Source organism: Lepus europaeus, chromosome 7 (genome assembly GCF_033115175.1).
Source record: "Lepus europaeus isolate LE1 chromosome 7, mLepTim1.pri, whole genome shotgun sequence".
NCBI lineage: Eukaryota > Metazoa > Chordata > Mammalia > Lagomorpha > Leporidae > Lepus > Lepus europaeus.
This window is the reverse complement of record NC_084833.1, coordinates 62,851,497-62,957,548: the sequence shown is the minus strand read 5'-3', so window position 1 is coordinate 62,957,548 and position 106,052 is coordinate 62,851,497. Positions and strand designations below refer to the sequence as shown.

Below are 106,052 nucleotides of genomic sequence, written 5' to 3'. Positions count from 1 at the left end.
GCAGTGTCAGAGCTGAGGTCCCCCCAAGACCTCTGTGCAGGGGCGGAGGCCCTGAGGCAGCAGAGCTGAGTGCAGAGGAAGCAGTGGTGGCAGCAAGGGAGGAGCCCGCGACTGGAGGGGAGGCCAAAGGTTCCGAGACGGAGCTCGTCTGCCACTGCCTTCTGTGACAGCTACTTGCTGCCACTTTGCTTCCCCGCTAAAAAGCACCCCTTTGATTTTAAAGTGGGATAGACTTTTCTTGCGTTCCTGTGACCTGTGCACACCAAGCACCAGTCCGTCCTGTGTGGGGAGACATCAACATTCCCATTCCACAGAGGAGCAAGTAGAGGCTCAGAGAGAATTCCACCAGCCCAAAGCCACGTTAACTGGTTAGTGGCAGTCAAGCTTTCAAACCAAAGGTCTGTCCACCTTCGATGCCTGATGCTGTTTCCTTATCAGTTCCACACAAGCCTCTGTGTCTACTCTGGGCCATAGCTGTATTTGGTATAACCCCCTCTTGTCCAGTAAAATGCTGCCGTGAGGACACGTTCCATACATGTCCTGTGGTATTAAGGACCCAGCCAAGGGATTGGCACTGTGGCACTGGTTAAAGCCACAGCCTGCAGTGCTGGCATCCCATGTGGGCACCGGTTCGAGTCCCAGCTGCTTCGCTTCCAATCCCACTCCCTGCTAATGCACCTGGGAAAGCAGTGGAAGATGGCGCAAGTGCTTTGGTCCCTGGACTCAGGTGGGAGACCCAGATGAAACTCCTGGCTTTGGCCTGGCCCAGCTCCTGTCATTGTAAGCATTTGGGGAGTGAACCAGCAGAGGGAAGATCTTTAAGTCTGCCTTCACATAAATAAAATAAATCTTTTTAGAAGAAAGCACCCAGCTGACTCTGGAGATATGCGCACAGCGTGAGCCCATGCTCCCCTCAGGAACCCATTTCTCAGGCCAGAAGTGCCTGTGCTGGGCGTGACCGCTCTCCTGGCAGTTTGGCAGGGGTGATGGCCCCACATTGCGGCACATCTACATTCTCAAGCTCACCTAACGACACCCCTCCTTGAACCAGCTCAGAGTCTACCCATGCTCCAAAGCCTGGCCCCACCTTTGGCCTTTGTCAGGCTTCCCGGCCATGAGCCTCGCTGGAGAGGTTTCCTGGAAGGGCCTTGGACAGGCGCCCTCCTTGCCTGCCACCCTCCCCGACTGCCCGCCTCAGCAGCTCCCGACTGACCGACGCATCCATTACACGCATGCAACGTGTGCACGGTCTGCATTTGCGTATGTTGTCCGTAAGGGACTCCGGCAAGGCTGTGAAGCACTGGACTAAAACAGCCCCTTTGTTTTCCAGATGGGGAAACCACAGCACAGACCTGCCCGGGGTAACACCGCAAGCCTGTGGCGTCCGCGCCATCCCCGCCCCCTCCTGCCTCTGCAGGGCCTCTTTTATGCCCAAGTGAGTCAGTGTCGGGAGGCAGGGCCCTGAGGCAGCTGGCAGGAGGCCACCACGACCGCCATGGGGCTACAATCATTTGGTGTTTCTATTTATTGACTCTTTAAACTTCATCATCCAAGGAGAGTTCATACAAGACTGTTTGGTAGCAAGAGAAATATAATCTAGGACCGCAAGGACGCACCCACTCCGAACAGAAACAAACCAAATGCAACAAGTCCCATCTGAAACCAGACCTTTGGAGTTGAGCTGCAGAAGCGGCGTGGGGTCAGGGGAGGGCTGCGGGTCGGACTGGCCCCCTGCAGGGCCGACCACCCTTCACTGGGAGGCTTCCCAGTGGACAAGGCCACAGCCAGGCCAGGCCCTCAGCTTTGTGGGAGGTGGGGTGGGGGTCCTTCCTGGAGGGGCTGCCCTGGCAGGAGGGCGTGTGGAGAGGGAGTCGGAGGTCAGAGGGAGGGGGCTTCTCAGGCGGGCCACCCTCCAAGGTGACCGAGTGTGCCAGTGCGAGACACGGGGAGGCAGGGGCTGGTTGCGGTGAGACCGGGAGAGAGTCCTGTCCAAGGCCAAATCAGTAAACCACTGGAGGCCCCGCCTGCGACCGAGGAAACGCCAAAGCCTGGGAAAGCCCCCGCTGGCAGGCAGCGTGCCCTGGGTCATCAGCTTGCTCTGGGTGACCAGGCGCGCCCAAGCAGGACAGGGCCTTGGGAGGCTGCTGTCACGGGGGCGGCGTTTCTGTGCCCTGGACATGCAGCGTGGGTGTGCGTGTGTGTGACAGGGGGGAGACACTGGTCCCTCCAGGAAGGCTTGGTTGGGGTTCCCAGGGTGGCCCCAGGGCAGGAATAGGTTTTTCTTCCCCTCCTGTCATTTTCCCAAATCCCCCCCGCCCCAGGTCATCGCATAAATAAGTGCTCGGGAAGGTACACATCTGAAAAGAAACATAAATACTGTACACGGGAAAGGAGTCCACCCCTCAGCCTTCCCACTGCCCCAGCGGACCCTCCAATATTGCACATGGCCTTCCCCAGCCCCGTGGGGTCCAGGCCCGGCCGTGTCTTTGGTAGAAGCTCCGGGGACAGAGGCCCCGGGTGGCCCGCACAGCCCCCACCCTCGCCGTGACGGGCAGCAGCGGAGCAGCCAGCTGGCCCATAGGTATTCCATCAGGAATGCTTCCACTCAGACGAGACGGTGCCCACACAGTGGCCCTGGTGAGACATTCCAGGGCAGGACGAGGTCTACACGTGGGCCAGGAAGGGGCAAGCAGGCTGAGGGCAGGTGGGCAGTCGAGTCCTGAGCCATGGTGGCCAGGGTCACACCCTCCATAGGAGGAGGTGGTTTGTGCTGTCGTCTCGACCCACGGTCTCACTGCTGCTGCCGCCGCCACCACTGAGCCGGAAGTCCTCATAGCCGTCGCCGCCACTGATGACCAGCATTTTAGGCCTGGAGGAAGCAGGGCCTCGGTGCCGAGGGGAGTCCCGGTGCTCCAGTGTTGGCAGCTTCTCTGGGCCTGGGAACAGAGTGGAGGGGCTCCATTAGGCCTGGGAAAGGGGGCTGCACCGTCCCCTCACGACCTGAGCGCCCATAGCCTGGGAGACAGGAAAACAGATGTGCACACTTGCTGTGAGGAATTCTACTTCCTGTACGCTAACAACTCCCTACGTGCAAAGAAATGCCCAACTCCTAGCAGTCAGACTGCTCGTCTCCCGTGGGCGCCGTCTGGGCGGGAGTGACCGCTTCCCAGGACCACACACGTTCTGTCTCTCTCCGTTACTGCACACACAGCATCCTCATCGGTATTGCCACAGTCACAGACCGTGTGAATGACAGCAGCATGTGTGACGGTGGTCCCCAGGATAGGGGGCGTGATGAAAAATCTCTACCACCTGGGGACACGACAGCAATGCGTTACGCACGTGTGTCTAGGAGAACCAGCCCGCTCGCTGCCAGTCATTTTGGAAGCAGAGCACTTAATACTGATAACGGCAGTACACAAGCATGCTGCCGGTTCACGCACTTACTACGCTCTATATCAGGAGTTGAGTGTCCTCTTTCTGCTTATGAAAGCGAAAGCTGATGGTGAAACAGGGTGCCGCGTCCTGCACGCAGCAGCCTCGCACGATCCCGTTTTGCGTCTCTCGGTCGCACAGTTTTCTCCTGTGCTCGATTTGATCGCACCCTGTTTTGTTCAGCGTGGCCCTAGGCGCGGTGGGCTAGGCCATGTGCATCTATTCCATAGAGCCTCGGAGCACAGAAGCCCATGCCACGCACACACCTCTGACGTTCACACAGCGGCGGACCTGCCAGACGAGGCATCTCCCCGAGCACGGTCTTGCTGCTAAGTGGCCCAGGGCTCTAAGTAATCCCACCGCCAGGCAGCTGACGGCCTGCCGGGACCAGACGGCTGTGGACCGAGGCTTCACCGCCTCCTCCACGAAGACCGCTTCCTGCCGTTCACTCTAATTCCCAGGTCCACTTCCTGTCCCTATGCGCATACGTTCTGTGTGTGCTTGTGCTTCTGGTGCGATCTCTACTTCCTGTTCTGTGACCTCACTTCCTATCCGACACACAGGCCCTGCGCAGTGCCAACTTTACTCGTTAGCTTACAGTTCTCTGTCTCCCACGACATTCTCTGCACATACGCTGTCCCAGAGATGTCACTTTGGGGTTTCCCTAGACTGTATTACGCGCTGCTCCCGGCTCTGTACTACATTTCCTCTCCTCATTAAAAACCTCTCCTTACAGGGCAGTGGGGAGTCCTCAACCAGAAGTCCAGGACCCCTGGGGCGGGGTAGGATGTGCCAGCCCACCTGTGTCTGGGGGAGGCGGCGGCGTCGGGCAGAGCAGGTTGAACCCATCCGGCAGCTGGACCGCGGCCAAGAAGCGCACGTGGCCAGTGTGTCCCTGGCCCAGGCCGGTAGGGCTGAGAGGCACCCGCGGGCAGCTGACGGTACTGGGCGAGGTGGGCATGGTGAGCACGACGCCGGCGCTCGTGCCCACCCACAGCAGCTCTTCACACACCAGCAGCGCCGTGATCCGCAGGCAGGCGGCCTTGTGCTGCCGGATGATGGCATCAGAGCCTGGGGGTGGGGAACAGACCGCAGCTGGGGCAGAATCCTCGGCCCGGCCCAGCTTCCTCAATGACCAGGGCCCAAGAGGCTCCGGGGCAGGGGCGGTGGCAGTGTGAGGTCAGTACCTGCCAGCATCTTGTGCACCGGGGGGGTGACATCCACCTCTGCCAGCTGCTCAAAGGTGTCTGAGTGGTAGAGACACACGTGGGCGCTACCTCTCAATGTCACCCAGACCCCCAGGCTGGAGTCCACCATGCAGGCCACGCTGCGGCTTGGATCCTGCCCTATATGAAACGTGTGCTGGGAAGGAGAGAGGGGAGAGAGCAGGTGGTCCACAGGCAGGCCTGCCCCCCACCATGCCTCCCAGGCACACTGCCCCCCCAACCCCGTCCAAGTCACAGCAAACCTCTCCAGCCACCCTCCCGCCTGACGGCAAACTCAGCTGTGGTCCTTTGGTTTCTCTGGCACCTCCCACATAATCCTACAACAGACTAGGGAGACCCTTCCCCATGAAGCTCAGGGACTGCAGGACCAGAGAACTTCAGAGCTTGAAGGGTTTTAAGACCAGTTGTCGGTCTCTCCCTGGCAGATGGGGAAGCCGAAGCCCGGAAGGGAAAAGCAATCTGCCCAAGGTCGCAGAGCTGGGACTGAACCCAGGCCTCTGGCCTCCAGCCCAGCCAGTGATGGAATACATGAAAGGGAAAGCAGGGGACCCTGCCGGCCCTGGACCCCAGCCAGGCTGGCAACCCTTGACGTGCAAGGAAATGAGGCCAGGACTAAGGCCAGAGTCCAAAGCTAAGGGGTGTGAACATCAGCCCCCAGAGACCCAGGCCTGAGCTGAGACGAGTGGGGCAGGAGGACGAAGAAGGGGCCAGAATCCCCGTGCTCGAGCAGAAACAAGGGTCAGAGCTCAGGGGCCGCCCCGGCGTCACCCACCCACCCACCACGGTCTCCTCTCCCTCTCATGTGGGCCCAGCCAGTCCCAGGTCCCCAGTTCCATGGCCCCGACCCCAGGCTACCTCCATCTGCAGCGTGTCAGGGCTCAGGACCAGGACTCGGTTCTGGCAGCCACACCACAGCCGCCCGCCCACAGACACCATCTTGGTGATAGGGCTCCCCTGAGGGCCCAGGGTCACAGATTTGAAGCTCTGGGGGTCCCAGAAACGGCCTAAATGGGATAAAGCAAACAGGAGACTTGATCCAGGACTGATGTTAAGTCCCACCCTCCCTTGAGATGAGAGGCTGGGGCCAGCACTATGGTGTAGTGGCTGGGTCATGTTCTTACTGCTCCACTTCCAATCCAGCTCCCTGCTAATGTGCCTGGGAACACAGTGGAAGATGGCCTAAGTACTTGGGTCCCTGCACCCGTGTAGGAAACCCGATGAAGCTCCTGGCTCCTGGCTTCAGCTTGACCCAGCCCCGGCTGTTGCAGCCATTTAAGGAGTGAACCAGCAGATAGAAAATCTCATTCCCTCTCTAACTTTTTCAAATAAATAAGTAAAATCTTTTTTTTTTTTTTTTAAGCAAACAAAGAAGGAAACAGAGAAATCAGAGGTTAACCTCCCCATCGGTAATGGAGGACACTGAGGCCCAACGACTGGCAGAACATCGCCCAAGGCCACCTCTCCAGACTCAAAGCCCGAGGCCCCCCTTGGCCCAGCAGAGAGCGGCAAGGCCAGCGAAAGGACTGGGCTGGCGTGGGGAGGTGGCGGCGCGGTAGGCACTCACCTGCTTCCCTTTGATAGACCACGAGTTCCCCGTTGGCTAGGGACACAAACACCTGGTTATTCAGATACCTGGGCAACGGAAAGAGGAGGAGTCGGGCATTTCGGGAGGCCAAAGGGGTCATCGGGGTCAGGGCAATCACTGTTAGAAGGGCTATGGCTCCTGGGAGACCACCTCCTCCCAATCCATTCTCCAGGTGGTATGGGGAGCCTGCGGCCCAAGCTCACACAGCAGGTAAGAGAAGAGGCGCTGTGGAGCAGGGACCCAGGTGAACGGAGCAGGCCTGTGTGTGCAGCTGCAGGGGGGGCCTTACAGGATGCAGGTGACGGAGGCCGCGTGCTGCAGCTTCATGCTATTCCTGCGGTCACGGATGCTGTCGGAGGACTGGTACACGTGGACACTGTGGACCGGGGTGTACACCTGTGACAAATGCTCTGGGCACACAGCCCTGGAGTCACCCCTCCGCTCCCTGCATCTCCCAATATCTCCTCCAGGCCAAGTGCCTGCTCAAAGCACTGAGATCCCACGGTCTCCCCGGGGCTTCCAGGTGCACTGGCACCCGACTGGCAGGACCCCGGAGTCAGACCACAAGCCCTCCTCCTCAGGCCACTCCACGATGCCCAGAGCAGGGAGCTTGTGTCCCTACCAGCCGTCCTCGGTGCCCAGCCACACGGAGCTCTGGTAGGCCTCGGGGTCAACGCTCAGCAGGTCCTCAAGGCTGCCGCGGGTGAAGGAGCCTCGGCTGGAGCGGCGGAGGGCTCGCCCATCCATTGGGCTGGTGCCGCAAGGCCCGCCGGGCCCGAAAGAGCTGGACAGTGGCAGGAAGCTGGGCTCCTGCTCCTCCTCAGAGCTGGTTGTCTCTGCCGTGGCCTCCTTGGAGCTCGGGGTCTCCTCATCTGAGGGAGACAAAAGTGGCTGGCTTGGCGCCCCTCGGCCAGGTCTGGGTCTGTCTGGGCCCACGGAGTCCCTCCCGGCTGTGCCCTGCTCAGGGCCTCTCCCTCCCCAGGAGCCTCTGTGCCAGGGCCAGCCTCGTTACCCTGCACTCTGACCGCTTGGTGCTGCCGGCTCCCAGTCCTGGCACGGCCCTTTCCTGAAGTGCATCCCATCTACCGGCACTGAGCACTATGGGGCCTGTGCGATTTCACCCAGGGGTGCGCAACCCCCCGACCCCGCACCGACCCCACTGCTCTGTGTGCTCCATTGGGTCCCTCCTCACCCTGGCCCTCCGCAGGCTACTCACTGCCAAAGCTGGAGGAGATGGTGGACCGGCTGGCCTGGCTCTGCAGGGTCCCCGAGGGGCTGGGCGAGGACTCATCATCAGAGTCACTGTCGAAGGGCACCAACTCCGGGCGGGGGTCGGCCTCCGCGCGGTCTGGTGTCATCTCCAGGCCGGAGCCTGCGATGGAGATGTGCAGGCAGGGCTGGGGCCCGGGCTCTGCCGGCGTCACGGCTTCCTCCTCCGCAGCCTCCACGTCCAGGTCGGGCCCGGTGGGCTCCGGGGCTGCGTCAGGGACGCTCCTCAGGGACGCTGGCCGCTCCCTGTGAGCCAAAGGCAAGGGGACAGGGGCCGCTGGCACACAGATGCACCCCCGGGCCCACCCATAGCCATGTGTACCCAGGCAGGGCCAGATCGCCCACCCCGCCGCCTGGGCCTCACCGATGGCCGCAGTGCTGCAGGCCAGGCACCGCCCCGATGCAGAGGATGCGGGCCGAGCAGACTGCAATGCAGGCCTCCACGTCGGGCTCTGCGCGCAAGCTCAGCAGGCACACCTGGCCCACGTAGCCGTCGCTGTTGCACACCCACACCTCAGGCGTGGGCTCGGGACAGCTGCTGAGGGTGGGGGCTGCACAGGAGAACTGTGGGGGACACCAAGGGACAGGGGAGGTGACTGGAGGAACTGCTGCCTGTTCCCTGCAGGCCTTCTGAGCCACCCCAGCAGGAGGGAGGGGAGCAGGTCTGCATGTGTGTGCATAGGTGCCACACACATGTATACATGACAGCACGTGTGACACTACACACCAAACACATTCACACCTGTGTGATACAGGCATCCCCCACACCCACATGTACACATACATACCCATGCACAGTTACATGTGAAACACATCCCTGTATGTGTGATAGGCACATGACAACCACATGCATGCACAGAGTGAGCTGCATGCTAAGACACAGGGAACAACTGCAATTTTTAAGACACAGATTGTACCCAGAAGAGCAATTCACAAACACATGCTGGATTGGAACGTGCACACCCCAGTGACCCACGTTCACATGTACACACACACACACACACCTGCATGCCGCTGCGGGTTTTCATGATGGGGATGGCCTTCAGGAACTCCGGGTCTAGACAGCTTTTGCTGGATGCTATAGTGCAGAGACAGCACCTGCTTAGCCTCTACCCCTCCCTGGCCCTGCCCTTTCCCCATTTTTCTTCCTCTCCTGCCCCTTGGGGTCTCTCTAGAGGGCATCCTAATGGCAGCCACACTGGGATGAGGCCCCTGGCCTCAACCTGCCCACCTTCACAGTGAGGGCGTCAGGCCCAGAGGTCTCTAAGAGCACAACTCGGATCAATCACTTTCCCTGACGCAGGCCTGCGCAGTGTCTGGGGTGGAGCCCCAGGAGGCTCTTGGCCACCCATGGAGGTGATGGGGCCCCTGCCTCGAGCTGACCCTATCCCTGGAACCCCTCCCCGCCCCCTTCAGTGCACTGTTCCACCACGGAGGTCCCAGGCCACCTTCCCCACCAGCTGCTGGAGCACCAGACTGCACTTCTGGGACTTCTGGCTGCTGAGGTCAAAGACAGCTACGAGGTGTGCCCACTTCCGGGAGGTCCTGGCTCACCCAGCTTCCTCTTGGCCTCGTCGAAGGCCTGCTCGAAGCCCAGGCGGGCGTCGGGGTGGGGGAACTCGAAGATGAAGGAGTCGGTGCCCTCGGGCCGTGTGGCACACAGCTCCAGCTTGGTGGGCGGGAAGGACAGTGTGTAGCACAGTGCCTGCTTCTCTGACAAGTCGCGGTGCATGGCCGCTGAGAGGTCGCGCAGTGCATCATCCAGGCCCTGTGGGAAAGAGGGCCCCAGCCGCAGGCCCAAGCGACTCAGTGCACCCCCATCTGCCCCTGGGAAGAAGGTGGGGACCTGCCCTTGGCGGAGACAGAAAACAGGACTCCAATCTGCTCTTGCAGACCAAGAGGCAGCCTGGATTCGGCCCACAGGGAAGGACAGGCCCCTCCCTCCCTAGTGGAGGCAGAATTAGTCTCCACCCTCAGACCTGGAAAGTATTACTTCCCACATCACACATCGGGGTGAGCCCGTCCCTCCCCACCCCCGCCCCAGGCAGATGATACCTCAAGGGGCCTCCTCCCTCAGATAGGGTCAAAGGCCCCCTACCGCATCCCACCAGCCTCACGCAGGGGCTGCCAACCTGGTGGGGGAAGCCGAGGCTCTCGGAGAGCTTGCTCATCTGGCCCAGGGTGTTGAGGTCCTCATCGAGGCGGCTGATGGCTTTCTGGATGTTCTCCCGGTTGGTGGCCTGGGATGCCCCTGGTGGGGACAGAGAGATGGGTCAGGTTAGGCTTAGACGGACGGACACAGCTCCTCTCACTGCACAACTCATGGCCAGGGGCGCGCGGAGTGGCCAAGCAAACCAAGGCTTTACAGACCCCGAGCTCTCGGGAAAAAAGCAGCAGGCAGCACCTCAGAAGGTACGCGCCTGAGAGCCAGGACTGGGCCTGACCCAGAGCCACGGGGCCAGGACGCGGCCCTCGGAGAACTCCCCAGAGAGGACAAGGTACAAAGTGACGGATGGCTCTGCAGGCTGTGGGGGCACAGCGTCCCACGGGAGAGCTGCCAGGCAGGCAGAGCCTCCGGCAGTGAAATCTGCTGACCAAGGGCCTTGATGCCCACAAGGGAGAGGGTGGTGAGCAGATGCCCTGGATTCTTCTGCTCCCGCCCTGCCCGAGCCGGCAGCCAAGGGGCCAGCCCTGTGGGACAGCTCGGCACCCCTGTATCCCGCATCACCCGGCTCAGGATGTGTGTGGACTAGGGGCCTACGGCCGGGGCTGCCCCTCTACCCAGGGGGCCAGGTGCACACACGTCTTGAAACCAAGGGAAGGAAGCTGCTTTCTTTTGCTTTTTCCTAAATGCCGGCAGCCTCTTCCATTTCCTGGGATCTGTGTATATAGGCCATTGCCTTCGGGCCACAGGCTGCGGGACGGGGCCGTGACTGCATGGAGGAGAGAGGGCTCTGACCCTGGCAACCAGTGCCCACGCCGGCCCTGTGGTCGGGACCCCACTGGGGCAAGGGACGCATGGCTGTAACCCTGAGATGCACTCGGGCTGCACAAGGAGGCTGAGGCACTGCGTCCAGGGAAAGGCGTGGGCCGAATGGAATGTTCTAGACCAGCCGAGGCTCACACACAGGGTGCTCTGGTCTGGGGTCTGTGTCCCCCCCAGATTCACACGATGAAGCCTAAGCCCTAACATGCTGGCACAAGGTGGTGCAGCCTTAGCAACGAGATGGAGTGGAGCCCCTGTGAACTGGAGCAGCACCCTCATTAAGACACTTGGGGAGGGGGGTAGTGGCATCCCGTGACGCCAGCATCCCGCACAAACTCCGGTTTGAGTCCCAGCTGCTCCACTACCAAAGCAGTTCCCTGCTAATGCACCTGGGAAAGCAGCAGATGATGGCCCAAGTGCTTGGGCCTCTGTCCCCATATGGGAGACCCAGATGGAATTCCAGGCTCCTTGTCCCAATCTAGGCTGTTGCAGCCATCTGGGGATCAGCAGATGGAAGATCTTTGTCTGTCTGTCTCTCTGTCAGTCTCTCTGAAACCGCCTTTCAAGTTAATAAATCTTTAAAAAAAAATAGTAACAGAAAAAGCAATATATGAAATAGAAGCCTGCGCCTTTGGAAGGAAGGTACAGAGACACGAGGAACAGGCCCCAGACACAGGAGCTGCTGGCTCGGGAAGTGTGAGCAGCCGACACCGGCTGCTGTGTTGCTCAGTCTCTGGCCTCTTTGCTGCAGCAGCCCAGACAGCGTCCTACTCCGTCCTCCTCGGAAAGGGAACTGCCGGGGCAGCCACACTTTCTTCCGTCTGATCCTGACCCACGGGCAGGCCCCTGACCTGAAGGCAGTCGTTAAACAGGCCTGTTCCCGGGAGAAGAGATGAGCTGGGGCCACATGCGGACAGCCCTGGGCTTGCCCAGGAGCCAGGCGAGCGCCCTCCCATGGGGGGCCAGGTGAGCACCCCTCAGGCGAGCCTGGGCCCCACCCCCAGAGTTATGGTGAGTCCCTCCAATGAGGCTGGTCAGATGGGTCCGTGGCTCCTCACACTCATGTTGGCTCCCCCTGTGCCCCGCAACCCCTGTCAGAAGGGGGTCAATGCACCTGGCTCCTCCATGGGTGCCATCGGGTCCCCTATGCCAGCCCCCTTGGTCTGGGTGGGAAAGCGGCCCAAAGGCAGCAAAGCAGAGGGAGCGGCAGGCAGACTGGCCACGGCCCACATGCCCTCGGCAGGGTGTCCACTGTGACCCCTGTGCAGGCCAGGCCAGCCCACCCACCTTTGATGATGTCTGTGTCTTCCAGCGGCAGCTTCCACAGCATCTTGTACTTGCTGGCCGTGTCGATGACACTGGCGGCTGTGTACCTGCGGGGAGCCAACGGGCTGCTCTGGCCAGGGCCGGGGTGTGGGACCCAGGGACCCAGGAATCCAGGGCAGGACAGCCGCCCTCACCAGCCCACCCCGCCTGGCCACTCACAGGCTCATGGAGCTGCGCCGCAGGGAGCCCGACTTCCGCTTCAGTGTGGTGCACACGATGAGGTCGGTGAACAGGAAGAGGGACCGGTCCTTCTTGCCACCGATCGCCTTCTGTGGGGCCGAGGCGGGACTCAGGCTGGGTGGACACGGTCCAGAAGTCTGCCCACGGTGCCCAAGGGGACAGTGAGGCCCCGGGAGGGGTGGGGCTGTTTCCCAGCGGGGACGGAAGAGCAGGGAGAGCCAGGCAGCAGGTATGAGCAGAAAGGTGGGTGGGGAGGCGGGCACAAGGGGGCAGATGATGGGACCCTTCTTACCACTTCAATGACCATCTCCTGCCTCAGGAACCGCCGCAGGGGGGCCTGGAGCTGTGGGACAGGAGGCTGCTTATCACTCCCTACACCCCCAGCACCTAGGGCCTCTGCCACTCCCCACCCCCGCAACCCAAGCAGGTACAGAGACAGACTGGGGAATGGGGAAGAGGACACAGAACAGTGGGGGGACACAGGGGTGGGCGGGGCTGGCCGGCACGCACATCCTCCATGCCCTCGATGTGAGCCTCGATCTCCTGCAGCACCCGGGCGTGCCGCTCGGCCTCCTCGGCGCTCCGCACACCCTTGTTGATGCGCTCGGCCACCTGCTTGATGTTCCGCTGCGCGTCCAGCAGGAGCGGGTGGTCGGGGTGGTCCTCAGGTGTGTGCTTCAGGAGGTCCTGGGGTGGGAACGGGGTCCAGGCCTGCCTGCTGAGCTGCCCTGGACCCACTGCTGGAGCAGAAAGGACCTTCCCCTCCCACCCGGCCCCTGGGGACCCTCCCGTCAGGTTCAACCAGGCGGGGGCCTCGAAGCCTCCTGCGTCCCCCATGGCTCCAGGCCCTGCTCACCTTCACCAGTAGCTCATAGCGTGGGATCCGCTGCACGGGCTTGATCATGAGGTCGGACAGCGCCTGCTTCTCCTTGTTCTCGCGCATGCTTTGCTGAAACCAGAAGCAGGCGGAGGGGCATGTGTGCGAGGAACGGATGCCAGGAACGGGAAGGCGCTCCCCGAAACAGGCCGCCAGCAAGCCCAGCCCGAGAGAAGAGGCCGACCCCTCGGGCTAGGGCTGCGGTGCCCAGGCTGGGAACTCCTGGGGCCTCAGAGCTGGCTAAGGCGAAGCCGCCGCCACCCCCGCCCCAGGCCACGCTACCTCCAGGAACTTGAGAAAGGCAGGTCTGGCCTCCTTGGCCACTCGCACGGCGTCCTTTGCGTTGAGGAAGTTATCGATGTAGGCGGAATAGATGTTTACCAGGACATCCTTGGAGAACTGTGGGTAAGCAGGCAGGTTGGGGATCCCCAAGGCGTCCCTCACCTCACCCTCATCCCGGTCTTCTTCCCATTCACTTGTGAGACAACATCTTGTCCCTGCAGCTAGAACTGGTACGGTCCCCATGGGGTCAGGCACGTGCTTCTGTAGCCTCCAAGCATATGTGGTATGTGTGACTGTGTGACCGTGTGACCAGCGTGTGCTTGTGAGCGCAGGCAGACACCTTATAAAATCTTATCTGTGCGTGCCAGTGTGCATATACACGCTCATGTGCCTGGATGTGTCCTGAGAGCTCGGATCTGCTTCTCTCATGTTTGAAAACATTTTCATTTGTTTGAGAAGCAGAGAGCCACATAGAGACAGATGGACAAGCAGGGAGAGCTCCCACACACTCCCCAAACGTCCACTCCCCGGGCTCTCTGATACGGGAGGGTGAACCTGACTTGAGAGACCCCAGGAGTTAGGGGCCCAAGCAGCATCCTAACCCCAGGACAAACACCCACCCCGGTCTCTCACTTGAAACTGGGTGCTTCTGTCCCTAGGTCTAGTGTCCAATGGCGCCAGGTCTGGCCAGGCAGGTGTCCCTCCAAACCACCCTCTAAGAGACAGAGACTCATTCCAGTTTACGTAGCTGCCTACCCCAGGAATGGTCTTCCCCATGCAAACCTCACCCCCACTCGGGGCCCAACTCCGGTTCTGCCTCCCCTCGGAAGCATTCCTGAGCAGGGCTCTGTGTGGTATTTATTACTCCTGGCCTCCGGGTTCTCCTGATCGCCCAGGGCAGATCCCACCTCTGTAGAGCACCACTCCTACCCCATCCGCAGGAGACCTCGCTCGGGGCAGCTTCAGCCTGGCTGTGGTCAGCATGGAGCTCCACTAGGAGGCGGAGCCTAGTGACAGTGAGGGTGGCCATGGGATCGAGTTGTCACCACTCAGTCTGAGCTGGTGCCCACATCAGTTCCCAGGTCAGCAGGGACATTCTGAGATGCGCTTTTGATCAAGGCCTCACCCCACATCAAAATGACCATGTTTACACACAGCCACATCCCACAAAAAAGATGGGATTTTTTCTGCTTGTAACATTTGGGGGAAGGATTTTTTTTTTTTTAATTTATGTGATTTCTCCTACAATTTAATTTGCATTTGGCTACCTTATATTGGTCACCATCCTGCATTCTTGAGAATTTTGACAAAGTAACAAAATGTAACTCAAAGTTTTTCAAAAGTAAGTAAATTCCTATAGACAAACACAGAAATTAACAAGGGAAGAAAAAGGCATACTGGGTGTTCAGATGTTCAGCTGAATGGCCATCAGTTTTCTTCTGTAGGTGCCTTTGACTTTTGGAGCCACAACCTTTCCTAAGGCCTCCATCATTGTTGCAGGACCTGGGCAAGCTCGCAGGGGAGCTGAGGCCTGCGGTGAGGGGGCAGGTGGAGTACAAGAGAGCCAGGGCCTGGAACCAGGTTTCCTGGGGTCAAGTCCTCCACCACCAGCTGTGACTGGCCAGGTTGCCTCTCTGTCTACGCCTCAGTCATTAACTATCACATCAGATAGCTTCCTCCTAGGGTTGCTGATACACGTAATACATTCAGAATATGGCCCAGCACCTAATGAGTTTCAGACACCACAGCTGTTTCTATGGAAACAGCCCAAGACTAGGCCAGCATCAACCAACAAGCCCACCTCCAGGGTCAGGATCAGGGCAGCTGTTCAGGTTCAGGTTCAGGCAGTGGCTGAGGTCAATACAAGCAACCAGCTGAGCATCAGGACCAGCTCAGAGTCAGGACTAGGGTCAGCTCAGTGCCAGCCAGGATCAGGGTCAGTGTTGGGTCTGGCACCCATCCCAGAGTCCAGCCAAGCTCTGACCAGGTTCAGGTCCACCCAGTGGCTGGGGTCAGCACCAGTGTCTCGTCAAGTTTTGGGGTTGGGATTGGGATCAGAGTCAGCGTCCAGGCAAGGTAGGGTGGGATGAGGGGGTGTCCTTGGTAGTATGGAGCCCCTCGTGGGAGGGACCTGAGCAGCAGGGCACAAGGGGCCACTCACCGACTGGACGAGAAGGGCTCCCACCTTCTGCTGGGCATGCCAAGTCTGCACACAGTGCCGCACCTGCTCCAGGAACTGCTCGTGGTGCTCCAGGAGCTCTGGGATCTGGTCGAAGATCTCATCCACCAGGGACGGGTCACACAGCAAGGAGTTCTCTGGCTGCTTCAGCGGCTGCATGTAGCCCTGGGGGACCCATGGGGTCACTGCACACCCGCCAGAGACAGGCACCCCAACCCAACCCACACAGGTCCCCGTGTGAAGGCAGGTAGAGTCGCCTAGGCCTGCAGTCCAGTGCCCAGCCTCCTGCACCTGCCTCAACTGACAAGGGGCTCTGAGAGCCAGAGGCAAAGACCCACCCCCATGCCCTCAGTACCCCCATGCCCTCAGTGCCCAGCCCAGACATAGGCAACTGGGCTCAGAAAAAGTTTTGCCGGATGCATCAATAGATAGAGAGCTTGGAGTGAGAACAGAAGACAAGGCTCCAGGGGAGACCCCCAGAGTGACTCACCAAATATGTACTGAGCACTCACTATGTGCCCAGCACTGTTCTAGGGCCTGGGAGGCAGCAATGAATGGGACAGAACCAACTCTCTACCCTGACACAGCTTATGATCCAGTTGAATGAAACATAAATACAAGAAATAAGGAGGGGGCTGGCACTGTGGCACAGTGGGTTAAGCCACTGCCTGCAGTGCTGGCATCCCATATGGGCACCTGTTTGAGTCTCAGCTGCTCCACTTCTGATCCAGCTCCCTGCTAATGTGCCTGGGAAAGCAGCAGAAAATGCCCCAAGTACTTGGGCTCCTGCACCCACATGGGAGACCTGGAAGAAGCTCCTGGTTTCAGCCTGGCCCCGCCCCAGCTGTTGCGACCATTTGGGGAATGCACCAGCGGCTGGAAGACCTCTCTCTCTCTCTCTGACTCTGCCTTTTGAATACATTACATTTCATCAATTTTAAGATGTAACATTATTTTGGTTTTTAAGAAAGACTTGCTGCCAATTGTTATGACACACCACCAACATTGCAGGATGAACCCTGATGTCAGAGATGCTCAACGGTGAAGACTGTGGGTGCTCTCAGGCCTGCTCCATATGGAATCCATGGTGATTGACAAGGGGTCCCTGCCCTGGAGAAGAGAGGGGAGGGGCAGGGGAGTTCCCCCGGAAGTCACTGGAAGCTCTCAGTGACACTGCCTGAGGCTGTATCACTAGTTTCAGAACTGCTGGTCAGTCCATGACTAAAATCCCTGTTTTCACTTCAAATCTGCCTTCAGTGGTGTTCTGTATTATAAACAGCCCAGCTCAGCAGAGGGAATGCACATGGAGAGGTCTCCCTCTACTGGCCAATTCTGTAACTACATGCCAAAGAAACATGAGGGTGTATTTGAAAAAGCATATGTGATGCTGCAATAACATTTATATTAAACATTTAAAAAATATGGCTTGTTTTGTAAAACAAGTTGGAGAAAGTCAGGCTCAACAGAATCCTCGCCTGGTTGGGAATTCTGAAGAGGCCTGGCTGACAGCGCAGGGGTGGGCAGTGAGAGCCAGTGCCTGGCTGATGCCTGGTCTATCTGGGTCTCTGGACCCCGCAAGGAGCAGGAGCTGCACTGCTCCCCTCCAGTGCCCAGGATCCCTCAGAGAAGCAGGCACATGGTGGGAGGAAAGAATCAACAGCCACTGAAAACCCAACACACCGCCTGCTACAAGCCCGGACTGCATTCACTCAACAAACGCCCACTAAGCAACTACTGTGTGTCAGCCTGCTGGGCCCTGGGCTACACTGGCAGGCAGATGAACTCCCGCTATCCGTGAGGCTGACATTTGGGTGGGGGGAGCAGAAAGAAGCCTAACAAGTAAGGGAGTGGATTTGTATGCAGTTAGCCAGAGCACCTGTCAGGGTAATTAGTGAATGGGAAGTTGGGGGTTCGAGACAGGCCCAGGGGCATGAGGGTGAGGCTGAAGATGCTGAGCTGCCTGCTGCCTTTGTATTTAACTTCTTCACCTAAAACTGCCGGCCTCCAGAACAGGTTCACCAATCTGTGTGGTAGTGACCCCTGGAGGGTGGCGGTGGGGGGCATTAGGGTTCAGGCAGTGTGGACCAGGGGCTTCCTGACAAGCCCTGCACTGGGCTCTGGCTTTGCTTCTCCGTGTCTATTTCATCCTCTGTGAGCCAGGAGTTATGGTGATGTTACAGGTCACTCACGGTAAGCACTCAGAGCAGTGCCTGCACATACTAGCCACTCAATGAGCATCAGCTATAAGCCCTCGCTAGACAGATGACCATGGGCAGGTTTCCTAGCCCAAGTCTTCACTTCCTATGCCACAAGGTTAAGACAGATTCAACACAACTTTACAAATGCACGCATGGAGTTGTGAGCAGTACGCTAAGCGACACACGCACCTCTTGTGATCTGCACTCGAGGCAGGCACTATTATGAACTCCATGCACAGGGGAGGAAATCGTGGCAGACGCTGGTATGCTCCAGGCCACACCTATGATCACGAGTGGGAGCCAAGCGTGAACCCTAGCTGTTGGCCTGGCTCCTGAGCCATGCTCCCCTCAGGCCCCTGGGCCAGACCTCAGTCCTCTGTCGCACACCCCACGGCTACCTGGATCAGCAGTCCTGGGGTGCAGGTGACACCCTCCTGACCAGCTGCACCCCTCCCCACCCAAAGCTCTCAGGCTGGCTCCTGCCACCTCCAGGTCCCGCACGCCTTCCCCACGTGCAGCCCTGCCTCTCCCAGCGCTCCGCTGCTCCTGTCGGCGAACAGGCGTGGGAGGTGCGGGGGGTGGAGGGCCAGGGTGGCATCACCTTTCCATCTCCACACTGGGAGATGAGTATGATTTGGCAGGTGCGATGGAGGCTCACAGAAGTGAGGTGACTGGGTTCACCCAGCAAGGAGGCAACGACCCAAGGCCTGACCACCTGACCCTAGGGCGCCCCCTCTCCCCCGCACAGGCAATGGCCCTGGAGGCACCTCAGGACCTTGCCCATTACTGCTACCGCTGGGCATGCTGGTGGGGTCCCTACTCCAGCTCCCAAGCTCCCAGCAGGGGCCCCACCATGCCCAACAGCCCTCAGGCCCTGCGTGGCTGCCTGCGGTTCCTGTGCACAGAGCACCTCTCACTGCTGGCTTCCTGCGGCCTCGGGGCCTTTGTGCCTGGGGTGCCTCCACTTGCAGCCCTCCCCTCCCGCGGGCTCGCTGTCTTGAATTCCTGGCCCGCCTCTCAGGTCCCCACTGAGCACCCCAACCTCACAGAGCCTTTCCTGACCCCCCTCACCCCGGGGCAGGTCCCCCTTCCGTGTTCGCCTCTTCTCCTGTACTTTTTCTCAGAAGAACATGATGCATTTCCTTGCACTTAACAAAGCTATGCATTATATATAAGAAAATCTAAACTAAGATAAATGTAGCCATTTGAAGTGCAGCACAGTGCACTCACATTAAGTGCCTTTGGGCGGCTGTGTGACAGTCACTCACCACAGTCCATCCCCAGAACTTCCTTCCTCTTACAAAACTGAAAGTCTGTACCCATCCATTCCCTCCTCCCTGGCCACCCGCAGCCACTGTCCTACTTTCTGTTACTACGGATCCGATTGCTCCAGGGACCCTCTGTCAGCAGACTCTTACAGTGCCGACCCCCACGTGACTTGCTAATTTCATGGAGCAGAATACACTGCAGCCCATGTCCAAACGCCCTGGTCTCCGAGGGCTGTGCACCTGCACGACGCCACCCACTCGCTGTCTCCACCATGGCCCTCGTGTGTGCCAGGGAACAGGCTCTGGACAGCACCGGACAGTCCTCCCCGCCCGCCAGCCCTGCCACGATGCGGCCAGCAGAAGGGGCTCGCCGCAGACGTGTGCAGTGAACAGATGAATGTGCGCCTGCTTTGGGCGTCCAGGGCCCTGCCTTCGGGGCCCTCTGCTCTCACTCACACTGCAGCTCAGCTCCACACTCTCCGCACTGGGCCCCAGCCCCGCAACTGCATCCAGGCTCCGGACTTCCCCACGTGACGCCGGCACCTCCGGAGGCCCCACCTTCGCCAGGCCAGGCGCCCCGGCAGCACCCTGAGTTTCCCCGCCTGGCCCATTGACCTCCCAAGTGCCTGCTCCCAGCTCTCAGCAGCTCCCCACCCTCCTTCTGCCACCCACCTTCCCAGGAGCCAGACTCTGGAAAGCAAGAATCTCGGCTCAGAACTGTGGCCGATTCCAGGCGTGGCAGAGTCCAGCCCTCCTGCGTCCAGGGTCCCTACAGCTGGCCCCTGCTGACCCGAGCAGTGCGACCAGGGGATCAAGCCGTCTGTCGCAGGCTGGTCACATAGACTTTAGACTCTGCTGCTCAGAAGGCAGGTCTCAGCAGGGGCCAGCACCTCCTCGGCGCTTCTACGGTGCCCCACACATCCAGTTACATTCAGGTCCAGGGGGCTGCTGGGAGGGGGTACAAGGGCAGTGTGGGTGGGGGCTCCTGCCCTGCAGGGGGCGTCCTCCTCCTGTGGTATCACACAGGGATTCTCCACGGAAGGGTGGCAGGTCCCGGGTTTCAACTCTCTGACCTTGGCCCCTTGCCCATGGAAGGGGCTTGCTCCCACCTTGCTGTCACTTCCGTGACAGCCTCCTGGACTCAGAATGGCTCTTCCCGGGGGCCCGGGCCTCACCTGCATCAGGGTGCGCAGCGACTCCACATAAGACTGCTCCGTGTCCAGCAGGGTCATGGTCACGTGCTTCCGCATGTCCTAGGGAGACAGGGACAGGGTGAACAGTGCCTCGTTCCCCTCAGAGCCAGTCGCCTACAGCCACCTAGAGTCCAGAGGGCCCATCCACACCTTCTCCCTGGACTTCAAGACAGCCCTCCCGCCATGCAGGGCTCCTGGCTGGCTGTTTCCCCAAAGCACCTGCACCTCCACTCACCCTTTGCTCAGGTGCTCCCCCTGCTGGAATGCCTGACCCCTGCATCCAAGACACACCTCTTCCCTCACGCCCAGACCACCCAGTTGTGGGCAGACCTGAAATCTCAGCTTTACTTCTTGGCTCTCAAAAAGAATCCTTTTTTTCTCCTCCAAGATCTACTTTATTTATATGAAAGCCAGAATAACAGACAGACGGGAGAGACAAAGAGAGAAAAAGATCCTCCATCCCCTGATTCACTCCCCCAGTGCCACAACAGGTGGAAGTCAGGAGCCAGGAACTCCCTCTGGGTCTCCCTTGGCCCATCATTTGTTGCTTTCCCAGGCATATTAACAGGGAGATGGATTGGAAGTAGAGCAGCCAGGACTCAAACAGGTGCCCATATGGGATGATGGAGTTGAAGGAGGCAGCTTAAGCTTTTTTCTTTTTTTTAAATGTGTATGTATTTTGTAAATACAACATTAGGAACATGGTAATTCTTCCCATCGCCCTCATCCTACCCACTGTCCCCCTTCCTCCCACCTCTCCTATTTGGTACAAGAAAGAAAACAAAACAAAAATAAAGGAAAAAAAGAAAGAATGGAATAAAAAAAAAAAAAAACCAAGAGAACTGATCCTCAGCAATCTAAACAAGGGCTGTTCTTTGTTATTGCCTCTTGAAGGTGTTTTCACTTTTCCCCCTTCTTCTTTTTCCTTCTTTCCTCCCCCTTTCCTTTTTGAAATTTAATTGTCTTTAAAGAAGAAACCAAGAATAATGCATCTTTTGTGAGCTCTTAGACATGACTACAACTTATGAGACAATAATATCTTCCTTTTAATATACTAAAAGGAAGTGATTCTTGAGAAAAAGTTTACTATTAAGTCTCATGATACCACTCTTTGGGGACAGAGTTCCTGCATGGGAAGTTAGAGCACAGTGATTCTTGTTGTTTATTTAATAAATAACACTCTTAGGTAACATCAGTGATCACCCAAGGCTTTTGATATGAGCTGCCTTGGCTATGGAAGCCTTCTGGATCCAGTAGCTTGATAAAGCCATAAGCAAAGTGGGAATTCTCCCTTTAGAGAAAAGTACCTCCTTCTTTGGTGGCCACTTCTTTCCACTGGGGTTCAACTACAGGGGTCCTTTACATAGAACATTTTTTCCCCAGAGTATCTTGGCTTTCCATGCCTGAAATGCTCCTCCTGGGCTTTCCAGCCAGACTGAAATGCCTTAAGGGCTGATTCTGGTGTAAGACTGCTACTTAAAATGACTGTTATTCTATGAGTCTGCTGTATGGACTGCTTCCCATGTGCAGCTAAAACTTACTGTGTCACAATGCAGGCTAAAAAGATTTAAGTTTATTTACTTATTTGAAAGTTAGAGCTACAAAGAGGGGGAGAGAGAGAAAGCAATCTTCCATCCATTAGTTTACTCGCCATCTCCTCAAATGGCCACAACATCCAGGGCTGGGCCAGGCTGAAGACAGGGGCTATGAGTTTCTTCAGGTCTCCCACATGGGTAGCAGGGTCCCAAGTTCTTGGGCCATCTTCTGCTGCTTTCCCAGGCTATTAGCAGGGAACTGGGTCAGAAGTGGAGCAGCTGGGACTTGAACCGGCACCCATATGAGATGCCAGCACTGTAGATGATAGCTTTACCTGCTATGCCACAGCGCAGGTCTCAAAAAGGACTACATTTGTTAAAAATCCATAGTAAACTCTCACATTTGCACAGGAAAACTCTTCAAGGCCACCACCCACTCCAGCTGCCCATTCTGAAGAGCCCGCCTTTGGGCAGGGTGCTGTGGGCAGTGCCCCACCCAATTCACAGAAAAAGACGCTGCACCCAGGGAGGCAGAGTCAGTGCCAAAGGTCATGTGGCTGGGCGGTGTCTGGCAAGGCCGGATCTCAGCTCCCTCATTTAACAATGTTCACTGAGCCGCTACACACCAGGCATTATGTGTTATTTAACCCTCTGACCACCTGTGAGATAGATGGTGTTGGTCTCCCCACTTTAAGGATGGGGAAAAGAAGACCTAGGCCTGGAGGCTCCAACCTGAGGAGCTCACCATCTGTGTTAGAGGCCCAGAGGGGTGCCCAGGCTCTGCACCCACAGTCCCCAGGGGCAGGGCATGCATCCCTGTGGGAGGCTTTGCTGGAAGCCAGCCTGGGCTGCCTGTGCTCAGCTTATCTGCCGCCCTCTCCCCAGGCCCTGCACTTATTTCTCTTCCAGGAAGCCCCAGCAGCTGCCCTCCCAGGACTCGTCACTAATCCCCCCTCCAAGTCCCTAGAGTATCTGGGCAGGGCCCAGATCTCTGGGTGGGTGACCCTCTGCCCACCTGTGAGCTGGCAGACTCCAGCCACACGGCAATGCTGGGGTGGGTGCCGTGGCTGTGGCGCTCCTCCAGTGCCTGCCCTGGGGAATGGACAGGGAGCCCCAGCAATGGGGCTGCCCGCTCACTGCTGCTCAGTGGACCTGAGCTCCAGGCCATTGCTGAGCTCTGCGAGGTCCCTCACCTCAGACCAGACAGGGCAGACCCAGCCAACTGGGCTCCATGGTCAGCAGTGGGGGTGAGCAATGCCTCCCCCGGGGGCCAGGGAGGAGGCTGGGCCACCTTGCCAAGCGTGGGCTCTGGGGGCTGAGAGGGCCCAGGGCCCTGCCTCTGGGGTCCCAAACATGGCCAGGTCCCGCCCCCCCCAGTCTCCAGCGCTGCTGAGGTCAGGGAAGCTTCCGGTAGGCGGTGGCAGGAACGGGGCACGGCCGAGGCTGCAGACCTTCGGAGAGCACAGAGGGCTAGAGGGGCCTCCCAGGACAGGCCCAGGGGCCCACTTCTGCCTCCACCGGTCCCAGGGACAGCCCAGCACCTCACAGCCAGGGCCTTGTCCCAGCCTCCCCCTCTCGGCGCTGTGACATGGGTGTCGTCACCTCCACAGCACGGGGGGGACTCAGACTTACCCCAAGTCACACAGCCAGGGCCAGCAGAGGCAGGACCAGGGTCTCCTCCTCGGCCACCTCATGCTGAGTCTCAGGCTCCAGCCCCCTGGGCAGGTTCAGGTCACGGGGCCCCCTGGGGGTGTGACCGGGGTGCCCCATTCCCACCTGCTCCTCTCTGAAGTGGCCCTCAGCAAGGTGGCTGTGAGCACACGGGCTCTGTCCTCACAGCAGGGCCCCAACATCCATCCATCCTCATTCTGCCTCCCGAGACACACCGGGAGCCCTGCGTCAGCAGGGCCCCTGAGCACCCTGCCCTGCCCACACCCCCTGGGCTGGCGCTGCGCCTGGCAGCCGGGAGGGCTGGGGTGACTGGGAGGCTGACGCTGCAATGCCTGCCCTTCCCAGCTGCCTCGCTCTGCACAGCACGGGGGGCTGTCACTCAGCTGTCAGGTGAAGGCACGCCAGACAAGACCAGCTCCCTGCCACTGCGGCAAGCGCCCTTCTTGCACGTGCCCAGACACGGGTATAGTGTCTACGGGGAGGGGGTGGGGGGCCGGGAGGCAGGAGACGGCTGCCGCAGCTGTCAGCCAGATCAACAGGCCCACCTGTTCTAGGCGGGACAACCGCGCAGGACCGGCCTCTCCCAGGGCTCCTGGCCCCCGGCAGCCCCATCTCCAGAGCCTCTTCCACTTAGTGAGGCGCTGAGATGGGGACTGGAGAGCCGCAGGCGGGCGGCAGGAAGACCGAGGGACGGCCCCTGCAGCGACTGGGGCATGGCAACCCCAAGGCTCAGGCCCTGATGCACATGACAGGGAGCCAGACACATGCACGGAGAAGCCACAAAGGCAAGACACCCGCACAGAGACAACTGCAGCCAAGTCACCTCTCTGAGGGCCTGGAGGCAGCGCGGAGGCACACACAACACTGCCCAACGCTGGGAGGAGGGCATGGCTCGGCCCCCTCCCTGGGCCCGCCTGCAAAGACACAAAGACCAGAGGGCCCTGGAGCCCCTTCCCCTGCAGGGCTAGGAATGGGGCCACCCCCGGTCCCCCACAGCATGGTGTCTCCAAGCCCAGCAGGTCCAGTTGCAGGGAGAGGACCCTGGCTCCCCTGCCCTGCACATCCACCTACCTCCCCACTGCTGGGGAGGCTAGAAATCTTCCGGAGGGGTGGGCCCAGGACCCCCTTAGCGACAGCCTCTGCCTCCACACTGACCCGCTTCCTGAGCTAAGGACCCCTGGGCCCGGACCCTTGACACCCCTCTGCCCTCAATCTCCCTGGGTCCATCACAGGTCAGAGCCCCCAGCTCCGCGGCCCCCAGCTGGGATGACCGACTGACTCCCAGGCCCTCTGCCCATGCCTCCCTCAATTTCTCACGCTGGTTGAGGCCCAGGCCGAGGCCTAGGCCAGGCCCCTGGCTGTCTCTTCCCCTCCCCCTCCCCGTACCTGGGCCTCCCCGGGCTCCTCGGCGTCAGCGCCGCCGCCGCCCCCGGCGGGCTCCCCGGAGGCAGCGGCCGCCGGGCCCAGATCACGCATGTCTTCCAGCGCGATGGTGAACTGGGCCAGGGTCTTCACCATCTGCAGCATGCGGCCGGCCCGCCGCCGAAGCGGGACGCCGCGGCGGCGGAGGGGGCGGGGGTCGGCACGGAGTCGGGGGGGCCCCCTCCTCCCCTCGGTCGGCCACGGGCTCTGCCCGGCCGCGGCGGCGGTCGCGGTGTCAGCCCCAGCGCCGATCTGAGCGCGGCGGCCCGGCGGGCGGTGGCGCTGTTGCCTCCTGCGCGCAGGGAGTGCGCCCGGCAGCCGGCCCCGCGCGCGCCGCGTAGCTGGGGGAGGGGGTCTCCGCCCTCGGCGCGCCGCCGCCCCATCGCCCCCAGCGCGCCCCGTCGTCGCGGCGTCCGCTCGCTGGCCGTACCCCAGCCCCAGGACACAGGTCCGCGCACAGCCGTGGGCAAAGGCGGCGAACGCAGCGTGGGCACACCCCACGCTCAGGTTTACACCCTGCGCCCTTGGGGGCCCACACAGGGGCACGCAAGTTCCTGCATCCAGAACAGGCCCCTGTGCGTGGAAACTAGCCCGCATCGCCCGGGTCAGGGCCAGGGCCAGGGCCAGCCACAGCGGCCAGCAGTGGTCCGTGCAGACCTGCCCCACGGCTGCAGGGACAGGTGCTTCCGTGGTCACATGGCTGTGGCCAGACCCATTCCACCTCCCACCCGCAGTTCCAGCGCTGCCACAAGGCCCCACCTGGGCCTGAGTGGAGCACCTGGGAAGTCCTCCACGGGACAGTGGCTGGGGCACTGAGACCCCGCCAGCGCGCCCAGGCTGTAATCGCAAGCAGGATTCTCCAGCACGTGCTGCCTCAACCCCAGGGAGATGGCAAAGGCAATCCAGGCCTCTGTTCGTCTGGCTGGGGTGAGGGGCGGTGGGCAAAACGGTGTTTCCCACACTCACAAGCCCTCAGCTCACTCCTCCGGCACCTGCTTTCTCCTGGCTTCCTGTGCCCATTGCCCAAGCCAGGCCCGGCCGTCCACCCCTCTCCCTCTCAGGCACCCTTGCTCCAGCCGCTCTGCTTTAACTTCTATGAACAGCCCAAGGCCTGGGCCAGACCTTCCCCTCTGCCAGAGTGTTCCTCCTTTCCCTTTAAGACCAAACGTCACCTCCTCAGGGAAGCCCTCTCTGATCCTCAGCTGTTTGCCCTACCTTATCCAGGTGCCTTGGTTTGAAATTGCACGTTTGAGCCATGACTCAGCGGATGCTGTCCCCTCCCCCAGACTGTAGGCTCCACAAGGGCAAGGGTCCTGTGCTCATAGTAGCAGCAGGCTGGTCAACAAGCAAGCCCCCAGTGGCCCCCCTCCCCCACTTGCCAGCTGTCCTCAGGTGAGAGGCACAGAGCCAAGGCCAGCCCCTCCCGCTGGGCCCTGCCCCCACCCCAGCCAGGTGAGTCCACCCAAGGAAATCACTCCTCACCCCTCCTAGAAGGGCAGGGCTATGCTTCTGGGCGGCACTGGCCTCCTCAGAGAGCCCAAGACACCCAGCTGTCAAAATGTAACCACCCAGAGTCTTCAAAGAGCCAACAATGCAAAGGCACACAGAGAATTCCAAGAGTAGCAGATGAAAATCAGCGTCCCGTCGGCACAGCGGCCGAGCCCGGTCCAGTGGATGCCACCCAGACAGGAGGGGCTGCACCCCGGGGGCTCCGAGCCTGACACCTGATGGGGGCCGTCTGCGGATTTGTGCAGCATGAATGAGCAATCGGTGAACCCAGCTGTGTCCCGGGGCCCAGAAGAATGGTTCACCTTCCTGAGTGAAGGCACCAGTCTGCTGGGCACCAGTCCCCTTGTGGGCCCACGACAGTGGGTCTCTAACAGCGGCGCCTGGGCTCCTGAGTCTGCAGCTGGGCGGGGCCCGGCAGTCTGGACTGTCACCAGCCTTCCAGGTGATTCCGACACACCGGCCGTGCAGCAGGTCCCTGCAGAGCCCCTCAGCCCTGAGAGGCAGAAAGAAGCCCGCCAGGAGGTCCTCAAGCCCTCCTCTGCCTCCAGTTTGGTCCTAGAGAGCCCGTGAGGCCAGCGGCCTCTGACCTCCCGGAGGGCCTGTTCCTGCCCGTGGGGCTGGGCTGCAGCAGAGGGCCTGCAGGAGCCAGCCAGCGGCTGAGGGTGACGTGGGAGGGAGACGCAGGCGCCACGCTGCACCCCACACTAGTGGTGTGAGGGCCCCATGGCCCGTGCACTGCTGAGTCACCGCAGAGGCTGGACACCCACGTGGAGCTTGCAGTCAGGAGCCCTCTTCCTTCAGCTGTAAGACCTCCGCCTACATCTCCTCCGAGTGGCTGGGAGCCCGTGCGCAGCTGAGGAATGGAGAGCTCCAGGACGAGTGACAGCCCCACCCTCGCTGGCCGGGAGGAGCTCCCCCAGACAACACAGGATTTCTATCATAGGGCTCAGCAGAGAAAGTCACCTCTGCCTGGCAGAAATACTCAAGGAGGGCTTCCTGGAGGAGGCAGGGTTTGAAGAAGGCCCCGAGGCCACGAGATGCAGCAGCATGTGGGTGTCAGAGAGCCGAGTTCCTTAGAGGCCCCTGCTCCGGAAAGGGGTGGGACTTGGTGCTAGACACACTGCTTGCTGCTGCTGCTTCATTAGGGTGGCTAATTAGATCCAAGCTCGTTGCCATGGCAACTGGGGGGCTGGGGGACACAGGGAACTGAAAGGAAGCTAAAAGAAACCAGAGGAGTGCGCAGGCTCCAAGTCAGGGTTTCCAGCGATCGCCCTGCACAGCACGGGCGCCAGGGCCCCTCGGGAGCAGGTCAGCGGGGACCAGGCATGGCTTTGCTTGGGGACAGACGCCTCTCCGGTGGCTGCGGTGCTCACAGGTGGTCTGCGGGGAACAGGTTTTCCAAGTGTACAAAGTGACACCACGTCCCACCCCCACCACAAACGACACCCTCCTTAGGGGAAAGCTAGACATGGCCCTGCCTCACAAGACCACCGCCCACTCCAGGAAAGGCAGGTGGGGAGCCCCGGCTCCGTGGGACCAGCCTCCGGCCAGCACCCCAAAAACACTGAACTCATCCTGCCCCCACTGGGGGCTGCTGCCCGCCCCCATCCCTGAGGGGCTCCAGCACCTGCCTCCCAGACACTGTGCCTGCCCCTGGCTGGTGCTGGACCTGTGATGGGAAGTCTGACAAGGGTGGACATACGACGGATAAGGAGGAGCGGCTCAACACACGGAAGGCTAAAAGGACAAGTGAGTAAGTGACAGACGGGCAGATGAGCAGACTAGATCACGAGTGACAAACACGAGTGGATGCACGAACACAAGGTTCAATGGATGCGTGGTTAACTGAATTTTTTATAAAGGTTTGTTTTTATCTACTTGAAAAGCAGAGTGGGGTGGGAGAGAGAGAGAGATCCTCCATCCACCGGTTCACTCCCCAAACATTTGCAATAGCAGGGCTGGGCCCAGCTGATGCCAGGAGCCAGGAACTCCATCCGAGTTTCCCATGTGGGTGGCAGAGGCCCAAGCACTTGAGCCATGGTCTGTTGCCTGACAGGAGGCATTGCAGGATGTTAGGAAGGGGAGAGGTGCCAGGGCTAGGTCTGGTGCTCAGGTATGGGATGCAGACATCCCAAGCGGCAGCCTAAGCTGCTGCACCGCAACACTGGCCCTGAATTCTTATTTTACTCATTTGTTAAGTAGTTCAGTGAATACTTACTGAGCACCTACTAGGTACCAAGTGCCGTGCTGGAGACATGCAGGTAAGAAAAGAGGTCTGTGGGGCCGGTGCTGTGGTGTAGCGGGTAAAGCCACTGCCTACAGTTCTGGCATCCCATATGGGTGCCGGTTCTAGTCCCTGCTGCTTTGCTTCCCATCCAGCTCTCTGCTGTGGCCTGGGAAAGAAGTAGAAGGTGGCTCAAGTCCTTGGGCCCCTGCACCTACGTAGGAGACCTGGAAGAAGCTCTAGGCTCCTGGCTTCAGATTGGCACAGCTCCAATCATTGCGGCCAACTGGGGAGTGAACCAGTGAACGAAGACCTCTCTCTCTCTCTCTCTGCCTCTCCTCTCTCTGCATAACTCTGACTTTCCAATGAATAAATAAATCATTTAAAAAAAAAGAAAAAAGTCTGGGGCCTGCACTGTGTCACAATGGGTTAGGCCACTGCCTGCAATGCCAACATCACATATAGCCGCATTGTTCAAGTCCCAGCTGCTCCAATTCTGATCCAGCTCTCTGCTCATGTGCCTGGGAAAGCAGCAGAGGATGGCCTGAGCCTGTGTGTCCCAGCATCTACATGGGAGATCCAGATGGAGTTCCAGGCTCCTGGCTTGCAGCCATCTGGGGAGTGAACCAACAGATGAAAGATCTCTTTTTTCCCTCTCTATAACTCTGCCTTTCAAATAAATCAGTTTTTTAAAAACATAAAAAGGTACCACGGTCTATGCAGGAAGACAGGAATTGAAAAAGACATGACAAGTGCCAGGCGGGCTCAGGAGACACGCAGCTCCAGCGCGACAGGTCTCATCAGGCACCTGTGGGGTGGAGGCTCCAGCCTTGCCCAGCTGCCCGCAAGCATTTGTCAAGACAGTGGGGCGGCCCAGAGCGGCCCACACCTGAACACGGGAACCCTATCATCTCAGGCTCCTCACTATTGCTGATGGACGCTCAACAACTTGCAAGGGCCAGGTCCCCTACTATTGGGTCCTTTAAAGTCCACAGCAGCCCCATCCACTCTGCAACCCAGCCACCAGGCTTAGAAGGGGCACCGGGCTGGCAAGGGGTAGGGGCTCTTAGACCCGACCCTCCCCTGGAGGGAGAGCCCACTCCTGCCCTGCCCCGCCTCACTGGGGGCCTGCTGCCTTAGTCACCTTCTTCCCACCTCACTTGCCCCACGACAATGACAACACCTGCTTCTCCCGCCCCACACAGGTTTTGGTGCTGAACCAAATGCCATCCACAGGCCATGCTAGGAGCAAGGACGGCCCAGGTGGACACTCTGGACCCCCCAGCGTCCATGGGCGTTGGGTACTGGTTATTCCCCATCTAATGTGCTGTCCGTGTCACTGGCAGCTGCTGCCCGCTCCGGTCCTCAGGTTCACCAAGATGGATGTTACAGAAGAGGGACCTCTGCAGATGACAAGGGCAGCTCGGGGGTCGGTCAAGTCATCACTCGGAAGCCTGCATCCCATATCCAAGTGCCCGGGATTCAATCCTGGCTGCTCTACTTCCTGCTGATGCACACCCTGGGAGCAGTGGGTGATGGCTCAAGTACTTGGGTCCCTGCCACCCGTGCAGGAGACCTGGATGGGGTTCCAGGATCCTGGCTTCAGCCTGGCCCAGCCCTGGCTGTTGTGGGCATTTAAGGAGTGAAGCAGTGGAGGGAAGATGTCTTTCTATATTTTTTCTGCCTTCCAAATCAAAGTGAAAATAAGTAAATAAATGGTTTACAAAGAGGGCAGGCTCTGGAGCCAGACAGCTCGGGCTCAAGCCCTAGCTAGGCCACTTCCTAGGGTGTACGCTCAGGCAAGACACCTCACCCCTGGGGCCTCAGCCTGGGACCCTTCACCCTGCCCTGCCTGGCCACATCCTGCTCCCTACTGACCCGCCCTCCTGAAAGGGGGAGCCTCCCAATGCCCTGCCAAGTTCCCAGGCCACACAGGCAGCTGGAAGGGAAGTGTCCGAGCCACAGGGTCCTCTCGGGACCAGGCTCTGGATCGGCCCCACCATCCTGGGGAATTGGAAGACCAGTTCAAGGGGCTCCGGACCTTCCCGATCCCGGGACGCTGCCCTACCTAGCAGGGTCTGGGTGTGGCCCTGCAGCGGGACCCTGAGGGATACGACGTGTCCCATGCGTGTGTGTGCCTGCTGCCTTGCCACCGATCCTCCGTGAACCCACACTGCACAGCTGGCCTGAGGGTGATGGTCCAAGTGCTTCTACGGCAGAGGCGGGGTTCGACACCAGTGAACACTGGCCACGCGGCTTCAGTGAGCGCTCGCTGCGCCGGGCCTGGGCTAAGGGCTGCGCACCAACCTCGCGTTCTCCGCATCATCCAGGAGGTGGCAGATGAGATTCCACAAATTCAGCTCCGCAGTGTTCTCCATCCCATGCGGGTCAGGGGGCTGACCCTTGGGGCTGGCGCTGTGGCGCAGCAGGTAAGGCCACTGCCTGCAGTGCCAGCATCCCATATGGGCAAGCGGTTCATGTCCTAGCTGCTTCACTTCTGATCCAGCTCCCTGCTAATGGCCAGGGAAAGCAGTGGAAGATGGTCCAAGTGCTTGGGCCCCTGCACCCATGTGGGAGACCCGGATGAAACTCCTGTCTTCAGTGAGGCCCAGACCTTGCCATTGCAGCCATTTGGGGAGTGAACCAGCAGATGGAAGATCTCCCTCTCTCTCTGTCTCCCCTTCTAACTCTGCATTTAAAATAAATAAATAAAGCTTCAAAAAGGAAAGAAAGGAAGGCCGGCCCTGCCTGCTCACAGCGGGAATGAGTCGGCGTGGCAGAGTGAGGCTGAGACCAGGAAGCCCAAGAAGGGGTGACAATGTCCAGGTTACAGACAGGCCGGGGGAAGGCAGAGTGCCTGGATGCAGGGTTGAGGGAGAGGGAGGGACCAGGCGTATATCTAGGCTCTCACTCAAAGACGCCTCCTCCCGAAGCTCCCCACGCCCGTCTTACAACGCGTTCTTGATGTTCTTCCTAGAGGGGTAGGGGGTTGCGGTCCAGCACCCACCCCCCCCCGCCTTGAGACCGGGCAGCCCTCTGCCTGCCTTAGCCGTGGAGCCCAGCAGCACTGTCATCGTGCGACACACACAATACCACATTCTTCACTGCGCTCGCCCAGCTCACTCACTCGAGACGCAGCCTCCACGCTGCGAGGATCCTGTAGTCCACCCGATGGCCCCAGGGTGGGGGTTGCGCCCAGCCAGATGCTGGCATCTGAGGACCCCTTCAAGGACATCCCAGCCCAGCCATGACCTGACCGCCAGTGCATGTAAGTCTCCGGGTGAGAGGGCTCAGGGCCAGAAGCCACAGCCACAGGGGCGGTGAGTGGCAGAGCTGGGTCACGAGCCTGGGGCGTGGTCTCTATGTAGACTGTGATTTTATTCACTGGCCCTGAGAACCCAGACTCAGGAGTATTAGAAGACCTCAGCACCCCTTCCGGAAACCGTCGCCACCAGCTGGCAGCAAAGCAAGGTGGCAGCTCTCACTCCCAGCACAGGGACGCAGGCCCAGCTTCGGCCCCAGGACCTTGCTGGCCCACCTCTCAGCTCGAAGGAGACTGCTGCTCGCCTCACCTGGGGCCCTGGGTGGGGACTTGAACAGCCAGCCAACAGTTCAGGGTGGGGGTAGGGGTGTCTGTCTCTCATGTAGCATCTCATTTAGTTCCCACCTTTGACCTGTGCATTCTGTGACCCTTTTGTAGGTGTGCAAACAAATGCAACAGGAAGTGAGGCAGCTCCCCCTGAAGCCATGAAGCCAGCATGTGGCAGAGCTGGGACTGGATCCCAAGGATTCAGAGAGGTTGAGTGACTGCCAGGGTCACAGAGCAGGTGAGTGAGGAATCAAGCCATACCTGGAGTATCGAGTTGGGAGGGCAGGAGGCTGGGAGAGAGGTGCACACAGGAAGGCCTCGAGGTCTGCCGCCCAACTACTATAAGACCCACTAAGTACAGAGCCCAGTCTTCTGGACACACAGCAGGTGCACAATATGGATCTCCTGTCTGGCTTGTTCCGTAACTTTAACCAAGTTGCTTGCTCCCCATTCTGGACTCCGTTTTCCCCTCCATAAACAAACGGAGGAGAAGGGAAGTGCTGGTGGACTCCCCACCAGGCTCCCTGCTGCCACATGGCAAGCTCAAAGGCCAGAGACAGGGGCATGTAGTGTGACCTTCCTTCCTGACTGTGGGCCGGCCTGACTTTACGAGGAAACTGGGCTCCAGGAACTGCATTTCTACCAGTCGCCCACAGGTGGCAGCAGAGGCCCACACCGCAGAGGCTGTGGTGCATGTGGTTTGAATTTAACTCCAGTCGCTTTTTCATGTGGGTTTTTTCCCTTTCTTTCTTCTCTGCTGCCACACAGCTTCCCTCCCCCCGCCCCCTTAGTTTCAAGATACAGCTGGACCTTCCAGCCTGGGAAGGAAAAGTTTCCTAACATCACGGATAATGGCCGGAAGCAGGGCTGGGGGGCAGGAGGCTAGAGAGACCCCAACAGATGGAAAAACATCCCAGGAGCCCAGGAGCCAGAAAGCTAAGCTTAATCATCTTCTTGTCACCCCCACCTTGCAGGCAGAGAAACCAACACGCAGATCTGGGACCCAGTGGAGCCTTGGTTAGGATTTGCTAAGTTGCAACCTTCCTTTAGGGACTACCAGGGACTAGATCTACCCACGGTCTGCACAGTCTGCCCATCTGGGCTGGTCTGTGGTCCCAGCCTTGGCCCAGAACAAGCGGACGAGACGGCCTCCAAGAGTCACCTCCTCCCAGCCTGAGAAAGCGGTCTCCTTCAGAATGTCTAAGCCTAGCTCAGCAACAGAACTCACAGGGAGCTGTGTGGGCCCGACCCCTCCACCTGCGGCAGACATCCCTGCCTTTCGGCCTCACTTTCCCCACCTGGGAAATGGGAGCAGAGGCCTCCGGCGCAGTAGGCAATGTGGGAAGGAGGGCTCCCTTCCCTTGCCTGCTCCCCGCTCTGCAGCACACATGGAGGCTGGGGTGAGGGATCGTGGGAACAGAAGCTGTCTGGGGTCTGCCTCCAGCCCCTCCTGTCCCTCCCTCCCTTGGACCCAGGCACAAGAAGTCGGTGGGGTTGGGTGGGATGGGGTGTCCTGCTCTGGGGCGGAAGATGACTCACTGGGCTGTGGGCCAGGCACTCTGGGAAAGGCCAGGCCAGCCTGAGGCCAGAGCCCCAGGGAGCTGAGAGGCAGGGAGCAGGGGGCAGAGTCTGCCTGAGCTGGAGATAAATCCTGGGGGCTCTCAGAGCCGGGCAGCCAAGAGAAGCCATCTCCTCCTCCTGCTCCTCCTCCTGCTCCTCCTCCTCCTCCTCCCTGCTGCCGGAAAGCCTGCCCTCCGGCACCCAGGCCCGGGAAGCCAGAGGTGTGATCAGCCCAGTTGGTCTTCCCCCAGCCCGGCACCAGGCTCATCCCTGCCTCCCCGAGGCCATGCTGCGGTCCTCGCTCTCAGCCCCATTCAAGTCCCGTCTAGCTCTTACGCTCTGCCTCGTCCAAGAAGCCTCATATTTAAAGCTTCCCCCTCCCCGGCCTCTTCCTCAGCAGCCGTGGCCGCTATGGACCAGAATGTGGAACCTTGTGATGACCCAGGACGCGATGGTCCTGCCCTCAGGCGGGCCGCCCAGGACACGGAGGGGCACGTGATGAAGTCTGCGAGCCCCAAAAGGGAGGGGGCCGCTCCGCCTCGTTCCAGCAGCACTGAGGACACGGGCCGGCACGGCAGCCGGAGCCAGCGTGGTGAATGCACAGCCTGCCTGGAAGGCCCACGTGCAGTCCAGCCTACCAGGATGCCTCCCTTCCACCAGAGCAGGCCGGCCTGCGGTGGCCGCCACGCCAGGGGCAGCGACCATGCCCTGCTCAGGGATCCTTCCACTCCAGCCTCCAAGGCTTGTCACGGGCCTGGACTGCAGGGACAGAAGTGGGCTCTGCTTCTGGCTGACCAGTAGCAGCCTGGGCAGTCACCGTCCTGTGTGTGCGGGTGCACACGCGTGCACGCATGTACAATGGACAAAAAGATTGCCAGCTGAAGATGAGCCTGAGCCAGGCCGAGGCTCCACTCTCCAGAGGCCCCAGGACCAAGGCCACTACCTCCTGACTGCTAGGACTTGCCCACGCCCCTCCTATGAGCTTCTGGAGTCGCCACCTTGAGCCTCCCTGCCTAGGACTGTGTAGTTTGTAAAAGCTTTGCAGGGCCTCATCTCTCAAGACGCTTACACAGCCAGGAGCCGTGTGGGGCCAGGACCTGCTCGGCTCCCAAGACCAAGAGGTGGGGCAGCTGGGGCTCCAATCCCCCCCCACACACTGGTCAGTGTGGGACTCCGGGCAAGTCCTGGCTCAGCCTGAGGACTAGAGCGAAGCCCGGACACAGGAGCGCCCCCTGCGGCTGCCCTCTCCGCGTCAGAGGTCTCTGCTCCAACCTCACAACGCGCCTCAGGCCGGCCGAGGCCCTGTCAGTGCTCCGTTACAGAAGAGAAGAGGAGGCCCTTGCCCGAGCGAGGTCTTCAAGCAGACAGCACTCCGCCCCAGGAGACTCCCGGGGAGGAAGTCAGGGCCACAGAGAGGGGTCCCGGGATGCCTTCAGTCTCTGGGGCGAAAGTCCAGCAGCCCAGATCCTAGCACAATGTGGGCGCCCACGCAGCCCCACTCCCAACTAGAGGCATGCTCAGTACCCGGGGGGAGGGTCCAGGCACCACCCTTGCAGGGACCTTTGAGATGTGACAGAGAATATCAGGTGAAGAGAGCACGTACACACACACACACGTATACACCTACACATACACCTTTACACACATCACAACCTACACCTTTATACACATACACATACATACACACAGACATCACAGCCTACACAATACATACATATACATACACGGACACACACACCTACAGCTTTATACACATACACATACATACACACAGACATCACAACCTACACAATACATACATATAAATACACAGACACATACACCTACACACACATACATATACAGATACACACATACCAACACACCTACATACAGACATGCATGCACATACCCATCCACATACATGCATATATATACATACACACACTTACACATACACCTTTACACACATACATATACGACCACACACCTACATGTACATACACAGACACATCACAGACACCTACACAATACACAGACACAGACATACAACACACATACAAACACACACATGCACACACATGCCACATACACAGACACATCACACACACCTACACATACATACACAGACACATCACAGACACCTACACAATACATATACACAGACATACACAACACACATGCACACACATGCCACATACACAGACACATCACAGACACCTACATAATACACATACACAGACACATACAACACACAAACACACATACACACATGCACACACATGCCACATACACAGACACATCACACACACCTACACACATACATATACACAGACACAGACATACAACACACATACACACATGCACTCACATGCCACATACACAGACACATCACACACACCTACACACATACATACACACAAGCACACAAAGACATGTATACATTTACACACGTACATATACACAGACACACACACAAATATATTCCTACCTACATACACACATATACAGACATGCACACATACATACAGATATGCCCACAAATACCACACAGAGATATGCACACACATACACATATACACATACATACCACATACGCACACACATACCACATACACACAAACACACACATACACATACATAAATACACACACACACACACTCACGGAGAAAAGGCCTGGAAGGAAATTCGGCAGAACAAGAACAGCGGGCAGGAGCCCTGGAAAAGGAAGGTAAAGCCAGAGACCACTCCCCACGGATAGATGCCCAGTGTACGTGCCCCAGTGTCCTCATTTGTAAAACAGACAATGCAAGGCAGGCATTTAGCACGGCCATTAGGATGCCACTTGGGAGGCCTGCAGCCTGCAGCCCGTATCAGAATGCCTGCTTTGAGCCCCCACTACTCCATTGTTGAGCCAGCTCCCTGCTCAGGCAGACCCTGGGAAGCAGCAGATGATGGCCCAAGTAGCTGGGTCCCTGCCACCAACACAGCAGACCCGGATGGAGTTCCTGGCTCCCGACTTTGGCCTGGCCCAGCCCCAGCTCTTGCAGGCATTTGGGGAGTGAATCAGCATATGGAAGATCTCTGTTGTATCTTTGTCTTTCAAACAAAAACAATTTAAAATTTAAAAAATTAGAGAACATAAAGGGCTTCGTTAGTGCAGAGCTTGAAACAAAGAGAGTGCTCAGTAAGTATTGGCTGTTATAAATGATATCAGTATGTTAGGAAGAAGATTCTTTTTCTTCATTTTATTTGAAAGGTAAAAACAGAGACAGGAACAGAGAGAGACCTTCCACTTGCTGGTTCACTCTCCAAATGCCCACAAAGCCAAGACAGGGCCAGGCCTAAGCCAGGAGCCAGGATCTCCGTCTGGGTCTCTCACATGGGTGGCAGGAACCCAACTACTTGAGCCATCACCTGCTACCTTCCAAGGGTGTGCACTAGGAGGAAGCTGGATCAGAAGCGGAGCCAGGACTCCCACCAGGCACTCATCTCAACCTCTGCACCAAATGCCCACCCACTGTTACAAATAAGATTCTACGAGAACCTCAGAGAGCTGGCCACCTGAGAAGTCCACTGGACCAGGCCCCACCCCAGGGCTCCCGCGTGCCCATGCCCATTGCCTCCAGTGGTGTCAGGCTAACCCTTTCCACAGCAGGCAGCTCTGCCTGGGAGAGGAAGCCCAGGCTGAGCTGGACCCCTGTCTCTGGGTAACCCTGGCAACCGGACAGCGGTGACCTTGGCAAGGATCTTCCTCTACTTCCCACTCTAAAATCCTTTGGTCTCAGAGCGTTCTGTGGGGTAATTCTGTGGGCAAGCAGCCAGAGAGGCCTTTCCGTGGCTCTCTTGTCCCCAGCCCAGGTGACCACCTCCGCCACTCCCACTCTCTGGGACAGATAACAGAGCATTTGTTAGGACTACTTTGTGCCTTTTCCATTTTCTCCCTTGGAAAACAAATGAGAAAGCGGCTGGGGCTGACCTCCTCCTCCTCCCCACCCCCACCCCGCCAGTCCCTGGAGGGGGGTGCGGGAGGCCCTCTCCCCTCCTCCCTGGACAGAGGCCTGGTGGAGAACCCCAGAGGAGGGGCCCTGTGAGCGGGCTGTTGGCATGGCAACGGCAGCCCTGGAATTTGACCACTGGGGCCCAGGAGTGGGGGTAGGGAGCTGGTACAGATCATGCTGGGGGCAGGGAGGAGGGTCCGGAGGTCCAAGACAGCCAAAAACAGCAGGGCGGGGCAGGGGTCCAAGGCCCCCTTCATGGCTTCAGTTTCCCCATTTGTAAAGGGGAAACAGGCATGGGCCTCAGGATGGTTCATCTCTAATCCAAACTGGGACCTGGGTAAGGGCTGGCAATAGGGGAGGCAGCCAGGGCAGGGCCAGGGGCCCCTGTGGAGGACAGGCACCCCAAGGGACAGGGACTCACCTGAAGCCACACAGCTAGCCAGGGCAGGGCGAGCACAGGATGCTGGGGGTGCGGTCTGTCTATGCTGGCTCCCCTATCTCTACACTGGAGCAGACGAGGATGCCAGCTCTCTGGTGCAGGATGGCTGTGCAGGGCTGGGCCTGCAGTCCCGAGACAGCAGACAGTGTGCCTGCCCTGTAACCCTGCCGCTCCCTGATCCAGAGGACTGGCAGAGGGCCTGCCCTAAGCCCGCGCCACTCCAGGCCGCAGAGAATGTTTTTAAACAGATGCCCACCCCTCTGCTTCCCTGCTGCCCAGTCAGGAATCCGGCAAACACCACTGCCCGCCTCCATCCACTTCGGCCAAGCATGAGTGGGTGCAAGTCCTACGGCCCCCTCCAGGATAGCCTCCTCTCACCAGTCACCTCTCCCTCACAGAGGGTCCCGGAGTCAGGGTGATGGCCAGGGCCCTCTGCGGCTATGATAGCCTAGGCCCAGAGAGGGGACAGGCCTTGTTCAATGGGAATGCTGTGCCACCAGCCTGGGCCCCCACCTTCAAATGCCTGCCCAGTTCAGGTGCCAGCCCAGTCCCTTCTCCTCCTTCTCCCTCTGCCCCTGCCCTCCACAGCCCCGGCCTTGTTCCCTCGGCTTGTCTTCACGCACTCCGGAAAGCCAACCCAAGCAGGACCAAAACAGAGCTGGAGCCATAACTCACGCTACACACCCGGAAAAATTCCAGATACATCAAAGATTTAAATGTAAACCCAAACAAGAAAACAGAAAATACCAATGGAAAACATGAGAGAGCTGCTTTATAACCTAGGAGTGGGAAAGGCCTTTGAAACTATGATTCTAAATCCAGAAGCCATAAAATAAAAGCTTGATAAATTAGACCACATAAAAATAAAACCTTCTGCAAGGCAAAAATACACCATAAACAAAGTCAAGAGTCAAGTGACCAATCAGGGAAAAAATATTTGTGACTCATAACACACAGAGCCACCCTCCCTGATATTTACAGAGTGCCTGGAAACGGATACATCGAAAGGCCCTCAACCCCAGGGAAACACGGACCACGGTGAGCCAGTCACAGCAAAGGGAATCCAAGTTTCTCTCAGAGCCAGGAGATGCACAACTGTCCTCCTGGAAGAAATGTGCAAGTTAAAAATACACCTGGATGGCTTGCTTCACCTATCAGATGGGGAAAATATGCGAAGGTCAGAGCCGGTGACCCTGCGGGGACACAAGCCATGCACAGAGCAAGGTAGCTGACCTCTGCAGACAGCACCACGTGAGAACAGTGTACGCTGTTCTAGAAAAGGCCTTCAAAAGTTCACGCAAATGCACATTAGGACAAAAACTATGTATGGACTTTGACATTTTTTGCACCAAAATAAACTTCTTTTAATTCCCTTTTACATGAGCTTTTTTTTTTTCCTCAAGTTTTACATGACGCCTTCCACCTGCTGGTACATTCCCTAAATGCCCACAACTGCCAGGGCTGGGTCAGGCTGAAACCAGGAGCCCAGAATTCCATCGGGGTCTCCCAGGTAGGTGGCAGGGCCTCCAGTTCATGAGCCAGTATGGGCTGCCTCCCAGAGTATGCATCAGCAGAAACAGAGCAGGCACTCCGATGTGGGATAGCTCACACGATGAATTAGCTGCTGCACCACCATGCGAACCCCGTTTGTCCGTGAACTTTTGAAATATCCTTGCACACATTTCGTCCTAGCAATTCCAGCCCTAAATGATCTATAGATGAACTGCAACACCATTTACAAAACCAAAAGGCCGAACATAACTTAAATATATCCTTTAATGGGGGCTGGTATTGTGGTGTAGCAGGTTAAGCCCCCGCCTGCAGCACCAGCATCCCATATAGGCACCAGTTGAGATCCATTTCCCTGCTAATGGCCTGGGAAAGCAGCAGAAGATGGCCCACATGCTTGGGCCCCTGCACCCACGTGGGAGACCCAGGGGAAGTTCCTGGTTCCTGGCTCTGGCCTGACCCAGCCCTGGCTGTTGTGGCCTTTTGGGGAGTGAACCAGTGGATGGAAGATCTCTTTCTCTCTTTGTCTCTCCCTCTCTCTCTGTAACTCTTTCAAATAGAATAAGCCTTTTTTAGAAAATTCTGTGATGTGTGTTTCTGGACAGCTTGGCCATCACACAGTGGAACATCCTGAGATGCAAAAAGGAGCATGGGTAGCCTGGGAGTGCAGTGGAGGATGGCCCAAGTGCTTGGGCCCTGCACCCGCATGGGAGACCAGGAGAAGCACCTGGCTCCTGGCTTCGGATCAGCATGGTGCCGCTGGCCACAGCGGCCATTAGAGGGAGAACCAACGGCAAAGGAAGACTTTTCTCTCTGTCTCTCTCTCTCACTGTCCACTCTGCCTGTCAAAAAAAAAAAAAAAAAAAAGGAGAAAAGGAGCATGGACGCACTCAGCACCCTCGGGTAAGGCTGTGAGCGCCTGAGCGAGTGGGCATGGTCGGGGCACAGACTGGCGTTAGAGAGGAGTCGTGAAACACTTGCAGCCAGGTGTCCCCTGTGGGCCAGGGCAGGCAACGGGCAGCTGTGTGGGGAAGAGGCTTTCTATTCTTTTTGTATGTGAATGTATGTGATGTGTGACATGATCCAGTCAAAATGCTAAACATACAGATGGACTTTTTCACGCATCTACCTGTGCATCCGGGCCCTGCTGCCCACTGCAGCCTCAAGTCTCCCTTGCACTGCCTTTGCATCTCTCATGGCCCTCCTCCCTCCTGGGTCAGGACCCTCTGTTGTCCCTGGGCACCGTCCTGTGCTCCCAATGAACCCAGAACACACGGTGGGGACCCTGAGCATGGAGCCCTTGTCTCTGCTTTCTCCCTGTGGTGTCCTCTCACGTCCTCCAGGACAGCCCTGGTCTCATGGTGGTGTTCCGACAGGAAGCCCTCTGTGCCCACTGCGCGTTCACACAGGAGCTTGGGGCTGCAGCCCCTTCGGCAGGGGACTGTCCAAGCTCTCCTCCAGGCCCAGGCCCCCTCCCCACACTAGATTAAGCAATCTCTGGGAAAGCCTGTGAAATGAGTCCCCGTCCTGGAAGGAGGCCTGGGGACAGCACTTGCTGGCTGACCCTGGCACTCCTGTCCCTGTCTAGGCTCCATTGCAGATCACGGATCTGCTGATCTAGGGTCAGTAAGGAGCAACTTTAACAGTGGGTTTTCTTATTCTTCTTCTTATTATTTTCATTTTATTTGAAAGGTAGAGAGATATGCAGAAAGAGAGAGACAGATCTTCCATCTACTGGCTCACTTCCCAAATGCTTGCCACAAGCCATGGGTGGGCCAGGCCAAAGCCAGGAGCCAGGAATTCCATCCCATCTCCCACATGGGTGGCAGGGACTCAGCACTTGATCCATCCCCCGCTGCTTCCCAGGGCGCACATTAACAGGAAGCTGGAGTCAGGAGCAGTGCCAGGACCCAAACCCAAGCACTCCAGTTTGGGATGCGTGTGTCTCAAATGGTGTCAATAGCTGTGCCAAGTGCCCAGCCCTGGGGGTGGGATTTCTACCAGTGAAAATCCAGGAGAGCCCCATGCCACAGGCGCCACCCCTGCTCTGCACTGGGCCTTAACCACAGCTGCCTTGGGAGGAGCTCTGTGCCTCCCTCGGGAATTCAGCTCATTTCCCCCTAACTGAGATGACTCTCCGGCCTATTCCAGTGACACCTTCCACTTCTCTCCAGCCCAGGAGAGGGCTCCTCAGTTAGGCCAGGCTACTACCCTCCCTCCCCGCCCAGCTGACTTTATGGCTCCCACTGCTGCCCGATGGTCCGGGCATCACAGACATTACTGCACTTAATCATCAGAACCACCTTTTAGGGGCTGGTGCTGTGGTGTACCAGGTTTAGCTGTTGCCTGCAGTACCGGCATCCCATATGGGCACCAATTTGAGTCCAGGCTGATCTACTTTTGATCCAACTCCCTGCTAATGCACCTGGGAAAGCAGAAGAGGATGGACCAAGTACTTGGACCCCTGCATCCACGTGGGAGACCTGGAGAGGCTCCTGGCTCCTAACTTCAGCCTGGCCCAGCCCTGGGCCTCGTAGCCACTTGGGGAGTGAACCAGCAGATGGAAGATCTCCCTCTCTCTGTAAGTCTGCCTTTCAAATAAAGAAATAAGTCTTTAAAAAAAAAAATTGGGTGGCCGGCGCCGTGGCTTAACAGGCTAATCCTCTGCCTAGTGGTGCCGGCACACCAGGTTCTAGTCCCGGTTGGGGCGCCGGATTCTATCCCGGTTGCCCCTCTTCCAGGCCAGCTCTCTGCTATGGCCCGGGAGGGCAGTGGAGGATGGCCCAAGTCCTTGGACCCTGCACCCCATGGGAGACCAGGAGAAGCACCTGGCTCCTGGCTTCGGATCAGCACGATGCGCCAGCCGCAGCGGCCATTGGAGGGTGAACCAACGGCAAAGGAAGACCTTTCTCTCTGTCTCTCTCTCTCACTATCCACTCTGCCTGTCAGAAAAAAAAAATTGGGGCCAGCACTGTGGCATAGCAGGTAAATATGACACCTGCAGCACTAGTATCCCATATGAGTGTCGTTCGTACCCCAGCTGCTCCTCTTACAATCCAGCTCTCTGCTATGGCCTGGGAAAGCAGTGGAAGATGGCCCAAGTGCTTGGGTCCCTGCACCTGCGTGGGAGATCTGGAGGAAGCTCCTGGCTCCTGGCTTTGGAATGGCACAGCTCCGGCTGTTGCAGCCATCTTGGGTGTGAACCAGTGGATGGAAGGCCTCTTTCTCTCTCTGCCTCTGCTTCTCTCTCTGTGTAACTCTTTCAAATAAATAAATAAATCTTAAAAAAAAAAATTAAAGAACCACCATTTAATAGGTGCCATCATCATCCTCCCCCTATTACAGGTATATAAGCTGAGCCACAGGAGTTCAAGGGTTTGCTCATGTCACACAGCCAAAAGGAATGGCAGAACTTGAACCTCAGCTAGAGGCTCCAGGCTGTTCTAACCATTACACCCCCCTGTCCAGATACGCGCAGGATCAAGTCTAAGAACCTGGGCTGACTCCTGACATACCCAGTGCCCTGGCCCTTGCTGGAGTCAGACTTCCCATCGGAGTCAGACTTCCCCAGCCAGACCATGGCCTGGCCGCATCATGTTCTGGCCACATAATTCCTCCAACTTATCACGCTCTCATTCACCCCCTGGGCCTTTGTACGTGCTGGTCTCTGTCAGGTGCACCCTCCCCTATTTTTATACTTAGCAATTTCTTGTTCCTTTCACATTTTGGCGGCCTAAAAAAGTGGGAGTCTGGGCCTCAAGGCAGGCCGAGCAGGCTACTGCCTGAAGTAGGTAAATTCCCGGGCCTGCAGGGCCGAGGACCTGGCTGCCTTGGGGCTTGGGCTTTCTCCTGCAAACACTGCTCACTTTCTTCCTTTCACTAGCTACAAACCCTATGGAAGTCTTGCTCATTCCAACCCAAACCACCTCACCCGAGGAGCTAGCAGCATTCCTGGGGCCCAAATAAGCTGGGCCCTGATGGGGCGCACATTTTGGGAGCATGGTTGGCTGCCCAAAAAGGTTTTATCCAATGGCAGCAGTGGCCAGAACGGGTCTGGTCTTCCCAGGTCTCTGAGAGGGGGTCCTCCCGGTGAAGCGGGGCCCAGCCCAGCTCCAGAGGCCCCGGCTGGGCCTGTGTGCTCACCGCAGCAGGGCTGATGGCACTCCCCCTGCCTGGTTTCCTCGCCACACTTGTCACACACACACACACACACACACACCGAGTTTTCCCTGCACAGGGAGCCTGACTAGTGAATTCTGAGGGCGATGAAGCCACATCAGGGCTTCCCTGGGAGTCCCGGGGAGCCCCGTGTCTCGGGGAGAGGCGGGGCAGCCAGGGGCAGACACTGCCCGCCTTCGCTGAAGTCAATGAGGCTGGCCTGTGTCATGGCGGTGTCAGACTCCCCCACTATTTTCAAAAGCTTGGCAATTATCACCCTGGGTCAAATCCAGACATCCAAGCCTGGCCCTCGAGACTCCCCAGGGCCCTCTCAACCTCGCCAGAACCACAGAGCTTCTTGGGGCTCCAGACACCCAGGTCTCTCCACCACAGGCCTCTGCCGCGCGGTTCTGTCTGAGGGGCCCCCAGACATTTCTGCCTGTTAAGGCCTCCTTGGTCCTTCAAGCTTCCAGCCACTGTCCATGTGAGCCTGTTCCGGCTCAGATGGGGTCCCTGGGGGTTGGAATCTCTTTTCACTCACCCTATAGCCCCCATGCTAAAAATGCACAACTAGGCCCCAGTGGATTGCAGTAGAATTGAGCAAGCAAGGTTAGCCTAGCGGTAGACACCTGTGTCCTACACCTGAGTATCTGGGTTCGAGTCCTGGCTCTGCTCTCAATTTCAGCTTCTTGCTAACATGAACCTTGGAAGGCAACAAGTGATAGAGCAAGTAGCTGGGTTCCTGCCACCCGATCTTGGAGACCTGGATTGCATTCCTGGCTTGAAGCTTCGGCCTGGTCCAGCCCTGGCCATCACAGGCATCTGCGGAGTGAACCAGGAGACGGAAGCTCTCTTGCTCTCCCTGCCTCTCAAATATATGAATAAAGAAAAACATTTTAAATAATAAAAGAGTTATCCTGGGTTCCCAGAGCTTATTCCAGAGTTAAGTATCCAGGGCTAATCAGAAAAGTTAGGAGCGGGCCATGCAGTCAGCACCCAGTTACTCCAGGGAGGATTTTGAGTACCCGGCTCTCAACCAAACTGCTACGCTTTCCTCATGGGAGAGAGGCCCTGCTGCCCAGCAAGATGTGGGCTAGGGCTCCGGGCTCCACTGCCCTGCCAGGTCCAGTCTCCTGCTGGGCACTCACAGATGCCGTGCAGGGACAAACCCCTCTGCTCCCTGTGCCGGGACGGACGAGGCCTGCTCTGGGTGTGTGTATAACCGGCAGCTGCTTGCCCCCATCTCTGCTGTCACGGAAGCCTGCAGGTGAAGTCTGAGGAGTTTCAGCGCTTCCTCACACCGATCCCTGTGCAGATGTCTCCGTGGGGACAGAACTCCACTGGGGTCGAAGTGTGTGCGCGTGTGCCTGCCTACACAGTATACACCCCCGGATCTGCTGGGATGGGGGGTGGGGTCCACTGTCAACCTAGCCCACCCCCAGCGTGGGACCTGCTGGTTCAAGGCGCATCCCTCACTCTGCATCTCCAGCCTGAGCACAGGGCCCGATCCTGGGTCTTTCTTCCCCAGCACCCATAGCCCTGGCCTGGCCACACAGAGGGGGCCATGGTGCTGCCTGGGGCCCAAGAGTTAAACCCAGGGGACAGAGCTCAAGGCCCAGAGGGAGACAGGGCAGGAGGCCAGGGGTGGGGGAGTCGGCCTGGGATGGCTGCGGGTCTGGGCCTCTCTGGGCTCTTTGTCCAAATATGGAAGGTTTTTTTGTCTCCATTTGAGTCACGCCGGCCATGGCCCAAGAGATCTGCTTTCCAGATACTGCCGGCGGACTGCGCCAGCACTGCCTGGCCTACTCCCGCCCCTCCCCGGCCCTGGCCATCTCAGAACCTTTCCAACCTCACAGGCCAGGAAGCCCAGCACCTGCCTGGCAGTTCCCCAGCACCAAGGGGAGGGCCCTTGCTGAAGGGAGGAGATACTCATTCCTCCTCTTGTCTGTCACAACCACTCACTCCCCAAGGGCCCCTCAAATGAGAGACAAATCAAGTTCAACTAATAACTGAGCAACTACTACGTGCTGGTTCCTGGGGCTAGGAGCATGGATGAATCCCATGGCATCCCAGTGTCCCCTTCTCTTGTGCCCACCTTGGTGATGGCACCACCACCTGCCCAGGCAGTTCTGAAAGCCAGGAGCCAAGGGGCTGGCACTGTGGCACAGCACGCTAAGTGGCCACCTGCAATGCAGGCATCCCACATCAGGATGTCGGCTCTGGTCCCGGCGGCTCTGCTAACGATCCATATGTTTATGCACTTGGGAAAGCCACAGAAGATGGCCCAAGTTCTTGGGCCCCTGCGACCAGGTGGGAGACCCAGATGGAGCTCTTAGTTCTTGGCTTCGGCCCAGACCAGCCCTGGCCTTTGGAGTCATTTGGGGAGTGAACCAGTCAATGAAATATCTCTCTACCTCTCTCCCTCAAGCGCGCGTGGGCTTACTCTCTCTCTCTCACTCACTCTCCCCTTCAAATACATAAATAAATCATAAAATAAATAAATAAAGATGCCAGGAGCCAGAGGCTAGAGTCTCAGCTCCAGCTCTGCCTCTTATTTGGCCTGCTTAGCTGCGGGAGCCACTTGGCAGCACTGTGCCTCAGGCTGCTCACCAGCAGAATGGTCACAGTCCCTTCTCCCACGATGATGGTGAGAGCCAGTGAGCTACCAGGACGGGTGTGGGGCTCAGACCAGGAAGAGCTCTGCAAGCTTCGCTACCCTCACTCTCAACTCCATCCTCCACCCCAGCCACACCCAGGCAGGCCCTGTGACCGCGCCATCCTGACGCGGATGGGAGTCACTGCCCCAGCCTCGGAGCAAGGCTACCGGGGTCCCAACACCACGCACGCCTTCTGGGCTCTGGGACCTCAGCGCAGCCCCACTGGGCCTGGGCTGGTTCCCACCCTCACCTCCCACCCTCACCTCCATGACTCAGGACCATGCCTTTTATCTGCTGGCCAGCTTCTGCCTGTCTGATCCCCAGGACAGAGCCAGCACAGGGCGGCTCATGGGTGGGAGGATCCCACTGGGGCAGGATTCAGCTCTCCTTCTCCTGCCTCCCTCCTCCCCCCATTATTTATTTAATAAATGTGGTCTGAGGCTCCACCAAGTACCACAAACAGGAGGGCTTGGCATGGGGACACCTGGTCGGAACCAGCACTGGGTCACAGAGGAGTGACCTAGGGGCTCCCACGCACAGCTCCACACCACTGCTCCCCACAGACAGGGAGGGAGCTGCAGCAGCTGTGTGTCCCGGGGCGGAGTGGTCCCTAACTCCTGGGCTGGGAAGCCAAGGTGGATGCATCCCCAGCCAGGACTCTGCCTGGCTCTGTCCAGGAAGGCGGGCAGACATAGAGGGTCAGAGGCAGCAGGAGGCAGGCAGTGAGCAAAGCCCAGGCAGAGGCCAGAGGGAGGAAGGGACGCATCCACGCAAGGAGCCCCCAGGAGTCAAATGCCTGGTGGGAATGAGAAGCAGCAGATGCCCTGGGGGAGAGGAGGCTCCCCTGCCTAGGCCCTGGCCCAGGTGACAAAGTGAGGGGCAAAGAGTAATGCCTCACCCCACCCTCCTCCTCCTCCTCCTCCTGCTCTCCTCCTCTCCTTCTCCAGCCTTGGGGCCAGGCCCAGGACTATTTTTAGCTGGGGCTGAATTTAGCTGTTCCCTCGGAAATTCCTCACCCGCCCCAGGCAACGCCCCCGCTGGCCTTGGGGAGAAGCCTGGAAGTGGCTGGTCCAGGCAGCACGGGATGGGGGTGCCGGGAGCAGCACGGAGCTACCTCGGGCCTCAGGCACCTGATGAGGAAGCAGAGGCACAGACCAGGCCTGGGATCCAAGTTACTCCACTCCCAGAGCCGCTGATCCACTCTTAGGGGAGGCCTCAGGGGCCACCGTGCCGCAGGACCGCTCTGCTCTCGGGGGCTGTGTTACACGCATCACACAAGTGCGGCTGGCATGGCCACCAGCCTGTGCACCTGCCAGTCCCTCCACCCCCAGCTCCTGGGGGCCTGCACATTGCCAAACTCTGCTGGCTTCTGCCGCATCTGGACCCCCACTTCACAGACAGGGAAACCAAGGCAGAGTGACCTGTCCCTCCCCACGTGCAGTCCATGCAGGTCTCTCCCAGAAAGGCAGCCCTGCTGCTCCTGGTAGCACCCTCCTTACAAGGCCGGGGACCCGCACTGGAGCAGGGGGGTGACTGAAGTTAGGCCATGGGCAGCTGGGCACAGAGGCCGCACCCCTTCCCCTTGCAGAGTGCAGAGGAAAGCTCCGCCCTGAGGCAGGGGTGACTCAGCCCCCACACCCTGTCCCACCGCCACCCCAGTTTCTGATAGGACCCTCACACCTACATTCAAACCCCCAGATCTCACCCCGACACAATCTCCAGGTCTGTCCTCTTCCTGCCGTTGCCACATCCCCTGTGCAGGCTTCCCCTGTCCCTGCTCCCCCTAGCGCCCCCATCACTCCACAGCCACAGGCCGCTGCCTGCCGTGGAAGCCAGCACTGCTTCTCAGCTCCTAGTCCTGCAGGCCCCAGCCGTGCTGGGCACTCGAGGCTCCAAGCTGGGCTCATGCACACGCACACACACACACACAATGCCTCTCCCAGCCGGGTCAAACCCAGACCTCACCGCCTCCTCCTCGGTCTCAGACACACGGAGGCTCAGACCTCTCCCCCGGAATGCGGGTGCACTACTGCACCTCCCTCCCCTGTCCCCGTGGCTGCTTCTACCTAGCAGTCCAAGGCGGGGCTGCGGCAGCAGTCAGGTGCACAGGGGCGATTCCTGGGTGTGGCCTTGGGCTAGGCCCCTCCCCTGGCTGTGCCCTGGTTTCCCTATCTGCATAACGCAAGGCTGAGGGGCGCTGGTGGCTGACAGGCTTTCCAGGGGGACCTGCATCCTGGCCCTCCTTTTCATCCTCCTGTCTTCCTGCGCCTGCACAGAAGGATGACATCTCGCCATCAGGCCCCACCCCAGGGAGTCAGGCGGGCTGGCGGGAGACCAGGAGCAAAGCCTTAGGAGCAAAGCCTCAGCGGCAAGGCAGCCGAGAGAGATGGAGGCGGCTGTGGGGGAGGGTCCTTCTCCATCCTCCCAGCCGCTCCCTTCCACATCTGCTCCTTAACCTCCAGTGCCCTGTCCTGGGAACGGGCTGACTGCCTGTCCCGGGGGGAGAGAAGAGAGGGTCTCGGCGGTCCCACGAGGCCCGGCTGTGGGGCTGGCTGGCGGGAGCAGGGCTTGCTCACCCCCTGGGAACCGATAAACAGGAAACAGAGGCTAACCCTGCACTTGCTCCCTGGGCCAGCCCCCCAAGTCCCCCCCCCCCCCCCGCAAAGGACCTGCCTTGCTTCTCCCAGACCCTAGAATCTCAGGACTAAAGGATGTCAGCACCAAGAATTAACAACCTCAAAACCACACACAAAATCGAGATCAAAGGTCCAGGCTCTTAGAAAGGAACTCAGAATGCTTCAAAAGCAGGAGGGGGAACCAGCACTGTGGCACAGTGGGCTAAGCCTCCGCCTGCGGCGCTGGCATCCCATTTGGGCACTGGTTCTAGTCCTGGCCACTCCTCTTCTGATCCAGCTCTCTGCTATGGCCTGGGAAAACAGTGGAAGATGGCTCAAGTCCTTAGGCCCCTGCACCCATGTGGGAGACCTGGAAGAAACTCCTGGCTCTGGGCTTCAGATTGGCTCAACTCCAGCCATTGCAGCCATCTGGGCGGGGGGAATGAACCAGTAGATGGAAGACCTTTCTCTCTGTCTCTCCCTCTCACTGTCTATAACTCTACGTCTCAAATAAATAAATAAATAAAATCTTAAAAAATAAATGCAGGAGGGAAGCCAGAGAGAGGAGCAAGGTGGGTGGGCGTGTGGCTCACCACCCACTGCTCAGTCCCGTCCCCCTCTCCCCTCTCCCTCCCTGGAGGGCCAAGATGCTGAACCACTGCCCCTATTTGAGTGTGGCCAGGACCCCAACCTGCCCTGCTGGCTCTGGCTCTGCCTCTGTCTCACAGCTGCAAAGAAGCGTGGAGAAGCTGAGAATGAGTCACAGCATCTCACTGACATTGCTTTAGTCTTACCATGCACAAGCTCTCCTGCCATGGTTGCACTCCACTCCAACAATGACCTGCCACTGAGTGACAGAATCCTGCCTGGTATCAGACTGGCAGGGCAGTCTTTGAGTGCTTGCCCCAGGGCCCCCACAGGCCACCCCCTTGGAAGCCCCTTAGACAGCACCAGGGTCACCACTTCCCAACATGGTGCTCCCAGGGTACATGGGAACCCCCTTCCATCTGCCCTCCCCGCCAGAGGTATAAGCACTGCCCTTGATGGGCAACCCCTGGGAGAGAGGCAACTTCCACTCCCCGCCCCCCCCAGGATCCCGCCTTCCCTGCTTGTCCTGGCTCAGAACTTCCCGGCCAACTGCTCTGGTCAGGAAACAGGGACATCTCCCAACTCCCCAGAGCCAGGCCCATCCCCAAAGGACCTCTTAGCACCTCTGTCCCTGTCCCTGGGCCCAGCCTGCCTCGGGGACCTCACCCACCCTGGCTGAGGCCCCTGGCGAGCAGGGATGGTATCTGAGCTTTCCCTCTGCACGCTCACTACCCATCAAGGGGCTCAGTGACTGCTGACTGCAGGTGCACACAGGAAAAAATAAAAGATTGGGGCCAGTGTTGTGGCATAGCAGGTTAAGCCACTGCCTGCAATGCCAGCAGCCTGTATCAGGTTTAAGTCCTGACTGCTCCACTTCCCATCCAACTCTGCTAATGTCCCTGGGAAAGCAGTGAAAGATGGCCCTAATGCCTGGGCCCCTGCTACTCATGTGGAAGACCCAGATGGAATTCCAGGCTCCTAACTTTGGCCTGGTCCAACCACAGCAATTGCCTCCACCTGGGGAGTGAACCAGTAGATGGAAGAGCAATCTCTCTCTTGCCTTCAAATAAATAAATAAAATCTTAAAAAGAAATGAAAGTGGGATAGACATAATCGGCCTGAGTTCCAGGCTTTGCCCCAATACCAGGCCAGCACCTATCAGGGGCTCTGGTTCTCAGGAGCCAAGAGCCTGGTCCCTTGTCCACCAGTGTGGTCAGCAGAATAATGGTCTCCCAAAGGGGCCTGTGCTGTAGCACAGCAGGTTAAGCCACAGCCTGCAGTGCTGGCATACAAGATGGGTGCCAGTCTGAGTACCAGCTGCTCCACTTCCGATCCAGCTCCCTGCTAATGTGCCTGGTAAAGCAGCGGAAGATGGCCCAAGACCCTGGGCTCCTGTACCCACATGGGAGGCCCAGAAGAAGTTCCTGGCTCCTAGTACTGGCACAGCCCTGGCTATTGCAGCCATTTGAAGGGTGAACCAGTGGATAGAATATCTCTCTGTCTCTCTCCCTCTCCTTCTCCCACTCCCCTCTCCCTCCCCCAAATTAAAGAAGAAGGAGGAGGAGGAGGCAGCAAGTTCAGAGTGAGAGAGAATTAAAGATTCTGTGTGCTGGCTCTGAAGCGGGAGGAAGGGACCCCAGCCACGGAGTGCCAGCGGCCACCAGGCAATGGGAAACACAAGGCTACGGATCTCCCCATCACCTTCCAGAAGGAATGCAGCCCTGCTAGCACCTGGATGTTAGCCCAGTGAAACCCAGGCAGACTTCTAGCCTCCAGAACTCACATATATGAGCTGTTTGAAGCCACTGAACGTCATGTAATTTTCAGTAGCAGCCCCGGGAAACCAGCACACTGCCCACCTGCTGGCCGAGACCTCCAGAAGCAGCTCGTCCTCCCTCCTGGGTGCCCTGTGCCTCCCTTTGTGCCCGCTCCCTGCCCAGGGAGGGTCCTGCAGCCAAGTGTCTTCCCCAAGCCCCTCTGGAAACAAATCAGAGGAAGTTTTAACATCGCAGGAGCAGTGGGAGCAGTAGCACCACTCGGGAACAGGCCCCGGGAGTGAGCATCAAAGCCTGCCGCAAGTGTGGGAAAGACCCTGGGGGTGGGGGAGGGGACCTGGCGGGAGCCCTGGGGAGCAGCCAGGGCAGCAGCTGCGGACAGGGAAAGGACCACGGGAGGCCGTGCCCACTTCAGGCTGCAAGTGGCATCCTAGCCTGGTCTGCCTTTCCCACCAGCTGCAGGAGGCGGTTTTATCTGGGAGCCGGAGCGGGAGCATGGAGGGATCAGCGGCTCTGGGGGAGGGCAGGGGTGGGAATACTCATTAAGGACTCACAGCAAGGAACTGCTGAGGCTCCGCTGGAACCCAGGTCTCCCAACTCCTGGTGCAGACCTCCAAGCTCTCTGCTACTGCAGGGGAGTTCCGGGAGCCCCTCCGGGGGCTCCGATGCCCCAGTTGGGACGGAGGCTCCAGCATGGCACGGGCTGGGGCTCACTCATCGCTCAGAGCCCGGCAGCCTGGCGGTTTTCTCTGCCTCCATCCACCCCAGGAATCCACCAGAGGCCCTGGAAGCTGAGCAGTGGAGGAAGGAGAGGGGTCAACTCCCATGGGGGGCGGGCATCAGCTCCAAAAGGCTCCTCCTGCCCAGGGGACCCAGGGCCCCCGCTTCAGGACCTGCCAGCAAGGCGCCAGGCTGCCCGGGCACATTTCCCACTAAGTGCGCCAGGGCTGCGAGCCTTTCTGGGAGACATGGGTTCCCCTTCCCCGGCCCCGCCCCTAGCATCCCTGCCAACTCTGCTCAGTGGGACTCCATGGGGCCAGTGTGCAGCCTGGGAGGCAGGACACCTGGGGCCAAATCCCACACTGGAGCCACGCAGGCAAACTTCTGCGGGCTCTGGGCCTGCTTCTTTCTCTCAACACTGGAGCCACAGAATGCCCATCCCGCTGGAGGATTGGATGGGAGGGGCAGGGCTGCCGCGGGGGTCATTGGTTCCCTGGCCTAGGAAACGTGCAAGCTGGAGCTGGCTGGGTGTCGCAGGTGCTGCAGAGGAGACCCCAGGGCCACACGGCACTGACACCTGCTCCCCCCACCTCCATTCCCGAGGCCCTGCAGCAGCTCCACTCCTCACCTTCCAGCCAAGCTCGCGCAGGTCTGCAGGGGGGACCAAGGCAGCCCACAGCCAGGCCACTCTAGGGACTTTGTCAGTCCCTCCCAGCTACCCTGAGCGGCCCCTCACCCGCTGCTAGCCACCGGAGAAGCCCAGAGTTCATCTCCAGGACTGGGGCCTGGGCCCTTGCCAAGCCCTCTAGGTTACAGCAGAAACCCCCCACCCCAGGCCCACGCTGCCAGCACCTGTCGCCCTCCTGAATGGCCTCATCTCTACTCCTGGCCCCCTGCAGCCCCCTCCACAGAGCAGTCCGAGCAGTTCCCCAGCCTCCCCACTGCTGCTCCTCTGTGTCCCAGATGCTCTTCCCCGACACAGCCACCCCACCCTCTCCCTCACTTCTCCCAGGCCTCCACGGCATCGTGCCCTCTTGATGGGCCTTCCGGGACCTCCTGATCTGGGCTGGCAACAACCTGTCTCCAGTGAGACAGGTCTCCTGGCTGGCCTGGGCGCTCCCCAAGGGTGGGCCTTGCTCAGTTTGCTGCGGTATCCCAGAGTCTGAGTGCCCGAACCGTCAGTTGCTCCCTGAGCACACAGGACGAATGCATGACTCTAACCCAGGGCTGCCCGAGGCTGCGGAGCAAATCCCACACACACCGGCTGCTCCGTTCTTTCCTGTCTCCTGCCCTCCTCTCAAGCCCCTGTCTGTCTTCCAGTTTTCAAGGCCAAACCCAGGCGAAACCTTCTCCAGGAGGCCTCGTGTGCCAGGCCACGGGCGGTTTCCTCTCCATCCTAAGCCCTCCCAGTTAGCTCCTAGATTCCAAGCTCGCCGCGTGCCTCGGCTGCCAGGCGGCCTGGGTCTGCCTCCACCCCACTGCAGGGCTGCACGTGTAGCCTGAGAGACCACAGATGGGAGCGTGGAAGCGGGAGGGGCAGGGCCCTACCCTGGGAGAGGGGGCTGGTGACAGGATTAGCAGCAGCCTCCCAAGCCCAGCTGGTCCCGGAAACGTGGCGCTGGAAAATGTCAGATTCCACCTGATCCATCCGCAGTCCTTCCAGGCTGGGGTGGACTCATTCCTGGACAGCACCCCGCCCCCAACAGCCCAGGGCCTCAGGGAGGAGTAGGCGGCTTGCGCGCGCACGTGCGTGTGTGTGTGTGTGTGTGTGTGTGGTGGGGGGGGGTGCTACAGAGGAAAGGGACAGCCCTTCTGCCTGTCCTCCCCCACACCACCCTCCTCCTGATGGGTGACAAGACATTTAATTATAGACATTCAGTACCACTCAGAATCCCAAATGTCCTAATCGTCTCAACCCACCCCCCACCGTCCCGCCCTGCACTGAGACAGTTTCCGTGGGAAAAAAATCACAGCAAAAAGTCAAGGAGGGAAAGGAGAGAAACACCCCCTCCCAGGGAGGTCTCAGCCAAGAGAGGTGAAGGTCAGTGTGCAGCCCAGGCCTTCCTCAACCAGGAAGGGAGCCGGCTAGGCAAGCAGGTGCTGAGGCCGGGGAGAGGACCAAGGCCAGGGTTCTGGTGCTGGGGCCTGGCTCTGTGCAGATCCGGCACTCTCCGGCTCTGAGTCTCAAAGTTCCTCCCAGCCCGCCCTGGCGAACTCAATAACCGCCGGGAAAGTGTTCAGGCTAGAGAGGATGTGCAGGAGATACCCCCAAATCAGGTGGCCGGCCAACCCCACTAAGAAACAGGGACCCCTCGGGCCCTGCCCTGGGAGACCCCAGTACGCTGGGATTCAGGGTCTGCGAGTCCAAGATGCCTACAGCTTTCACATTCCAGGGACAAAACAATTGGTGTCTACCACATGGTATGTACTTAACGTCAGCCACCATCAGGCTATTCCAAAGTGCTCACGGCCTGTGAGAGCATCCCTCAGAGAGACAAGTCACCTCCTGTTTCTGAGCCACAGCTGTCGCATGTGTCACACAGGTGCCAGGCACCTGAGACAGGAAGGCTGGCCCACAAGACTGGGAAGGGGCAGCTCTGGTGGGAAGAGCCACTGATCGGCCAGGCTAGCGCGGGCCTGAGTGGAAGCAGTGAGAACATGGGAGACGAGGGCCAGAGGCTGAGACAGCTCTGCCTCGTCACCTCCAAGCTGGCTGGCAAGCAGCTGTGCCCAGAACAGGGGCCCCGTGAGCTGTCCTGCACACTCCCCATGGTCCCAGGCTCTCATGGACCCTACAAGAAGCCACCTGTCTCCCCACCCAGCGCCACCGGTGACTCCCCTCTCCTGCAGGCTGAGCACTTCCCAGTGAGCCTCAAAGACCAGGCAGTCCTGGGGGGAGGGGCGGCTGCACTGTGGCACAACGGGTTAAGCCACTGCCATGACAACAGTGGCCACACCGGCATCTCATATGGGCACCAGTTAGAGTGCTGGCTGCTCCACTTCCTATCCAGCTTCCTGCTAGTGTGCCTGGGAAAGAAGCAGAGGATGACCCAAGTGATTGGGTCCCTGCACATACATGGAAGACCCAAAAGAAGCTCCATTGCGGTCATTTGAGGAGTGAACCAACAGAAGGAGGAGCTCTCTCTGTCTCTGTAACTCTGACTTTCAAGTCAAAAAGAACAAAAAGGAAGGGAGGGAGGGAGGGAGGGAAATCAGCAGGGGAGGCAGGGAGGGGGCCGAGCCTGGGGACTGAGGAGCAGTGTGTGTAGGGGGGAGGCAGTCCTCTCTCCCTCTCTCCTGTTCGCACAGAGGAAAGGACCACACCACCCACTTCTGTAAGAGTGCACCAGCCACAGACGATTACCCTCATTTACAGATGGAGGTGAGGCATAGGGTAGGGACACAGCGGATCCTAGGATCTGGGGCTGCGGCTCCCATCCTGCCCTTGTAATTACAGACTCAACACTCTCCCCACTGGGGGCCAGGAATAGGGGACAGCAAGCTGGGCCTGGACAAGTTGGGGAAGGCTTAGAGGCCAGAGACGGTGTCTGCCTAGGGCTGGGAGGAGCCCAGGGACGAGGCTCTGCCCACTGCGTCCCCGGGGAGGCTGGCCAGCCCTGCAAAAGTCCCCAGCTCCTCTCTGGGTCTCAGTGCCTCCTCTGAGGACTCCCCTGTGCCCTTGGCTCACCCCTGCCTTGCATTCTAGGCTCCCAGAGGTCTTTTCACGGGAAAGGAGAAAGCCCCTGGCTGGGCTTCCTTAGCTTGGCGGTACATCTGGGGGCACCTGAGCTGCCCTAACAGGCCCTCAGAGTTCAAAACCCCGCCCATGCCCACTGGCTGCCTGCTGCTCCTGCAGCCTCCAGGAGAACCGCCGGTGCTAGGACAGGAAGGACACAGGGACGGGACGGACACAGAGAGGAAAGAGTTCAGAGGGGCCGTGAGAATGCTGGGAGCAGGCAGTGACCAAATTCATCCAGAGTTTAACGGTTTCCAGGCTTCTCACAGTCAAGGAGCACAGCAGGAGTGGGAGCCGCCACGAGGTGACCCCAGGCCATCCCTGAGCTCAGTCATGGACCCACAGCCCAGAACCTAGCCTCTAACCCAGATGCAGGCCACACACCTTCCAGAACCTGTCTGAGCCCACAAGCCCCAAACTCCAGGGATGAGCTGACACCCGTGGGAGCCTCAGGGACAGTGAGCCCCCGGGTCGGGGTCTGGCCCCTGCAGGTCAGCATCTCAGAGGCACAGCAGGGTATGCCAGCGGGGGCCCCTCCACCCACAGAGTCAGCACTGCCTGCGGAGGCCAGAACCTTGCTCACCTCTCCAAAGGCTCCCGGGCTGCTCAGGCTCAGCAGGCCCCTCCCTGACTCCTCCTCCCCTGAGAGCTCCATCACCTGGAAGCTCTTCTAAAGGGAAGAGGCTCTGGCAGACCAGGGCTCCAAGGGTGCCCCCAAATTTGCGCGGTGCTACGAGGATCGAAACACAGGGACCAGCTTGTCCACACAGCCCTCCCCTAATTTCATATGTAGGGAGGTCAAGGCACAGAGAAAGGCCAATGTCGCCCAGCAAAGGCCACCATGGAGCCTCTCTGCTGCTCTGTGAAGTAACCCCTTGGACCTCCCCAACTCTCCCAGGCCCAGAAGCAGACCTACATTCTAACTCGCCAGAGGAAGCCACCTAAGAAAGGGTAAACTCTTGTCAACCACGGGCCCCTAGCCCAGATTGCCTACAAGGGCTCTGGACAACGGGACGTGAAGGCTCAGAGAAAGTCCGGGCCTGTGCTGGTGCCATTGCCCCTCACCCCTCCCACGTGATCACAACAAAGAACTACACAGGAGCCGGTGCTGTGGCGTAGTGGGCGCTGTGGCGAAGTGGATTAAGATGCTGCCTGCACACTGGCATCCCTGTATGTGGACTGGTTCAAGCCCTGGCTGCTCCACTTCTGATCCAGCTCCCTGCTGGTGTGCCTGGGAGAGCAGCAGACCACAGCCCAAGTGTTTGGGCCCCTGCACCCACGTGGGAGACCTGGAAGAAGCTCCTGGCTCCTGGCTTTGGCCTGGCCCAGCCATGGCTGTTGCAGCCATTTAGGGAGTGAACCAGCGGATGGAAGACCTCTCTCCCTCTATCAAATGAATAAATGACTCTATCAAATGAATAAAATAAACCTTAAAAAAAAAAAAAACCCACATAAGAATTTTGAGAACCAGCCCTTGAGAACCAGCCCAAAGACTAGATAAGAGTCCTCTATAATGAGCACACAGAACACCTGGAGCAGACGGGAACCTGTGACATCAGCGCCAGAAGCCAGAAGCCTCCACAGGGCCTGAGCAGACAGCAGCCCTGTGTCATTAACACTCTCAAAAGCCACTGGGTACCTCCAGATAAGCACTCTCCAGCCTGGCACCTGCCCAGGGAGGACACGCAAAGGCTTCTGCAGCCAGCCACGCCCACAGCCCGCCTCCACCCCGCCCCAAGGACTCACCACCTGTGGCTTGCTGCAGCACTTGCTAGCAGGGGTCACCTCAGGGGGCTTGGTCTCAGCAGGGGCCGGAGGGGCCGGAGTCAGGCAGGGCGCAGTGGCCGCAGGGCCTGCCCCCGACGGGAGGGTCAGCATGTACTGCTTGGTAACATCCTCGAGCGATGGTGCCTGCAGTGTGGAGTGGGCTCGGCTGGGGAAGCCCACGGGCTCTGGCACAGCCACGGGGGGCCCAGCCGATGTTGGTGGCTCGGGCACCACGATAGGCATAAAGGTGGCGGGCACACTGGCGTGGCGAACGTGTTTGGAGGAAGGCTGAACCTGTCGACGGCTGCCCGCCTGGTCCCCAGAGCTCTCCTCACTCCGCATCTCCTGGTGACTACTCCGGGCTGGCCGCTTCTTGGAGCCCCGGCGGATGAGCCGTGGGGACAGAACGTCGGCCAGCTTGGGGTCCAGGTGGAAGTCGGGGTGGGCGGTGGAAGAGGCGGGCGGCCCCTCTGGTAGGACCCTCTCCGACTGCGCCCGGCCCCTGGCAGCACTGGGCTCCCCTGGCTCTGGCCGCCGCTCTGCGAGGATGGGCTCGCTGCTGGACGGAGGTAGCACAGGCTCAACCTCTCGGATGGGCTCCCCTCCTGGGCCCTGGAAGCCAGGCCCGGCCAGCTCCCCACGGCGGCTGGGGTCACTCAGAGATTTCTTCTTGGGGGCTTTGCCAGAGACCCTGTTGTCTGCCACACTCCCCAAGGCACTGGGGCCCTGGACGAGGCTCTCAATAACCTCCTGATACCCCTTGCTCTCTTCACTGCCCACAGACCAGTCACTGTGGCCACTGGTCAAGCCCTCGTCCACAGCTGGGGTGGCCAGAAGCCCCATCTTGGGGCTCAATGAGCCCAGGAGGTTGCTGTCCACGGAAAACCCGGAGGGCTCCTCAGAGGTGGCAGTCCGGTGGCGCTGTGGAATCGGGTCACTCAGGGACCTGTAGGCCTCGGCCTCTCCGTTGCTCAGTTCAGGGCCACCAGGGCCTGATGGTGGGGCTTTGCGTCGCCGGCGGAGCGCACCTGGCGTGGGAGGGGTCTCAGAGGACATCAGGGTCCACCCGCCCAGACTGTCCTCTGTCCCGGGGCCGTGGTGGTTCATCTGGGTAGAGGAGGAGGACGAGGAGGAGGAGAGTGGTCGCCACACCCCTGAGGTACCCAGGCCACAGAAGTCTGCAACAGGAGGCTCTGGGTCCGCCCCGATGCCCTCATCCGCCAGGCTGGACTCAGGGCCCGAGAGCTCCTCCTGGGACCGCCGGCCTCGGGTCATGTCCCCTGCCCAGGAAGGGACATCAGTTCCATCATCCTGCTGGGCACCCATGCGCTGGATCTTCTCAAAAACCTGCCGGGCCTCCTGCACATACTGATCCTGGACCACCATGGGCAGCGGATCCTCCTCCGTGCCTGGGCCTGCCAGCAGGAGCTCCGAGGAGCTGGGCTTCAGGGTGCCGGTGCGGGACAGGCGGCGGGTCGTGGGCTTCTCAGAGCAGGTAAAGGACTTTGCCCTGCGCAGGGTGGCCGTCAGGTCTTTGAGTGTGGGGCGGGGGCAGGGCGATGCTGGCACTGGGGTGGTCGTGGGCCTCAGTGGCTCCCCGGGGCCGCCCACTGTGGCGGCAGCAGAAGGTGAGTCTCGGCCATCCAGGGGGCTGCTCCCGCGGCTCCTGCCCGGCTTTCGGACTCTCAGCTCTGAAAGATCTGCCCGCAGGAAACTGAGCAGGGTCAGTGTCTCCGAGGCAATGTCTGGATTGGACAGGGATTTGCGCTGGCGGCTCTTATCCAGCTCCAGGCCTCCGTCCCTCAAGGCCCTGGAGGTGCCCATCGATGCCTTGGGGCGGGCTCGAGCCTGGGGCCGCAGCAGGAGCCCCTCCCCAGCTCCAAAGCTCGGGGAGCGGTACACGGAACCCCGGCTGGACCACAGATCGTCATCTTTGAGGGTTTCCGTGCTGGAGTACCGGCTACTCCCGCGAGAGCCCGCGGGGCTGGCCAGGTACGCGGGGAAGCTCACCTTGGCCACACGGAAAGCTCCTCCCACGGTGTCGGGCACAGGCCTCGATCCCTCCTGGGCACCCGGGACACCGGGCGGTGAGCCAGTACCCCACTCACAGGGGCCCTCCTCGCTCCGGGCTCTTGGGGATATTGGGGGCTCAGGGCTCCTGGCTCCCCCTTCCGAGTCCATGCTGCCCAGATTTAACCCTTCGCCGTCCGGCCTGCAGTCCCGATCCAGGAGGGAGCTAACAGGCCTGAGCCCCGACCTCTCTCTCCGGAGGTGGCCTCCCTCACCATCTTGGTCCTCGTCACTGCCCGAGGAGTCGCCGCCGTGGTAGGCCGGACTCTGCGCCCCAGGCGGCGGCAGCCGGCCCTCTTCTTCCTCCTCGCTGGAGCTGGCAACCCGGCTTCGGCTGACAGGGTAGGAGGAGGCGATGGAGGAGGAGGAGGAGCAGCAGGAGGCCCGGGCCCCGGCCTGCGGTTGGGAGAAGCTATGCCAAGAATGTAAACCATCCGCCGGACGCTGCACCCGCTCCTGCTGCTGCTGTTGCTGCCGCCGCCTCTCCTCCGTCCCCGGCCCGGGCAGCGGCCGCGCAGAACGCAGGCCAGCCAAAGGGAAGCACGTCCGAGGCGGCGGCGTCGGGGGCTGCCTGGGCTCCCGGACCGGGGGCTCCCAGGCGGCGACGTCGGGGCTCGGCGTCCCCCGGGCCTCGGAGTCCGCACTGGGCCGCCTGGAGCCGGGGCCGCCGAACAGCTTGCGCATCTCGGTGACGCTGGGCCAGGCCCCTCGCGCGGCGCCCTCGGCCGCTTCCTCGGCGGCCCCGGGGTAGACGCACCCGTCCCGCGCGCCGGCCGCGTCGTCGTCCAGACGCGGCGCGTCGAAGCGCCGGGAGAGCTGGCGCACCGAGGGTGAGAGGCTGCGGAGCGGGCGCGGCTGCGCGGGGGCGGCCGGGGGCCCCGACGCCAGCTTGGACACGCGCCGGGAGGGCTGGCCCGGGACGGTCGCCGCCGGTCGGCACGAGGCACGGCGCCGCAGCCCGGGGGTGTCCGCGCCCCCCTCCCTCGGACCGGGCCCGCCGCTCCAGCGCTCCAGCAGCTTGAAGGAGACGCTGCGGTACAGCGGGGGCCGGGGCGCCCCGTCCGCCATGGCGGCGGGCGCACTCCGGGGGGGCTGGCCTCGCGAGTCGCGGCCAAGCCCCCCCTCCCCGCCGCCGCCGCCGCCGCCGCGCGCCCCGGCTCCGGAGGGGCGCAGGGGCCGCGCTGCGAAGGCCGGGTCCTGGCCCGCGGCGCGCGGGGCTTGGGGCTGGTCGCGCACACCCGCGCAGAGGTTCGGCTCAAGTTTCTGCGGCCGCGGGCGGCTCGGACTCCATCCCGGGCGGCCCCTCCCGCCTCAGGGCCGAGCCCCCGCCCCGGCCGCAGCGGCCCGGGACATCGCGGCGGGGCCGGGCGGGGTCCCGGCGCTCCGGTCCTCGGCTCCGCGTCGGCCCGGCGGCTGGCCCGTCTCCCCCGCGCTCCCGCACCCGCGGCAGTTCCCGCTCCCTCCCCCTCGCCTGCTCGCTCTCCGCTCCCTTTTGTTGCAAATAAACTTTGTGGCGGAGGGAAGGGGGCGGGGGGCGGGGCCTCGCGCCCAAAAGAGGGGGTGGGCTCCGGGCGCGCGCGCCGCGGGGAGCGGGCGGGGGCAGGGAACGGGGAGGAGCCGAAGGAGGGAAGCGATGCGGGCTCCCCCCGCACGCCTGCCTGGGCGCCCTCCCCCGCCGGGCTGCCCCTGGGGACTGGCCGGGCTCGTGCAAGCTCTGAGCGCCGTCAGCCGCTGCCTGAGGGCTCCGACCTGGCCACAAAGTCCCGTACACACCGACACTCAGGTACACAGACACACTCCCCGGACTGCCAGAGGGGTGGGACTCCTCGCCCGGCGAGCCGCGGGTGCCGGGGCCGACCGCGGCGCTGGCCGCTCGCAGCCCCGCCCCTCGCCCCGCCCTGTGGCGGCTCCGGCTCTGGTCCCGCCCACTCCCCCGCCACTCGCGCTCCCCAGCGCCCAGATGTCCCCCCTCCCTGCGACTTTCCAGCGCAGAGCGTGGCTTAACCCGCGATTCCAACAGCTCCACCCCGTGGCCACGCCCACTCTCCCGCTGCCACGCCCCCTACTTGCCCCGCGGTCTGGGCGGTGCCTCTCCTCTATGCTCCGCCCCGCGCCCCGCCTCCTCGGTCCGCGGCATTGCAGGGTACGTGACTCTTGCGCCCTCTGCCGGCTGTCTCCCAACCGGCTGAGCCCTAGATCCATAAAGCGGCTGCACAGGGCCTACAAGAGTCCGGAGCCTTAGGAAGACCTCGCTTCTTTTCACTGGTTTCCTAGTCCCCTTCATCTTTCCAAAACTTCGCGAAGCGCTCGGCCTCACACAAAAGAAGCTTCGTTGGGAACGTCCTCGGTTTCCCACTGCCTACCTGAACTCCTACCTGCAGCTGCTTCTTCCTGCTGCTGGAAGGTGCGGGTCTCTGCTGTCGTCCTCTGGCTGGTCTCACGTTACTCTGGGTCCTGGGGTGTCACCCCTTGCCCACTCCCTCTTGTCTCTGCTAGATCCCATTCATGCCCCTGGACCCAGCTGAAAAAGCAGGGCTTTCCCTAAGAATGAGTGAGTGAGTAATGGCTTACGGAATGCCTACCATGTCTGGATAACATCATTCAGTTAATCCTTGAACCACCCGTGGAGGTAGGGCCTCCACTGTAAGTCATGAGGGAGAGGTGACTGACCAGCATCACAGCCAGGAAATGGCAGCTCCGGTGTGACCCAGATTCCCAGCTGAGGGGCTTTAAGCACTACCCTCCACGCCTGAGGAAGGAGGAGGATCTCTCTGAGGCCCCAGCAGCCTCCTCCCTCTCCCCCTCCCCCTAGGGGAGAGCCTAGTCTGACTTGCGCTGCCCCCAGCACTGCCCCGGCCCCCTCCAGCCCCCGCTCAGTCTGTGCTTTCCCCAGCCCAGCCCAGCCGAGCCCAGCCCAGGCGGGGAGGGCCCTCCCTGGAGGAGAGTGGGCATGGGGGTGGGGCAGGGATTGCCTGGCTGCCCACGGTCCGTCAGCCGTCCTGGCCCTGCTTGCTGCTTACCCAGGACCCTCTGGCAGCCCCTTGGGTGATGGACAAGGCCCTTCTGGTAGGGTACTGGGTGGAGCCCGGTCTTCAGGGTGTCCTTTGCATGCCACAGAAGTGATGGGCGAGGGTGGGAGCTCTCTGGCAGGCCTGGTGCCTCTCATCCCTGCCCTGCTGTGTGACCCTGGCTATGTCTCTGATCTTCCCTGGGCTGCTCCGGCCTCCTGTGAAAAGTGAGCAGCAAGTCAGGTTTCCCAAGGGCACCCCCTGGCTCTGATGTGGTTTGTGTAGCTCCTGCTCTCCCAGGATGTGGTTTGTGTAGCGCCCGCTCTCCCAGGAGTCACTATCTTCCCCCACCATAGGGGCTGCTACCATCTGAAGTCTGCACTGTTCCTAGCTCCCGCACACCCTGTGCGCGTCTGCCCTCCCCCACTACTGGGACAGGCGTCTTCACCCCAAATCACAGATGGAGTGAAGGCTCAGGTCATAGGCTCCCCGAAGCCTGTACTTGACCTTGAGGTGAGCAGCTGGGGCCTTTGGCTCAGGAGTCCTGTTGATGGGGAGGGGAGGTGTTCAAGGACCCAGGCTGGACCTCTGCCCAAAGGGAAGCTTCCCCTATCCGATTGGCCGGGCTGTTTCCCGTGCCTGCAGACTCCTCCCACCCCAGCCCCTTCTGCAAAGTCCTCGGAGGAGACTCTTCTGGGGGGGTGCTAGCAACACTGTGCTGAGACTTTGAAACCAGCCCCCCGCCCCATGTGCCAGGGGATCTACAGATCACCCCCTTTCCTTGGGCCCCAGGCGCTTGCTCTGTGAAGGGCAGTGAAGACAATAGCGATACCCCGGGAGTTCTGGTGACCCAGCCAGGTCAGGGCTTGGAGACACCAGGACAGAAAGGCTTGGTGGTCACAGCCACGGCCAGTGATGGGCTTCGGGTACCTAGCACCAAGAAAGATGACTGGAGTGGGGGGTAAGAAGATTCAGGGAAATCTGGCTTCTGCCTCCATTTCCAAAGCTTAGTAGACTGTCTGAGATTGTCCCTTTTCCTATATCATTAGGCCTCAAGTGCACACGGTTGAATCACTTACAATCTTTTGTTCATGATGCATTCTCATCGGTTGTTTCATTGAATGTCACCAAATGACCAAGACCTTTGCAATGACCTTCCTCTCACCATACAGCTCCTCTGCTGCCTGGTCTTCCCCACCCCACCCCACCCAAGATAGCTGCCACCTCGAACCCCGGGTTCAGCATTCTCTTGTTTCTCTTTTTTTATGGTTTTATGGCATTTACATATTCCTTCAAACTATACATTTTCATTTTAGTCATTTTCAATTTGTCAAAAAGGGCATCTTGCTGTGTGGAATTTGGGGGACCTGTTTCTCCTGGTGATTGTGCTGCTCAATTTACCCGTGTTGTTGGATGTTAGTAGGGTTCGTCCTGGCTGCTGAGATAGGCCGGTGTGTGAATACGGCACAGGGGATCGACTCACTGTCTTGGCGGGAGGCACTGGGTGCCTCCAGGTGTTTGCTGAGCATCCACGCGTGGCTCCAGGTGCGCATGGATGGAAGTGCCCCTGCGAGAGCAGTGCTGTCCGTGCACCTGTCCAGCCTCAGGAGAGTTGTCAGGCTGGGATCGAACGGCTCTGCTGTTTCTCCATCGTCTGGGTTTCGCTTTTCATGAGGTGCCTCTTTGTGCCTCCTGTCCACTCCTCTCTGGGTTGTAGTGCTTTTAGGGCCTTGCGAAATGTATGCTCTAACTGTTCCCTCCTTGGCTGTTTAGGGAGGGCTGGGAGTCTTGTCTCTCTTTTGCAGGTAAGCAAACAGAGGATCGGAGAAGCCAAAGTGCTGGTTCACAGCCACAGAATCTGGGGCAGCCCTTCTATCTGGGGCTTCAGCTAAGAAATTGTCTCTGGCCGGAGACCAGGGCCCCGGGGCCCCCAGCGCCTCCTCCTCAGTCTCCCCTGCCCCAGCCCTCTTTATGTGCTCCTGAGATCCCCCACCCACTGCAACATCCAGGTGTACGTGTTTATTTCATTACCGCCTGTCTCCTTCACCAAGCTAGGAGCTCCCGGACCACAGGAACCCGATGCCCAGCATGATGCCTGGCATGCAGCAGGTGCTCAATAAACGTTGTCTGTCCTCCTCTGCACCCCAGCCGCCTGGATTCTTTCCCAGGGGAGGGTCTGGATCTGAACTCATCTCAGAGGTACATGGAGAATGTTTGTTGAACAAAATGAAAGAGGGGGGAAGCAGCCCACTGGCTCCAGGGCTAGCACAGATCCGTGCCTCGGGCTTTCCCTGCTAGGATTGGAAATTCCCCAAGACAGGCCCTGGCTCTGGCTCTGACTCTGGCTCCCCAGTCCTTGACCCCAGCCCCTGGCCACCAGTGTCCAGCACTCGGAGGTCCCTGTCCTGGGAACGGTTCTCTCTTCTGTCTCCACCACCTCCACTTCCTTCCCTCAGCCTGTCCCACCCTCATGCCCCTCCTCCTCCCCTGCCCTCTACGGCTGCAGGCCTCTGGCTCTGCCTGGCCCTCTGCCCTGTCTCTTCTTATTCTCTCCTTCAGGGAGCCCGTCCAGCCCTCGGCCTCAAGCTACTTTGGAGCTGACCCTTTCCCAGACTTTGACCTTTCTTCAGGTGCCTTCCCGGGGGCGGGGCGGGGTAGGCCCCAGGTCTTGCTGGCTTGCAGCTTTCATGCAGGTTGAGGCTTCGCCCCCAGCATAGCCTCTGGTCCCCACCAAGTCCAGGTCACTGGCTGGCTTCCACCTGAGGTTCACCATCTCAGAATAGAGCCAAGTGGGGCCAGCATTGTGGCACAGCCGGTGAGATGCTGCCGGGAACAGCAGCATCTCATATTGGAGTGCCTGGGTTCAAGTTCTGGCTACTCCGTGCTTCCAGTCCAGCTTCCTGCTAACCCACCCAGGAGCCTGCAGATGTTGGCCCAAGTCCGGAGGTGGGGGAGGATTGTGGAGAATGAATGAGAATCTGCTAGTTCACTCCTCAGATGGACACAAGAGCTTGGGCCAGGGCTGAAGGCAGGAGCTGGGAACTCAATCCAGGAAGCCATTGCCACTGCCTCCAGAGTCAGCACTGATAGGAAATTGGAGCCAGGAGCCAGAGCTGGGAATAGAACCTGGGCACTCCCATGTGGGACACCTGTAACTACCGGGCTAAACACTTGCTCTAGTCCTTCCTTCCTGAAGAGGTGGGGCTTGTGGATTTGGTTCTTAGTCTCAAAAAAGTGTGATGAGCTTATTTTTTTCTTTTTCTTAAAAGACCACCGCCTCCCACATGAGAGAGAAAACAAAAACAGTTGCAACCCCTGCCTAAAGCCCCTGTTTAGAAACCTCCAGTGCCTGTTCCTGCAGACAGAGGCGGGATGAACTTACACTCCGAAAGGGTAAAGCCATTGCAACAGTAACAATCTCTGCCCGCTTACTGTGTTTCAGGCGCTGTTCTAAGTGCTTTGCACTGATTAGGCAATTTCACCCTCATGACAATTTTATAAGACAAGTAATTTCATTCCCATTTGACAGTTGGCCAAGCTGAGGCACAGAGGTTGAACAACTTGCCCAGTGACAGAGCTAGCCAGTGGCAGAGCTGGGAAGCGCACCCAGGTGGTTTGGCTCTGGAGCCAGTGCTCTCCTGCTTCCAAGAGCGCAGCCGGGAATGTGACTTACCTCCTGGGAACCTAAGGGAGCAGCCGTCACAGCTCGTGCTGGTGGCTGGGCCGCCACCGAGCCGTGGGCAGAGGTCCTCTGTCTCAGGCGCCCGCGCTCCTCCATGCCCCTTCACAGGCAGTCAGAGAGAACACATGCAAAGTGGCCGATGCCTGAACTGCTCTGCTTGGCGGTGCCCTGCACAGGGCACGGGGACCAGCTTCTGCCCGGTCTACCTCACGGTGGCCAAAAGCATCCACGTCCCTTGTCCAAGCTGCCAGCCTCTCCAGCAGGGACCCGGGACACTGACTACCCTGGGGGGGCTGGGCCTGCTGCGAACACACCTTGACATTCCTGTGCAGCGTGACTCCTCCAAAGTCCTTCTCTGAGTGCCTGCTGCCCAGCAGCCTGGGGATTCGGCAGGGACACACACACACACACACACACAGTCCCTGTCCTCTCCCGACTCTGCCTTCTAGAAAGGGAGACTCTGGGCCACGTGCAGTGCAGTTTGGCTCACAGGGGCTGCGTGCAGCACCAGCTAGCCTGCTGTGCCGGGGAAAGCGGGTCTGGGATGAGGGGACAGGGGCTGGGTGGGGGAGGAGAGTTGGGCTGCTTCCTGTGGTGCCCCTGTGCTGCCTCCCGGGGACCTTCGGCTCTAGGGCCCAGACCTGTGTTGGAGATGCCGCCTCTGCATGAGATGGCCTCACAGCAGCCCTCGGGCCCCCACAGGCCAGAATGGTGGGCCTGGGTATAGTCTGTACTGAGACCCGCAGGCAGGCTTCCGGCCCCAGCACCTCCACCTCCTAGAGGCCATGGGTCTCAAGCTGCTAGCTTCTGCTTTTAATTTTTTTTTTTAAAGATTTTATTTATTTTCCTTATTTAAAAGGCAGACAGACAGACGGACTGCAGTAAATCTGCTGATTTACCCCCAAATGCCCACAGCCGCCGTGGCTGGCCCGGGGTGATTGAGACTAGGAGCCAGAACTCCAAGTGGCTCTCCCACGTGGGTGGCAGGGACCCAAGCACCTGAGCCATCACTGCTGCCTCCCAGGTGCACATTAGCAGGGAGCTGGCGTGGGGAACAGAGCTGCGCCTCGAACCCAGGCCCTCTGGTACGGGAGGCAGGAGTCACAAGCTGTGGCTTAACCTCTGCACCAAATGCCCGCCCCTGATTTCACCTTTCAGCAGTGTTGAAGGGGGCGGGCAAAGGATCTGGGCCCCCTGGCATTCAAGACTCTTGTCCCACCAGCCCCCTTTTCTGGGTAGAAACCTCTACACCCCCAATTCCTCAGGCTTCACTGGCACACGCATTGCTGGTGTCAGCCTCTGGGGCTTGTGCACGGTGCCTTCCTGCCCTCCGCCTGGCTCAGAAGTGCCCCTGGCTCCTCCTTTACAAGCTCCTGCAGCCTGGGCATCGCCTGCCCTCGCCGCCACCTGGCCCTTGTCTGGATGCCCCAGGGCAGGGCCCGGCTCCACACCGGTGTCCCCCTTCTCTCTGCTGAGCTCTCAGTGGGGCTCTGACACCTGGCTCAGATGCTCTGCCCTGTCCCCTGCCCCGGCAAGGACTTTCCTGATGCCCTGGACGAGGCTGGGGACATCTTGTGGGTGTCTGCCAGCAGGCGTCCGTCTGCACAGCCCTGGCATCACTGTGTTAGGGTCTGTGCCTTCAGCAGTGCAGAGCCCATGTGGGACAGGGCTGGGACTGGTTCTTCCAGGACCCCGGAACCAAGCCAGACCGGAGCACAAGCTGTCAGTTGGGTTTTGCTGAATGGATGGAGAGTGTACATTCACCCCTCCAAACCTGACTCACGTGCGCTTTCCAGAAGCTCCCCTTTCACCGTGCACCGGCGACCCGGGGGCCTGCAGCACACGCCTGGTTACAGGACTGGCCTCCCCGTAGTTTCACAGTTCTCCAGCTCTCTGTGGCTGCCTCCAAGTTTCTCGGGGGCCAGGCCCAGGCCCAGACCAAGCCCTGTCCACCTCTGTGCCCGCAGGGCCTGCTCCAGGGAAAAGCTTCAATAAATACTTGCTGGTACGATCTGGGGCCTGTGAGGGACCCTACTCTGTGCCCAGCCGGGCTGAGCTCTAATTCTCAACAGGCTTTGGCTTGCTGCGGCTCCTGGCACCCTAGCCACAGCACCCACAGGACGGGTGCCCAGGCCCAGTGGCCCGTCCTAGTGGACCCCACGGCCCTGCCTCTGCCACTTGGTCCTGAGTTTCAGGAGTAGCTCCTGCGGCCGCTGGCGGAACTTCTTCTGGGTGAAGTAGAAGAGGATGGGGTCCAGCACGCTGTTGGCGCTGGCGAAGGGGCGCGTGCCCTTGTAGGCGGCAGCAAAGGCCTCCAGCACCGGGCACGGCACACCCGGCACAGAGCGTACTGCCAGGTAGGCTGTCTTGGTGACGTGGAAAGGCAGGAAGCTGATGGCAAAGGCAGCCACCACCACCACAGCCATGCGGGCCGCCTTGTCACGCCGCTCCTGGGCCACGGGCCCTGCTGGGCCGTCCTGGCGGCACAGGCGCTGGGCCAGGCGACAGTAGCAGGCCAGCAGGGCGGCAAAGGGCAGCAGGAAGCCAATGACCGTGAGGGCCATGCCGTAGGGCAGGTAGTGGGCGGCCAGGGCAGGCGGGCTCAGGTCGTAGCAGACGGTGCGGTTCCGCTGGATGCCTGTGGCGGCGAAGATGGCGGTGGGCAGGCACTGGGCTGTCACGGCCAGCCAGATGGCGCCACACACCAGCCAGGCAGCCCGCCGGCCCCCACGCTTGTGCCAGGGGGCCAGGGGGTGGCAGATGCCCAGGTAACGCTGGAAGCTGATGCACGTGAGGAAGAGGATGCTGCCGTGCAGGTTGGCGTAGAAGAGGAAGCGCACCAGCTTGCAGAGCACCGCGCCGAAGGGCCAGTGGTCGCCGCGGGCGTAGTTGTAGATCAGCAGGGGCAGAGAGCAGGCGTACAGCAGGTCGGCCAGGGCCAGATTGAGGGTGTACACGGCGGTGCGGGTCAGCGCCCGGCGGGACGTGCAGAGCTGGGCGATGACGCAGGCGTTCAGCGGCAGGCCGGCCGCCAGCACCATCGAGTACACCGGTGGCAGCAGCAGGCGCTTGAAGTCCTCGCGGTAGACACAGGTGGTGGGTGGCGAGCCCAGGACCTGCACGGTGCCGTTGTCCCCCACCATGGCTGCCCGCCTGGGCGTCTACATCTATAGAAGCTGAGCCAACGGGAAATGCCTGTTAGTGATGCAGCCCCAACTGCCCTGCCCAGGGGGCGCCGCCCTCACTCAGGGCTGTGACCATCCCATCGGAACGAGGGAGGCACCAGCTCTGTCGTCTCCTATGCTCACCACCCCGGAAGCTGCACAGAGCCCCTGCCCCAAGGAGACTTGGAATTTAACAAAGCTCAAGCTTGGGGGAGATCCAGTTCATTTTCTTTCTGTCGTATTCCTTTTCATTCAGTCTTCCATATGAACTTTTATGCATCATTCAAAACCCTGACCTGATGGCTCCTCCATTGGGAGGCTGATGGACTTGGGTTTGAGCCCCAGCTTGGCTACTTCCTAGCAGTGTGGCCTGCTCTCTCTGAGTCAGCGTCCTCACGTGAGAAAGGGGGAGATGATGTGCTACCTCCCAGGGAAGCCATGTGGTGTCTGGCCAGGCAGGGCTTCCCTGGGGCTCCTGTGGGGGGAGACTGTGGCCATGGTAGCTCTGCCTGTCCCTCAGCACTAGGAACCTCCAGGGAGAGAAAGGCCAGTGCTGGGGCCTCACAGCATCTCAGAGGGGCCCCGGGCAGAGGGCCCTGGTAATGCCAAGTGACCAACATGGGAAGTCCACACACCATGCACTCACTGAAGATGGGGTCCACCTCTTCCACCTTCCCAGGCCACGGTCCTTCTTTTGGCTGTAGTCTTGTCATCTGTAAAACAGGCAGGGGTAGGGCTGGCTCTGTGGTGTGGCTAGTTAAAGCTGTGGCCTATGGCACGGCATCCCACATGGGTGCTGGTTCGAGTCCCAGCTGCTCCACTTCCAAACCAGCTCCCTTCTAATGCATTTGGGAAAGCAGTGGAAGATTGAACTAAGTGTTTGGGCTCCTGCACCCACATGGGAGACCCAGAAGAAGCTCCTGACTCCTGGCTTTGGATTGGCCCAGCTCTGGTTGTTGTGGCCATTTGGGGAGTGAACTAGCAGATGGAAGACCTTTCTCTCACTCTGCAACTCTGCCTCTCAAATAAATAAATATAAACAGGCAGCAGGGGAGACTCAGGGGTTCCCACAGGCCTCTTCTGTCACCTGGCTTGAGGTTTTAGACCTGGGTCTAGCAGAGTCACTGACACCACAGCGCCCCCTGGTGCCCCAAGAGAAAACAGCTTCTCTGAAGGCAAAAGGGTAAGGGCTTAGGAACAGTTCCCAGAACTAGAAATACAGACCCGGCGCGGGAAGGAGTGGGGCGGGACCAGGGATCTTACTCCGGGAGTTAGAAATAGAGCCGGCAGGGGAACCCAGCTGCCTGCTTGGGAGGAGGCAGCTGCTGGAGGCTACCGGCCAGTTTCAGAGTGAGGCAGGCCTGGGTTCGAGTGCTGCTTTTCCCACTTCTATGCTGTACAACCCAGGCCACGTCACTTGCCTTTTCTGGCCTGTAAAATGTGATATGGGTAAATGCCATGCCATTCCATACTACAGCTTGCCTCTCCTCCCATCCCTTCAGGCTGGGTTTGGGAGGAGCCAGCAACAGAAATGCCTTAGGGGGTCCCTGATGGGGTCAGTCTGACTCCCGGGTGCTGGCCTCTAAAGTGCCTTTTCCACGACACAAATCCCAGAGACCTGGAATGCAAAGTCTTTGGGATGGTGAATCTAATTTTCCCCTCTCCCCCATTTTACAGATGAGAAAAACTGAGGCCCAGAAATATTTGGAGCCTTATGAAGGCAGACAAAGTGTGGTAAATGCTGAATATATGCGCTAAGTGGCTATGTGCCTGTTTCCTCATGTGTATAATAGGATCATATAGTACCTGTCACAGGTTTGTTGTTGCAAGGAGCAGTGCCTGGCACGAGGCCATGTGCTAGCTGTTTCTCATGTAAATAGACCTGCTCAATAGGGTAATAGGATTTTAGAAATTTTATTAGTACACAACAGGTTTCTCTCAACTGAAAATTTTATTTTGATTGTATGGCAATTCTGTGCAAAGTTATGTCTGGATGATCTCCGCACCCCACATCCCATATTCTTGGTAGGGCCTCAGCCCATGAACTAGGAGCGCAGGGTGCCCAGCTCAGGCCAGGAAGAAGCATGGCGGCCCCCACAGCACAGTCAGGAAGCCAAGATCAGTATGGGCAAGAGAACCTGGGGCCGGCGCTGTGGTGTAACAGGTAAAGCCGCCGTCAGCAGTGCTGGCATCCCATATGGGCATCAGTTCAAGTCCACTTGTAATCCAGCTCTCTGCTACGGCCTGGGAAAGCAGTACTAGAAGATGGCCCAAGTGCTTGGGCCCCTGCATCTGCGTGGGAGACCCAGAAGTGCCTGGCTCCTGGCTCCTGGGTTTGGATCAGCACAGCTCTGGCCATTGCAGCCAACTGGGGAGTGAACCAGCAGATGGAAGACCTCTCTCTCTCTCTCTCTCTCTCTGCCTCTCCTCGCTCTGTGTAATTCTGATTTTCAAATAAATCAATCTTTTTTTTAAAAAAAGAACTTCACTCATTCATCTCATCACTCACTGTTGCAGGCATTCCCTTGTTCAAGCATTCAGTATTCACCCTCTTGTTTTCACGTGCCAGCGCTCACTGCCTGCCAGTGGGTAAGACGCTGCTGGAGATGCCCACATCCTACATCGAACACCCGGATTCAAGTCCAGACCTTCTCCCATCCCAGCTTCCTGCTAAAGCACCCCTTGGGAGGCAGCAAGTGATGGCTCAAGTACTTGGGCCCCTGACACCCCCATGGGAGACCCAGGTTGAGTTCCAGGCTCCCAACTTTGGCCTGGCCTAGTCCTGGAGGTTGTGGGCATTTGGGGAGTGAACCAGGTGATGAAAGATCTCTCTCTCTGTGTCTCTCTGCTTTTCAAAGAAATAAATCTTTAAAAATCTGCATGAGAGCATAGTATAGTCTACGGATGTAGATACATAGATATAGCCAGTGTGGTAGTCTGAGGGGGGAGACACATGTGAGCCACAGGGTGGCAGGGACTTTTCAGAGAACAATGCAGGATGCAGTGGCTCTGGGGTGGGGTGGGGCGGCTTCCCTGGGGGCAGAGGTCTGTAAGGACACCCCAGGTGGGGAAGGGGTGGGCTGGGCTGGGCGGAAGGTTATGGTGGGGAGGAGAAAATGGGTAGGGGGGGCTGTGTCCCTAGACCTGCCTTTGGGGGCCCTGTGGCCCCGAGGCAGCCTCTGCCTCAGGTGCCGGGATGCCAGCTGCTCCCTGTCCTGCTGACTGCTGGTGTGGCTGGTCCCCCGTGGCCCGCCTCTTCCCTATTGCTGCAGGAAGGGGTCCAGGGAGCCATGTTGCCCTCTGGGCACACTTGGGGGACAGTACCACACTCCCTACTACTCTGCCTCCCCAGGGCACAGAAGGGCTGAGCTAGTCTCCTCGTTCGTGGAGGGTGCTGGCCCTGGAGGAGGGCTCACGTGGCCCCAGACTCCGGGCAGCAGCAGACATGGCTGTCACGTCCGTTACCTGTCTCAGGCCTGAGTCCCGCGCCAGCTTGGACCCCAGCCTCCTCCTGGGCTGCAGCTGCCCTGGCCGCCCGGCGGGGTGCTGTGTAACAGGCTACTCGGACGTAGCCATCCTTGCATCCTCTGTCACCCGGGCAGAGCCCAAGGTCCCTTCCTGACGTTGCAGGACAGGGCTGTCCCAGGTCCGCTTGTCCCACTGTTGCCACGCCACGGAGACAGCCACGCAGCCAGGGCGGCCGAGAGCCCGGCTCCTGTGCCAGGCCCCTACCCCACACTGTTCCCTAAATGTGCATCAGGCCCCATCTTGCTCTCTGTTCCCCCAACTAGGCAGGGCCCCCTCCTCTGGGCCCCCCAACCCCTTGGCATCCCTGAGGCCAGCCCACCCCTCCCTCAGCCCACGCGCCCACGCTGACACTCACACGCAGCCACGTCTCACATGTGCTCCGGTGAAGGGACACAGACCCGTGGCTCTTGCCCTCAGCCTGGCTGTGCAGGCCAGCTCCGACAGGCGCTGGCTTCCTCTGTTTCCTGGCAGGGCCCTCACTGACTGAAATAGCCCCCGCCTTCCCGGAACCTGCCCCAGCACGGCGGGGAGGGCGGTGGGGGTCAGAGCCATGGACCTAGCAGCTCTTTCTCCCCAGCCCTCCTCTGTCTTCTCATCTGTCGAATGGGCAGGTGTTTGATTAAAGACTTCTTGTCCCCACCTCAGCTGTGACAGCCAGTCTCCCTCCCACCCTCCACGGCTGGCTGCCATGTCCCTCTCCCCTCCCTCCACGCGCTGGCCACTCAGTGCCTGCTCACGCAGCCCCCTCCCCTGCCCTCCTCAGCATGGTCCTTTTGCTCCACATGCATCTGTTGAGTTCCCCCTGTGTGACATCAGCTCCTGCCTCACCCCCACAGTGCCCCTTCCACACAGCAGGCTGGGGGCCCATGAGTGACAGGCGTGGGCAGTGGGGATACAGTGAAGTCCCTGAGAGCTCACTGGGGTGGGATCCTGAGTGCCCCCCAACCTTGCCACCATGGCCAGGCCTCCAGAGCAGGAGAGGTGGCTCCCTGCTGTCCCAGGGAGGCCAGCTCGAGGGTGGAGGCTGGCAACCAAGGAGGGCGACCTGGGGGAGGTGGGCTTTGTTGCAGCGGGTCAGGGTGGTACAGGGGAAGCACACGGCCCTGGGAGACTGAGGCCCAGGCTCCTGGGCTACTTGGGACAAGCCCCTCTCCTCTCTGAGCCTCCCCAGCAAACATGTCACTTGGAACACCAGCGTGTTGAGAGATGGGACTGGCACACAGGAGCAAGGACTCTTACACCCTGTGAGGAGCCTCAGAGTGTCAGAGCCGAGGTGCCCATCCCGGCACCCATCTCCTTCCAAACCCATTTTATAGGCAAGGGGATTGAGGAAGCAAGCAGGAGCCACAACTTTGGACCAAACTGAGAAAACTCAGGTTGGGGCTGCCTAATAAACACCCGATCAGTTATGCACGCACTGAGCACCTACTGTTTATTCAGGTCTGTGCTGGGAAGTAACTTGTGCCAGCTGAATTAGCCCTGTGCTGGGGCCCAGGAGGGCAAGGTGGCCTGGCCTTCAGCAGCCAGCCCTTTTCTGGGCCCTCAAAATGACCTCCCATGGCCACTTCTGCCAGGGAGGGTCAGCGTCCTTACCAGGAATGGGAGCAGCTTCGAGGGCTTCCTGGGGTGGACATGTATCTCAGTCCCAGCCACCTGCACAGGTGTCTTCCTGCTCTGAGGGCCTGTGGCCATGAGATGGCGCTCGTGCACAGCCCAGGACAGCCAGCCTGAGCAGGCAGACAGCGTGGTTGGGGCAAGGGACAGGGGCCCCCCTGCTGAGGCCGGCACACGCAACCTTGGGACGGGGTCTCCAGCCCCCATTCCTCCTGACCCACCCCTCTCAGGTGAGCTCAGACCCTTGTCTCAGACCCTCACCCTGCTCAGTGTGGCTCACAGGAGTGGCAGGGACATTGGCCAGGAAGACATGGCCAGTGCTGAGCCCAAAGCCCTGGGGTGTCGTCCTGGTACCACACATCCACTGCCCATCTCTATGGCAGGTGCACAACCACAGATGGCCCTCACCCCACAGCAAGGACAATCTGCCAGTTTTTCCTTTCCAGTTAGGGCGGCAGCCCAGGGTCAGCCTGGAAGAAGCGGCTGATGAGACCTGCCGCTGCAGGGGTTCAGTAGCTCCTCTGGTCTCGGGATGACCTTCAGATGACTTCAGCCTCCCCTCCCCCCAGCCGCCTTAGGCGGAGGGGTGAGGGGAGCTGGAAGGCTGAGTCACCACCTACAGCCTGCAGAGGCAGGAACCAGCCTAGACCTGGCTGGGGGTGACCAGAGGCTTCCCAAACTTGGCCAGCCTGCCTGCTGGGAAACACGGCCCCGGGGGAACCCCCTGGCTGTGCCCCTGGCACAAGGCATAGGACAACGGGGTCAAGGCCTGGCTTCCTTCTCCTGGGGAGTCAGACAGGCTGGGAGCCACTGGCACCTTGCTGTGTGACCCCAGCCCAGGAAGCAGGGCCCCGTACTGCCTTACAGGGCCATCCTGGCCTCTGTGCTCCGGTCACCCAGCGGCCCAGCCCTGGGCAGTGTCCCTGGTGCCCATGCCTGTCACCCAGAAGACCGTGGGCAGGGACAGCACCCGCGTGCCTGGAGAGGACTTCTGGTCCCACAGAGGAGGGCACGCGGAGGGCAAGGACCGGATTTATCTTCTCCTTTCCTACTTCCCCTTATTGCCTGCTGCTCAGCCAGAATGAGAGCTGGGCCCCAAATCGTCATTTTGAGAGCAAGGAAGGGGAACGGGTTGTCTGGGGGAGTTGGAGGTTGAAGTTCCTTCCTTTGGCTCCTGTCCAGCCTGGTTGAGAGGGAACTGGCATCTCTAGAGTCTCCCTGCCACTCACCCCGCCCCCACTGCTGGCGTACACATGCAGCCTCCCGACTGCCTGCGCACAAGGGTTACGGGGCATGGAGAGGAGCCCAGCCTTCTGCAACGTGCTTTCCTTGTCATGATCATCATTGTCGCTTTGTAGAGGAGGAAATGTCAGCAAGAGGTTCTCTGGAGAAAGCGACTGAAGGGTGTCGAGGGCCACAGCAGTCCTGGCAGGCAAAAGAGCCCCTGGAGGAAGGCCCCTGGAGCCCCGCTTTGCAAATGTCCATGTCCTGGGTGCACAGTGCCTCCCACCCAATGCTCCGGGAGACCCCCAGGGCCTTGCAGCAAACCACGCCCCTGGAGCTAGTGTGAGAGGCTCGTGTGCCTTGCTTGGACCCCCAAGCTGTCCCACTTGCTTGTCCCCCGTGGAGGAGGCTACTTGGATGGTCCTTCAAGAAGGAACCTCTGGGGTGGACACTTGGCAACCTCTTCCCACATAAGCAGAGTGCCTGGTTCAAGTCCCAGCTACTCCACTTCCAATCTAGCTTCTTACCAATGTGCTTGGGAAAGCGGCAGTAGATGGCCCAAGCTTGGGTTTCTGCCACCCATGTGGGAAACCCGGATGGGATCCCAGGCTCCTGGCTTTAGGTTGCCCTAAACCTGGCTGTTAGGGCCACTTGAGGAGTGAATCAGCAAATGGAGGATCTCTCTCTCTCCCTCCCTCCCTCCCTGACACTCTGCCTTTCAAATAAATAAAAATAAATTTAAAAAAAAGAATTAAAAAAATTGAGAGGGGGAACCCTGTGTAGCTACAGTTCTAGGTAGCACCGTCAGGCTCTGCCCATCATCACGGATAACCTGGGCAGCTCTGGGTTATCTATGGGTGCTCATTAGTCTGCTCCTCTGTGGCTTCTGCTCTCCCAGTTCCTGCCCTCTCTCAGAATGACAGCCACACTTGCTGATCGTTCCCTCGGGGATCACCTGCTTCCTTGTCTGAGGTCTTCAAGACCCGTGACCTGGGCCTGCCAATCAGAGAAGAGGCCCCATTCAAGGATGGATGGGTCACCTTCTCTGGCTGTCTTGGAGTGGGTTCTGCGGCTTTTGCTGGAACATTTGAAAGGAGACAGGTTTTCCACTGGGTTTGCAAAGCTGGTAGGAAGCGAGGTGGGAGTGGCTAGAGCCAGGCAGGGTCCCAGCATGGGTGGGACTGCCAGGGTTGAGATAGGAACACACAGGTTCCTGAGAAACCCGTCGAGTGCCTGGTCTCAGCTGTGCCTGAAGCTTTACCTTCTGCTGAGCTTTCCTGGTGGTATGAGCTGGTCAAGCCCCTTTTGCCTCAGTCTGTAGGACACAGGCTTCTGTCTCTGGGAACCCAGAGCCCAGCCTATGAACCTGCACTCTATGCCTCCCACTCCTGCGTCCATCACAGACTGCTGGGTCAAGCTTCAGACCCCCGAGGGCAGCCAGGGAGACCCCCAGTTCATTGCCAGTGAGGTTTCCAGAACAATCTCTGTGTTATCTCAGTAGCTCCTGGACAGGAGGCAGGAAAGCTGGGTCTGAGCCCCAGGTTCATCGCTCACTCGCCATGCAACCTGAGAAGGCCCTTTGCCCCCTGACCCCCCTGTGCCTTGGCTGTTGCCCTGCTGCTGCAGGTGCAAGGCACAGAGCTAGGTGCTTTTGCTGCTCTTGCTGCACCCCCGTGTGGTGGGTCCCACCACTCCCATCATCAGGTGAGGAACTGGGCTCAGAGAAGGCTGATGACGGCCACTGCAAGGCAGTGCTGCCACGGGAGGGGATACAGATCTGAGCACCAACGGCTGAGCCCAGGGAGAGGGGATGCTTCCTCATGGGCCAAGGGGAACAGCAAATCTACCACAAGACCCTGTCTCTCGGCAATAGATGGCTTGGGGCGGGGCAGAGAAGACCCGCCCGTGGGTTGAGGATCGAGAGTCAGGGCAGCCAGACTCCCTCCTGTCTTTAACTTTGTTGGGAACCAGGGCGGAGCTCTGCTTTGCCTTAGAGACCCCAGCTTGGCTGAGTGAATCCAGTGTATAAAGAGGAGCCACAGGCCTCTGCCTTTGGTGTTCCCTGGCTCAGTACAAACTTCTAAAAATCTTTGTCTTGAGTGACCACGAAGATGGGCTGGGGAATGGAGGTGCCGGCTGCAGCAGCAATGCCTCAGGGAGCACAGATCATGGCACGACCTGGGCGTCTGGTGCCAGCTATGATCCTGTCCATCTTGCAGACAGGAGCTGAGGCCCAACGGCAGGCAGCGCTGCTATCCAAGCTCCTCTGTGTCAGGCTGGGTGTGGAGAGAGCCGCACGGATCCCCACTTCCCACGGAAGGGCTCGGCTCCCACCATCCCTAGCATCTTCCAGGGCTCGAGTCTCCGGCAGAGACAAGACCTCCTCTTGGATCCCAGAGCCCGGGCTCAGTGACAGAGAAGCCTTAAGATCATCTTACCCAGGGCTGCTGTCCTCTCCTGCTTGCATACTTCCCAGGGCAGAAGGCTCACTCCCCTCGCAGGCAGCTACAATCCTTTTTTTTTTTTTTTTTTTTTTTTTTTGGCCAGGCAGAGTTAGACAGTGAGAGAGTGAGAGAGTGAGAGAATGAGAGAGAGAGAGAGAGAGAGAGAGAGAGAGAGAGAGAGAGAGAGAGAGAGTTATAGACAGTGAGAGAGAGACAGAGAGAAAGGTCTTCCTTCTGTTGGTTCACTCCCCTAATGGCCACTGTGGCTGGTGCTACACCGATCCGAAGCCAGGAGTCGGGTACTTCCTCCTGGTCTCCCATGCAGGTGCAGGGACCCAAGCACTTGGGCCATCCTCCACTGCCCTCCCGGGCCACAGCAGAGAGCTGGACTAGAAGAGGAGCAACCGGGACTAGTACCTGGCACCTCAACTGGGATTAGAACCTGGGGTGCTGGCACCGCAGGCGGAGGATTAGCCAAGCGAGCCACGGCGCCAGCCTCTACAATCCACTTTCAGAAAGCTTCGTCACACCAGGCCACGAGCTCCGCCCCAGACTGCTGCTTCCTCCCCCAGCCTGGCCCGCCCCACCCAGGATACCCTACAGAGACTGTCCCAAGACCCGGCAACCTTGGTCTGCATTTCCACCAGGCATACACATTGCTCATGTCCAGGCCCAGGGCAGCCCAGCGCTGGAGCCCATCAGCCAGGCATGAGGCTAGGGGACTGTGGCTCTTCCTAAGCCTGGACACCAGACCCTTCACTGCCACTCCCTCCTGTCTGATCCCCTGCTGGGGCCTGGGATCTCTTCTGACTACTCTGAGACAGAAGCTCAGGTCCCCGGAAGCCCAGTAGCTGGGGTCTTCTTGTCCCCTGGACTGCCCTCCACCCCACTCCACATCCTCATCCCCAGAGTCAGCCATGTGGGACTGGGTCCTACCTATGGCCAATGCAGTGAGAGAGGAACAGGCCTTTGTGGGTGCCTGGGGGCAGCCTGGGAGGAGGAGATCAGAGCCTAGGTGACTCCTGGCTCAGAAGTGCAGAGGGAGAGGTGGCCATGCCAGGTGGCTGCGCCTGTGCCCTTGTGTGTGTCCCCCTGCAGTGGTGACACAAATGACACCTTCTCCACCAGGCTTTCCCACCTTCTAGCAAAAGTCACAGTGCCCCTGTGCACACACATGATGCCAATTCCCCCCGTGCACACACATGAAACCTACCCCCCTCCTGTGTACACACGTGATGCCTACCCCACCCCCAGCACACACATGATGCCCACTCCCAACAGCTCCACCTCCAATCTAGTTCCTTGCTAATGGCCTGGGAAAAGCAATGGGGGATGGCTCAAGCACTCCTGCAACCCACATAGGAGACCTGGAAGGAGCTCCTGGTTCCTGGCTTTGGCCTGGCCCAGCCCTGGCCATTGCAGCCATTTGGGGGAGTGAACCAGCAGATGGAAACTCTCTCTCTCTCTCTCTCCACCCCCCTTTTCTCCCTCCCTCCTTCCCTCTCTCTCTGTAGTCCTTTCAAATAAATACATAAATCTTTAAAAAAAATAAAAATTTGAACCACAAGAAGTGACAGCAGGGACTCCAGGTGTTTATATACCCAAGTTCTTAGTAGCACTACTCACACCAAAAGGTAGAAATAACCCAAGTGTCCAGTGATGGGTGACTTATGATAAACAACATGTGGGCTATGCCCACGATAATATGATCGATTATTCTTAAGGCCGGCACCATGGCTCAACAGGCTAATCCTCCGCCTAGTGGCGCCTCCAGGGGCATTAGCAGGGAGCTGGATTGAAAGCAGAGGTGGAACTTGGTGCCAGGCATTCTGGTATGGGTGCAGGCCTCGCAAGCAGCAGCTTAACCGGCTGCGCCACATTGCCTGCCCCCGGAACTCTGTTTCTATCATTCAATAACGCTCCGTTGTATGGACATTCCATACTTTGTCCACTTATCAATGGGTGGGCACTGGGCTATTTCTCCTTTGGGGCTATTATGAACAACAGTGCTGGGAACATTTGCATACGCCTTCTTGGTGAGTGTGTGATTAGTTTCTTGGGTAAATACCCGGGAGTGGAACCACCAAGTTCTACGGTCATTCTCTGTTTCAGGGTTTGAAGAGCTGCTGGCTGCGCCTCAGGAGGACTGCCACTCTATATGAGAGCTCCAGTTTCTCCACAGCCAGCACTCACTGAGTCATTTTCACGGTCGCCATCCTCCTGGGTGGGAAGTGGTACCGGATCCTGGTTTTCATTTGCATTTCCCTAACTGTCCCTTTTTACTGTTTTCCGTATTTCTGCTCTGTGGCCTGCCCTCTTTTGCAGAATAAGCACCCCACCCCGTACAGCGGGAGAGTGGTAGGTTTTGGGGACAGAAATCCTGGGTTTGGATCTTCCCTCTGCTCTGTTACCCGGTTGGTCGGGAGCGTGCTCTCCAACACTGTGAGTGTTTCCCCACTTACAAAGCGTGAGGTAGGGTAGTAGCAACCTTTCTGGTTGTTGCCCTTACTGGATAGTAAACCTATTCTAAAGTCCCAGTGTGGGCCTGGCAGTGGAGCCAAGGGTCAGCGGGGAGGGCTCCCGTCCACTCGGGAGCCTGAGCAGGGAGACTGTCATTTCAGTCTCTTGTCTGCCTCACCCCAGCGGCTTTTCACAGAGTGCATATTTCTCCTCCGTGACTTGGAGGCACGCATCCGTAGGACCTCGGGAGGGACACACGTGAGGGTGCGAGAAGTGAGTCATAGCACCAAGCCCCAGCGACCCTGAAGGACAGGAGTCAGCACCTCAACCATCAGACTAGCAGCTCCTAAGGAGTCTCCTCCCTCCGGTGAAGGGTTCTCAGGGCCAGGAGGGAGGTGAACTAAGATGCCCTAGGACTTCAAGGGTAATGTATGTGCTCGATCTTAGCTTTTACATCCCAAGAGCCAGCCCCGGAGCTTCTACTCTCCCGTACAGCTGGGGGAGCAGAGGTTCCAAGAGGTTGAACAGCTTCTCTGAGATCACACAGCCAGCAGATGTAGGTGCCTGGATCCAAACCCAGCTCTGATTTCCTGCCCCTGTGCAGTCTGCCCCGGCCACACCCTCGCCCGCCAAGAGAAGGCACAGGTGCTGGGAACCACGGGCTGATCTGAATGGCTGGTTCCCAGCCCTCACTTTGAGCTCAGATTTGCCCCCTGGGGCCCCAAAACAGCCACACCCCAGCCCAGACCAGGAAAACATCACCGCACCAGGATTCAGGCTGAGTCAGAATGTTAGCTCTGTCTTAGCTACTGCAGGCCTGCTCCCCCGGCTCCGCAGGACTCAGCCTGTGACTTGGCAAGGGCAGGGTGGGACCTGCTAGTCCCTGGAGCCCTGCTGCCCAGCACAGGGCCAGGCACGGAGGCCACTGATCCAGCCTCAGCCACCTCCGCAGATCCACAGCTGCATCTCGCACGGGCTCTGCCCTCCCTCCCTAAAGCTGACAATGATGGAGCCAGCCGGGGACAGGAGGGCTAGGAGGACACCTCCCCAGGCCCCCAGGCCCCCAGGCCCCGGGGCCAGGCCAGCCAAGCACAAGGGGAAGAGGGAGAATAGCCGGGCCTGAGCTGCCAGGGCCTCACCCGAGGCTGAAATAGAAACCCCCTTCAGAGACAAATGGGGAAATGGCCCCGGGGCAGGACTGGGAGGGAAGGGAACAGGCCCTGGGGACCCAGCTTCCCCAGGGTCGTGACTGGACCCTGGTCCTCTGCTGGTTCATGTGCCGCCAACTCGCCCCTCCTCTAGGGAAGCAGGAAGGTACAGGCTCAGAGCGCTGGGCCTGCAGCCTGCAGATTATAATCCTGGCTGCCACCCTGCTGGGATGCTTCCACTCTGGGAGCTGACAGCTTTCACTTTCCCGTGAAGCACTTGGCAGGCCCTAGGGGCTCAGTCAAGCACAGTTAACCACAGGCGCTGTTACCGCCTTGCCTTCCGCTTTCAGCTCAGCACCGATCCGTGATTTACTCATTCTCTCTTTAGTCAATCAGCCAGCCAGCGGCACACGCTCAGCAGGCAGGCCACAACAGTCCAGGGTGGTTTAGAGAGGCCAGTGCTGCGGTACAGAGTTAAATCACCACCTGCAGTGCCGGCATCCCATGTGGCTGCTGGTTCGAGTTTCAGCTCCTCCACTTCTGATCCAGCTCCTTGTTAATGTCCTGGGAAAGCAGTAGAAGATGCCAAGTGCTTGGGTCCTTGCACCCACATGGGAGACCAGGAAGAAGCTCCTGGCTCTTGGCTTCGGATCAGCCCAACCCTGGTCATTGTGGCCATTTGGGGAGTGAACCAGCAGACGGAAGATCTCTCTTCTCTCTCTCTCTGTCTCTCCCCTCTCGCTGTAACTCTTTCAAATAAATAACTAAATCTTAAAAAAAAAAAAAAAGTGAGTTCGGAGTTACTATAAAATGAAACTGATTCAAAGATTCTGGCGTCTTACGTGATATGAAAGTAACCAGAGTCTGGCTATGGAGGGAGAGAGGGTGGGTGAGTGGGTGGGCTGCCCGGTGAGCCGGGTAAGCTTCTGGTTCTGTAGCTTGGGCCATGCCAGGACTCCAGGGACAGGCACAGGATGAGGCAAGGGGCAGGCTCAGAGATAAGTGCTAGGTTTCCGGACATGTGGCCCCCTCCCTTTCTGGGAAACTAATAGAAAGTGAGGAAATGAAAAAAAAAAAGAAAAAGATTGCCAAGAATTTTCAAGGTGAGGAGCCCCAGCCCAACAGGGACTCCTGGATGGTGTGGAGTTGCCCCCACCCAGCAGGCCTGAGAATGTGTACAGGCACCCATACCATGGACACACACACACACTTACACACATACCCAGGGGGTTGTACACACTCACACACACACACCCAGGGGCTTGCACACACAGGCACATGTACCTTGCACCCTCACACACAGGCACACACACTCACATTCACAATCACACATCCAGGGGTGTGCACACACAGGCACATGCGCCACACACACACAGGGCTTGCACACACACACACTCACACTCATACCCAGGGCTTGTACACACAGGCACCATCTGAGGCACAGCCCTTTGTGGTCAGCAAAGTGCCTTCTCATTTGATCTCGAAGCATAGAGGGACTGTCCCTGGAACAGCATAGAGCTGGCAGGAGACGTGAGTCCCAAAGATCTTCCAGAGGCCAGGATGAGCACATGGCTGAGTGCCTGTTTGCCCCACGGCGTGGAGTTGAACGGCGATGGACACTCCGGAAGGGGTTAGCCTAGCTCCGTTGCACACACTACTGTTCCAGCTTTTTCTCCCCTTAACAAGCCCCATGTGCACCCAGGGACTCAATTGCCCCACAGACCACAAGGGGATCTGTCTAGCAGTTCAGCTGGGAGGGCAGCAGGAGGCGTCCCTAGATGTCCTCTGTGGCCTCCCATCTGGTCATGGAATCCTTCCTGCCAGTGCCTCCCCCGAGAGCCCCAAGGCGTTCTGAGGGCAGGGTCCAGCCTCCTCCCTGAGGGTCCTCCCCAGCAGGCTTCGCTCTACAGTTTCAAATCCTCCATGGGGTGGGGGGAGGGCCTATACATTGGAGCCCCAGCTGTTCCGAGCCAGCTCCCTGCTAATGTGCCTGGGAAAGCAGTGGAAAATGGCCCCTGAACACACTGTGGGAGACCTGGATGAAGCTCCTGGCTCCTGGCTTCAGCCTGGCCCAGCCCTGGCTGTTGTGGCCATTTGGGGAGTGAACCAGTGGATGGAAGATCTCTCTCTCTCTATGCCTCTGCTTCCCTTCTCTGTAACTCTGAGGTTCAAATAAATAAATAAATCTTAAAAAAAAAAAAACTCAGGGGGAGATCATTGCTACTCCCATTTTACAGAGTAAGAAACTGAGACCTAGAGAGGTAAACTGTCCTGTGCCATTCAGGACTCAAACCCTGCCTCCACCCTTCCACCCTCCCACATCTTCCCCTGCTGGCCTGCAGGCATAACCTCGTACCAGGAGCAAAGAGGACCCAGCACCGGCCCCACCCACTGCAGCCTGGGCCCACATGCCTGCTAGGAGTTCCTGGGGGAGCTGGGTACACACAAGGCCTTGACCGGGAAAACTCACCAGGGAGTCAGCGAGCTGCCCGCCTGCAGGTCCCGAAGGCAGGAGCCAGGTCCCCTGCTGGGGTGGCCCTGCTGCAGTCAGCGTCTGTCACAGCAGAAGTCCAGGGAGGCAGCTGATGAGGAAACCAAGACAGAGGAAGGGAAGTAACAGCGTGGCGTGGAGCTGGCACGCGGCATGGCTGGGGCCCAATCTGGAGTCTTCCGGTGTAGCCGCTGACCCCGGGGCTGGCTCAACACTGCCCAGCTGGAGCCAGCAGCCTGGTGCCCCGGGGAATGGGCCTCACTGGTGGCAGGGGTGGGGTGGCGTGGGACAACGTGGTGGGACAGGGCTCAGCACAGGAGGGACGGAGCCCAGGGCTGCTCCTGCCCTCCTCCCTGCCCCGTACCGGCCACTGCTAAGCCCTGCTCCTGTCAGGGCTGCCGCCAGGAACACTGAGGCTGGTGTTCTCAGCAGTGCCTGGAGGGGCCATGCCGAGAGGCTGGGACCCCAGATCAACAGCTCTGTGGCTGTGGCTCCCACGCCAAGGGGCCAGGTCCCCTCACCCCCGCACTGCAGAGGGCTCCTCAGACTGAGGATGCGCTGGGAGAGGTCCCAGGCACCACCCTCCTTCCCAGCTCCGATCCACCTTGGAGCTTGGGCTGGAGAAAAGGTGACCAGGGTGGTGCAGCCCTCCCCCTCTACCTGAGGGTTCATCCCCCTCCCTTCCTCCAGCCCCTCCTCCTCCTCTTCTTTACAGGTACTTACGGTGCACCTGCTCAGCTGAGATAATCCTGGAAGCACTTGGGGTCTCACAACAAAGGCTGGCCCTTCAGGCGCCTTTCTCGCAATGCCACTGGGTTTACTCAGTGAGGAATAAATGGTTGCATCTGGGAGTGATCAGGAGGGTAAGGGACTGCAGCTGCCGGGCTGCCACTGCGCTCGCGTTTCCTGGGCGGGCATCCACTCAGTCTGCAGCCTCCCCTTCTCTCAACACCACCTCCCTCCTCTCTGGAGGAGACCCTGCCCCGGCTCTGAGCCCCTACCCTGTGCCAGGCCCAGCCGTGGCTGGATCTCAGCAGTGGGCCAGGGCTCCCTGGGCACCGCCTGGGCTCTGGGTGGTGCATCCGGAGCCTGCCTCTCCTCTGCAGGCTGGGGGCAGCAGCCCACCCACCCCAGGAGGAGAGGAGGGCACTGGGCCCAGAGAGGCGCAGGGGCTGGCCTGGGCCACACAGCAAGGCAGGGCTGCCCTTGCTCTGGCCTCTGCCCCTCCTCCAGCACGTGCACAAAGGGAGGTTCAGGGCTGAGCTTCCTCACAGAGCGCCAGCCTGTGAAGGGTGCCCGTGCCTGCAAGGGAGTGTGAGGTGGGCCTGTGTGGGTCCCGCCGGCAGTCCCAGCCTGCCCGATCCCGCAGCTCTGACGCCGAGAGCTTTCCTACCTGAAGTCCCAGGAGGCTGAAAGCGGTTTTGCCATATCCCCGACTCGGCCTCAGCTTCCCGTGAGCCCTCTCTTGACCTCAGTCCTCTGCTCTGGCACTGGGGGGAGGCGAAGGCACCTGCATCCCTGCGCTGTCACGTGGAACGGCAAGATGCTGGCAGGAGGCTGTGTGCTCCTCGGGCGTCCCGGAACGCGCTGCTCTCCACGCATCTGAGAAGCCCCCCAGGGCAGGCCCTTGACCCTGGTGGGAAATAACTGGAAATTCCACAGGGCCCATCCTCAGAAGAGGCAGCCCCCTCCTCTGTTCTTGCGGGGAGCGGCCAGGAGGGAGGGAGTGCAAAGAGAAGGAACGGCTGGTTCACTCCCCACATGGCCACCAGGCTGGGCCAGGCTGAAGCCAGGTTCCAGGAGCTCCGTCTGGGTCTCCCATGCGGGTGCAGGGACCCAAGCACTTAGGCCATCCTCCACCGCTTTCCCAGGCCATCAGCAGGGAGCTGGACTGGAAGCAGAGCAGCCAGGACTTAACCTGCTCTCCGATAGGGGATGCCAGTGTCACAGGTGGCGGCTTGACCCCCTGTGCCACAACAGCAGCATTTGTCCAAAAACGGAAGTCCCCACGTATGCACACACACACACATGCCTGGGTGAGCGGCCCGAGTGCGTGTTTGTCCTCTCGTGTATCTGCCGTGCTGCCTCATATGCCACCCAGGGGAGCCCTGTGGACCCCCAGGCTGCGATTCTCACCTCAATCCGCAGCTGGCCCGGGGGCCCTGGGGGATTTGTAGGGTTCCTGGGTGCTGCGCGCTCTGGATTTTCCCCTGGAACAAAAGCAGTTATGTAAGAGGAGAAGGAGGAGGAAGGCTTAGAGGATTAACCTCGGCTCCCAGCTCAGCCCTGGGTGTGGCTCCTGGGGATGGGGTGGCGTGGTCAAGCCCCACTTCCGGGGCCCCTCAAGGTCACCCTCCTGCCTCAGTCACCAGCAGGATCCCCCCTCCATGTTTTACATGTTATATCCCGTGTGTCCTTGTGGGACGATGCTCAGCACAAAGTGGCCAGGCTGATCTCAGAGCCCGCCTCCTGAGGCCCCGCCTGGCAACCATGGCTAGCTCAGTCTTAAGCTCCCCTGCAGCCGTCCTGGGCTGGCCTCGCAGCTCAGCACTGACCACTCCTTTGGGTGGCTCCCACTCCTTCCTGAGGAAGACAGACCTTGGTGTTTCAGCTATGGAATAGAGCCATGCCTGGGGCGCCAGTTCGAGTCCCGGCTGCTCCACTTCCGATCCAGCTCTCTGCTATGGCCTGGGAAAGCAGTGGAAGATGGCCCAAGTCCTTGGGCCCCTGCACCCATGTGGGAGTCCTGGAAGAAGCTCCTGGCTCCTGGCTCCAGGTCGGCCCAGCTCTGGCAGTTGCAGTCATTTGGGGAGCGCACCAGCGGATGGAAGTCCTCTCTCTCTGCCTCTCCTCTCACTGTCTGTAACTCTACCTCTCAAATAAATAAATTTAAAAAATAAAAATAAAAATGGAGCCATGCCTGCCCATGGGAATCAGGGGCTGAGGAGGGTCTCAGAGTCCTAAGATGAGCTGCTGGCGGGCAGAATGGCCTGGAGAACATCATGGACACCCAAGGCCACTGCCCACTGAAGCCTGGCTGTTGCCTGGAGCGGGAGCGGAAACCACCCGCAGCTCTGTCTGCAGCGGGAGCTGCCTGGCCGCACTGTGTGAGACGACACTTGCTGTGCGTGGTTCTGATCCCACCCTCAAGGGAACCCCCGTGGCTTCTAGGAGTTCCGTGGTCTCAGGGCAGGAGGAGCCTTTTGCTGAGCCTCAGCTTTCCTTCTCTGCGACCCAAGCCCCTCGTGCTGACCAGCGTCTGGGGTCTCCTGTTGTGCAGGGTAAGGCACACATGTGCATGGTGTAAGCCGGCATGGCTGTGTGGCAGCTCACCCAGACCCATGCAGCTCCCTGGCACGCACACAGGCCCTCACACATGCATGTCCACGTGTACTGAGCCCATAGCATGCATGCACACAGCCACATGTGTATGCACGCATGTGTGGCCGAGTGCCTGCAAGGTCCTCACTTAGCTCAGCAGCTAAGGACACACAAGGAACCTTCAGGAGCAGGGAGGAGATGGAAGGGGCAGAGCTGAGTCCTCGGAAGCCCAGGGCGTCCTCTGCTCCCTCCCAGAGACTAAGGAGTCTTCCCATGGACGCAGATGGTTTGTCCGGCTTACTCCCTGCACCCATCCCACACCAGCCCTGGCCAGAATGCTCAGAGAAAGGCAAAAGCCCCTCGGGAGGGCGGCCCCTGCCTTGCCCAGACAGCTGCCTGTCCTGTTTGTTGCTGGTTCACAGTGAGGTTTCATTTTCAGGCTGATCACTCTATACTTATTGATCTCTTCTTTCAACAAAAAAAGCTTTATTTTATTTATTTGAAGGCCAAAGAAACACACACACAGAGAAAGGCTGATAGAGATCTTCAATCCGCTGGTTCGTTCCCTGAATGCCCACAATAGCAGATACTGGGCCAAGCTTTGGCCAGGAGCTGAGAACTCAACCCAGGTCTCCCATGTGGGTAGCAGGGAGCTAAGTACTTGAGCCATCTCCTGCTGCCTCCCAGAGAAGCTAGAACCAGAAGTGGAGCTGGGACTCCCACCCAGGCACACTGACGTGGGAAGCAGGCATCCCAAGCAGCACCCTCGCCAATGTGCCAGACCCCCGCCCCTGTGTGCTCTTCTGGGTGCTGATGACATCATGGTGAACAGAGTTATGATTCTGGTCCTCAGCTCAGCTCAAAGTCCGGCTTCCTTAGAGCGTCAAGACTAGAAGGGGGCCTCGGTCCCAGGCTTCTCCACTCCCCTAGCACCTCCCCAGCACAGCCCAATGTGAGTCCCCAGCGACAGCGCAGACTGGTATGGACTGTGCACCTGGAGCTCCGGCACCACTGAAACTTGTTAGAACTGCAGCCGGAGGCCCTGCCCCCTTTGCTTATGTAACCCTCACACACCACATGGGCCAGCTGCTATTGTACTCCCCATATCACAGATGGCAAAATGAGGCACTGAACAGCTAAGCAACCTGCCCAAGGCTCTCAGGCTCATAGGAGCAGAGCCAGGATTGGAACACAAGATCCACACCAATGCACTGCCCCATTCAGCGTCTGTGCCTGCACAGGAGACGGTACAACAGGCAAGAAAGAAAAGCGAAAAACCCAAGGAGCCCATGGCGCTTCTCAGAAGACTCTAGGAGCCGTCACGTTGGAGCATTGCTGCGTGGGAGCTGGCCACTCCATCCAGAAAGGGCTGGCAGCAGCTCAGACAACAGTCACACATGCCACTCGGTCCTAACAGAGGTGGCGTGGAAACCTAGCCTAAGACAGCGACCGAGCTTCCCACAGGCCAAAGTGGGAAAGGCTCTCCCTCCACGGTAGATGAGTCCGAGTGTTCAGCCTGGGGGAACAGCCTAGCCATGGGGAGAATCCTGCGTGGAGTCCTAGGAGCCATGCTGGGGCGTGCCCACCCCGATTCAGTAGCACATTCAGCACCAACTGTGTTCAGACCCCGAGCAGAGCTGGAGACCCAGCTGCGAAAAAGCCATGGCCTTGGCATTCCAGGGGCCCCGCTCCAGACAGGGAGTCCATCCCAGGGTACAGGACAAGGAAAGGGCCGTGACCTCTCAGAGCCACCCGTTATCAACCCCTGCCCCCCTGCCTCTCCTGTGTCAGCCCTGCTCTGAGGTCAGCCTTGCTGAGGGGCCCCGGGAAGGCAGCTGAGGGCTCCCACAGAAATGGCTGCGGGGTGGCACCCACGAGGGCTCACAGCAGCGCAAGCCCAGTCTCCAAGGAGTCTCTGAAACCCCCAGGGAGGGGCAGTTGGGTCTGCAGTGGGAATGGAGCTCACCAGGGGTGGGGGAGGTGAGAGCAGGGCTGGCAGCCTGGAGGCTGGGCAGACTCGGGAAATGCTGGGAGTGGAGCCCGAGCAGTAAGAGGCTGGAGGCGTGGGCAGGGGGCAACGGGGGGTGTCCGGACCCTCAAGCAGCCCCAGGAGCTCAGGCTTCCCCTGGGCAGTGGGGAGCCATGGGCTGGCACTGAGGAAGGGAGAGAGGCGCCAGGCCTGTGCTGGGGAAGCCACTGTGCTGACCGGGGTGCGGGGAGACTGGGGAGGATTCCAGAGCTGAGCCAAGGTCACAGGGACAGAGATAAGGGGACCAGTGCATAGACTCGGAGGCAGCTTCACTGGTTTGAAAATGGAATGGGGGGGTGGGGGGAAGGAGAAATGGAGGAAGACGTCCAGGATGTGTCCAAACCTCTCCTTCCTGCCCGGGGGGCTGGGAGGCTGGAGAGCTCAGAGACAGGACTAGGCACAGCATCTCACGTGGCGGGTGCTGGCTGCTGGCTGCACTCCCGCTCCCCTCTTCATCCATGCCTTACCTGCTGGCACCTGAGCTGCTCAAACCCTTGCCCTGCCTCCTGCAGCCTCAGAGCCCGGGGCCCTGCCAGCCTTCCCGCTTCTATCTTCTTTGGGGGTGGGAGGTTCCTGCTTAGCCCCCTGCCCCTGAAGCTCCAGCTCCTGCCTTTAGTCACGAGCCCGGGAGCCCGGGGCTCATGGTGGAAATCACCGCAGAGAGCACCGCACGGGAATCAGGAGGCCTGCGGCTGGGGCTCAGGGCAGGGCTGGCCCGGACTGCTGCAGGGCCAGGAGTGACACCTAGGGCTCCACCTGCCCCAACCCAACCTCCAGCTCTCAGCGAATCCCGGGCACCGCCGGAGGACAAGCAGCCCTCCCTATGTCAACCATCTTCAGTTTGTCACAGGCAGCAGGCCTGGGGGGCGAGGAGGGAAGGGGATCGCAGCCACTGGCAGTTTGCCACATTTTCACCTCCGCGCATCCATCATGCCTTGGTTCGCCCAATGTCCTCCAAACAGCAGGCCCTCAGATACACCCATCTTCCTCAGAAGCCTTCCAGTCCTGCTCGCCGTCAGACCCCTGCTCCCTGGCCCGGCTATGCTGAGGCAAAGCTGCTCGGGCTGACCCTGCAGGAGTCTTTTCTACTGGGGGGTTCACCTGTGGGGTCCCTTTGGCCCTATTCCTTGTTCTTTCCCTTCTTCCTCGCAGCGGCCCTTCCAGGCACCAATGACCCTGTGATTTCCTTGTCCTACGGGGCACCTGCAACCCGAATCTGAACCTCCCTCCCCCGAGGGCCCTGAGCACCCTGTGAGGAGGTAGTGGGAAGGGGAAGTCTCTTTAAGAGGGTGCAAAATGCTCGCCTTGCCCCAAAAGCTGCCTTTAGCAACATCAAAGTGCCGAATCTCACTCCTGAGTTTCCAGTTTCAGCACGAGAATAGCAAGGAAGTAGTGGTCCCACCCTTCTGAGGTTGGTTCATCGTGAGACTAGGAAGGAGAACTTACCAATCACATCTTCCTGATGGCTTTTGGTTCTCTCCTGAACAAGCTGGACAGGATGGATGGGATGCAAATCCCGCCTTTGTCCCCACCCTCTGATTGATTGCTCCCCAAACTGTGCTTAAAAGACTCCACTCCCACCTGGTTCTCAAGTCTGCCTCTCGGAGCCCCCTCCTGGCCACCGCGGCCTCCTGGCACCTTGCTTTGTTCACCACCTTGTCCTCGTGGAAATTCTTCTTTCATGTGCGACAAGAACTGAAGTTGCCTTTATTCACCCGTTTTACCTGTAACACTGCTGCTGCCCCGAGGAGCAGGGGTTTCTGGGTTCACTGCCATCCACCCCAGAGAGCACAGGGACATTTTACAGGGTCCTTCCTTCCCCCTGCGTTGGCCCCGGGGGTGGGGAGGGGACCTCCCCTGGGGCTCCTCCTAAGTGCGGAGTCCTGCCCAAGTGACCTGGGTGTCTTTGTCTGCAAGCGTCCCAGCGTCAGAGCCAGGGCCGGCATCCTTGGCACACTGGTGCTGGAATGAGGGGAGGTTAGAGCTGGAATGAGAGAGCTGCACTTTGGAATGTTTGATTAAGAAGAGACGCTTAGGGCTGGGACTGTAGAATAATAAACAATGATAGACTGCTGGATGAAGGGAAATTGGGGCCAGAAGCGATGCCAGTGTCCCTCCACCCCACCTCCCCAACTGCTGAGGGGAGAGCTGGAGAGAGCTGGAGAGGTCTGACCCTGGTCGGGCCCCACTGCCCAGCAGAACCCTCTCCTTAGGACCCTGGGGGCAGCCCCAAGGCCTCTGGAGCAGCAGAATGGAGACCTTGGTCGGCCCTGCCCCAGCCCCAGGCTCCCACTGGTCCATCGAGGCACCCGCCAACTGCAGGGGATATATTTAGGTGCCCTCCCCAAATATGTTCCCACAGCTCACGACACTGCCTTTTATGTCCCCTCGTCCTCCAGCGCCTCCGGGCACCTTCTCTAAACCAACCCGATGAAGTCACCAAGAACACAGGCTCTGGCTCTGCAAGGGCTCAGCTCTGACCTCCCAGCCTCCCCCGCAGCCTGCAGGGGCTGCCCTGGCCCCGTGACCACCGTCCCTGATCCTGTCCGTCTTGGTTTTCCTCATACCAGACAGAGCTTCCAAACACCCCCAACACACACACACACACACACTGCAGGGCACACACACCATGCACACGCACGCAAGCTCCAGCACACACACACACACTGTAGGGCACACACACGCTGCAGGGCACACACACGCTGCAGGGCACACACACACTGCAGGCACACACACCATGCACACACACACGCTGCAGGGCACACACCATGCACACACACGTGCACACTCCAGCACACAGGCCCTCATCCACCTGCTCCTCCAGCGTCTATCAGCCCCGTGGCTGCCCCTGTGTTTCTCCCCTGCCTCCCCCACGCTCCAGCCCAGGCCTGCAGCTCCCCCTCTCACACAGGAGTCGGACGTCAGGGAGAAGTCAACAATGATACCATCTAGGGACAGGAAGGGACCCTCAGCTGTGGCCGTGTGTGGGCCTTTGAGTGCCACCTGCCCAGCTCATTGGGACCACGGGCTCGGTGATAACTTGGGGTTCCCACTGGGAGGGGTCACCACTGCTACCATCGTAGACTTTGGTGTGCTGGAGGCTGTGCCAAACTCTTCATATCCAGAAGTTCAGCCCGTCCTCACCATAACCTGATGAGGCAAAGACCCCTAGCACCTCCACTTTACAAAGGAGAAAACTGGGGTGCAGAGAGGGGAAAGCCGGGGCTGGGACCTGAATCACACCCAGAGGACACACCCCTCTGGACAGCCCCAGAGGCTGTCTGCTGGGGACCCCCTTCCCTGACGCTGCCGTGGTCTTGTAGCCTCCTCGGTAGTCAGGGCTCCTCCCAGGCTCAGCTGCCCTGTGGCTGTGACCAAGGTACCCCCAACACACACACACACACACACACGCCTCCCATCTCCATTTGGGGGCCAGGCAGGGGACTCCTGCTCTCCAGGGTGCTGGGGACAGCCCTACAGGATGAGAGAGTGCACCTGCAGCCGGCTCCTGCCATGCAGCACACACACAGGGGGAACCCGGCCTCTCTGGCACAGTCACACTTGGCAGGCGTCGGCGTGCCCTGATCCACTAACCAAATAGTATGAAGTCCCGTACGCGGCGCGCACCTCGCACATGCCCAAACTCCTCCCCATGGGCGGCGAGCCTGGAGCGGGCAGCCCTGCTCCGCAGCTCCGCGCCCTCGGGCACCCGCGGCCCCTCCAGTTCCGCCCCTCACCTGTCCCACGAAGCAGCGCTCCAGCTCCGAATGGAGGCGCCCGCGAGGCAGCGGCTGCGACTCTGGTGGCGCCGCGAGAGCAGAGGGGCGGGGAGGGGCCGTGGCCGAGTGCCTTGACGCTCGCGCTGGAGGTCCGCCCCTGGAGGCCAGCCCCTGGAGACCGAGGGGGAGGTGATGGAGCTTGGAGGGCGCCCGGGCGCCAGGGGACGGCTCCCGGGCTGGGACTCCGGGGCCCAGACCCGCTTAGCATGCCTACCATCCTCTGACCCTAGTTTCCCTTTTTGCATCTGGCAATGGACTGGGAGATTAAATGGTAATTTCTCCTTCTCCCGCCCCCTGACCCGCTAGCTTCTGGGATGGGGGTGGGGAAAAGATGGTTAAGGTGTTATTACAGGTGTGCTGTGCACACCTGTAGCCCTGGCATAGCAGGGTGCTGGGTGTTTTAATGCACGACTTCATCGAGTCCTCATAGCCGCTCCAGAGGTCTTGTCACCCCCATTCTACAGCTGGGGAGCTGAGGCCCCAGGAAGCTGGGGTCGGGGGCACGTCCCACACCATCCTTGGCTCTCTGACCTTCCCAACAGCCTCGGGAGCTTGGTGCTGTGTTAAGTCCATATCGCAGATTCAGGGTGTGAGGTTCAGGGTCTGCTGCAGGTCTCCCAGCTGCTGGGCGTGGGTGGGCGTGGTGCCAGAGATAGTGTAATGGGACGGCACCTGGCACAGCAGTGCTCACCAAGGTCAACGATCCTCCTCCTCTCCTCCTTCATCCCCTAAGACCTGGCTGCTGGACAGACTTCCACGCTCTTATCTCTGAGACCTCCCCTGATCTGCGTCCCCAGGTGCAAGCCAGCCCATCCACCCTGCAACCACCGCAGCCTTCAGTCCTCGGTTACTGCGCTCCTCTGTGTGCAGGGTCCCAGACCATGCACTGGGGTGCACCGGGCAGTGTGCACAGTGCTGGATGGGCGGAGCTCAACACCTAGCAGAGAACACGCGCATTACAGTCACAAAAATTGACTTATTCATTTGAAAGGTCGAACAACAGGAAGAGAGAGACAGCTTTCATCTGCTAGTTCACTCCCCAAATGCTCCCAACAGCCAAGGCTGGGCCAGGCTGAAGCCAGGAGTCAGAAACCCCATCCTGGTCTCCTACATGGTCTCCCCAAGCACGTGAGCGACCATCCACTGCCTTTCCCAGCGAATCAGCATGGAGTGGAGCAGCCAGGACTTGAACCAGTGCTCTCATATGGGATACGGGTTTCCCAAGTGGCATCTTAACCTGCTGCACTACAATACCTGCCCCTATAGTCATAAAAGTGGGTACCTGCTGTGATCCCATGCTGCGAAATGCACTGAGAAGGAAGGGTGAAGGACTGGATGAGAGATCCTGGCAGGGGGAGGGGGCGATCCAGGAAGGCTTCTCAGAGGAAGTGACATTCAGAGGAGTTGGATGCAGCCAGAGGAAGGGGAAGGGGAAACTGCACAGAGATCCTGAGACAGGAAAGGCCTTCCAGTCGCTGTCCTTGGAGGGGCTGCCCGTCTGGTCCAGTCCCTGCCCCGGGTCCACCAGACCCTGCCAGGACACAGTGAGCGCCACGCCCCTGAAGCAGTGCACACGTCCAAGTTGGCCACTCCTGGACACGCTCAGGAAGCTCCATGCGGCCTGCACAACACCCCTGTTGGTTCTCCCCCCGCATCCCAAGGCTTCCCTGACAGCTGGGTCCCACCCTCCTCTCTGCCCACTCTGCACGTCCACGCTGTCCTGGCGCGTGTGGGCACTCACAGCCCCAACTGTCTCCTGTGGCCCAGCACTGCCACTCCCGGGATGTCTCCCCCTCCCATGGCCTCAGGGCCCCTTCCTCACAGTGGTCCCCCGTGTCCCCACCTTGGGGACAATGCCATCGGCCCAGTCGTCGGCTCAGTCCCTGTGATGCTCAGACGTCAGCTCTGAGCAGTTTTAATCAACAAATGTGTATTGAATTCCTACTGGGTGCCAGCATCAAGGAACAATTATTTTAATGTTTTGAATTTTGGGATTCAAAAGGCAGAGCGAGAGTGAGAGTTCGCCTTCAATGTGTCAGTTTACTCCCCAAATGCCCACAACAGCCAGGAGCCCAGAGCTCAGTCCGGGTCTCCCACATGGGTGGCAGGACCCCAAGCACCTGAGCCATCATCTGCTGGGTCCCTGGGTGTGCATTAGCAGGGAGCTGGATCAGAAGTGGAGCTGGGACTCGAATATGGGCATCCCAAGTGGTGATTTAACCACAGCACCCAACACACAGCCCACCCGATAGCTCTTGGACTCCCTATGTGTCCGCCCACTGACATTAAGAAGGGGAGAATTGAAAGAAGTACAGGAAACCATGGCGCCCCTACCAGTGCTGTGGGCTTCCGGTGAGAAGGGGCCCATGTCCCTCTTCGACTGTCATAGACGTGGCTCTCTTCATTTGTTTGTGTGAGTCCTCTGGTTGAATAACCTCTACACACAATCAACAGTAGGCTGCAAGATTCTGAGCAGAGGGGAATTGAGGTCTCAGGGGGTTTGAGGAGCCTGCCATCGAAATTTCTGGAGAGCAATTAGCCAAGTCTTGGGAAACCCTCAGAGCAAAGAGGAGGACATCTGGTGTAGGGAAACCAGCAATTAGATTTCTGGAGCCAACCTACCTGTTCTTACGTCAGCAAACCCTGCCTGTAAGTGGTCGGTGTGGTTCCTTGTCTCTGTTTCCTTTACACTCAAATCCCCCCTGGAAAATGGTAGCCCATCTACGAGTGCCACGACACAAACAGAAACGCGACGCGTGGGGAGGGTGCTCTAAGGGAAGTGGAGGACGCAGGACTGAGCACACAGTGACGCTCTGGCCGTGCGGCAAAGGCAGAGACAGCACCGCGGGTGACGCCGAGAGGTGGGCTGGCAGCCGGGAGCTGGTGCTGGCACCGTGACTTCTCTCACTGGTCCTACGAGAGCAGGGAAGTAGGGAAGATGATCCGTCAGGCTGACGGCACTGGGCAAAGGCGTCCCTCCAAATACCCAGCCACACTCACTTTTCCCCCTCGTGTGGATAGAGGGTTCACAGCTGTCACAAATGGTCACAGGGATTTCAAACTTTCGGTGAAATCGCGTTGATTTGCTAACCTCACGTGCTTGAACGGCGTGCCAGCTCCCGCCCTAGAACTGACTAGTAGCTTGGAAACCTGGAGGTAAGTCATTGTTTGAACACTCAGCTCCCACCCAAACACAGCAGTGCAACTCCTGCGATTGGGCATCAAATTCAGGATTCTGGATCCCATGGGGGCTGAGCACTGCACCAGGGGCTCTCGCTTATTTACGTGACCTTAAACGGTGTCACAGACTCTGCACCCGTTCTGCTTCGGCTACCTCTCGTTTGTTTCATCTGGAAGAGAAAGCTCGTGGCAGGCTTGCTCCATCCTTGTGGAAACGATGGCAGTTTGGAAATGTTTTTCTTTCAAGGCACCAGCTCGGACAGGTGCTGGCAGACGGGAAGGAGGCAACAGTCATCTTTAGCTTAAAATTTTGTGTATTGGTTTTCATTTTATTTTTATTTTTAAAAATATCTTACTTATTTATTTGAGAGGTAGAGTGGCCGGCGCTGCGGCTCACTAGGCTAATCCTCCGCCTGCAGCGCCGGCACACCGGATTCTGTCCCGGTTGCTCCTCTTCCAGTCCAGCTCTCTGCCATGGCCCGGGAGTGCAGTGGAGGATGGCCCAAGTGCTTGGGCCCTGCACCCGCATGGGAGACCAGGAGGAAGCACCTGGCTCCTGGCTTCGGATCAGCACAGTGCACCAGCTGCAGCGTGCCGCCGGAGCGGCAATTGGGGGGTAAACCAACAGAAAAGGAAGACCTTTCTCTGTCTTTCTCTCTGTCACTGTCCATTCTGCCTGTCAAAAAAGAGAGAGAGAGAGAGAGAGAGAGAGAGAGAGGTAGAGTTACAGAGAGAGAGAGAGAGGTCTTCCATCCACTGGTTCACTCCCCAAATGGCTACAACAGCTGGAGCCAATTGGAAACCAGGAGCCAGGAGCTTCTTCCAGGTCTCCCATGTGGGTACAGGGGCCCAAGCACTTGAGCCATCCTCCACTGCCTTCCCAGACCACCAGCAGGGAGCGGGATTAGAAGTGGAGCAGCCAGGACTTGAACCAGCACACATATAGGATGCCAGTGTTGCAGGTGGAGGCTTAGTCTACTACCCCACAGCCCCAGCCCCTAAGAAGTTTTTGTTTTTTTAATAGTTCTCCTTTTCCTTAGAATATGTCTTTCTTAGGAACGTGCAGTGAGACAATTATTAATTCCCCCAAAAAACCAAAAAGTTTTGTAAGAAACAAAAAAGTATAGAATGCCATAAGATGTTACTATGAATGATATTTTTTGATGTCACAAAAATTGAAACTCTGAATGTTTAACCAAAAATTGCAGGGGGAACGAGGCGGGAGGGGTGTGGGGACAGGGCGGCTCTGGGACAGCAAGGTTCCTAGACAGACACCACAGCGCCCCCCCGCCACCCCAGGCCAGCTGCCCTGGCTGTTTGGACGGCCCGAGAGGTAGGGCCATTTCCTCTCCTACTTCATAATAGGCAAGTAATTTGGCATCTGCTCAGCTCAGGCCTGGTCTCAGAACAAATGGGTCCAATTAAAAGGCCATCATAAGGGAACTCAGGGCAGGAGGAGAAGCCATTCATCAAATCAATGCCCAGCTGCCCAGGGCTACTCTGTGGTCTGCTGTGGCCCAGTGCTCCCCACCCCTCTGCCCAGGCTTCTCCCAGAGCGGCCTCAGACCTGGGCACCTTCCTGCTGCCCCGTGCTACCCTCCACCCCTCCCCCACCCGTCCTCGGCATCCTGTGCCCCCCTTTGTCTCGACACCTCCTCCCCTTGGCTCTGCCTCCCGTGGGCAGCCCGGCCTTGGGACCTTTACTCCGCCTCACTCTTGCCTTGGGAAGGCTCTTCCTGATTGGTGAACTCCCACGCCCCTCCAAGTGTTTGCTCAAATCCCCCTCCCACCCCTCCTCACCCTCACCCCGCCCACCCATTTGCTCATTATTCCCTACAGCATTTGTCACCTTAATTTTTTTTTGTAATTTTAATTGATTTATGTGAGAGAGAGAGCTTCCATCTGAGGGTTCACTCCCCAGATGCCTGCTGGAGCTGGGAGCCTGGAATTTGGTCCAGGTGTCAGCACGAGTGGCAGGGCCCTCACCGCTGCCTCCCAGGGTCCCCATTAGCCAGATCCCCAGCCAGGTATTGAGCCCAGGCATCTCAACCAGCATAATTTTTAAAAAAGATTTATTTATTTATTTGAAAGTCAGAGTTACACAGAGAGGAGAGGCAGAGAGAGAGAGAAAGGTCTTCCATCCGCTGGTTCACTCCCCACATGGCCACAATGACTGGAGCTGTGCTGATGGGAAGCCAGGAGCCAGGAGCTTCCTCCAGGTCTCCCACGCGGGTGCAGGGGCCCAAGGACTTGGGCCATCTTCTACTGCTTTCCCAGGCCACAGCAGAGAGCTTCAACCAGCATAATTTTAGAGAGATAAAGCTTATTCTGGTTCAAAAACTTTCAGATCCATATGTGGCTTTTTCATATCAAGCATTTCCCATCAACTTCTGCAATAGTTAGTCCTACTTTTCCCCACCGCAAACCTTAATACTTCACTCATTCAACAAGTAATTATTGTGCACCTACTATGTGCCCAGCACTGTTCTTGGCACTGAAGATAAAGCAGTGGCCCAGACAGAGACCCCTGTGCTCGGGGAGCTCTTGTTCTAGCAGGGGGAGGGAGAATCTCCTTTCCCATGGCGAGGAAGCTGACCTGCCCAATGTCACCCACCAGGAAATGGCAGAGCCAGGATTCACTCTGGCGTGTGTGACCCCAGGGCTTCCATGCTTTCCACGTGTGAGGAAGGCGGGTCCTGGGCTGAGATGGAGCCTGAGAGCTGTGTGGGTGGAGAGCGAGCCCCATAGCAGGTGAGGCTTCCCCTGGCACCTGCCAGCTGTGGACACCCCCCAGCCCACCATGACTTCTGGGTGAGCTCCCCACATTTCGCCCACAGACACGCTGGTGGAACCGAGTTACAGGCCCTTCGTGGGTAGGGGGTAAACCCTAACTTCTGCTCAGATGCAGTCCCAGGCAGTGCTGTCCCCCCTGCCAGTTCGTGGAGCACAGTTGTGGAGGCTGCATTGTAAATGAGGCCTTCTGGGGCATCGAGGGGGCAGGGGTCTCTGGTGGGGGTGGGGTCGTGGGAGTAGGGCAGGGAGGGAGTGGGGACACCCAGCCTGCCAAGGCTGCCCTGGGACAAGGAGTAGATGTGCTAGGACCCTAAGTCCCAGCTTGGGGGAGGACTAGGGCTCCCGTGCAGAGAGCCATCCCCAGGCAAAGGGGTTGTCCAGGAGGGAGCAGCAGGAGATGGACACCGTGGCTCGGTCAGGCCCCGTCACATGTTTGGAAAGTGACAGTGCAAGTTGTATTGTTTCAGTTTCCAGTCCTCCCCTATCCCGTGCCCCTCAACAGCCCCTTCGCCAGCCACCAGCCGGATCTTTTTCTCCTGCAGCCGCAGAATAAGGGCTGCACCTGTTCCCCGTCTCCTGTCGCTGCAGCAGCCACTTTTGGCCACCAGGGGACAACACTGCAGCATCCCCCGCCAAAGAGGATCAGCAAAGCCAGGGCAGAGCACGGGGGCCGGCGGCTGCAGCTCTGGGCTGCTCCCAGGAGTTCCGAGTGGAGGCAGTGGGGGCAGCCGAGTGCTCTTTGCGCGCCCCATCTCTACCTGCCCCCCCCCAAGCCTATCCACGCACATCTGCTGGTTTTAGGCTGACCTCCGATCAGTCCCCCAGGGTCCTTCTCTGATCTCCCACTGGGTAGCTGGCTGGCCACCTAGGGTCCTCTGGCTACTGGGTACCTGCCGGGCGTGCCCCTCCCCCTCCCCATTCTCCGGAGCGGACCACACAGCCCACACACACGCATGCGCGCACATGTCGGCACAGGCTGCTCATTGACCTGTACAGCAGGCCTGTTAGTTCCTCCCCCACATTCTACAATTGCTTCGGTCACAACGGCTAACAGTTTAATCCCGCAACGAGGGGGAGCTTTTCACGTGGCTGCTGATTTGGAATTTGGCTCCAGGACACAAATCCAAGGACACACTGGATAAAAATGCCCCACTTTCCAGAGAAACCTGAAAACAGCTGGGGTGGACGCCTTCTCCAAGTTCCCGCACCCTGGCTCTCCAGCAGGCTGCCTGACTCCCCGGATAGCAAGGCACCTCTGCCTGGGTGAGACCTGGGCCAGGTGATCAGGGTGGCGTGAGAAGGGGCCAGGAGAGGGCTGCTCTTGCGGGGGGCGGGGGGTCACTCAGGGAGAGCCAGCTGTCAGAGTCCCAGGAGGAAAGGTGTGGCACCCTCAGGTCTTGGGAGAGTTTGATGAAGAGCCGTTTTTGAAGGTGTAGACTGGCATTTGGAGGGCTCACGCAGAGGGCTACACTGATGGCCAGAGAAGGAGGAACAGCAAGGGAGAGCAGGGAGGGAGGGGCGGTGAGGCACCTGGCACAGCAGGTAAGATCTCCTTGGGATGCCTGCCTCTCTTGCTACAGTGCCTGGGGTTGCGTCCTGGCACTGCTCCCAATTCCAGCTTCCTGCTAATGTGCACCTTGGGAGGCAGCAGGGGGATGGTCCAAGTGGCTGAGTCTCTTCCAGCCACATGGGAGATCTGGATTAAATTTCTGCCTCCTGGCTTGGGCCTGGCCCAGCCCCAGCTGTCGCCGGCATTTAGGGAGGAAGCCAGTGGATGAGAGATCAATCTCTCTCTCTCAAAATAAAATGAAAGATAAAATTAAATTTTTGTAAAGGGAGAGCTATGCCAGGAGCAGGGAGGACACCCAGGCTCCTGTCTTCCTCACCCCAGCCCAGCCCCTGAGGAGAGGGGGACATCAGGAGGGTCCCAGGCAAGGGAAGGGGACGAGGAAGCATTGACTCAGGGGAATAAAGTCTTCAGCCCGAGTGAACTTTGTAACCCCAAAGTGACTCGGAGTGTGGGAGCTTGGCGCAGGTGCAGTGGACTGATGGGTGAAGGAAACTCCTGCCCATCTGACAGGTGTTTGCAGTCGCAGAACTGGGGGTGGCTGGCCCTGCCTCAGCTTCCCCGTGGCCCCCACCCTCCCAGGTAACCCTGAGTTGGGGGCAAGCTGACAGCATTGTCTCAGGCTGTGCCGCTGCAGACCCAGTGGCTTAGGGACCACAGAACCACAGATGCTGATTTCTCCAGTCCTGGAGGCGAGAAGTCCAAGGCCGTGGCTGGTGCTGTCGGGGACCCTGGACGGCTCTTGTCTGGGCTGCCGGCTGCAGATGTCCCCAGGTCTGCTCAGGTAGTCAGGGAGCTCTCAGAGGCTCCACCCTCCTGACCTAGTGACCCCCCGAAGGCCCTGCCTCCTGAGACCGCCACTTTGACGGTTAGGGTCTCAATGTGAAAATCGTAGGGGGCACAAACATGGGGTCCATCACAGCCACATTGGGGGGGGGGGGGCGGAGAACTGGCTGTCCCTGCAGAGCTCGCTGCTGCAAGTCAGAATGGGAGCCACACCCCCTGCCCGGGTCACTCCGGCTTCTTCCCAGGGCGCTCATCCAGGGAGCTCTTGGGGCAGGTGAGTGCTCCAGCAGTTGGGATGCCCCGGCCTACAGCACGGTGTCCGGGTGTAAGTCCCAGCTCCACTTGCGATTCCAGCTTCCTGCTTATGCAGACTCATGGCTCAAGTCCTTGGGTGCCCCCACCCGCCCACATGGGAGACTCGGATGGAGTTCCAGCTCCCACGTCAGCCTGGCACAGCCCCAACTGTTGGAGGCATTTGGGGAGTGAACCAGCACGTGGGAGTGCTCTCTCGCTGTCTCAAAAGAAAAAAAAAAGGGCTGGCACTGTAGCGTAGCGGGGAAAAGCCGCTGCCTGCAGTGCCGGTATCCCATATGGGCACTGGTTCTAGTCCCAGCTGCTCCACTTCTGATCCAGCTCTCCGCTATGGCCTGGGAAAGCAGTGGAAGATGGCCCAAGTCCTTGGGCTCCTGCACCCATGTGGGAGACTCAGAAGAAGCTCCTGGCTCCTGGCTTCGGATCAGCTCTGGCTGTTGTGGCCATCTGGGGAGTGAACCAGTGGATGAAAGACCTCTCTTTCCCTCTGCCTCTGGCTTTCAAATAAAATAATAAATAAATCTTTTAAAAAAAAAAGAAAAAGAAAAAAGAAAACCACACACAGAGTGAGCTCTTAATTCCAGGAGGCACAGGCTAGAGTCCCTGAAGTTGACCAGGGAGCCCGCACTCTCCCCTGGCCGCTGACCTCAGGCAAGGCACAGTCCTCTCTGGGCTGTCAGGCGATCCCTGGGGTCTGGCCAGGAGAGGAAGTCCCTTCCTGCTGGCTGTGTCTCCCAGGCGTTCATGGGCCGCAGCCCAGGGGCTCACAGGGGCCTCCAGCGCAGGAAGTGACGTCAGGGGGTGCTGGGAGCAGGCAGGGGCGGGGCACGAGATATTTTGGGAGAAGATCCCCCACGTCACTGCTGGACAATGGTCTAGGGCAGGCATTGCGCCAGGAGTGGAAAATCCTCCTCTGATTCCATCTGCAAAGGCTGAGAATAGTGCACAGTGCGGGGTGGAGCCGGGGGACAGGGCTTGGGGCTGAGGGGCTAGCAGCTGCGCCTGGCCATTGTTCCTCAGGCAGGGCCACCATTGGGCCCTAGCTGAGCTAGTCAATCAGAAGCAAGTCTGGAGGCCCCGACTGGAGAACAATGGCTGGGCCAAGCGGAACCCCCTTGAAGATGGGGAGGCTGGCCCAGAGACAGGAGATGACCCACACGAGCCACGGGTACCTGAGGACTGGGGAGGAAGGCAGTTCAATTCGGGCTCACCCCCATGCCTCCCCTGCAGCCCGCTCAGTCCTGCCAGGCTCCACCTGCTACCCCAGGGGAGGGGAGCCCTGGACATTGCCCTGTGTGGCAGCAGTGGGGTCACTGCACCTCTCTGGTCACCTAGGGGAGACGCACTGCCCCCACTCTCAGCGGCTCAGGACCGCCTCGGGGGCAGCTGTGGTTGGGCTGTGATGATGATGTAGACACCAGAGCCTTAGCTGAGGCAGAAGGAATAGAATGGGCAGCGAGGTCTCCACGACCCAGAGGGTGGCCCAGAGAAGGCCGGCAGGGGGCCTCCGGTTACCCCCAGATCACACGCAGGTCACAGGTCACCCCCAGGTCACAGGTCACCCACAGGTCATCCACAGGTAACAGGTCACCCACAAGTCCATTCGTTGCCTGCTCTGGCCCAGCCCCAGGCCTGTCCTCTCAGCCTGGATCTCTGGGTTTGTGGTGGCCCAAGGTGTGGCTGCAGACCCTCATGCTTGGCCTGGCCCCACCTGCTGCCAGGGGTGGGTGAGCTCTCTTCCTCTCCCTCCTCCCGCTGTCCCCTCTCCCTGCCACCATCCCACGGGCAGACACCTGGACAAGGGTCTGGAAACGCTCAGGCCTGGGTGCCCAGAAGTCCCCTGCAGCGTGGCAGGACATAGGGTGGTGCCACCCTCACCCCGCATGGACCTGCTTCCGCCTCCAACACCCGCCCCAGGGCCCTGACTAGGGACCATCCTCTCCTCCAAGGTGGGGACACAGGAAGTGATGCAGCCCCGCTGCTCTGCCTCCACAGGCCCTGGCACAGGACGGGGCCTGGCTTCCCACACGCCAGGCACCGTACTGCATGCTTCCTGGGTGCTGGCCGGGGCGAGCCTCCCAATGCCCTCTGGGGGGTGGAGCTTCACTCGGATGAGAGGGCTGAGGCACCAGGCTGGAGAAGCAGAGACCGCCTTCACAGCGGGAGGTCTGGGGTCCCCGTCCTCGCTCTGCTGCCTCTGCCATCCTGCCTCCGGCCCCGCAGGGCTGGCAAGTGACATGGGATCTGAGAAAGGGGCTTCATCTGGACGTTGGGGGGCCCTGGCCTCAGCCTCGATGCATCCCCTCCTGCCTGAAGAAGCTGGAGGCCTCACCCTCCGCCTCCTCCCCTGCTGGCTTGTCGGCTGCATGGACGACGGTGCCTGCTTCACAGAGCTGCGGGGAGGAAGGGCTCCCGTGCTGGACGGGACAGGGCCCGGCGTGGCGCCTGGGACGGGGTCAGTGTGTGAGCTCCCGGCCCCTCCGGGCACTCAGGGTTTACTGGGAGCAGCTGCTGCGGCACCACTGCCCCACACTGACCTTCTCCCCCCGACCCGCCTTCCTCCCAGACCCCACCCTGTGTCCCTGGCTTCAGCCGGGTGGTCGGATGACAGCGCAATTCCCACAAAGGCACAGCCTGCTCTGGGGGGTGGCAGGGCAGCAGGAGTGCCCGAGCCCTTGGCTCACATCCGGGCGCCACGCTGACCTGCTGGATGACCTTGGGCAAGGCCCCACCCCTCAGTGGCCTTGAGTCTCTGGCCAGGCTGGATCATCCCGGGCGACTCACCTGCCCTTTTGCAGTAGAGTCAGCAGCCCTGGGAAGTCAGGGTGGGGAGGCGGGCAGGGCAGCGAGGCCATGAGGACAAGAGGGGCTATTTTGAGGTCAGGCGGGTTCCCCCAGGAAGCTGCTAGACAATGGTCTGGGGCCAGGAGTGGAAAATCCTGGTCTTACTTGGGCTGAAAATAGCATGAGACGGCAGGGGCCGGAGCCTCACACGGCTGGCAGGTGGCAGCGCACCAAGCAGTGGGCCAGATGTCCACGTGAAGGCTCAGAGGTGGGACTCTGGGTCCCCACTCCTCACCTCCCCTGCTGCCACCGGATTAGGTGGTGACTAGGTACCCCCCACCCATGTCCTTAGACGCCTGCTGGCAGGGGCTCAGGGACAGTTCCCAGGGCTAGGCCACAAGTGGTCTCCACCCACCAGGGGGCTCTCAGGGCCTTGGTCTGGGGGGGGGGGGGTTGGGCAGCACTAGAGGATGGGGCTGGGGAGCCAGGGCCAGGGACACACAGGCAAAACCATGTCGCACCAGCCCCTGGCTCCAGCTCTAAGCAGGACGGAGGGGCCCGAGCTGGGCATCCACACTCCTGGCTGGCAGAGCCTCTCACCTGGGTCGGGGCTCCCTGTGCACTGGGATGGGGCTCAGCCGGAGCAGCAGCCGGTGGGAAAGACACAGGCTTGGGACCACCTGAAGGAGGAAGCCGCCAGGACGGCTCAGAGGGACTCTGGCCACATTACGGGAAGTATCGAGCCCAGGCGGCCTCACGCTGTTCTGAGCAGCTCACCCGCATTGCACAACGCCGAGTAATCATTTGAGTCACGGCCTGCGTTGGGCCCCTGTCACGTGAGGGAGCCGCACACGCAGACCATACAGGGAGGGAGGCACAGTGGGGAGGGTGCAGAGGCCGCAGGAGGAGTAGAGGGCCCTCTCTCACTGGGGTGGGCCCCCATGGCAAGGGCCCACCCAGAGGGCAGCTTTGCCCTTTCCTGCCCAAGGGCTGGGGCTGGCCCCTGTCTCACTGAGCTCCACAGGTCCTGGCAGGGCCCCAGAGGCTGTCACAGCTGAGGCCCCTCTCCCCCAGCCTAAGCCCGACCCAGCCTGTGCCAACCATGAAGCCATGCAGCTGGGATTTCCCCAGAGGGCAGAGGGCTGCCCGGGAGGAGGACTGAGTCTCTCCCACTTACCCGAGTGCACAGACGGCCTCATGGTCGGGGCA

General features: G+C 59.4%; 2 protein-coding genes across 2 annotated transcripts; both read right to left on the bottom strand.

Moving 5' to 3' along the window:
- Window positions 1-1,507: 1,507 nt before the first annotated feature.
- On the bottom strand, window positions 1,508-60,597 carry ARHGEF17 (Rho guanine nucleotide exchange factor 17). The gene is made up of 21 exons (XM_062196682.1): window positions 57,439-60,597; window positions 19,987-20,064; window positions 15,328-15,510; window positions 13,167-13,283; window positions 12,864-12,956; window positions 12,518-12,694; window positions 12,300-12,350; window positions 11,987-12,096; window positions 11,789-11,874; window positions 9,648-9,766; window positions 9,070-9,283; window positions 8,520-8,593; window positions 7,880-8,079; window positions 7,463-7,761; window positions 6,869-7,118; window positions 6,536-6,622; window positions 6,226-6,293; window positions 5,517-5,665; window positions 4,623-4,797; window positions 4,237-4,506; window positions 1,508-2,936 (listed from the first exon to the last, which is right to left on the bottom strand). The coding sequence occupies exons 1-21, from the start codon at window positions 60,595-60,597 to the stop codon at window positions 2,740-2,742; spliced, it is 6,156 nt and encodes a 2,051-aa protein (XP_062052666.1). The 3' UTR covers window positions 1,508-2,739.
- Window positions 60,598-68,366: 7,769 nt separating this feature from the next.
- On the bottom strand, window positions 68,367-69,362 carry P2RY6 (pyrimidinergic receptor P2Y6). The gene has a single exon (XM_062196683.1). The coding sequence runs from the start codon at window positions 69,360-69,362 to the stop codon at window positions 68,367-68,369; it is 996 nt and encodes a 331-aa protein (XP_062052667.1).
- Between the last annotated feature and the right edge of the window lie 36,690 nt (window positions 69,363-106,052).

Excerpts from the sequence above, each read along its gene's own strand:
- ARHGEF17 (XM_062196682.1), bottom strand. The coding sequence starts at position 60,597 with ATGGCGGACGGGGCGCCCCGGCCCCCGCTGTACCGCAGCGTCTCCTTC. Across the intron at positions 12,097-12,299 it reads AGGAGATGGTCATTGAAGTG|AAGGCGATCGGTGGCAAGAA; the intron begins GTAAGAAGGGTC and ends TCGGCCCCACAG. Across the intron at positions 6,623-6,868 it reads CTGGGCACCGAGGACGGCTG|TGTCCACGTGTACCAGTCCT; the intron begins GTAGGGACACAA and ends CCCGGTCCACAG.
- P2RY6 (XM_062196683.1), bottom strand. The coding sequence starts at position 69,362 with ATGGTGGGGGACAACGGCACCGTGCAGGTCCTGGGCTCGCCACCCACC.